Below are 140,815 nucleotides of genomic sequence, written 5' to 3'. Positions count from 1 at the left end.
AAACGAGGAGCACAAACACTCATCTGTCAGCCAGAAGCCATCTCCACTCATTGTACTTCTCTATGAATTCACTCATTCGTTAAGTCACTGAAGCACCAATGAAAACAACAAGCTGAAACATTTACCGCCGTTCCGTCTAGATTTCTTTCACCTGAACATCGCACCCTGATTTTATTCACTCTGTAGGTCTGGATTAAACGTATTTATAGGCCCATCAAATATGCATGTGAACAGCACTTCTTGACAAATCATAACTGCTGTTTCCCATAGTAAATCTACGAGGCAGAGAGGGTAAAACCACGAAAGGCCAGGAATGGAGAGTGTGTTCAGTCCCGTCTGTGATCTCACGTGTGCGAGTGTATAAGCAGGTGTGTGTGCACGTACATGCCGGCAGGCATGCGTGCACGTGTGTATGATTACTGAAGCGTGGACACACAGTGCAGAGCCACGTTTATAGCGCTGAGGCTTGAATATAATTTCATAGATCTCAAATGTCTACTAAAACAGGCTTACCTTTGGAATACAGGTAGTCTATTCCCATCACAGATATATTTCATAAAATAAGAGATATCTTAATAAACTAATTAATAGAAAACTGTATACTGTAGAACTGTACATTTTTGTTTTTGGGGATACACTTCTCCCTGGAAGATTACTTACATAAAATATCGGATGATTGATTTATGCATTCACACCCATATTTGTCTAAAATACATCCAATATACCGTATTTTTCCTGCTCATGACTGTATGTGCTTATTGCACTGGTGCAATCACACAGACGCTCATGACTGTATGTGCTTATTGCCCTGGTCCAATCACACAGAAGCTCATGACTGTATGTGCTTATTGCACTGGTCCAATCACACAGAAGCTCAAGTGCTCTCCGTCCCAGCTCCAAGTGGCCAATATAGGCCAAGTATATTTTTGTCAAGATGCTTAGAGAACCTTGGCTACGTGCTTAAAACCCAGAATAGTACAATATTACTCTAAATCATGAGAGTTATCGTGGTGTTTCAACCCTTAATACATGACTAATGTCTTCGGCCTGGTCTATCACTGGTGCGTCTCTTTTCAGAAACTCTCTCTCCTACTCAACGGCTGTTTGCTCCTCTGACCTCCACGAGGCCCCTCTCTCACCTTGGCCCTCTTCCTCCGCACATCCCCTGTGACATGCCCTTAATATCTCCCATCAGTCTCTCATTGCACATCCCCACCCCCACTGTATCCACTGGCCTCTCCGCACTCAAACACACGTCACTTATAGAGGATACGGGGAGAGTGAGCCTTATTGGCTCCCTTTAACGAGACCCCCTCTCCTGCACGTGTGTCCCTCTGCCCTGCAGCGCAGGCTAACATTAGCCACAGCTGTTAATCACGGAGGTGCGCTTAGGAGCAAACCCACTTCTCCTTTCCAAAGGAGGCGAAGCCGTACCCGGAGTGACTTGGGAATTACGCAGCCGAGGAGACGGCAGAATACGACGTTCCCCATACCGCACACCATTCTGCGAGAAGGAACAGCAGAGGTCTTTCAGTCCTAAAATTTGGTCTGCACTAAAGGCAAGTGTTAATTTCACTCTTCACAATGGTAGATCGATGAATTAATTTAGGCAATTATGGAAATACAACAATGTTGAATCAGTGAAAGTCTCTGCTGGTTCTGTAATGTCACAGACACATTTTCCAGGCTGCAGTTTGAGGTCAATGTCAATCAGCACTTAATGGTAACAAGAAATCATCCACCCCATGTTAAAAAATGTATTTCCTGTCATATTATTCAGATGTCATAGCCTTCTCTGCCACCAAATCTGAGCCCAAGCAAAAGTATGCCAGTATATGACAACATTCCAACATATCCCAGAGTATGACAACTTTCTAATATATCCGAGTATATGACAACATTCCAATATATCCCAGTATATGAGGAATTCTGGAATGATCACTGAAACAGTTTTTGTCCATCCACTTTCATCAACTAATCCTGAGTTTATTTCCTTTCTAAGAGTGGTGTTGCATTCATTCTGCAGAATACCAGATGCTAATGCACTCTGTGCCACAACACATACAGGCCACACACCAAGGCACAGCATCCTATCAATTGACTTAACATTGGCTTCACCATTTTACCCTTCACCACCTATATTCACAACACATTACCCATTCAGCCACAAAATTCTGTAGATTCTAAACCATTTTAATAGAATATCCCCACCCGCACACATTTGAATGCCACCATCCAATTAATATAGGTTTGAACCCCCACTGTGTTGCCTTCAATTTCAATCTCATGTTTACTGGTGGGAGTATAGGAAGCATTGTACTGCATCTATCTTTGAAGAGCAAATTAAACCTGATGTATAAATCAGTGAACAAAATGCTTAGAATAAAAGCAGACATTACACAATGCGTTCAAAAGAACCGCCCCGGAAAACTTTCCATGCTCCCCTTGGGGTAATCTCGTACAGAATAACTTGCGGGCATGCGTTCTGACTACAGTCATTGCTAACTCAGAGACTCTGGCCACTCACACACCCAGGTCCACTGCCCTTATCCTCTCCACAACATCATGCCCCTCCTATAATAATATTAATAATAATAATAATTTGTTATTTATCTGAAACCTCTATCCAAAGTGACTTACAGTTGATTAGACTAAGCAGGGGACAATCCCCCCAAGAGACAATATCACCGCACCGCACCGCACCGCGCCCTGCTCACCGTACAGACGGCTGGCCCTCCACGCCCGCACCGCGCCCTGCAGGGCCCCGTCCAGCCACAGCAGCAGCCAGCTGATGCAGAAGCCCAGGAGCAGCCCCAGCATCAGGTCCATCTCCTGCTTGGTCACGCTGTCGCTCACAAAGTAGTTCTCTGAGGAGTCCACCAGAGACTGCTCTCCGTCGTACGGGATGACGTAGTGGACGTGGTGCCTGGGACCGATGGGGAGAGAGAGGGAGGAGGGGGAGGAAGAGAGGAGGAGGAGAGGCACACCAAAGCAGGAGAGAGACAGAGAGGGAAAGGAAGAGAACAAAGGAAGCAGGTGAATGACATGTTTAAGTACAATCAAATGCACGTCTGCACACACACACACACACACACACAAGCACATATACAAACACACATGCACAGGCACGCACACATGCATGCACACACACACATGCATACACACACACACACACACACACACACATATTTCCCTACTCCCTAAAGTGGCTTTAAACAATACTTTGAAGCAAAGGACAAAACTGAATGAATTAATGGGTATGAAGTGCCCAAACTACATTGTGTGCCTGCGTGAGTGAGAGTGTGTGTGTGTATATGTGTGTGCGAGTTGAGGAGGGTGTGTGTGTCTGTTTGTGTGTTGGGGAGGGGGTTTGTGTGTCTGTGTGTGTGTTGGGGAGGGGGTGTGTGTCTGTGTGTGTGTTGGGGAGGGTGTGTGTGTGTCTGTGTGTTGAGGAGGGGGTGTGTGTCTGTGTGTGTGTTGGGGAGGGTGTGTGTGTCTGTGTGTGTGTTGGGGAGGGGGGGTGTGTATGTGTGTGTGTGTTGGGGAGGGGGTGTGTCTCTGTGTGTGTTGGGGAGGGTGTGTGTGTCTGTGTGTGTGTTGGGGAGGGTGTTTGTGTCTCTGTGTGTGTTGGGGAGGGTGTTTGTGTCTGTGTGTGTGTTGGGGAGGGTGTGTGTGTCTGTGTGTGTGTTGGGGAGGGGGTGTGTGTCTGTGTGTGTGTGTGTGTTGGGGAGGGGGTGTGTGTCTGTGTGTGTTGGGGAGGGTGTGTGTGTCTCTGTGTGTGTTGGGGAGGGGGTGTGTGTCTGTGTGTGTGTGTGTGTGTGTTGGGGAGGGTGTGTGTGTGTGTGTGTTGGGGAGGGTGTGTGACCGTGTGTGTTGGGGAGGGAGTGTGTGTCTGTGTGTGTGTTGGGGAGGGGGTGCGTGTCTGTGTGTGTTGGGGAGGGGGTGTGTGTCTGTGTGTGTGTTGGGGAGGGGGTGTGTGTCTCTGTGTGTGTTGGGGAGGGTGTGTGTGTCTGTGTGTGTGTTGGGGAGGGTGTGTGTGTCTGTGTGTGTGTTGGGGAGGGTGTGTGTCTCTGTGTGTGTTGGGGAGGGTATGTGTGTCTGTGTGTGTGTTGGGGAGGGTGTGTGTGTCTCTGTGTGTGTTGGAGTGGGGGTGTGTGTCTCTGTGTGTGTTGGGGAGGGTGTTTGTGTCTCTGTATGTGTTGGGGAGGGTGTGTGTGTCTGTGTGTGTGTTGGGGAGGGTGTGTGTGTCTGTGTGTGTGTTGGGGAGGGTGTGTGTCTCTGTGTGTGTTGGGGAGGGTGTGTGTGTCTGTGTGTGTGTTGGGGAGGGTGTGTGTGTGTGTCTCTGTGTGTGTTGGGGAGGGGGTGTGTGCTTGCAGGAACAGCTGGAGCTCAGGGGCAAAGGGGGCAGTGCATCATTCTCACATCTGGGCCTAGTGGGAGCAGCAGGGGGAGGAACAACCAATCTGAACTACACAGCCTGGTAACTGGGCACTGCTCACAGCTCACCGCATAATGATTCAATAGGGAGAGAAGGAAAGAGACGGAGGGGTGGGGGGTAGATATTGCAGAACCTCTGAGATCACAGCAGTGTCAGGACATGAGTGAGGTGTCTGTTCTGTCACTGCCTCCCAATCAGACCCTCTCTATCAGAGCCTTCATCTCCCTCATGAACTCTGAATTACACACACAGCCCCTCAACTTATGGAGCTTACATCACAGAGAACAAGTAAAAGATCCAGGGGATCTTTTGCACTTACAGCAAAATAACTTGCTTATATGACACCAAGAGTGAATTGGACAGTTCTAGGAAATAAGAAATGCTTGCAACCTTTCAACCGACTACTATGCCTAATCTCACTGAAATTTATGTTTTAAAGAATTTAACCTATGACCCTATGAAAACTTTTTGGTTGGATATTTCAGAAAGCCCACTGAATCTAACCCTGGAGCCAGTCAGAGTGACTCCATCCACTCTGCCCCCTTGTGGTTGAGTCATCGACATCTGAAAGTATTGTTGTGTTAATATTTATATCACACACAAAAATGTGACGTCATAAAACTGCAAAAAGCCGATGCCAGATTGTTGAAAAGGCTCTCCGCTATACAGAACAGCAGTTTAAATTCTTATCAGCTTCTTATTTGCAATGCAGGGCAATAAAACAGCAGGCCCTTGTCCTTATCTTTGTTGTACAGGTAGCAGTTGAAATTGTACTTCCCTCTAGGGTCTTTCAGCGCACTTATCCCTGGTTATGGGTATGCACTTTGTTGTACGTTGCTCTGGATAAGAGCGTCTGCCAAATGCCATTAATGTAATGTAATGTAAATGGCTCCCCCATGCCACGGTTATGGTTTAGAACCCTGACCTGGTCACAGACTCAGACAATAAAAGGCATATTCTAGCAATAACATATTGATACTATTTCTATATGTCAAAAAATCATGTTCCAATATAAGAACAGAAATATACAGATTTATGAAAACATATTCTCATATATGTGAATAAAACACATGTGAATGGAAAAAATGTATTTGCTGATAAAAAAGAATTATATGCTGATGTTTTGCATCTGGGGAGATTTGGGAACACTTGAGGACATATGGGTGCAGTTTTGGGAAAACTCATGTGGAATTTGAATTTCTGTCGATATCTTTACCATACTTTGTACACAAATTGACATCAAGTGTGTGCACAAATATAAAGTAGTTCTGGGTTGGTCCTTGACTTAGGAATTGAGATTTACATTGCTAAACTATATTGTACTATAACTATAAACTATAACAGTAATTTATTATTTGTAGCTTTTGTGTGCACTGTATGTACATGCTGTGACATAAATTTGTTCTGTCACAAATTTCTGAATGGTACAAGCCTGTTCTTTAATTTCTTGAATCATGTCTTGAAATTCTTTTTAAGTCTTAAACCACATGTGTGCAGTAAATAGTTGTTGAGATATTGACACTTTTATAGGACTAGTAAAAAATTGGTGGAAATTGCCCTCGAGGGGGGCAAAGGGTTAAACAAGTTTTTGCTTCACCATCACCCTGCTGTGCTTCAAGGGGTCATGGGATGCAAAAGCCACAGCCACAATTTTGGAACCAGAAATAGTTCAAGACATAAAAATGTTGACTGAAAAATGTTTGACTGAAGCTTTGGCTGTTCCAAGTGCAAACAACTAGGGGTGAAACCATGATTATGAGAGAGGAATATTCTGAGCTGTTGTCTAAAGAGGTTGTTTTTTTAGTACCGTACCTGAAGAAAATCACTCTGCGTGCAGTACTGACTGCTTCTGGCAGCTCATTCCACCACTGTACGACCAGGGTGGAGTCGGGCCAAGACTGAGCAACCTCTAAAAGTGAGACTGCCAAGTGATCAAAAGGTAGGTGACTGCCACAACCTAACTGGGGTATAGGGCCTGAAAGGGCTCGCAGGGAGAAGGGAGCTATTGCCCCAATAAGCCAGTGCCAGCTGTGGGCTGTCAACAGACAGCAATGGAAACGAATCAGAGGAGATGTGATGGGAATAAAAGCTAGATAGCTAAGGATAGATTATATGTACATTGTAGGGACCATGCAACTACACTTCCCATGATCCCACAGGACACTTCCGCAACATCCACCCTGGCATGACATCTAGTTACGGTTTAGCTAATACTGTAACGACGGGAGCAATAAACTTTCACAGTATAAGGACTCTTTGGACTTTCTCTTTGGCCCTATCTTTACCCTTATCTTCACCTCAGCAGCCTCCGGCCTCCGGCTCCCACCACTGCATCACGCCCTGCTCTCTACACTCCCCCTTTCTCCACAGTACACCACAAGGCCTCACAGACACACCTAGTTTACCTTGCGGTAACTTAAAGTGGCCTATAGTGAGTGAAAACTGGTGTATGCAAATCACTCTAGCTAACTACCCAAGCTAGGTACTTTTACCTTTCCTTTGTTCAAGGGACACGTGTGCTTATGTGCACTTGTATGCACATGCACACACACACACACCTACCTTATACTAACTTCCATTAGCTCATCACTCCATTTATGTTCTGTGTTTATACGTCTGTTTAATAAATATACTTCATTAAACCCAGTGTCTGTTTTGGTGTCGCAAAGACATAAGAGCCGAGTCAAATGAGTCTTTCAAAGAACTTTCAACCTTCAGGTTATCGGTATGTTTAATCAATGATACTGGTTATTTGAATTATTAATTAAAATACAATATTTGCGGTTAGATATGTTATGTAGCAGTAATTTTATGAGACTGATTATTTTTTGCAGTTATACTGCTACATAATGTTAATTGGCGCCATACATGAGGATTATTATCATTATTATCACGTATGTATGTCCTCACTATTTCGTAGAGTATAAAATCCCTACGTTATTTGCCGGAACTTGTGAGGACCCTACAATGTAAATAAAGGCATTATCTTCAGTAAGATTGAGCAGTGCTCTCCATTGTAAACTCCTGGGGCAGGTCTTATCGCTGTGCACAGTGGTGACTAGGACAGATGTTGCCACTGAAAGCTTACACGAGAAGGAGAATCTAACCCAATTTGTGCTAAGATGATGCACTTAAACATGTCCATTTCAGGAAAAAAACTACGCATTCTTGGCAGAAGTGCCACTATTACACTTTGCAAGCCATAATCAGAAGTATCTGACATTTAACAATATCGGATATCAAATTCATACGCAGTGACATAAATCTTGATATAGAAATACCGTATGAATATGTTTGTACTGTTTGAAAGATAGTAACACTTCAAATAACATTCAAGAATATGAGAATCATCCAAAGCTACAAAGCTTTAAGCAATATCTACATATTGTAAGCAATGTTTACAGAGTGACTGTAGAATCACAATGAACTCTATTATGAACTGCACATTATCAATCAAGCGCTATCCAAAATATTCACAGCATTGTCTGTCAATACAAGTCGTCCATGTATTTTTCAGATATACATATGAATAAACAAAATGAACAAGCTGAGGTACATTTTGTGAGGAATGTGCATCGCATACACCACTGAAGAGTCCACAGATCCAATCGGCAATCTTGTGTGACAATCTGTAGTTACTATAAGTGCTCCATAGCTGTTTGATTAAATGTAGAGTACTGAATTTAGAGTACAACCTAAATTAGATAAAAACCTAAATTTACACTGCATCGTGAGCCTTGTCGTATTTATTTCAACCAATCCTTTAATCAGTCACATTATTGCAAAAAAAAGGTGATATACAATAAGTCCTTTCATAACTTTGTCTAAGAGTGAGATTTTGCCATAGTGCATATATAATTACTATTTACTATGTCTTTCTTTCCTGTGGGATGGTGTTCAGTCACAGTAACCACATGGCCACCCTTTTAACAATCAGGACTACTGTCATTCCCTCTATTCCCTCAGTCAATCAATCAGCCAAGCAACCAATCCATAAAATACAATCTCTTTCGAAAGGAGAACACAAACATTATCTGTCTCCAAACGGACTCTATTGATTAGTAAGTCATTGAATAAACATGCCATATGTGTAAGCATATCTTTCAGGGCAAACCATGGCAAATGGCTAATTCATACTAGAAATCAGTAGTATTTCCCTTTAAACAAACACCCCCTTGCTATTTCATTACACAACAGGGATCCCCAAAGCATTCCTGAGGACATCTCATTCCACCACATCTCAAACACACTAAAATAATAGTCCCAAAATTATAATATGCTTAATATAAAATTAATATGATGTACGTAATGTATATACAATGTACTCTTGTGATTGGGACAAATACATTTTCCTTGATTTGGCTCTGTACACCACAAATTTAGATTTGTTCTCCCATGGTTAAAGTGCACATTCTCAGCTTTTATTAAATTTTTTAAATACATGTTGGTATTATGGAGCACAATTTCAGGGCACCATAATATTTGGGACACATGTTTTCACATTTTTCTGATTAGTCAGGTGTGCTCATTTGCTTGCTTAGTGCTGGTATAAAAGAGAGCTTTCCGTATCTGGGCTTTAGATTGCCTTTGGAGTCTGTTATTGGCATTTATCAGCATGAGGACCAGAATTGTTTTAACACAAGCAAAGCCATTCTGAGGCAGATAAATAAGAACAAAAACAGTCAGACACATACAGTAGACCAAGCCTAAGGCTTGCCAGGATCAACTCTTTCGAATACCATTAAGAAGAAAGAAAGCACTGGTGAGCTCAGTGTTTGGAGAGGGCCTGGCAGGCCTAGAAAGACCGCTACAGTTGATGACTGAAGAATTCACACCATAATGAAGAAATACCCCAAAATTCCTGACCGAGAGATCAAAAACAGACTTCAGGAAGGCGAACATAAATGTGTCAGCACCGCAGGCCCACAGAAGACTTTGTGAACAGAACCACAGCGGCTACACTGCAAGATGCAAAACTAGAACACCACAAAATACCTAAAAGAACCTGCAAGAGTTCTGGGAAAAAGGTATGGTGGACAGATAAGACCAAGATTCTATTGTATCAGAGTGATGACAAGAGCATGTATGGCTGCCACGGCTCACATCTTCTGTAATGATCTGCTGATATACCTGTATGGCTTTCCACATGGATTCTGAAAATGTATACTCATGCAAGTGTGGATATGTTCTGTATGGTTATACATGCAGGTGTTTTGTGGGTGTATTATGACAGGTAGACAGCTGCGTGCAGCTGCAGAGGCAATGGCATTGCCTCCATACTACACACAAATAAAATAATGATTATAAAATAGATGGATCGTTTAGGGGGGAGTATTATGTCAATATGTTTATAAATGTCACCGTGTAAAAAGAAGGACGCCATTACTTTATGTGAATCAGACATACACACATTCCTTCACACGCTCTCTCACGTGATACGTGCTCTCTCTTGGTGCAAAATGTGTGTCACTCATTGCTACTTGTGGTGAGCGGCCTGTTCTCTAAATCTTTGAGTGTTTTCCGCTTCCCCTTATATAGCTTGGTGTAGTTTGGTGTACATGGGGGTTGAAATTCACCCCTGTTCTCTGTAACCGTTCACACTGTCTTGTAAATCCGTCTAACCCCCTTATTCCCTTCCACACATCTCAGCAAGCATATAACCTACTCGTACATAAAGGAGTGTATCCTTAAATCTCACACCTATGGCCGTTTTTCTCACAGTGATTCATCTCCCTCACACACACACACACACACACACACACACACACACACACACACACACACACCTTAATACGGAGGAATGTATTCGAGTCATGCAGAGAGCTCAAGGAGAATTTTCCTGCCGTAGACACCAACAAAAACAAGCCTAAAGCCTTAGCCTTTTCTTATTAGGGCGTATCGCTTTCGACCACCTACATGTACAAGATCGCGCGTAAAAGCCAACGGACAGTGCTACATAATAAATGATAATAAGCAAACATATTATTATTAAACCAAATAGTGCGCTTTTATGTGGAATACGAAGTAGCGTCTGTACATCTTCAGCAACAGAAATATCTCACAGATAAGGTTGTACGTTTGACTCCCCCACACAAACAAACACGTATCCATAGGTTGGGTAAGCATCCATAAAACATTCCTACTGTTTCATTTTGTGCTTTATTCATATTTGAAAACGCATTCACTCGTTTTGTTTGTTTCGTTTACCTTCCGCAGTTGCAATGACAGACGCGGTCTTCTCCTCGTAAATGTGGTAAGATATAGTTGTGAAAGCGATCCAGTAGTGCGTTCATGTCCATTAAACACGCTATCGCCTGAAAAGAACCATTCGAGTCAACTGGGACAAAACAGGGAAAATCCGACAACAACCGCTATACGACCTGGAAAGGCAGTTTATGCTAGAGACATTAAACATCAGTAGTCAACCATAACATTTACTGGGAAAAGTGACCCCATTGAAACTGTTTAGTCCTGGGATATGTTGAGTGATTTATCATTAATAACATATGGACGTTTCAACTGGGGACAGCCACTAGCCTAAGCATAAATGTATTTGCTTATATTTGTTTTCATCCTCTGGCTGTTTTATGTGCTATAATTATGCATTTAATTTCTATTATTTTCCAGAAAGGTAAGCGTTTCACAAATGCATAGTTAAGAGGGATAGAAATGCTAAATAAAAAACGCTTACCATTACAACAGAAGCCCCAAGAATCATAAAGATCATGGTCGTTGAGATCATATGCATCAAAACTTCCAAACTCGCCTTTCCTTCTCCTTCTCGCCCTTTTCGCCTAGCCGAATAATCTTGCTGGGCTCAGAGCTGACACTCCGTCCGGGGAAAAGACGCTCATTGAGACTCCTTCACTGTGCCTGACCCACCGTCCCCCTGGGCTCGCCAGCTCGGGGTTCGTTTCTTGGCGGCATAAGGTTGAGGTGGCCCTCTTCTCCCTCGATCACACACGCACTTACAGTTCTCCTGAGATTCCAGTCCGGCGCTGCGGCGATTAGACTCCTCAGAACTGCACCGAGTGTGCTATCGGGTTCTGCTTGTCAAATCCTGGCAGAACCGCGTTGGAGAAGCTGGCCTTCTCTCCTGCACAGCACTGTAATGATTATTTATTCCGCTGCGTTCCAAGACCATTCAAAAAATCTCAGCAAGGGCGAAGGAGAGAGAAAAGCGCAGGATTGCCACGGCTCTGTCCCGGTCTGCCCCGACCATCCGTGGTCCAGGAGTCCGTGATACCCGCGCTTAGTTAATTGATTGATTAGTCAATCAATTCATCGATTTATCTATAAGGAAATTAGCTAATTTCTTGCTCATTTCTCATCGCTGGTTTTTAGTGGAAGGGTGTCGGTTAGCTGGTTGTCGTTATTCTCTCCTGCTCGAGCCTAGTGGAGACAAAAATGCCAGCTGGATCGAGTCGGAACCGGATCCTCCCTCCCTGCAGTCCACTCAAAACCAGGCAACGGTAGCTGCATCAGCGCCGTGAGGCACACAAATATCCATGGCCCATCTTCATATTCTCGCCATCGCATTCGTAAGTGTCTTCAACCGAATACCAGTGCGTGCGTATTTGCGTTTGAGTTATCAAAGGTCACATAGTTGGATAGGCTATGCATTGCAGCTTGTTCGGTCGCCTATGATTTATTCTTTCAGGTTTCAAAATATTATGCACAAATAAATAAATAAAAGGGAAACGAAAATTGATGCGATCCCACCTTTTCCAGATAAGCGTGACCCGGTAAACCGACTCTCTCTCTCTCTCTCTCTCTCTCTCTCTCTCTCTCTCTCTCTCTCTCTCTCTCTCTCTCTCGCACACGCACCCTCTCCTCTTCTCTCTCCCTCCTCACCTCTCTCTCTCTCGCTCTCTCTCTCTCTCTCTCTCTCTCTCTCTCTCTCTCTCCCTCCCCACCCCTCTCCCTCTCTCTCTCTCTGACATTGCAGTTCAGATTTGTATGCTGCACCACTCAGCAGGGCTGGGTTTCGTGTGTATACGACAGCAGCCCATTCACTTACATGCCGATTGCTCTATCAAACACAGGGAAGAAAAATGAACTTAGGTTTCGGGGTACGGATAGATCGACTAAACCTGTGAGACCTGCGTATGAGTGAACATTCCCCTAGCCGGACAGAGGTGAGGTGTGTTTAAAACACTGTTTTACAGCCAAGCTCCAAGAAAGCTTCACTAATAATAATATGCATATATTTCATGAGAACATTATTAACGCATCTACCCAAATGAAAGCATACAGACTTCTTAATTGTCCATATGCGCTTTTTACTGGAGCCCATTTTATGTTATTGATCCCTTTTAGTCGGTAAAGACAACCCAGAGATGCTAAGGCATTTTGATGCTTATTCTATTGCGAGAAATACGGCGTCAGTTGTCAAAGACGTCCCTTCAGCTGCATAATTTATTCTCTCATCAGCTTCGTTTGCTGCCACCGCACTAGTCTGTCTCCAATAACGGCTTGTAACACGTTAGTCGATATGCTGCTAAGGAATGCAATTTCCCAGTATCCACGTCATTCTTGTTTTAGCTGCATGCTGTTTTATTCACTCAAATGAGAGGGGAACAGAATGAGGAAAGACCGATTCTCCTGGCATTTCTACTTGCTTCTTGAGCATGTCTCTCTGTGTTCTTAAGTCTTTTTCAAACCCTATAGGCTACATTGCGGTAGCAGAGGCTATAAATAACAGGACAGCAGGTTGTCTCATGAATGTTCTTTGTTTGGCGAATTTAAGGCACATATTTCATATCCGTTGATGTCCATGTAAGATTTACACGTATTGCTTTCTTACGGGGAACATATTTTTATTTTAAAGGACTTCTTAAACAGATATAATTATCATTTTCTCAAAATATTCCAATCGTGGACTATTTATAAGACCCCCAGACCTGTGGCAAGAACGTCATCCATCAACCCAGGAGAGCGTATTCTAGCTTTCGTCCTCCAAAGGGCGCGCTGCCAGCCCTGTCTTCCGCTCAGGCCGCCGTCCACCAGCTGAGCTGCACGGTAATTAGGCAGGAAGGTAGGAAGACGACACTCCGTGCGCAGTTGGGAGGAGTGGCTTTCACATAAGGCGGGGAAACCCGGGAACAGAAACCGTCCATAGTTGGGGGACGCTAGGTCCAATCGTGCGATAAACATGCATATTAATAAAATTATTAACACATATCTATATATACAATATGTGTGTGTGCTGTAAAATGTAATGTACCAGTGAACCGGCACGGACTTATGCCAATTAGGAAACATTAGGAAACAATCAGGAAACCGAGGTCCTTACTCAACGTTTAGTATGGCGCTGTTAACCGACTACCTCATGTTCAGTATGTTTAGCTTTGCATCATGTGCATTGTTTTCAAGGCGCTTTGTTTGTATTTTAATGTCATTATTTTTGAGGAAGGGTTGGGGATCACAGTGCGAGTGAGGAGAACGCATTGCCTATGTAGCATGTGTTTTGAAGGTTCATTAAGTGTTGTAGTTTGCATGACTCCAAGACCAAAGGGGACATTTAACTAAAAAAATAAAAGACTTAGAATTTGTTCCAAGAGATTTTTATTTTTATTCCTATGCAATATTTATATTATTTACAGACAGAAGAACAGGCACTCTGGACTTTACCTCACTGCTTGCAATAATTTCTCTACAATTTACAAAAAAACAAAAAAGAAACACTCATCTCCTGAAAAGAGCTGTAAATTGCAAGAATTCAAAATCTTATCAATCATAAAGGTGAAAATATAACCTTGAGGTTCTTAAGGTTGTTCATTATTAGTTAATTTTAACACACACAAACACACACACTTCCCCCAGTCAAGTCACTTTCGCAAATGCAAACATGCACACATTCCTCATCATCTCTTCTCTCCAACTCAAAAAAAAGAAAAACAATCTTTTACCGAATAAAGAATAATAATGTAAACAAATCAAACCGAGCTGTAACCACCGTCCAATTATTATTTGAAGGTGAAAGGAAACCCAAGTTTCTCTGCCAACAAAGCTTACCCCCGCACCCCCACCCACACTTCAGCTCCAGAGCAGAGTGGGGCACTGATTTTGTCACAAAGATAAGTTTTCTTTAGGGGAAGGGTGCATGGGTCAGTGGTTTTAATAGTTGGATGGGGCTATCTCAGCATGAGGAAAGGAGGCAGAGAGAGAGGAACGACCTGCTGACTAACCAGAGGGAGAAGGAGAGAACACAATCACCTCTGTGTCTGCTCAACCCTGACCGACTGGTGTGTGTGTGTGTGTGTGTGTGTGTGTGTGTGTGTGTGTATCTGCGTGAGGGTGTGTGTGTGTGTGTGTGTGTGTGTGTGTGTGCTCAACCCTGACCGACTGGAGTGGGAGGGAGGACACACTGTCTGTGTGAGGGTGTCTGTGTGTGCGTGTGTGTGTATATAAGAGGGACTTAATAGTGTGTACGAGTTTGAGCGGGTAGCCCACATAGAGATGTGGCCAGACTCTGTACAACCCTGCAGAGACCACACAGTGAGCCAGGCTGCCGGGGAGGCAGCGGGACACAGGGGGGCTTCTGCAGAGGGGGGTGCGTTGGAGGCAGCGGGCGCAGGCGGGGAGGGGAGGGGGGGGGAGCGGAGAGCGTCAGTAGAAGCAGACCGTGTGCAGGAAAGGCCGACTGCTCTTCTCCTCAAACTCCTGCAGGAGCTCGTCCATCTCGTTCTCCATGTCCTCTGTGTGCTTGATCTGAGGGGAGAGGGAGAGGGAGAGAGAAAGAGAGAGAGGGGGAGAGACAGAGAGAGGGGGAGAGACAGAGAGAGTGTGAGAGAGAAAAATCCACAATCTCCTGCCACTTCACACTTACTGAAACGCATTCAAAGACACAGACAACCTTCTAACCTACAAGGCGGACACAACTGCATCTTACTCACATGGGTAGCCTCACTAGACTGAACACTAGGGTAAGGTTTGCAAACAACAAAAATGCATTAATGACAAAACACTGAGAAGGTGCATCATCATCTTAAAAGGCGTCCTATCTTAAAATCACACAATATATTAGACCAGTGGCGAAAAAGGCAGCATAAAAATCCCTCTAGGAAAATCACTTATTGATACAGGACAGTACTGGACAGAGAAAATAAAGCAGCACTTCATTTCAGCAGTCCGACATTTCATCCTGCTGTGTGATAAAGGGCTTTGCAGCTAGCCGGACCTTTTTTGACACCCTCAATAAAGTCCTTTTCTGTATGTAATTTCAGGGCTTTTTTGCTTAGTATTGCACATTGGACAATGGGAAGTGTATTAACTACACCCCCCCAACATGTCCAACACTGCACCATCCTCTGTGATAGAGCGAGGAGAAGGAACCAAAGACCAGAGCAGTGGTTCTCTACCCTGTAGGGATTTAGTAGGATGTGTGCCCTACCACAATGTCAGGAAAACCTGTATGCAAACCACCATTTGTCATAGAGAGCCAAACCTTAGGATCACAAGGTGAGTTAATGAGAAAAATGAGTTTGTGTCATAAACGTGTGGCACCAACTATAAAATATATTGTTTATAGGACACAAAATATATAGGTGAAGTTTTACATAAAAATACTGTTCAAAAGTATATTAAAAAAATCTAAATTTAAAAGGTCGTATCTGCTTCAGAATCTTTGAAATTTCAATCTCAAAATCACTCAGAATGCAGACAGAACCCCATTAATTCTTACCTTATTACCTTATTAATTCCAAGGTCACATTAACAGATGAATGTTGCCACACATTTATCATACATTTTACTTGTCTTTAAACACACTTAAATTATTTAATTAGCATCATTATTTAAACACGTCACAATGTGTTGCGTTTACACCACAATGTGCATAAATGTTTGCAGCAATTTGTTTAAAACTGCCTCCATTACTGCCCCTTATCTTCGATCCAATATGGCCGCCTCCATTACATGGAGCCTCACTGGGGTGTAGGGTCATATTGAAACATAGGCAAGCCTGCACGTGCCCAGTCAGGCCCGATCATACCCAAACCCGATGCAATCCAGTGTGTAAGCAGGGGCACTTACACATTGGCAGAGCTCACAGATGAGGAAAGCTCCCAGTGTTGCCTCCTCGTGGTTGTCCTGAATATCAACGTTGATGACGTGAACGGGCTGAAAGGTCTCCTGCTCCCGGGAGCTCAGGTCTGGGGGGAGATGGAGGGTGCGGGGCGGGGGGGGGGGGGGGGGGGGAGACAAGATGGCAACATCAGTATTCATGTAGTTATCTGGCACGAGCCATGCTGTGAAACATGAATGCAACAAAATCAAAAGGGTGAAATATAGCTAGGATGTACAAAGAGGCTGACAGTAGGCTAACTTAACTTCCCATGTGAATACATTTTGTGAATTAAATCCAAACTGACAAAATGATAATCTCTTCTTTAAAAAACACACTTTTCAGAGCTCATGCTCTTCATTGCGACAGGAATCAGGAGTCGTGTTCTCGAGTGTGAAATGTGGACACGGTACTGCGATTTCTTTTACTAATCAATTCTCTTTATTTGCATTTTCTCCATTACATTTTCAAGAAACAATGCATACAGTACAACCATATTTTCTGTGTTCCCTCAATTCCCGAAGACATTTATTTACAATGAATGAGAAATAGGATATTTTGCTTCCGTTTGCATGAAAAACAGTATACGGTAATCTCTCTCTTACCCTCCAGCACCTGGTCGTAGACCCTCTCCTCGCAGGTGATCACCAGGTCGAACTGGTCCTTGCAGCTCTGAAAGCGTTCGGGACGCTCTTTAATGCGCTTGTTGCGGTTGAGCATGTGCAGGATTCCATTCTGTGTATATCTGAACCGGACGCGGGTCAAGGAGTCCAAAAGAGAAGCCAAATACACATGCAAAACTATGCAAAATGCAAAACAGTGACCAAAAACTACACAATAATCATTCAGAAATCCAAGGACTGGAGTTGGACAAACTTGTAAGACAAAAAAATCGACCTAAAAGAATCTACTATGCTCACACTATACCACTATGCTTGCCCAAATAGCTAGGTGGATTGTTTGGAAAAAGGGGAAAGCATAAGAAAACAACGAGAAGATAGCATTACTCTGGGTGACGTAATGTGTTACAATTCAGTCATTTGACAAAAATCAAGAAAAGATAAATACATACAAGTTAACTGCCTCTACATAGTTTCCCTTTCTTCATGTAGAAAATACTATTCAACCGTAAGGTGGGTAAAGAGCTTTTAAATTCACCAGTTGTTTGTACTGGGAAACCAAACTGCAGGACCACACGTCATCAAGCAGGCCAGTCACCAACAGCCTCCTGTCAGCACTGAACTGCTGCATCTCACTGCATATAGCCATGGTTTCTCAACACGCCCTGCAAGGTGTTCTCTTTTGAAAACGCCCCAACTGACTGAAAAATATTAATGGCAGCATTCAATTTGGTTCAATAATAAATCCTGTTCCTGGTGGGCCACAGGGTCTGGTTAGTTTTTGTCTCAAAATCAGCAACCAATTCAGAACAAGGAAACCAGGTGAGGTGAGTTAAGGGTGGAATCGACCCTGCCAGGGCCGCCAGGACCGGGAAGGAAGATCACTAAAATAAAGCACTGACATTCTAAAAACTAGATAAACACAAAATCCTCTGAAAGAAGTGTTCAAAATATGTTAGTTTCAGAAAATCTAGAAAACTCCCCAGAGTTCTTGGTAAGAGCGATGATTGACACAGGGATTGTATCGCTGTGTCAATGTAAACATCCCTCCTATCCCCTTTCTAGACAAAATCACAACTCCGTTCAGCAACACATCGCATACAACAGCTCCCCCATCTGACCATCCAAAATGTGCACCCCTCACAATGCACCCTTAGACACCGGGTGCCTTCCAATACATCCATCCAAAATGCATCCTTCCTTTCCTCCACTCATTTACTCACCCCATTCTTCTGAATAGGAGATGAGTGAGGGTAAGGGGGATACTTTTCTTTTTTAGTAGAGACAACCACAGTCCTCCTCAGTACTAAAATGCCAAGAACCACCCAGACCATAATCTTTTGAGTCTTTAAGACTTTATTCCCAGAAAAATAGGCAACACTTAGTCTGAAATAGATATTAGTTTTAATTTCCTAGCCTACTTAATCCATCTTAAGGGGGGGAAAAAAGCTTTTAAAACTCATGCTTTACTTGAAATATCAAGGTTTCAGTTAATATTGATGTTTATGCTGGGGTTCAGATTTACCGACACAAATATCCAAAACCTTAATCCGATACCAGCAGTGTTTGAGTACCATCAATTATTTTAATATTTTTCAGAAACTAAGCTTTCAATAACATGCCAATAAATCCAATTCTCCAATTACATTTGTGCTTAGATGGGGGAATGAAAGTCTATGTATTAAAATCATGGTACTACAAGCTATTTGTTTATTGTTCTCGGTGTCATACGTGGGCAGTGCTTCCTTAGCTGCACAGCTCAGACACTCTTCAGTCTTAAAAAAAACATTTTCTCTCTACTACTTCCCACAGCATTGACACATTGAAAACATAAAAAAAAAAAACGAATACCTATACCACCATAACCTCAGACTACCCAACTTTGGGAAACATCTTCCAAAAACACCCCATATTTCCCAGAATTTTACAAATATCGACACATTTCCACATTTAAAGATAGCACGGGTCATGAGTTCTGTTGTCTAACCACCCTGCTCATGTATGCCAAGGAAGCTGTAGGATAAATCCGCCTACCCACTATTTTCTGTGTTGAGGGTAGAGAGGCTGACGGTTAACAGCGCTGGTAGATCTGCTCAGTGCGGGGGCTACTGCAGTGAGCTGCTGCGTCCCCACCCACACCTCCACATTCACTCTTACGCACCACACACAATTCAGGAGGGGGGGGGGGGTTAAATGTGAACTGGTGGTTTGAGCAGACTAGATACAAAATAAAATTAAGGAGATGGAAAAAGTCTTGGGATTTGCGTATACGGACTGCTCACTCTTGCGAATTTAGATCTTTTGAACAGTAGTTCTGGTATTGGAAAAGCAATGTACTAGACGGAACAACCCAGCTCACACAAAACATTCTCACAATGTTGCTGCCCTGTAGCAGTAATAACAATGACAAAACCTTCCAGTAACACCGAGAACATTTTGTGTTAGCTGGGAATATACAAAATTGTCTGTGCATTGGGCTTAAGGTTATGTTCCACAGAAAATGCATCTTCCAGATCATTTCAGAGGTACATATTTCACTTATGAGGTATGGTGTTATATATTTATAGATAAATTCTGACAATATGTAAATGAGCTAATTTGCATACTTTATTAAAGGTGGTGGAAATTACTCATTTGAACATTTTTGTAGCAGTCTATAATCTGAGCCAAGTAAGATATCGTTATAATTCTTTCTGATTTAAGCAAGACGTTTGAAGAGCGTTTTGAGGCTTTTTTATTTTATATCACCAGTAGTATTTCTTCTAGAAATTTCGGAAGAAAAATTGTTTCAGGCTCTAACAATGAGATTTCTGATGCTGTACCCACCCCTAACAAGAAAATAATTGGCTCATTATTTTCCTGGATATGGAGAGTTTTGTTTTAAGATGATAGGATGACTATACACTGAGTCCTGGAATATCGTCCAAAATCAGGTTAAGAAAATTTACTCCAAAAATAGAAATGGTAAATAATTATAAAACTTTTACCATACACATGGCATGAACATCCAAAAGGTGGGAATATCCTGAAAGTTGAATAGTTGTGGGATGTAAATATAAAAAGGTAAATTTGACTGAAAATGCGATTTTTTTCATTCACCTATTTAGGATAGACTGCCATTTTATTTTATTTAGCCTATTTTATTATTCACCGACTTATGCCAGAGTGGTTGATTAAATACTGTTCCATCCCTGCTACATCTAATGTGGGCCGTAACAGTGAGGTGCACAGAACGTCCATTTCCACATCACTAGGATTTTTTTGCTAGCTTATTTACAGTCACCAGTCCATCATAAAAATATTTTGAAAATGAGAACTGTTTAAAGGTCTGCCCTATTATAAAGGTTTGCCACATTATAATAAGGCCTTTCTAGGGTAGCAGCATAGCATTTATGTTATAGCCATTTCAAGCAATACCTGAAATGCCAGAACAAAAAGTGAGAAGGCATTCAAAGCCAGAAACAAATGCACAGAATCCTAATAAAGAACAGTGTCTACTCACTGCTCAGACTAACACCTCACAAAGTGCACACACAAGACAAAGACTCAGTGCCACCCCATTTAAGAATCTGGAGTCTAAAATGACTAAATTAATTTCCTTCAAAACCTATGCCAGTTTAAGTTTTGACTACTAAATGCAATTTCTTGAATACTTTTCTGTAAAAAGACAAGAAGTTGAATGAACTGTTACCCAGAAAGTGTGTGTGTATATATATATATATACACACACGCACATACATACATATACATATATATATATTATATATATATATATATATACATACACACACACACATACATACACACACATTTAAACATGTTGCTAAGATGTATGCATGTTTGTACATACTTGCTCATGCCAGTTTTATACAATTCTTTAAAAAAATGTTATTGATGCTGGTTATAGATGCTGCAAATTTAGATGAACAACTCACACATACACCACTCAACATAGATTGGACGGTTCAATTTTGCAGTAAAGCAGCATTTTTAAATTGATTCTAAGCAAGCAAAGCATTATTATATCCTGTAGCATTAACAGTTTAAAACCTCAATTAAAGCTCATTGGGGACATAGCCAATTAATTAATAGGCCTGTTAAAAAGCTTGCCATTTATGAGACTGTTGTGCCAGTACTTTTACAATGTGCAAAACAATGTAGAAAATGTAGTGCAAGATTCATAGTGCAACATGGTCTGTACATCATGTATGCTATGACTTGCAATTTGTGGACGAGCAATTCTATCACCATTACATTTGCTAATGCAGAATTATCAAGTTAACTTCGCCATTTAACTCAACATAACTGAAACTTTAGATGCTATATAAAATAAGGACCTCAATCAAAAGAACTGGCGTCACACAAGGGATTTCAGGCTGCCATCTTCTGTTCCCTTTCTAAATTGCACTCTACACCTACCCAACACTGTCCCCTAGTGGTGAAACGATTAATCACAAAAATGAAGACTTCATGAAGGCACTTGAAAACAAGGGCAGAGTTCAGGCTACAAGGAGCAATGGTATGCACCCAACTTCTCGTTATTGTTACTTGCCTGGAAACAAACACCAAAAAAGAAACGTGTGTTAGGGTTTCCACCAAAGGTTCTGTGAAGTTGTTAAAAGTTAATAAGTAAAAAAAAAAACTTGGAGCGATTTTGTGGAAAATAATTTTTTTAAATCGTATTGATTTTTTTTTTTTTTTCAGCTTACCTCTCCATTTTCCAAGCGTCACTTTCAGCAAACTTTTGAAAGAGCCAGCTCTAGTTACTAGGACAACATAACCTTAGTAACATCAGCAGCCATTGCTGCATTTTCTACGCCTGAAACACCCATTTCTCAAAGCATCGACTTTGCTTCTAGGTCAGACCCTTAAATATCTTTCTGCTGGCCTCCCTGTATGTCTGCAAATACCTCCAGCCTAATTGGAATGTTGTCTGCAACCTACTAAATTATTCACATTTCACCTCTGTTCATCTCCCCATTATGTACTGATGATAGCTGGCTCTGGCCTACCAGGCATCAACAGAACAGGCTATGCTTCATTTGAATGCTCTTCTGAAACCATACACTTATGCTCAACCTCTCCTTGCAGTCTCTGGTCACACAGTGGTCTGATTGGAGTTGCACCTCCCACACCCACCCAATGGATTAAGTGAGCTACCTACACCTTTCAGAATAGCCCAACTGGACTGGCTGATGGCTGACGGAATAAAAACCTAAATATTCAAACTGCATCTTGGTAACCTCAATGCAAGTTCTTCCTATTCATGAAACAACATAGGATATATTAAAACTACAGCCAGCTGCTAGCACTGGTGTGCATTGTGAGCAATGTAGTAGCAACTTAAATACTGGCTTTAAATATGGCAATGGTGTGAGACAGCATTATATATATGTAATTGTTTCAACTGAGTTAGAGTTCTGCCTATACTGTGGTTTAGGACCTTGCACTCTGTTGTACACCAGATAAATGGTAATGTGCTTGACAGAAATGTAGTTATCTGGATTGGGAACTCAAAACTATGCTCTCGTCCCAACATGCATAAAGATAAATCATTAAAAAATGGTTTAAAAGGTTTCATGGCCATTGGCCCGATTCACCATATCCCAGCAAACAATTACGCTGAATGTGGAAACATTAGTTAACACTCCCAGGAGTGTAGTGAAGACTGATGTAATAATTATAAAATTTCACAACCAAGAGGGAACTGAATTCCTCCTCAATTTCTGACTCATCTGTTCCCTCTTGCTCTGCCTCCTTCAATACCTCCAATTCCCTCAAGTCTTTTCTCCAAAGAGACAGGCAAGATAGCACTGATCATGGCTGTAGGCCAAGTTGACCGTGTATGGTTTTGCGTGTGACGTGCAGGGGATACAGTTCCTTGTCTTTGCGGACTAAATCGTTGTACATCTGCTCATAAGTAGTTTTGAAGTCGTACACATTAGGCTTGTCTGGCGCTGGGCCTGGCAGCTTCACGTGGGTCCCAGTCCCAAATGACCGCACTTCGAAACCACGCTTGCTGTAGTGACAAGAGGGTAGGAGAGTCCATGCAGGAGGGATGAGGACAGAGAGAGGATAAGAGGATGTGGGATAGAGAGAAGAAGAGAGATATCAATAGCGAGAACAAAGAACAAGCAGGGGGAAGAGAGATTGAGAGAAAGTCAGTGACGTACAGCTTCCAGTGTCCTGTTAATCCTCAAAAAAAAAACAAAAAAAAAAACTGGTAGGTGGAAGTCATTACACAAGTTAGTCAGAGCCACACAAGTCATCTTAATTTACAGATTACATATTACATGACTAAATGTGAACATTCTTACCTTATTTTAAAAAGCAGTTTAAATAAACAAGAGAGTAAAAAACGTCATATTTACTCATGTCGTTAAAAGCTGAAATGAAATGAAACCCTCCGCAGAGCTAAACCAGGTGATTTTAGATGCATCAGTATTACTGCGGTAGGTTACCGATTCTTGGCTAGCTTGACTTTGTTGGGTTAATTTATGAACGTCATTCTCCATAGGGGTGAGGTAACGTCCAGTCCAGTCACAAAGAACAACATCTAGATATTAAGCTCCCCATTTCTGGACATTTTTCGTTTAGTTCAGCTATCAATCACCCGGAAACGGACGAGAAAGCTGTATATACAAATGTACTGCTAACTGACGTTAACTAACGTTAGTTAAGTTGGGCTGTTAGCCTGAACTACTTTAGGATTTCCGGGTATTATCCATGGTCGCGTTGCTTCCGGGTAGTTGGACAAACACGACAGCAAAAACGATTTTGTTGCCCCAATTCGTATAAACGACAGGCAGATTATCTTATTAAATTTAATTGGTTTTATGTAAAACTCATATACCTAACCTTAGCAGACTATTTTTACACAAATAAACAATCCAATTGTGTAACCGCTGCCAATAGTCCCTTGCTCGTTTAGCTAACTTGGCTACGCAACTATAGCGTTAACCGATCGTCGATCACTGTTGTTATCTAGCAAACCAGATCTTGCCAGTTTGTGCGCAACATATGATGGCGTTCTCGGGACGCACATGTAGTTTTATTCTAACTATTATTACACCGTTACCTGAGAATATTGTGCGCCTCCATACTGCGGTTCTGGTTGCTCGAGCACACCACCGCCACGCGCAGCGGGTGACTCGGCATAGCGTTTCTTCCGACTGACAAGCTAACTACAAATAGAAAACGGTTGAGGAGAAAATAGTCTTAAACGAATACTACATAATATTCAATGTTCCGTTATGTTCCCTTTTCTATAAAGTATCGAATATAATGATTTGAGCTATGTTAAATTCGAATTCGACGCAGTATCCCTCTCCTCTCTGAAGAAGAACTGAACTTCAAAATGGCGGAAGGTATTTAAGGACAAACGTCGCTCACAAAGAGGGGCAGGGCTTTGCAAGGAAAATGCATTACGAAGGCCAATCCCAGCAAAGGGGATTTTTGTTTTCCTCTACAGTCAAGCAAATGTATTTTAAAATGACACATATATTCACCGTGTTTGACTGTGATTGGCTCAGTGCTTCAGCAAAGTGCTGTGATTTGCTTAAGTGGCTTCACCAGCAATTCGGTCTTTATCGTGTTTAAATATATATCGCGGCTGCATTAACACATAATAAACACATCACTAAGTATATTGAATAAATATCTGTGTCAAAATGTAAGTATTATTTGGAAATTTCTAGTTTTAAAAGCATTTACCCTTAAAATGTTGTGTAATAGGTGTACAAATGGAGCCAAAATTCCTCTCTGAATGTATGGTAATATGTCATGACTTATGTACATAGAACGTCATTTATGATTCATATTATCTATTAGGCCAATATATTGTGCTTTGCTGGTCTGTAGTCGTACAAAAAGCAAACACTGTTGCAACCTTCAGTCAGAACCACACACTTTATAGAAATTAAAGTCAGCATTGACTCTCTGGAAAACAGACCAAAAATTGAGGAGATGAATATAACAAGTAGCACCGAATAGGAGAGAAACTTGATATTTTAGTGCATTTACATATTTTAGAGTGGCACATAATCCTATTCTGTCTGCTCATCTGAACACAGATTACATCATCTTTAGCTTGCTCCAATTTAGGGGATGAGGACTGGGTTTTTATATCACTGCCATTGGAGCTTATATTGTGGCTCTGAAACAGATGAAAATGAGTGATGATGTTTGCTGTACTTTGTCATGTGAACAGTACCAGTATTTAATCACTGAATACTATATGTTCAAAGGACACATCTTGTACATCTTCAAAGATAGGTAGAGGACTAAAGACTGTGGAATCTATGTGAACATCAATGTGTTATGTGCTATTTATTTCTTTCCACAGTTACAGCAAGTCCATAACACCATGGTTTCTCAGTCCGGAGCAACGAAGGCAGTGGTTGTTCTTTCATAGTTGGATATATCCTGCTTTTAATCATCTTATATCTGCAAAGTATCCCAATAGAAAATCATAATCATGCCTACTAAGAATGGTTGTTTGGTTGTGTGCACTCTTCCACTTCACAGAACCACAAGTTTACATTTGTAATGTAGAGCCTGTAAGAGTCTTGTGTTGATGAAGATGTTCAAGGTCACACAGTGACGATAAATCCCATGTGACATTTGGTAAGTTTTATGGCAGTGGAACCACCTGTCATTTTTGTATGATTTAATAGAGCCCAGACAACCAGGTTTTGTTCAGGTCCTGTATCATGAAGGGATGTAGTTTTGGTTACCACTGAATCAAATTAATGAAAAAATGCACAGTACTCTTTCCTCCTGAATCTGTCTCATTGTTGTTTGTGGCTCTAAATGCTGCCAGTTAAACAACAATGTAGCCTGTGTTTTGTACTTCTGTGTTTTCTCAAGGCGACAGACAATATAAAAGTCTGTTTTCTGTTCTCTTCAGATAAAAGCTGTCCTTAGATTCTGCTATGAATCCTGAACAAATTGAATATAAAAAACATCCACTAAAACATCCAGTTATAAAATATTAATTTTAGTAGGCGGTGTATTAATTGCACCTTGTGTAAATGTTCTTTTAAATAGTGTCTTATAAATTGAAAAACAAACATTATAGCTGTTAACACATACAACTCGTAAACTCCATCCAAGTAAGCTTTACATTTTAAACACTCAATTAGTTGCATCAGGAAAGTCACTTCTGAGTAATAGTATTTGCTGTAAAACATTCCTATTGAAACAATTCAGTTGAGTTGAGGAGCACTGGTAAAAAATGTATATAAGTGTTCGGTAGGAGAGATAAAAATGTAAAAGCAAACAATGCCACATATTGTTCCAGTGCCAGCACGCAAAATAACCCATTTTCTCAATAACCTTTATTTGGTGTGAAAGGTGTTCAGTATACAGAAGTATAGAACAGTATTGCACAGACTGACCAACCCTGATACATACAGCAGTGTAGAACTACAGAGCTACGTACACATTGTCTTGAAAAATAGGGTTTACTCTGTTTAAGATTATTGGGAAGGTCTAGTTTTGGGTGCTAATATAGGATTAGAGTATAGAATTGTTCTGAACCTTCTAGTGTAAATAAATGCCAAATAAAAGCCGACTATAAATAAATACCTAATAAAAGTCTACTATACCTATATACCAATGGAAGCTAATCATAACTAATTGTCATAAAAAGTACAGGGTCGGTTTTGAGCTGGGCCTGTCTAGCTAACAGATCAGCAGAACAGATCAACAGAAGTCTATATTCACAAATTCTTAGTCATTAAAAAAAAGAATCTATACACATTTGTTTCTATGTCACTCGACGTTATGCATCCAAATAAGTTCAAATGTTTCCATCTACAATATCTGACACGGTATCCTATTACAGTTAACATCGGTAATTGCCTGTTTGACTGAGATGTCGACACAGTGAAAAACAGACACACACAATTATGCACACTCACAGAATAAAGTCCTGGGCAGAACAGTAGTCTTGGAGGTGTGTGTGAGTATGTGTGTGTCTGCAAAGTAATCTCTGAGTTGTCTGGCTTTGCTCATTATTTTCTCTGGAGACGTACAGTTTGTGTGGTCTGTGTAGGTGTGTGAGATGACTCTCAGAGATGGGAGTGTGTGCGGGCCGAATGCTGGGAGCGTGGTGCGTGCTGTGTGGCAGGGCTCATGATATTCTCTGTGATATAAGCCACCAGCAGACAGATGATGACCAGCATCACACAGATGGCCCCTCCTACAGTCGTCATGGCGATCACAATGTCCTGCATCCCCGAGGGCGAGACGGTGAACTCCACGCATTCCCCGGGGTCGTCGCCATGGCCACCACTGCCAGAGAGGGGCTGACGCAGGTGGGGACGCAGGCAGATGCGGTACGGGACGTTCTCATGTAGCTCGCTCAGTAGATAATCCCTGCAGCCGGCGCCCAGGAGCACGCCAGCGCATTCAAACTGCGTGTAGCTGCCATTCCACCAGCAGCGCAGCTCAAAGCCGCCCTGCTGAACACGTCCTCTGGGCCCTGCTCTAGCCACAGCAATCAGGCTCTTCTTACTACCTGTGAACTCTGGCATTTCTCCTGGGGGGTTCTGTCCCCTCTCACTTGTTGCCTCTGAACCTGGAGCATTAGGTACACCTCCCGGCTCCACTGCAGGCCCCTGAACGCGCCCTCCCCTCAGCCTACCCTGCCCCTGCTCACCTTTCGGTCCCCTGTCCTGCCCCCACTGTATTAACACGCTGCCATTTGTCAGCACGTTGGCCACCACTTGCCCCCCTAGAGACCTCACCCTCTGACACTCCCCGCTCTGGCACTCAAAGCTGTGCTGCGTAGCCCGGAAACACAGCTTATCCATGCCCCCAGTCTCCAAAACCCTGTAGGCACAGACCAGAGTTGCCCCACTGTCCGCACCCTGGTCCTCCCCACTAACAGTAAATCTTGGTCTTTTCACAGTTGCAGAGCCTTTGCTACTGCTGTTGTTGTTATTATTATTGTCTGTGGCTCTGGGGTCGCTGAGGTTTCCCTGGAAGTGTGGCACAGTTTGGCCAGAATTAATGTTATCGTTAATATTTTCACTATAATTTGAGGGGTAGTTTTGGGGGCCTCGGGACACTCCTCCACGCTGCCCCACTCCTGATGATGGTGATGATAATGAGGAAGACTGCGCATCGTGGCTTCCGCGGGTCCTGCCGTGGAGTCCTGCGCAGTCCTGACACAAGCCCAGAAACAGTGCAGCATATGCGAGTACAGCCGTGCCCAGCTGGCCTGGCATTGCGCCACCTTCTAGCAACCTACTGGCTGCATGCAGCGTATGAGATAGGCAGGCAGCACCGTCAGAGTCGCCGGGGATTCGGATGGAGGCAGACGGACACAGAAGCAGGAGCGCGGTTGCTGGAACACATCCTTACACGTTCAAGTGCTATAGCTGAAAAGTCCCGGCAACACATCGTCCGTTCAGCAGCGCGACGGCTCACGGCGACAATATCGGACACATACGCAATCCTTTACAGGCACCCGAACACTCTCACCTGGGATAAAAAAAAAGAATAACGAGGGATTTCAACAATGCCACACAATCATGCAAATACCCGGCACCATACTTTTCAGCACGTATAGCCAAGAACAGCAGCAAATCGAATCATTACAAATGGAGCAAGCCTCTTCTCGACCATGATCCTCAAAACAAAACAAAACAGAAAAACAAAAACACCACGAATACAACAAGCATCCAAAATACTATTCCCCCATGGCATAATTAATCAGAATAACATTTTTGTCGGCTTACGTGTCTCGCGGAGATGTGCGAGTTTATTCTAGAGCTCGTCTTTCTGTCTGGCTGCTTCGGATGGCTGTCGTGAGAGAATGTGCCTGTATCTGTACATGAAGTGTCTCAATGTTTGAAGTCATCAACAGTCAATTACATGAGTCATGCCGCTCCTCTCCCCTCTCGCTTTTCCTCTCCACTCTCCCTCCGCTGTCTCCTCGCTTCTCCCCTGCGGTGCTGCCCTTCATCTATGCAACTGTGTGCCGCCACAATGACGTCAGTCTCTTCAAGTACCGTTATTGACTATTTCTCTTTGGTGGGACTGCAAGACATGTATCACATCCAAAAGACGCGAAGACAGGTTTCTACTCTTGCGCACCACACGACTATGTTAAATGATAGAACTGCCTTATAATTTCGACAATCGCTTCCCTCGCGAGCACATAATGAGTCATGAGCTATTTAGGGAATACTGCGAAATAGTGACACCTAAAGATGTAGATTTGGGTCAGAATATGCAGGCCTAGTAGGCCCAGTGGAAGAGGCAATACAGCAGTTCGATTATATATCAGGTTGTGTACAATACGTCTATTCAGTAGCCAGTATGACAGATGATGTGCTTGGAAAAAGCAGCACATAGACTGGTAAACTATTGGGATGTAACATTGGATTTACTGCAAATAATATAGCTGCTTGAAACAATACATTGATAACTCAATATATGAGGTAAACTTCATAAACTCATTACAGAGGAGATAGCGACTATCACAGATGATTGTCTTGAAATAAAATTGGACCGACTAATCTGTGAACAGTTACGTCAGCCTTCCCTCCTGGCAGGGTTTATTTTTGAGTAATGCTTTTTAATAAGGGATTGCAGACCAAAATCTATGCCAAGCAACATTTTACCAATAGTAGTTTCATTACTATGAAAATGTAATGAAGGAAACATTGAAAAAGATAAATAACATGATATCTATAGTCTGGGGTCCAGGGAACACCCAACTGAATTGTAGCGGCTTTTCTTTGAATCAAATGGGAAAAGAATAAGACTGAGTCATCTAGCTTGTCAAATTAATTTTGTGTAAGAGACTGGGAATGATATAGCAAGATGTATACATAGGCAGTTGCCTTGTGATAAGTTGCAGAACCAAAAAGGACGGACATGTACTCCTTTGGCTCCTTTGCATAGCAGCGCCCCCTGCTGGTGACAATTCTCCAACGCCACATGGCTGTACTGGATGCGTTACCCCCTTCCCCTCTAGCTTTCCCCATTAAGCTTTGTCACCTTGTGTTTGGGCTTGAACGAATGACAGCATCTAGACCAGGGATCATCGAATCACGGTCTTCCAGGGCAAAGAACTGCTGGTTTCCCACCCACCCTTTACCTGGAAGTCAGGTGTTAAGACAATCTGGCCAATCAGTAGCATTAATTATTCAGTTCATTAACTGGGCCAAAAGAAAACCAGGGCCAGATTAGGATTCAAGGGTGAAATGTAATGATCCCTAATCTACTCTTTTTTGGATCCAGGTATTTGATGTGTTCCACCTGAAGGAGACAGAGTTAATCAAGCCATTAATGTTGTGCTTGCTCATTATCAGTGTGGGTATTGATTCCACATACCCAAATTAAAGGTTTATTTATCCATTACGATGTACATCTGCTCCTTGTGATAATAAGGTGAAAACATATTAATCTGCTTTGGGGACTCTGGAACACAATTTTATGCTTCCGTTTTCACTGAATAATGTAATTGCTGTCTCTGTGACCTAATTTATTGCCCAAACCAGCATGTAATTTGAGTAAGTGAGATCATGTGTAACAGCAAATGTTTTTTATATGTGTCAAATGTTTACAACAGCAACCCAATATAAAATCCTCTGCCTCTAAGAATCAAAATAAGTTTTCATAAATATTACTCCTCCTCCAAGAAATTGTAACATATATGTAGAATTGATTTATTCATTTAAATGTATTCATCAGAAGCCTCTTCCAAGACAGCCTGTAGAGCAAGTTGTTCTGTTTTTTTTTTCAGACCCATTATTTTTCCTGACTCTCCTATGATTACTGACCAGAACCCTCTCTCCCTCTTTTTATTTGGAGTGACTTAATTTTAATTAATTTTATTTTTTTGTTAATTAATGAAATTAAATTTGGAATAAAAATATTTAAGGCAGACAATCAATGGCAGATCTGTATGTTAATAAATGTTTCTTTTAGCTTTCATTAATGAACAACAACAAAAAAAAGCAGGCCATCCCCACAATATGGCACAGAGCTGGTCGTGGGCTTTATTCTTTTATTTGTTGGCAAAACAAAGCCATCATTCTGTGTGAAATTGTGATTACCACAGTTCCCAGCAGGTAAACAAACAAGCCCATGGATATTAGTCAGATATCTTAGTCATTATCGGAAAGTGCTGAGTTAGTGGAAGGATTTAATAAGTCTCGTAGGAATCCTAATTAACAGGACTGCTGATGCACCTCATTGATCCATCCTATCCTTTATTCTTAATGAATTAATCTGTCAAAAGCAAAGTTTAAGTGGTGATGACAAGAGATTGAGAAAACAGAGGTCCTTTACTCTTCTGACAAGCAGAGGAAAAGGTGTGAAAGTACAGCATCAGTCTGCCCTGTCCAAAATATAAACCTCAACAAGTACACTTCTACGCATAATAAAATACTGTTCATACTAAAAATACAACTATGCTATATTAAAAGATAGGATAGGACCCTGCATATAAATAATTTATGTAAATAATTGATCTGTTAATAATTCGCACTTTGTTGTACGTCGCTCTGGATAATGCTCTTAAAATCATTCAGCCAGTTGCAGAACTATGGAATTTAAAAAATAGACAGTGGAGTACTTTGGAAATGATGTGTTACTGTGATAGGCCATTTTGAGCTCAAATTAATATTACCCTATTTTAAATGCTTTTCATTATTTTTTGTCACTTGGAGCTGGCTATTGGTTTGATTTTATGATGACATTCAACTGTGAAAGTTCAATATCAAATGACAATAAGGACAACTGCAATGGTAGTATTTATTGGGCTGATAGTGTGGCCCAGGCCAGGCAGCCAAAGTGTCCCTGTGCAGTCAACAGTGCGGAAATTGTGTATAGTCGGACAAGTAAAGGTGGGGTTGCCAGGTAACCAATTTGGGGGGAAATGGACCTAAAGATAATGCAAATCAGCAGTGGGGTGCAATGTCTTCACAAGAAGGGGGGTGGATGATAAAATGGAGCAAAACAGGAAGGACAGAGAGAGACCACAGTACACTGACAAGCTGATAGACTGATAAAGAGGGGCCATGCAGTGCCTCCACAGACTGACAGACAGTTCACACACACAATGACCTACAGGCAAAAACAATCTGTTCCAAAACCCACTGCGACTCCAGCAGGATTGAGAGATGTCAGAGGTCCTGACTGTGGACGCCATTCTGTTTGGGGTCTTGGTGTTCACAGGGATTTTGGGAAATATGCTGGTCATCCATGTGGTAAGATTTATAGATATAAATATAAATATAAATATATATATATAAATATTTTGGCTTTTCATTTGTTGCATAATTACAAACTGTCGCCAAGGTGTATTTTCTGTGTATATAATATAAACTTTAAAAATTAATATAATTTAATTGTTATATACAACATATACTTACAATCTAACAAGGAGGTAATATCCTGCCGGACACTGATAGACAATGTGCTTCCAAGATTACTGGAACCTCCACTCATCTTATTGATGATAATATCTTAGATACAATATTAATATGACAATATTAAGATATTATAGTGTAATACAGGATACTAATGGAATAAAAAATGCATATAATATACATAGTTAATAGTAACTTTTATTAATGAGTTATTTATAAGTCATGGAATACCCACTGTTTTCATTATCTTCTCCTTCAGTTAGACCAGCAGGGATTAGAGCATGTTCTCTTTTCTCAGCACAAACTTACTGGCTCACACTTGCTTGTCTGCTTACAAATTGCCAATATTAATAGAACTTGTCAATGTCCTTACAGATATTCTTCATAAACAATGTGCAAAGTATCCTGCCATCACTTGCTTCAAATACTGTGATGTTGCACTCTCTTTCTGGATATACCATCCCTTTCATTATTTTACTTTTTGCCAAGCCAGAAACCTTTTCTGATTTAAAAACATAACACTCTTTAATACTTTAGCACAACCTAACAAATAACTATCCTCTCCTTTTATAGCATAGCAGTCTGGTTTCACAGCTTGAACCAAATTGAACAGCTTTAATCTAATTGACTAAACATGTCAGTCTTTTTGCGTCATCGTTTTCTCCATGTAATCTGCCATATATTTGTTTTCCTGTTTCTTGCTCAGCTAAGGGCATTTTTAACTTAAAAAAACTTTATTCAGAAAAGGCCTTGGTTGTTTCAGAGAATAATTCGAAATACTCCAAGGTGGGATGTATTGTTTTTATTGTATAAAAATTAATGATTCAGTACCTGAAATGAAATTTTGAAAACACCTTGAGAGATGACTTGTTCATAAAAAGTGAAAACCAGCATTTAGTGGGTACGCAGTTTCTTTGCTTTTAAGCGTTGCTTCTGGTATTTTATATGACATTTGCAGTAGGAAAAGTCTAAAACAAATATTGTTTGTAAGCCACAAAAAAGAGATATGTTGAAATTTTGTAGGCTGCATATTTAAGCAGGATATACGCTATGACCTTTTGTTTGCTGTATCTGCTCTTTGGGTTGTCTTATCCCCTCTCTGGGAGTCTTATTCCTATCAACACCCCATCACACAGCCCTCTACTGTGTGTAATGCATTTGTGTGTCATTGTGCTTCCCCATACTGTATTTGCTTTGATCTCAACCATCTCTGGGCACCCTCATATCTTCTCTGAAATCATTCCTCATGTCTCATTATTTCCCACTATCCCTGTCCCCCAGGTGTTTCAGGCAGCTCATGAAAGTCCTTCACGACGCCTGCCCCCATCTGATGCCATCCTGGCAAATTTGTGCCTTGCCAACCTGCTAACCTCCCTCTTTCGCACGGTGCCCATCTTTGTGTCGGACCTGGGCCTGGAGGTGACTCTGTCGCCGGGCTGGTGCCGGCTCTTCATGCTGCTGTGGGTGTGGTGGCGGGCTGTGGGCTGCTGGGTCACCCTGGCTCTCAGTGCCTTCCACTGCATCACCCTGAGGAGGCAGCACGTCATGATGGGTCCCTTGGCTCTACAGCGGGAGAGGAACCGCGTTTGGCTGGCTCTAGTGCTCGTCTGGGTGACCAACCTGGTATTCTCCCTCCCGGCTCTGGTCTACACCACGCACGTGCACGGCAATGCCACGGTAGAGCTCATGGTGATCAGCTGCACCACCCGCCCTTTGCTGGGCTGTGTGTGGGAGTTCCCCACCGCTGCACAGGGCGCGGCCTTCGCCTCCACCTCCCTGGCTTTCAACGAGGTGGCTCCCCTGGTGCTCATGGTTGGGACCAACCTGGTCACACTCCATGCGCTGGGCAAGCACATCCGTGCTGTCACGTCCAGCGCTGAGCCCGGAGCAAAGCACGGGGAACTGGACAAGCACGTGGGCAGCGAGCGCAAAGCCGGCCAAGTGATCATGTCCCTTGTCAGTCTGTTTGTGGTCTGCTGGGTGCTGCAGGTAGCCGCGGTGACGTACTACAACCACGACGGGGGGCACCACGCAGAAGGCCTGCTGACAGTGTCCCATTTCTCTGCCTCTCTCTTTGTGGGGTTCAGCCCCATGGTGGTGGCATTAGGCCATGGGAAACTAAGGAGGAAAATTCACGGTATGATCCTCAGGGTGTTACGTGTGAAGGGGACTCATGCAGATTCCGAGCAGAAAGCCTCAGGGACTAATGACAAGACTGTGCATTCCGGAGGAACAGATGGACTTAAGAAGGACACAGTGATTGGGAAGGGAGGGGACAGAATCATAAAAGTTGAGGAAAGGAAAGGGAATCATAAAAGCTGAGGAAAGGGCAGCGAGGAAAGGGCCATAATAGTTAATAACATGCATATGTATATATGAGCACTTTACATTTTTATTTCAAACAGCTAAATCAATTCAATTGTAAAATATTTGTTATCTCTGTATTGTCGTTGTAAGGAAAATGTCAAGATATGTCCTGAAGAGTAAGAACAATAAGTCAATAAGTGAACTTAGAATCAACTAGAGATTGAAAAATAACTTTGATTTGAGAAGGCTGCTGTATCCCGGAAGCCGTGCCGGGCTGTAGCCAGTGGAGAGAAACTGATGGATAAACAAACTCTGTTATCAGAATTCGGTTGCTAAGTTTATTTATGGATTTCTGTAATATTATTAGCAGTTTTAATAACACTACCATTAGTACCGATACCAAGAGAAAGGTATTGTGTCTGTTTAACCTTGGCAGGTTTCCATAACGTCATATTATTCCAGTTGCTAACGTTACCTTGATACCTTAGCTCTATAGCAACGACCAGCTAGCTACATCTCTAAGCTAGCTAACGTAAGCTAGGCTCCACATTGGATGTTTAACGACAGCGCTAGTAGAAAATATTCGAATGAAGTAGGTAGAACTAGAACTACCAACTACGTTTGCTATTAAAAATTAGCAGATGATACCTAGCTAACGTTTAGCCTACGCTCAGTAGCTATTTACAACAACTTATTAGCCCGCGATTGTGTTATCGTTAGCTTACCTATAGAGCTAACTTACTCTAACTAAATTAAGCTAACATAACGCTAGCCTAGCTCTAGATATATAATGCAGACTTGGATTCACCTGGTCTAGTTAGACTAAGTTAGTTCTTTAGTTACGTAGCGTTATCTTGATTGCTCATTGTTTTTATTCTATACACGTAAACTCACCGTGCTCCGAACAGAACACGGGAAAGCGCCTGCTTCCACCAGAAGTTATCGTCTATACAATGGTAGTTTTTCTGCTGAGGAATGTGGTTTATTATTATGGTTGCTTATTGACTATCACAGACACTAAAACACTTTGATTGTTGTGAATTGGACCAATTTTTATCGAAAAAGCGACAAATAACCAAATAACTTCCCTGTGTTCGGAAGACCGTGTTAGCTCACGATGGTCCGAACACCTATTCACTCTGTTATGCAGGCTGAGCCGAATAAGCTTGCCCGATTCGTAGTCTCACGTTAGCAACAGCTTCCCCACAACAATGTTACAGTGGATCACCATTACCATGTTACTGTATGCGGAAATGGATCGCGTATACGACAGTTTTTATTAAAAAGCAAGGAATTAAGACTTTAAACACAAAAACCAAAGCTGATCTGGAAGTATACATTTATTTATTCGTCAACAAAGTTGCACTGTTTGGAAAATGAGTGAGCTAGCTTGGTGTTCGGAACACGGTGAGTTTACGTTACCGTATTTATTTGTACTTTTATGCTACCGTTACTTCGTGCAGTTGCTACTAGGATATACAGTGTCATTGCATTCATTGTGTGATGCATATGACAAGGTGTTCTGGTCCTTTGGTTTCTGATTGCGTTACACATTGGCGTCCACACATAAATGAATCCATATGGTCAATTTGTGAGCCTGCTGCAAGTGTGAAATGGGCTTTTAACCTGTGAGTGTGATGTAAATGCAGAAGATGTATTATGGGTCCAAGTGTAATTAGTCACGCAGTCTAACTTGTATATTTGTCCACACATAATAAGATTTTAATTAAATGGTTTTATATTGAAGACTCACATTGTTTCTGTTATCACTTACTGGTCTGTGTAACTGTATGTCCCTTTTCTCTCTCTCTCTGAACCCTTTGTACCATCAGGTCTTTTCTTTACAAACATCATAAGAGTGTGTGAGTGAGTCTGCACTGGGTTGTTTTCCTTGTAAATTATCTGTTAGGGAATCATCCAGTCAGTGCATGTCCATGTCCAGGAAGTCGCCAGGAAAGCTGGTGCAAAAGAGCCATGTGGAGAGCAAGCAGGACGAGCACACTGCTTGCAGGACTTTGGCTAATGATTGGAAGAATCGCCCACAGGGAGAGGAAGTGGGCAATGAATTTGTCAGCCTCACCAATCAGCTGCAAGCCCTGAGACTGAAAGTGCGGGAGGTGCCCGGAGACGGGTGAGAGGTTAAGTAAGAGTGTCACTGTTCTGCTCTCCCCGTGTTTGTGTGACGCTTCATTATGGTACACACCTCCCTCCCCTGTGTGTCTACCCTCAGGAACTGCCTGTTCAGAGCCCTGGGGGATCAGCTGGAAGGCCACTCCCGCGGACACCTGCGACTGCGTCAGGAGACTGTACAGTACATGCAGGCTCACCGGCAGGACTTTGAGCCCTTTGTAGAGGATGATATTCCCTTCACAGAGTACTGTAAGGGAAAGGAGAGGGGTGGGGGTGGGGGTGGAGGAGAGATGAAAATAGGAGAGAGGGAGGGAGGGATGGATGAGCATCTACGCTCAAGGGCAAAAAATATGTTCTAATTTCAAGAATTCAAGAAGGATCAAATTAAAGAGACTGAAGGTCCGTTGTGAGGGTAGATTGAAATGTTGAGGAGAGTTGTGGGTATGGGTTTGGGGTTACAAAAATAAAAACTCCTTTTATTATGACCGTTTCCCTCTCCGCAGTGTCTAACCTGTCTCAGCCGGGCACTTTCGCAGGAAATGATGCGATCGTAGCATTTGCACGCAGCCACCAGCTGCGCATCATCATCCACCAGCTCAACACTCTGATGTGGGAGGTGATCACACCTGGGCGCTTCCACTGTCCTCACCTCTGCTCATTTATTATATTTAGTGTGCTTATCTGTTGTTTGTTTCATTGTCATGTTACATATTTGCCTTGAGAGGAAATTGCATCATGACAATGATCACTTTATATCTGTACACCATTTTGTATATTTCTCTTGTTTACATAACATTATTTTAGTATACAGAGCAACTTACAATATAGAAAAAAACATAAGTGCATTCACCTGATTAATACATTCCAACATTCCAAGATCAGAAACAACATTCCTAGATCAGCGTTTGTAGCATCTTGTATCTCTTAACTCTTTGGTCTCAAGCATTAAACTGGTACAGAATCTATCGAGTAAGGATGAAACCAAAGACATCTAAATGTATTGATTGTTCCAAATGTAAGGTATGTTTGTCTCCCACTTTCAGATAAATGGCTCTGATAAACCTGCAGCTCGAGAGCTTCATATTGCCTATCGCTATGGTGACCATTACGATAGTGTGCGGCCCATTGGTGATAACTCTGAGAGCCCAACCCTTCTGCGCATTGAGGTTTGGAGTCTTCAAAGCTCGTCTGAATTTTTTTTTTTTTTTTGAGAATTTTTACATTGGTTTCATTGCAGCTTGTATCGTCCAATTTTATCCCAAATTCATTGATTAGTTATTGTTGTCTACAAACGGCTGTGACTGTTTGTAATATTGCTCTTTCTCTCAGTTATTTTTACATTTCACAGAACCTGAACCAGTCGAGGGGTCAGTGTGCGTCTCGGCAGCCAGGAGACTGGCAGAGGTACAGACAGACCGCTTCCCCTCCCACCCATTCCGATGACGAGGATTTGATCCTGCGCCGGCTTGTGTCCCAGAGTGCATCTGGTCAGGCAACTTGACCACATCCCAGGATCTGTGTGTGCGTGCTGGGCATTGAGCTGTTTCTTGATTCAGTGCTGCTTCCCTCAGGTCAAGCTCCGAGCAGTAGGCCGCTCCGGGTGGTCAAGGGGGAGGACACTGATGGGACCACCGTGTCACGGCCCACCCTGTGGGAGGCGTCAGGAACGGGCGCACGCATCTTTGGCACCGTCACATCAGCAGCACACAGAGACGGCAAGCCAGCGGACTGCTGCACCGCACACGCAACTAAAGTACATACGGACTATGACCCATTTGTTTGCCTGTGATACAGTATTAGTGAAGTCTAATCTAGGAGATATCTGTGTAGCTAATAAGAACTTCAAGATAAACTCGTATATGACTGTTCAGGACTGTTTTTGTATGCCTATAATAAAGGTTCTACTCATTTGTATTAGTAAAGTCTAATCTAGGAGTGAACCAGCACTGGGAAATCTCTGTTGCTAATTGAGCCAAGGTAACTGTTGAAAACAAAACCTTCAGGAAACAAGCTGCCCAGCCATGGATGAAACCAAACAAAACTTTATGGCTGCTTTGAAACGTGTCAGACACTGTCGATTAAAATAAACTGCAAAGTAATAATGAGACAAACTAATTGTTAATGAGCCGCATGAATTTAATATACAAATATATGGGGATTTTCATATATTTATACCGAAGCTGAGATCTAAGAGTCTGACATCCTAGTTTGCAGGGGGAAAATGTAGATAAGTGTTATTTTAGTATCCTTCTCAGACTAAAATAGGATTTTGGTGGTGATAATGTCACTAAGTGTTCCAGGCTTGCAGTTAATTACACCCATCTATACTGTATATACACACACACATAAAATACAAAATGTATAGAATTGTATACATTTACATAAAACGCATATATGAATTCACTGATTTCAGTAATTCATTTTTGTATGACTGTCTTCCTCCTTTTCTAGGTAGCAAGTAAAGACAGGAAGGAACCGCTGTGTCTGGAAAAGAACAAGAGGCCAGAGGAAAGGCAAAGACTGAAGGTCCAACCCAGCAGGGCTTCACAGGACCAGGACCAGGACCAGAACCAGTCAGAAGCAGTCACTTTGGTACCAGCCTTCAACAAACTCAGCATCTAGAATGACACTGAGCATGCACCATTCCAGAGTGCTAAGCGCTGACTGATTGGGTTAGGACCCGTTTGCTGCCAATGCTGCCAGTGTAGGCAAAACCATGCTGTTTTTGTGATTCACAGAGTATGTACAGTGGAGCATGTGCAGGAGTCCTCGGCTCTTTGGTTTAAGAAATAATGGAGATATTTCCGCAATAGAGGCGTGGGAATTGGAGATTTGGCCTTGAGATCTCATTGTTGCAAGGTATGTAGTATGAAAACAGGGTGCACATTAATGTCTAAAGAACCAGGAGAAGAAGCTTTTAGTTTTATTTAATGAAAGGCGTGTTTCGCTGTTGTCTATTCTTTTTGCAAGGAGTGTTTAGAAACTATTCCTGCTTTGAAGGTGAACCTACTGCATGTTACTTAGGGACAGAAACTGCTGGACAATTTTCATTTGCACAGAAAAACAAAAGGTATATTTTTAAAGTGGAATATTCATACATTATATAAATGATATTCCATAATTAATAAATGATACCTGTAATATACTGTATCTGTACACCTGTATTACACCTTTTTTGTGTTTTGTATTACATCATTATTTATTTGTGGAATAGATTCCCAATTCCAATTGTACTAAATGTCTAAAGTTTTAATTAACAGTTCTGGAGCTTCTTATCGGTCATTATCTGATTAGCTTATGATTGCCTAAATAGGCTGAAGTAAGTTAAATAAATTTATAATGGCTGTAATGCTGAAGAATGAAAAATTACACAAATGGATCATTGAGCCCACTGGCAACAGAAACGAGCAGTATAAATATAATCTCATCCATTACTGCTAGATCTGTCCTCCCATCATTTTACGACCTTGGACATTAAAAACGGGTTCTCACTTGGAGGTAGCCACACGCACATTAGGGATATTAGGAAAGGTCTCTCTTCGCCTCATAGCAGCTATTACTGTTCACATCAGCATCCTGGGAACATCCCCATGATCTGCCCACACTCCTGTGGGCACCTGGGGAGTTCCATTAAAATACTGTAACTAGAGCTATTTTATGGAGAACTGTTATGCTTTTGTTGACCCCATTGTTAACGCATGGGGTGCATGTCTAAAATTCTCAGCGCAGTTCCAGTACTTGTGGAAAGTAGAACCGACAATTGAGAGAATCACAATTATATTATTTTATTTATCTTACACCACAGCCTTTAGGCCAGTGTAGTCAGAGTTACTGTGGATGGCAAATGGCATGGACTCAAAAGAATATAAAGCAGATGAAGAGGGAAAGGGCAAAAAAAGCTCAGTTACATATTTTTTTGGTCATTTCTGTGAAATGAAACCGGCCCACAAATTAATTTCAGCTGTTTTAGCAGCTGCATTTCTGACGGGTGCCCAAATAATATTTTGGCTTGATGGATGTGATTGCCATGCTTCTGTTTTTTTGTTTTTGTTTTACACTACACTACAAAGTAGCATTGGAAAATACTCCAGATACTTCAATACTTCCTAAAGTTGTTTGGAAATGAACCATTCAAATCATACATGGATCGAAAAAGACCATTTCAGAAATTCAAAACTCCAGTTTGAACCTCATCAGAACGATCCTCTTGGTCCCTTTCTATGGTAAAGCAGCCTATCTGCTGCTCTTGTCAGTGAATCATGACAGACTTGAACACAGCCCGGAGACGGCGGTGTCCGATCGCCAGCACCATGGGAGACAGGGCGATGAAGGCCGTGTTGGCGTAGCGCGCCACAACCAGCAGAAACTCAGCAGACGAGCCGCGGTTATAATTGAAGTAGTTCACAGAGATGATGCTGGTCCCCCAGGACACAATGAACAACATGATGAGACCCAGAATCACCTGTAATGAGAGGGAACTGTTGGAGATGCTAATAAGAGCTAAACACTTGTACAGCTTATTAACAAGAATTACTGTGCCTCTGGCTCCAACATATATCCAACATATTTGCCAAGCACATACAAATTCTGCCATGCCAATAAAACTGCAATGCATTGTAACTTTTGTTATTCTTTCAGTCATCTTGAAATTATTTGCATTGGCAATACACCACATATAGTCTTTCCTGTAAAGAATATCTGAACTTCAACCTTAAAGTGTGACACTGGTCCCTTGAAGTCACACAGGTCTGACTGGTTTGGCCAAGAGATGATGTGACTTGGGGCATTCGCTTTTGCTCACCTTGGCAGCCCGCCTCTCGGCTGGGACCCTGCGAATCACAGGGGCGTTCTGGGCCACGTGGCTGATTGTACGCGATCGTCCGTGAGCGTAGAGTGTGTACAGGGAGCCCAGGTTTGTGATGGTCATTAGGATGATGGGCATGGTCTCGTGGATCACCATGGAAACGGTGGCATACGCCAAGCCGCCATAGGGTGAGGGGAAGTCCCACACACAGCCCAGGAGGGGCCGTGTTGTACTGCTGATCAACATCAGAGTCTCGTGTGGAGAGATGAGGAGACCAATCAAGAACCGTGTTAAGAAAACAGCTTTTTATTAAGCAAAGACATTTGTTTATGTAGAAACTGGTGAATGATACTTCCATTTTCTGCAACACTTACGGCACACAAACCTTTTCTGAACACTCACCTCAGTACTGTTCCGGTCACCACTAGTGGAGTAGATGAAAGCAGGGACCGAGTACAGGAGGTTGAGGGCCCAGATAGAACCCAACCCCATTAACAGGGGCTTGGGGGGCCCCCGGGGGCCATACAGGTTGGCCCCAGAAGGGGCCACGCGGCGCAGGGTCTGCAGGTGGAAAGCGCTGAGGAACAGAGTCGACCACACGTTGACGGAGCGAAGCCACACCCAGGTGCACATCAGAAACCGGCACCACTCTCTGGAGGAGTACAGCTGTAGAGAGAGGGAGATGAACGGAGGGGGCATCACTGCAGCACAAGAAGAGTGGCTACTGGAAGAGCGGGGAAGAGGCGATGCCATAAACTTACGGCAGTACCAGATTCATTCAGCACGAGAGAAAGAGGGACTTGAATAGAATCTGCAGGAAACGTTTCCTGTGTTGAAGCTGATGTTTTATGCAATTTATTTTGCAATATTTGGAAATTACATTTATTATGGCGTACAAACATTACAAAAAAAAAAAAAAAAAAAAATCACAGAATAGTGGGGTAAGCCTTTCTAAGGCATTTTTCATTTCCAGGGTGTAGTGCAACTCGATAATATTTGAGGAACGTTCCCCTGTGCAACAGAGGAACTGCAGTTTGTGTCTGCTCACCAAAATCAGGTGTAAGATCACATACTTGATTAGAATGTGATTAACTGAATATTGCAACGCTAGTGCTAATTGTTACCGCTAATTGAAAGCAATGACGTTCTAGAACACCAACAGAATTTTGAAAAATATTCCAAAAAAACATACTCTTCAAAGATTTAGCAAATCAGCACAGCTCAATGCAGTTCTGTGTAAGTGGCCCCAAATCGGTTACGGTCTTTAGCCCTCTAGAAGCAGTCATACCTCCAGTCCCAAGTCAGACAGCACCAGGAGTGAGTTCCTTGTCAGTGACACCAACAGATTTGACAACGCCATGTTGACCAGGATGAGATCGGAGCCCTTCCCGCTACCACTGTCGTAGAATACACTCTCCCCAACCACGGCGACTACCGTGCCATTTCCCAAGATGCCGAGAACGACCAGCATAATGTAGAAGGTTATCTGCGTGGGGGAAATATTTACTCGCAGACCCATTCCAATCGTATCCAAGCTTGCAGTTTCTTCATCAGTCATTTTTGTACGCTAGTATTTGAGTAGTGTTCGCTGCCTATTCGGACCGTGACCGTGACTCTGCTCTGTTGCTATCGCCCCCTCGTTTTATGCCAGCACCATCCGTGCTGCCCTCTTCTCCTTGCTCCACCTATCTGCCCTACGCTTCCCCTTCATTTCAAACCTGCTAATAGTTGATAATGTGTTGGTGTCGTTGAAGTGCGACGTACAATCCCCTTTATAGCCACAATTTTCCATGGCTGAAACATAGCCACTCCTCCTTTTTTGGTGCTTGGGTACACAAACGAGACCACTAATCACGCAACAAATGAGGATCCCCATACACTCGCCCTCTCCTGGACCGGCTCATCCAACCATTGGCTGAAATATGGAATAGTCGTAGTCACCTGATCTACTGTGGCTGCTGCATATTCAACAAATGTGAGGGTGACAAGCAGCAGCACACAGGCAGCAGCACACTGGCAGCAGAGACGGAGGGGTTAAGAGGATTATGGGAGCCCAGGCACTGAGGGCACCCCTGCTGGGAGCTGAATAGGCACATTACTGCAACACAGGGGATTCATTAATTCCCCTAATTGGGACACACCTCGTTAGCAGCATCATTAATTGCTGCACGACATTTCTTTGCTTCTTTATCCTCTGACTCCAGGGGACCAACAAGACACCTGAAGGGTTAGAGACAACACATTTTAAGTGGACATGAGAGAGCGGTCATTTGAAAGCAATGGTTGACACGGTTACTTTGGAATTTGAATGGAAGAGACACACAGATTCCAAAAATGTGTCCCACTCCACCCGTTGGTGTGAGGTATTGCTGACATTACATGATGGGCCAATCACAGACGAGGGAATAGGGCTGATGGGACATCCTAGACATTTCTGAAAACCAGAGGTATGGCTCGTATGGAAGCGAGACCAAGGGGTAGGGGCTAGATCCTGAGGCAGTCTCTCAGCTTTGAGATCTGAACGGCTGAAGCTCACAAAGCCACGGTTTCCACTGTGCTGAACCTTTGTAACCAAATCACCACCTCACACTCTCAGAAACAAACATAAAAAAGGAAGATAAAGCAAACAGCTCATTGAAAAATTATCCTCTTTATTTAAAAATTCTCACTCCTACATTTCTTCCCAAAAAGAAAAAAAAAGAAAAAAAGAAAAAAGGTCCAAAGCTCTACTGTGGCCATATCTCCCAAACAAACTCTTCTTGAGTAGGCACCATGCCCATGATTTTTATGACCAGTCAGCCAGGAGACCAATATTGTATGCATTTTATAAAAAATGAAAATGTATAAAGCTCACAGTTGTGCCAGTAACCAATGATAGTCTCTCCTGTCACAACAGTTGAGACATGACAATATAAAACAGACTACAAGATATGGCTCACTTGAAGGAGTTTGGTCCATAATATTTTCCAGCTGTAGTATTGGGTCATTTCTTGCGTTGTCCTTGTTGCCCTCATAATCATCGACTCATCACTGTGGTCTTCATCATGATCATCATCTCCTATGTGCTGCGTATTTCTCTTTCCTCCCTCTTTCTCGCTCTCGCTCTCTCTCCCTCCGCCGTTCCCGTTCTCGCTCCCTCTCTTTTTCCCGGTCTCTTTCTCGGCCTGCGGGCGGCGGTTTCCTGCGGTGGGTAGGAGAGAGGGAGCGAACAGGAGAGGAGACACTGCGACTGCGTCTGAGGAAGACAGAGGGAAAGAGCGCACCACGTCAGCCATTTTGGCTCAGTCAGAACTCATCAGTGGACAGAGGAGCCCCTCAGCATCTACATGCCAGTTAGTCAGCATGTCCTCCCTCAGTTCCCCTCCCTCTCAGACTCCCCCGCAGTCACTCACTCCATCTTAACCCTTTCACACCTGCGTCTGGGACTGTGGGCGGGAGACTCAGACTTCTCTTCTCTTCTCTCATCGCTGCGGCTCAGCCTGGTTTTCCTGAGAGGCAATCACAGCAAGGGAAGGACAGGAGAGACACGGGTTACACAAACATGCGCCGATTTTACATCACAGCATGAAAATTAAGCTGGAACACAGTGTAGCTTAAAGATATCTGCCGCAGAGGGCACTGTCTGAAGCAGAGGGCACTGTCTGAAGCAGAGGGCACTGTCTTACCCGTCCCCGTTGCTGAGCTTCCGACAGGCTTTTTTCAGGGCCACCTGAGACAGAGGGGACTCCCGGTTGACCTGGACACCTGCAGGAGACACTGTGAGAAAAGGGGGACAGAATTAATGTAACCACAATCAGAAACCAAATGGACTGCGATGTCAGCATAGTGTAGATCAGTGCTGTCAAATCATGTGCTATGGAGGGCCAAGATGCAGGTTTTCATTCCAACCAATTTCATTTCTGGCTGATTTCACTAATTAGTTCCATCCTCTCTCATTGAAGGGGTGTTACTTACTGAAAAGCAGGTGTAGTGATTGACTGGATTGAAAACCTGGGTATCAGCCCTCCAAACTACATGATTGATTGGGCACCACTGGTGTGTAGACAGGCGGCATGGATGGCGCAGTGGGTAGCACCGCCGCCTCACAGCAAGGAGGTCCTGGGTTCGAATCCCCGTTGGCCGGGGCCTCTCTGTGGGGAGTTTGCATGTTCTCCCTGTGTCTGCGTGGGTTTCCTCCGGGTACTCTGGTTTCCTCCCACAGTCCAAAGACATGCAGGTTAGGCTGATTCGAGAGTCTAAATTGCCCGTAGGTATGAGTGTGTGAGTGAGTGAATGGTGTGTGTGTGCCCTGTGATGGACTGGCGACCTGTCCAGGGTGTATTCCTGCCTTTCGCCCAATGTATGCTGGGATAGGCTCCAGCCCCCCTGCGACCCTGTTCAGGATAAGCGGGTTAGGATAATGAATGAATGGTGTGTAGACCATCACAATTGTGCATACTGAGCAGGGGGGGGGGGGCTCACCAGGCTTAGACGTCGGGGAGAAGCTGGTGGGGGCGTCCAGGGTGGGGGTGCCGTTGATGGACAGAAGCGCCCCTCCCTGTCCAGGCTTCACCCGGGTAGAGTCCAGGGCGTACCGACACTCTGCCACCAGCTGCTGCAGTTTGGGCAGGGGCGTCTGGGCCAGGGTGTAGAGCCTCAGGATGCGTCGGCAGATCTCCCTCAGGTCCTCCTCCGAGGCCCCAAACAGCCAGAACCAGGGGGGCTGGTCGGGCAGCGGGATCTGTGGTGGAGCGAGAGGTTCTGCAGCTGGACGGGTGTATGTGTGCGTTTAATTCTGACTGCTATCTAATGCTCTGGCTTGTGTTGACGTTGGAGAGCATGTACAGTTCTAACAGTACCTCTGTGCATGTGACACAGGCGGTGTGTTACCTGTAGGGATCGGGCAGACAGGTAGATACAGGCACAGGCCACAGTCTCCGCGCTGAATCTCAGGAACACATCCGTTCGAAGGCTGTCGTTCATGTAATTCCTGGGAGAGGGCGGAAGGAGGATACAGTGGCGAATACATTATTCATTATTTTATACCCAAGCAATTTGTTTTGTAGTGGACCACACAAAAACCAGTTACACAGGATTTATAAAATTACATGCCATTAATAAATAGAAATTTCACAGCAGCATAGCAAGGGTATAACAATAGAGTTCCCACCCAAATCTGGCACCATTTTCCTTACCCCCCAGGTAAGCAACTGATCAATTAGTGCTACTGATTGGCCAGACTGGCTTCACACCTGAATGGCAGGTAAAGGGAGGTTGTAAAACCAGCAATTATCTGCCCTCGAGGATGTGATTTCAGGAACAGAAGGAACAGTGTTACAACCGTGGAAAAACACTCACCATGCCATCTGCACCAGCTTAGGGTTCTTCTCACACTCCAGCACTTGCAGGTACATCACAATGATCTGAAACAGTGAACACCGTTACAAAATGGGGCCACAGCAGTGAAGAGGAAAGCACTGAAGCAGCTTGTCACTGTCATAAACACTTACATTTCCCCCATATGCTCACTCCCAGCCCAATGTGACTGGGGCAACATAATGAAATACATTCAAACTACACCACACTGATTAGAACAGTCATGTGCTAAAGGCTTTATTTTTTTTGGTGTAACCAATAATAATAATTTTTTTTTAAGTTAATCACACTGTTACGATGACAGTGAATGAAGCAACAATTTAAATTTTTTTTTTTTTTACAGTAACAGTTTAACTATTTTTACCTAGTGATTACATTCATATAAAATTGGTAAAGAAGTCATTCCAGACAATCCATACAAGTCATACGATTTTGTAGCACCAATGTTACAATCCGGAACACTTATAATGCTAATGAAGAGGCAGATGAAAATATTATAGGTCTCATAATGACTGACAAAATTCAAGCCAACCAAATGTTTTACACTGGAAACATTTCATAAATGTATTACATTATTTTTTGGCTATCGTATGATAGGTTGCAAGCACCCTTTTATCCTACAAGCACCTGTGTTGAAAAACAATCTGCAAACTACATTGAGCTTTGAACAGTGAACCTAGTGTGCAGTGTATGGGATGCTGACATTTACCACAAGGATACTGACTGCTCTCCAGGTATCTTCAACTGTACGGCTAGTCAGCACAACACAACCCCACACTAGCATCCCTGCGCTTATATCAGAGCAGAGCAAAGTCTGCAAACACTAAGGATACAGCTATAAAGACAGGCAGAAGAAGGCACCACTGGAAGCATTAGGTATGTTAGCGCAGTTCACCTTGTGCGGGTGTTTGACGTGCACACAGAAGCCCAGCTCCTTCAGGACCCTTCTCTCCGCTTTGATCACCTGACTTTTCATGCTAATGTAGTTCGCATCCAGTGGGAGAGGTGGGGCCGTCCTGGCGGGCACAGATAGGAGAGAAGGTGGAGTGAGTTAGCGTTTGCTAACGTGTGCTGAGGATGGAGGAGAGGGCCCACCATCCGGCGATTACCTAATCATGTCTGGAGTGCTCTGCTCACCTGTTCCCCCTGCTGTGTTTCAGACGGTGGAAGACGTTGAGGACGTCCCGAACCCTCCGCGGCTCCTCCTCGATCTTCGATGCCAGATGGACGCAGGCCATGGCCACAGTCTGGGAGTCGTGAAAGTGGGAGGGGGTGTGCAGGATTGACAAGGACAGCAGATCTGCGTCAACTTTAAGGCACAAAGTCAAGCAACAATGACTGAAATACTGTCATTATGTGCGTGTCCTCACCTCTACACAATGTCTGATGAAAGATTTACAATAAAAGAACCTCTGGAACAGAATCTGCCCCGTCGCCATGGCAACCTGGAGAGGGATAAATAAATTGTTGTGTAATATGGCGACTGATTTCCCTTCCCCTATTCCACAATTTCCTTTCATTGATAAGGCAAGCTACCCTCTCACAACTGCTTATGTCCATATTTTCTTTCTCTTCAAGCATTGCGTTTTCTTTGCACGTTTATCGCTTCATCTTACACTTACTAAGTTTTTGCCATATGAGTCCACTGACCTGCGGCATTCTCAACAGTATCCCAGCGGCCTGTATCAACTCGCAGCCCTGAGTTCTGAGCTGCTCCTCCGTATCTAGCGGAAGTCCCTGCTCAGCCGAGGGACTTCGTTCCAGTCGATCCGGGGAGAGAAGACAATTATCCAGTGTTAAAGTCACACCAGAATAACGCTTATCGCCAATAAGAATTCCATCCTCCGCTTCACCAGGGATCCTTAATTCTCCGGGAGCCATAATAATAACTTCTGTTGTGGGCAGCATGCAGCCAGGAAACGGATAGACGTCGTAACTGCGGTAACTTCCGGTTTGACCCTGTTCCATTGGATTGTCACTATTTAAAGTACCTGACTGTGATTGGCTGTTTCATAAAACGACCATTCTAAGCCAATCCAGACAAAGGCACGTCACATAGACGCCCCGTTTTTTTAACCACTTAAAGGTCACGTTCAAGATGATATAACTGCATTTGAGAAACGTTTTCTCTGTACGATGTTGTCTACATGTATTCTTTGTTATGTTGAAGAATACTATTGGCACAGCATTTATAAATTCACCAAAATACTGTGACTGCGGAGTTTTGGTGATTTAAAGCCATGTTACGATGAGACATCAGATGTCGTAGAAAGCTAAATCTGTAGATTTGCGCCATGGAAAATAAATTGGTTTATTGTCTGAACGAATGAAGATGTTTTACAGACTTGTGGCATCCGTTTTGTTAGAAAAAATCTTCCTATTGACTAGACTTTTGGCAAGACATTTACCCATTAAATAACCTGGATCGCTTTTTCATTTGACTGCCCACAACAGAAATCCACTGGTTCAGTTGACAAGTGTGTGAGCATGGCGCCACCTGTAGTATGGGTGGCATTGACATTCGGGACAGTATCAGACAAACTGTAGCTTCCACATCTGAAGAATAAAAAGTACGAAAAAAAGAATCCACGGGTTGATGACGTTTTGAATGAATATGGTCTGAAATAATTCCCATTTCACAACCACAAATTGTTCACATCATTCTTTATTATTTTTACACAAATAGCAAAAACACCCAAATTGCAAAAAAACAACATACAAATCTAAAACACAACATTATACCCGAAAGGCGATTACACATGAATAGTGTTCTGTTATAAATATATGTATTAATATTCATATCCATACAGTACCTACATATTAGTGTGTTTATTCCAGATAGTTGGCTAGCTTAACATTTGTAATAACATTTGTAACATTTGTAATATATTTGCTGAAAACTGCTGTATAAACTGTATGAGGCCACAGGAGGGCAGCAGACACAAGGTAATTCTCAATAATTCTCATTCGAATAATTTTAGTCTTACTTATCAACAGTGCCTCTAAGACTGTAGCATGAAAAACATGTGCAACATACATCATTAAATGCATAAAAGAAAGGAGACTACTCCTATTGGTAGGTTCAGTGTTGTTTGTGAGAGAATAGGTTCCCCTATCACTGGAATGTCGCTCTCCAGGAGCAACAATACAGTATTCAGACTAAAGTGTCTGCCACACGCATTATCCCCCATAGGGATTAAGTGCCTTGGGAATGCTTTCTTCCCTTGATGTCTATAAGTGAAAACAAAACTTTCCTGGACCCTTTCCTTGCTTGCAATGGCAGTGTGTCTGCGTGTTTGTAGGTGAATTGAGCACCCGTTTTTAATAATGACATTAAACACACAGGTTTTTTTATGGCAGGAAGTGGAGGAATGATGCAAGAAGGCTGATGATGGTGGTGGTCAGGTTCTCAGTCTCCTCTGCTTTGGCATGGGTTGCTCAACCACTGCGCCACTGCAGTCCAGCTCCTGTGTGCTCAGGCAGAACTGTATGACCTGTGGCCCCTGGATATTGCATCGAACACAGATGAACAGGGGAGAAAGGGAGGCACATGTACAATATTAACTGCTGACAAGGTCAGACTGTAAACATAGTTACACGAGTACAGTACACACGTGGCTCATGTAGTGGTGCGTAGTTGGGGTGTCAAGACAGAGTTTGTGACTCCAGATTCAGTTCCTAGGAGTGCGCACTACTGTCATATCCTTAGCAAACAATATCACTTCAACAGTTATGCGGCTATATAAAGGTGTAAAAGAATATAAAATGTAAGCCATGTGCACCCTAATGCATCCGAGATTATTCTTGAAAATCACAAGCTCACATGCTGAGAGTAAATCTGACATTTGCCATTAGTGGAATCAGCCCTAACTGATTATGCCACATTAAAATCAGTTACATTACATTATTGGCAGACGCTCTTATCCAGAGCAACGTACAGTTGATTAGACGAAGCAGGAGACAATCATCCCTTGGAGCAATGCAGGGTTAAGGGCCTTGCTCAAGGGCCCAACGGCTGTGCAGATCTTATTGTGGCTACACTGGGATTAGAACCACCGACCTTGCGTGTCCCAGGCATTTACCTTAACCACTACACTACAGGCCGCCCCGGTTGAGGCTGATTATAAGGTGGTACAGTATACTGTTATACCACCTTATAGATGTCTAATACGTGCTAAAGCATTAGTTCCTCACCATAACTCAGAGATCCACATTTTTTGCAGTTGTGTTTGTTTAATGGATTAGATAGACACTCATACTCATGGCACACTTCAATAAATGACTCATTTCTGCATGTCCATCTTATTTTCAGCTTGGTGCATGCTTATTCTGTATGGCATCTTTCTTATTTCACAGTTTCTTTAATTTATAAACTTGATGATTTTCCCATTTTCCGTGTGCAGTTCCTCACTACTGCTAAAAATGAAAATAGAGCCAAAAATGGAAAACTTGCTTCATGGCCCAATGCAGCTTATAACGTGCTCACAATTGCAATTATATTCCCTCATACAGTGTAGTATGACCTCACACACTACATAATAATAGGTATTAGATGAACTTTACATATCTTACCAATTATTTCAGTTAAATCAGCTCATGTAAAATATGCACAAATACATTTCCTTCACATTTAATCCAGAATACACCTGCCAAATTACAAACCGACACTCCATGAAGGTATAATATATCTACAATGAGACCAATCTACTCAGGCAACAAAAACGAATAATTGTCATCTAGTGTCTATATGAAGGCTAACAGGGCTAAAAAGGCATGTTATATACAAGAAATGTCAAACAGCAGCAATAATGAATATAAAACAGACAAAACAACAAGTAGGTAACACACACTGAAAACAGCACTAACATAACAGTAAGAATATAGTTGTGTATGTATGTATGACCTGAGCTCAGTGGTGAATGTCTCACCTGAGTAAGTCTCTGCAGTGCAGCACAATCCCTCTCCGCGGGCCGTCCTGTATACAGGCGAGACACAGATCCGGCTGGCGGGGGGCAGATGGGTCAGTAGTGTGGAGAGGGAGCTTGGGGGCAGGTAGAGAGAGGACGTGCGGCCAGAGAAGCCGCTGCCCCCTTCCCAACTCACCCAGTACCCCTGCAGCCCCTCCATGCCACCTCGCCAACGGACTTGGACGGAGTCACTTCCAACTGTCGTCAGCTCCAAATCTTTTAAGGCGGGAAGCTCTGGGTGAGGAAAGGGGGGGGGGGAGGGGTAGAGAGGGATTTCAGGGCTCTGGGTACTCTCTAATCTAGGATCAATATAGGATCAGCAGCACCTGTTTGGGAGCTTCAGACCGGGATGCTCACCCTCGTGAGTGCACACTCTGACAGACATGGCCCTCTCCCTGCCAGTGGAGTGCAGAGCACTGACTGTGACCAGGTACTCTGTGTTGGGCTGCAGCTGGGATAGAGTCAGGGAGCTCTGGTCTGGACCCGTGGTGGCAATGCGGACCTCCCCCCTCGGGATGGCGCCATACTCGACCTGGTACCTCTGCACCGAGTTCAGCTGCAGGGGCCCCCAGCTCACTTTCACGCTGCTGGTGTTTGACTCGGAGATTGTGACCATGGTGGGACTCAGTACCTCTGGAGAAGAGGAGAGATTTAGAAAGACACTGATCAATAAGACAGCAAGAATCTACAGCACAGAAGGAGAGAGAAGTGATTATAGCTAGTCATTATAAGTAGCCATCTGGCCAAAATAAAATCCCCCTGTGGTGGCTGCTTAAGGCCTTGCAGACCCGTAGCCTGCAGGATTTTACAGCAGCCTTTGATCCAACCGTTTACAATGAACGGTTTATTTATTTGCAGTGCAGGCCCCCTTATTCTGGATGATGCTGTCACTCTTCCCTTCCCCACTTCTCCATCATTCTCTCCCTCTCTTCTCACCAGGTAGAGTGGTGAAGGTGACAGACAGGGGCTTCAGGACCTCCAGGTTGGACTCGGGCACCAGTGTGGCCATGTACATGGTGTCCTGGCGAAGGTTGGTCAGTTCGGCCCAGGTGGAGTCGCCCGGGCGGATGAGCCGGCTGAACTGACCCCCGCTGGTGCTGGTGCTGGTGCCCTGACCCCCCTCACCACCTCCTTCCGTCCCGAACGGCCCGAACTGAACGGTGTAGAAGCCCGTGCCCTCGCTCAAGACGGGCCGCCACTGCAGCACCGCACTGCTGGAGGTCACGTCTCGAACCTGCAGACGCTTCGCCCGGATCAGCTCTGATGCAGGGACGGTACAGAGACAGAGAGAGGCCGTGAGTGTTGAATGTGAAAAGAAAGGGGAAGATGACAGGTGAAGATGTTGCAGCAGCGAGGGTGAAGGAGGGGCGGGTGGGAAGTGGTTCACGGACGGGAGTGTGTGAACAGCTCATGCTGTGAAATCCCTTAAAATAGAACCCGCAGTCACAAGATGACGCTGTGGCAATTTAAAAAAGCAAGGGGTCTCACTCAACTGTGTAATTTGTGCATTTGTATCAAAAAAATCTAGGCTTGTATGCAAGGAAGGAATCTTTTTTTGTGCTGTGTGTTTTGAAAGTGTTATTTTTGTAATTTAATTATTGCTAATGACTGGGTTTTGCACTTTTGGCTCGTAGTCCATCAATGTAACATGCCTTCTGTTTCCACAACCAACATGGTTATAAAATGTATTTTATGCACACTGAGAGACAGAAGCCTCTGCACACTGAGAGAGAGAGGCCTCTGCACACTGAGAGAGAGAGGCCTCTGCACACTGAGAGAGAAAGGTCATTTTCACCAAGGTCATTTTCACAGTATACAATTTCTATACAGCTAGACACAATTTTTACACTTGTGTCTAGCTGTATACAAATAGTTTTGAATTTATACTACCATTCCTTAAAGGCAATCTCTAGATGTAACCTTGCTCATTTTTTAAGCCAATAGCCATTCCGTTAGAAAGTAATGTGGAAACCAACCAATTGTTAAATTGGTTGGTTTCCATTAATATTTATGCTTCTGTGCATGCTATACCAAGGTCAGAATACAATTCAAATGATGTGTTCTGCGCAGTTCCACATTAAGAATGTTAGAATATCTATAGCACCTATGGCAATGGATTCAGGATCAACATATAGGTAGGACCATTGATATAATGGCTTGTTAAACTCAAATTTGATAAAGCTGACCGACTGGATGTCTCAAATTTTTGTATATTTGTATGAATTAGCAGACTATTAATAATCCATATACTATTTCACAACCATCAGGATCATATCACTGATGTTAAAAACTTACACTCTGGATTACACAAGAAAGTTTTGACTTATTTTCATAGGGGTGGTTCTCTCTGAAAAGATTTATCAGCATGGCAAGTTTAGCATGTCAAAACAAGCTCAACTGATATGATAATACATAATGTGTGGCAATTTTATTTATCTTGTCATCTGTTCGCACCTAATTCATAATGTTTTGTATATCCAATTCCAATATCTGGTATGCATTTTGACCAAGATGACATTTCTCCAGAGAGACGAACCACATGTTCCAAATGTTTTGACCAAGATGACATTTCTCCAGAGAGACGAACCACATGTTCCAAATGACCTGAGAGTGAGTTCTGTAATGGGGTGTCTTGTGAATCCTGCGTTGTCAGTGAAGAATTATGCACAAAATTTCTAATCGGGCATCTAAAAAGGGCGGCATGGATGGTGCAGTGGGTAGCACTGCCGTCTCACAGCAAGGAGGTCCTGGGCTGAAATCCCCGTCGGCCGGGGCCTCTCTGTCTGGAGTTTGCATGTTCTCCACGTGTTCGCATGGGTTTCCTCCAGGTACTCCGGTTTCCTCCCACAGTCCAAAGACATGCAGCTTAGGCTGATTGGAGATTCTAAATTGCCCGTGGGTATGAGTGTGTGAGTGAGTGGTGTGTGTGCCCTGCGATGGACTGGTGACCTCTCCAGGGTGTATTCCTGCCTTTCACCCAATGTATGCTGGGATAGGCTCCAGCCGCCCTGTGACCCTGTTCAGGATAAGCAGGTTAGGATAATAAATGAATGAATGAATGAATGAAAGTTCCAATAATGTTCCATCCATGTCTGTGAGTGTGCATGGATATTCATACACATTGAACATTGCAGTGGAACTAGTAACTCTGTACCTAACAGGTGAAGAACATGGCTGTTCTTTTGCTCTGCCCATAACCACACGTTAAAAGTGTCCTCACACCACATGTGTCCCTCTCCACTCCCCCTCTCCCAGTCCTTCCTCTGTTTCCCGCCCCACACACTCACCAATGATAGCGTTTCTCAGGTCCTTGGTGATGATGCTCATGTAGTCAATGTCTACAAAGTGCAGGTGAGAGCTATCAGGCGGGGTCACCACCTTCTGGAGCACCTGGTAGTTCCCGTGTCCCGTGGAGACGGCCAGAATGGCCACGCCCTCCTCTCGCAGCGCGGCCATGGGCCCCTCCACGGCCCCAGGCTGCACTCCGTCAGTCAGCCACACCAGCACCCTGGGGAGCCCTGCCCGGGCCCCGCCCGCCCCGCCCGGCACCAGCACCTGCTCCTGGGCCAGTCTCAGGGCCAGCTCTGTGTTTGTGTCTCCCTGGAGCGGTGTGGTGCCCAAGAGCGCCCCCTGTAGGGTGTGCTGGGTGCTGTGGGCCTCAAACCCAAACTCCAGGCGTGGCCGGGTGCCCACCTGCATCAGCGCCACCCTCACCTGGTCGGGTCCCAGAGAAAACGGCTGCAGCAGGTCAGAGAGGAACCTGATCATGTGGTAGTGCTCGTAGGATGAGACACTGCCTGAAGAATCCAGCAGGAACAGGACATCCCCCTCGCAGCAGTTTAACACTGTGGAGGAGAAGGAGTGAATTACAGCTTTAATATGAGCCTTACTGGACCCTTACTTCACTGGCACATTCTCTCATCGAAAAGAGAAAGACAGAAACACAAAGATGATTAATCTTTTCCACCAGCAGCAATAACTTAACTATAATGATAACTGTAAAAACTCAATTCCAATTCAAATTAATGAAAGCGTTGGCACTACAACAGTGATTATCAAGATGAGATTGAATTATAAAAATAGACAAAGCTAAAGTGAGAAAGATGTTATACACTGCCTTTGTTAGACCACACTTACACTTTGATGTGCAGTTCCGATGCACCACAGAAAAAGAAAGATTTGAGGGCAAGTAAAATGCCATCAAATGTAAAAGTTAAGATAAGATAATTAAGTTAAGATAATTAATCTTTTCAGGTCAAGTATACCAAGGGAATTTGACTGACGTTTTTTAGTAAAAAAGGATCAACAAAATTAACTATTGATTATTCAGGTGGGGCGGCACGGATGGTGAAGTGGGTAGCACTGCCGCCTCACAGCAAGGAGGTCCTGGGTTCGAATCCCCGTTGGCCAGGACCTCTCTGTGTGGAGTTTGCATGTTCTCCCCGTGTCTGCGTGAGTTTCCTTCGGGTACTCCGGTTTCCTCCCACAGTCCAAAGACATGCATGTTAGGCTGATTGGAGAGTCTAAATTGCCCGTAGGTATGAGTGTGTGAGTGAATGGTGTGTGTGCCCTGCGATGGACTGGCGACCTGTCCAGGGTGTATTCCTGCCTTTCGACCAATGTATGCTGGGATAGGCTCCAGCCCCCTGCAACCCTGTTCAGGATAAGCGGGTTCAGATAATGGATGGATGGATGGATTATTCAGGTTTTCAGAGTTCCGTCAGTTGAACAAAGGTGGAAATTAGCATTGCAGGGGGGTTGGTCTTTGGATACTTTTAAAACACACATCGAGTCTGGACCATGCCAGTGCCAGCTGTGCACTAGCACTGTAGGGTGATGTACAATTGGGAACTGTGTTTCCCCGGGTATGGGAGGGTTGAGTTGGTTTGATGTTTCATCACTATTTTGCTATCTAGGCTGTTAAAGTCAGATATGCATGTGAAAGGTCCTCCTCTGACTCTGTTATGAGCTCCGCTGTAGCGTGTGGCGTGAAAACAAGCAGACTGGTGACACCACATGAACCAGGGCTTTCCCCACTCTCCCGAAATCAGCACTGGGTCTCACACATGAACCAGGGCTGTCCTCACTCTCCTGAAATCAGCACTGGGTCTCAGACATGAACCAGGGCTGTCCCCACTCTCCCACAATCAGCACTGGGTCTCACACATGAACGAGGTTGCAGACAGCTGGCAATTCCAAATTAGGGAGGGAACTGGACAGACTCAGCCCTAAGATGGATGAGAAATTGATTTTAAAAAGTAAAGGAAAAAAAGACATAAGTTGCCGGGGGATGAATAAAGTGAGAGACAAAATGAGACTGAAAGAGGTGTAAACTTTTTTTAAAACCTTAAAGTTGTGGCCAATAAGCTACCACTAATCGGAGGGCATTGAAACCCTAAGTACAAAGCATTTCAAAACACCTCCTCAGTCGGTTGAATCTCAGTGGGGTTTGGAGTTTTGAAACGATGAATCAATGAAATGTTGCTTTCAGAGCAGAATATATGGTAAAATGATTGGCAAATTCATGAGAAAATGAAGTGATGAATGGTTTTTCCTCCCTTTATGCTTCCCTGTACACCTTTAGTAGCATAAAAGTAGCATATTACTCAGCATTACATTCTGATCAGAATATCAATGAGGTTTTATGTTCCTCTTGGCATCATATCTGAATTTCTTCATTTTTGTCAGGCATATCCGCACCACATTTAGGTCTCGGCAAGATAAAAAAACAAGCAATTCTGCAAGAAACCAATCCCCCCACCCCCTCAATCCTGCCGTAAGAAATTGAGGGGTGGGGGTTGTTTTAAAGGATTTTTTTAGATTTCAAAAAAGAAATTGTTGAATAAAAACATTCGATCACAAAAAAAACTAAAAACTGACCCTCAGTGGTGTATGCTGATCAATAAGCCAGCAAAAACTATATTTGAAAGACAATTTCATTTCAGGATTTGAACCCTATCAAAATTGAATGCATGGACTAAAATGAACCTCAATACATTGAAATGTTGAATAATATGAAATTATGCGGCCGAAAACAGGTCTGCACATAGTAATGTACGCCTGATAGTTTAATAGTCACAAGCACGACTGACATTATTTATTGCTTTTGAAACTCTTTTGATGTTTCAATGGCTTTTTGTACTGTTTTGTTTTGAGCAGACAGCGCAAAAGGCATACTTCATTCTTAACCTTGTTATTTTGTTAACAGACATTAGTATTACAGGAACACTGGATTATTTTACCGCACAAGTTGGTATGAAGGTTATAATTAGCAACATTACAGCACTTAGGCCTACCGTTATCTTACTGTGGAGATAAACACCCTTGTAAATACCTTAATACCATCCTGACATTTTTGAGGTTTTGGCATGAAAGTGTCAGTTTAGAACTGAAGAAAAGGAGACACCTTATTCATTTCACTCTTCTATGCCAGAAAGTTAATAATGCTTTATGAAAACGTAAAAATCCACCACTAAAGCACTAGACCCAAGTATTCTAATAATATTGGTACATATGGCTACCATGGTTCTAAAATGGCTACATTTTTAGCATAGAAAACCTTATTAAATTAGATGGAAGGTACCTGAAATGAAAGAGGATGATAATTTCACGGGGACAGAGCAACGTGTATCTTTCATACATTCTTTCACAACCACGCACATCGAAACAGCCTAATAATATGGCCATGCTGTTACTGATGATAGAACTAGTGACTAGCAAATATGCTAGTAAACACACACCTCCACTTCACCTCAGTCTCCTTGGAACACCACCATCCTATTAAACTTTTATAGACAATGCAGGAAATCTGTCAGCAAGAGACGTGAAATAGTGTGTGTAGAAGTGAGAGGAGGAGAGAAAGAAAGAGAGTACATAAGGAGAGAGGAGTTATCAGGAAGAAAAACTGAGGCCAAACCGAGAGAATAATAAAAATAACATCAAACGGAGATGGAGGGGGAAAGGGGCAGCGGGGAGCAAGGACAAATAGCCTTCTGAATGCAGGCCAGCAGCCATGCAGCGCAGGGTCGCAGTGAAACCGCAAAAAGCACTGCAGAACCCTCCTTTCAGGGAGGCCGTCTTTAATTGGACCTGGGAGTAAAGATAAACAGACAGAGCGGGGGGCGCAGGAGGGGCAGTGTGGGCTAGCGGCTGGTGCCAACGGACTAAGGGAGAGGCTGAAAGAGAGACAGACAAGACAGAGGGAAAACAGAAAGGGAGTCAGGGGGAGGTGTGTGCTCGTAGTTTTGTCTGAGAGATGAAGAGGAATGCAGTGGCTGCACTGCATTCCACAGAGAAAAAGTGTGTGTGTGTGTGTGTGTGTGTGCATGTGGGTGATTGTGTGTGTTTGTGTGTGTGTATGGGGGGTTCCAGTAGGTAGGTGATGTATGTATGTGTGTGTCTTGGGTGAGGGGGGTTCTGTGGGTGTTCAGGGTGTGTGTGTGGGCAGAAAAGAAGGAAACAGTCATGTGGTGTGAGTGGATGTGGATTGTGCACATGGTGCGCGTTTATGTGTATGTGTGTGTAGGTAGCTACGTGAGGGAAGAAAAGGGGGAGTGGCTAGGTTGCAGGTGAATATGTCTTTCGGCGTAGCGATATGCAAAATTCCTTCATCCATGCATGTACATGTGTATCAACAGGCATCTGAATCTTGCCACAGGCCCTGGGGGGGGGGCCTGCTTTAGAACAGTGGTTCCCAAATTCAGTCCAGGAGTATGCCTGTGTATGCTGGTTTTCGTTCCAACCACAATTGCAATTTTAACAAGCAGTTAATTTCTCTCATTGAGCTTATTTTTGACTGATCAAATTAAAGACTATGGTGAATAAGTAGGCTCCTAATTGGTCAAAGTATGGACACCTGGTGACCAAAACCAACCATTTTGGAAGAGAATGAAGATTTTACAAGCAAAGCAAATGATAATTAGGCAAACCTGCATGGTGTTGATAATGCGTGTTCAACTGCCTAATTAGGAGACTATTAATTAACCTCAGTTATTAATTTGTTGCCTCTTCCTGTGTAATTGTTGGCAAGATGGTGCAGTAAGCACAATATGAACAATAATTGTATTCTTCATGCTATTGCAAAGCTATTTGTGGCATAATGTGGTTTAACTTAAATAATCCCCCTCAAGATGAAAAGTACCTCATTAAGATTAACAGCTTGTTAAAATTCTTAAATGGCAATTGTGGTTGGAACAAAAACCAGCATACACCAGGGTACTCCAGGACTGAGTTTGGGAACCACTGCTTCAGAAGACAGAAGGGACAATTTTTTCACTCCGTTCCAGGTCAAACCCAAAAACATGCTGGAGGCAAAAAAAAGCATATTAATCATTAATTCAGAGGCAATAATTAATCTCTGAGATCTTATTCAAGCCTAAGCATTCCGGAAAACTTTTAAAGTAGCGCTCAAACATGTTTCCTTACTATGAGTTATTAATTTGTGTCTGCAAAACCAGCCCATAGTGTTCAACTAGGAAGCCTGTTAAGAGCCGCAATGGCAGCTGGAACAAAGCTCCTGCCAAAGTGTGCCCTTTTGCAGAGGATCTGCATCTGTGGCCAGATGGGAGAGGAGTGAAAAATTAAGCACGAGGTGCCTGGGGTCGTGTGTGATGGTGACCACTTCACATGTGATGGCTTTGCTCTTGAGACCTGAGAGGTTTTTTTTGGTTTGTTTCAGAGGTTTCGTTGCGTAAAGCTAATGTATGATCAAAACGACGGCTAAGGAAGTCTTTGCCAGAAAAATGTGTGCAGCCAGTGGGATGCACAAATACAGGCACACACTCTCGCGCACGCACACACACACACACATACATATGCACGCACACAAGAAATCATCATTATCATCATCATTATCTCCGTATAATTCTGCCTTCATTACAGGGGAAGTCGGCAGCCTCGACTGCAGCTGCACGTCGCTACATCTCCATTAGCTTCAGTCTCCGTTTCTCTGACCATTTTCTCCCTGAAACCTCCCTCTGTCAGCCTGTCTGAAGGTGCATTAGTCACACAATAGCATGGAAAATGTGTAGCACCCAGAGATGAAACACATGGACTACTGGATGGCAACAGGCCAGGGTCAGGCATGAAAACTGCTTTTTGGAAAGAGCCCTTTGGGCCAGAGCCTGGGTGGAGCTCAGTGGCAAAGGCCAATAAGGGCGGAGGCCAGGGGTGGGGTTTGGCAGTTAGTGGCGCTCATGGCACACCCTGCACCATTGGGACTTAAAATCAGAGGGTGGGGCTGATGGGTAATGAAGGAGAAACGGGAAGTTTCCTATGAACACAAAGTACATACTGATCAGTAGGGACACATATAAACACACACACACACACACACACACACACACACACACACACACACACACACTCTCTCTCATGCATGGGAACACAAAAATGCTATGGTAGACACAATTAATCAACACACACTCACAAACCACAAACATATTCTAGCGCAATGTTTCCCCACCTAGATCCTGGGGCCCCACTGTGTATGCTGGCTGTTGTTCCAATCACAATTGCAATCCCAGCATTTTAACAAACTGTTAATTTTGGTTAATTTCTCTTTTCATGTTTAGAGGGATTATTTACCCTTTACCCACATTGTGGTAGAAATAGCGATTCACGGTGTGAAGAATGAGCAGGTGGCGAGCCCAGCTGAACATCAGAGCGAATTCAGCTCACAGCAGACCAGAAGGTGTATCCAATCTGCCCAGATGGGCTTCATGACCTCCTTGAAAGGATCATTACTGGGGATGCACAGAATACCAAGCATACTATTCAAGCGATCATTGTCCATGAAAATATTTAGAATTAAAAGGTGACAACAAGAGATGCAGCGGTTTTCGACAGCTCCTCTTCTCAATCTAAGATGTTTTCCACTTCCTGGATGCTTGGGTATTACCTGTAGAGTGCTGGGCAGAGGGACAATTTACTATTGCCTTATCCAGCTTCATCAAGATCACCCCCATCATATAGCAGGTAGGCCTATGCTTGATGTCCCACTTAATATGTGGGTCCACAATTTGGCAAATTGGATTTAATGTTATTTAAGCCCAAAGACAGATCTTTGTGGTATGTAAGGACCGTATGTGCAACGCGCTGTGCTATGCTATGCTGTAGCCTCCTGTACTGTGGTCTAATCCTGGCCCTATAATGAGGATTGCTGGCACTGAAAAGTCCTTGTAAATGTTTCATCAAATCTGTGGAGCAATTGTTCCACCACAAGAGGCTGCCTCTTGCAATGATCTTTGACAGACATCAAGTTTGGCTGAGCTGTTGACTGTGCCCTCTGTGTTGCATAAAATCAGATAAAGGTTTTTGGCTTAAATTGTGAGGAAGAGTTTCAGAGATCTTTCAAGTTCTGGGGCCACTATGGATCAAAATAGGCAGTTAATATTTAATTCCAGTTTAGTCAACCTGGAAAAGCAATGGTAATGATTTATGGGTTGTTTTCTCTGGAATTATCCTGGCTGAAAACAACTCATGGCTCATTTAAACGATCAAACAGTGTCATAATAACTGTAAAATGGTTAGAGACTAGCTTTATTGGAAAGATAAAATATGGACAGTAATGAATGGACAACACTGGCCATCCAATTTCACATATCTGATTAAGTGCCTGTCTGTAAGCTGGTCATAGAGAAACTTGGTCTTTGGGAGTGGATGTCACCCATAGAAAACAAACCTGTATCATGTACTATAGATCAGACTAGCATAATACAAGACACAGTACAAGCACACTCTTTGCCGGAAAGCTGCACACTGTTAGAAATAGCTGCACCCAATGCAATACATGACTGCAGTTTCTCAGTTAATATTTGTACAGTGCTGAATATTATGTTACACAGGGGGAAAAGAAGCAGGAAACTGGAGGACATTTGAAATAATACCATTTAATTTGTACAGTTATAAAATGTTACAATATCACTCTGTACTCTGAGTATCTGCTGAACAATTAAATTATCATTTTCTGTTTGCAGGGTCATTGTCCAGAGCTATGTATTTTTGCTCCATATCTCAGTGAGTGGAAAACCATGTGTGCATCCATGTTTTCCCTCCTACATCTAATATAGTGTTGTTTGCAGGCAATTCTTTTGCATATATGTACAGTGGCCACTTTATTAGGTAGACCTGTACACCACCACAACTTTGACTGTGGAATGATTGTTGGAGCCTGACTGGGCAGTTTGAGTATCTCAGAAACTACTGATCTCCCGGGATTTTCATGTGCAACAGTCTCTAGAGTTTGCAAAAAATGGTACAAAAAAAAAAAAACTATCCAGTGAGCAGCAGTTCTGCAGGCAGAAAGGCATTCTTGAGAGTAGTCAGAGAAGGGACAGACTGGTCGAAGCTGACAGGAAGGTGACAGTAATGCAAATAACCATGCATTACAACAGTGGTATGCAGAAGAGCAGCTCTGAACACACAACGTGTCAAACGTCTAAGTGGACAGGCTACAGCAGCAGAAGACTTAAGTCTAAAAAATAAGTCTAATAAATTCCTAATGAAATACCTCACTCAAGTAGCTACAGTCTGTGCTTCAGCTAGTTGTCATACACACACATCACTGAAGAACTATACATGAAGTACTAGTACATTATTGGCATTTGGCAGACACTCTTATCCAGAGCGACGTACAGTTGATTTGATTAAGCAGGAGACAATCCTCCCCTGGAGCAATGCAGGGTTAAGGGCCTTGCTCAAGGGCCCAACGGCTGTGCGGATCTCATTTACCTTAACCACTACTCTACAGACCGCCCTACTATGACTGAAGAAGTATAATTATGCACAACACGCAAAGCACACACACACACACACACACATACATACACTTGTAAACTGGAGAGTATCTAATGCTTTTTGTATCAATAAAATAATATATTCGGTGTACATCAACTTCAACATGATATGTAAAAGAAATACAACAGTAATTTATTTGGTACTGTAATAATTACAGTGCATTACTCTAACATTAAAAAAATAGATTAAATAAAATAGTGGCCTCCTAGCAACTATGCTGCCATTCATTTTCTGTACAATATACAGAACAATTTCTTAACAATGTACAGTACAGGACAGCGGGTGAGGTCAGCCTCAGACACTGTCCTTCAAACCAGAGAAGGGAACTGAGCCATTCCAGGCCATGACGAGTTCAGTTTAGTCACCTCTCCTCTGGGATCCCTCCACCCCAACACACACATATGCATGTACAAACACAAAGCTCTATACTTGAGAAAGTCGCCTTCTTACTCACAGGTCCTTACTCCATATTACTCATTTTTTATTGACAAAAGCCGCTGTTGTTAGGACTTGCGGTTTCTTTTTGGGGGATTTCTACATTTTCCCTTTGTAAAGAAGAATAAATAACTGTACAGGCTATAACTTCCCTTAACGTTCCCTTCATTTAATGAGAAAAGCTACGTAAAAACACTAATAATAATAATAATAATAATAATAATAATAATAATAATAATAATAATAATGTTGTAATTAATATTATTTATATTAGTAGTGAAACTTAGTAGTGTCATAGACACATAATTGTTTAAGAAGTAGACTATATGCAATTATGTAATAACATACAAAAAGCTTAGTTAATGATTAGCTAGGTAAGTTGGCGCACGATGTATCCAGACAAGACCAAACACGGTACTCCGGAACTTAGATCTAAACAGGAAATGGATACAAAACTCCAGATTCTCTTCACATTTATCCCTGAACTCTGGTCCCCGCAACCCCTCGGAACTCACCTGTTTCAGGTATGGTGTTTTGAGTGCTGGTCGGCCTCAATACCACACCGCCTAAAACCAAGATGATTGTAATCCACCTCTCCATTAAAGTATTCGTGATATACTCCTGAAACTGCTGTTTAAGTTGTAAAGAGCGGTCAATGTAGGGTGTAAATAATGCTAGTCAGTGTCAATTTCATTGTCCATGTCTTCTCTCCGTCACAGTACGCTCTCCCCACATTCCCTAGGAACTCGCGTCTTCACGGCAGTTAGCATTAACAGGAAGATTTAGAGTTTTGTTTTTCTTTCAAATCACCTGGTAAAATACCCCTCACAACCCAAGGTCCATTTACAGTCCAGGTTTCTTTTTGATCCGACTCGTTTGAAATTAGTTTTCCTTTTCACTTTGCTCTGCTGTATGATTATTGATTCCCCTTTTATGCGAAGAAGTTCAAAACCACCTGCCTGTACCCTCTACTGGACGACTGGCGAACTCCTCTCTCCTCTGCTTCTTGTGCTGTGTCGGTGTCTTTGGAGACTACCAATTTTATTCAGATTTGACTGTTCGATGCGAACAAAGCTAACAACGGAGCTTCTGTGTTTTCTCCGTCTCCTGTGCTACCGACTCCAGAACTACCCCCCTCCCTCCTTAGGCCGTTCCCTCCCTTTTCTTCTCACCATTCTCCACTCTTCTTCCAAGTGTCTCAGTAGTTGAGGCGTCACTATTTCTGGATTAGCGCCCGGTGCATTTCCTATGATTTGGGTGTGTGTGTATTTCTCCTCCTATAGTATGCTACCCATACGCTTTACAATCATATTAAAATATATCTATTCGAGTCATAAAACATTATCAATTGATATAAATTAGGCTACCTCTTGCCAATTGCCCTTGCGCCAATGTTATGGTTATTTGTGGCGCTTTTTATAACTCAGGTGTGAGCGAATGGCGCTATGCCTGAGTATGTCCCCAGTTTAGACCGTCAGACAGTGAGATGGAGATATACTGGCAGAACTCGCTATTCACTTCAGTAATTCCCTAATTACATCATTTTTCTGTATTCGTGGCTTTGGCAGCAAAATATTTGGCTCAGGTCCTAATACGTGCCATTATGACTGTATGTGGACTCATGAATAGGCAGTCCGCGGAAACAGTGAACAGTAGGATGACCGTACTGCTAGGCTACTGTGCCAGTCAGTGAATACATTGTTTACTGTGCGTGCGTGAATCTGGTTTACTATGTGAGAGGTCAGAGACTCCACTCTCTCCTCATCTGCTCCTTGTTATCTACTGTCCACATAATGATAGAGGGGCAAAGCAGCAAGTAACTCCAAGTAAAGGAGCTGCCTTAATTTGTTTTAGTCATCGTCATTACAACAAAGCATGAAATAGTTTTGCCTGCAGCAGTGCCAGCGATCTGATGAAACGATAATTCAGTTTCCGCACAGCGGCGACGGTCACAAGCGTTTTGGATTTAGAGACAGACTGACGGACTTTCATAGGCTACATATAAGCTCATACATCGTACAGTCAGGTAGTTTTAGATACACCACGGAAAATAAAACCATGGATGTTGACAACATTAATCTTCTAGTGATATAATTCCACGTTAGCGGACCAGATGTAAATTAACTGTACCGCAGTCCCAGATGTCATAAAATATGACCTTGTTAGAGAGTTTGTAGGAGTATTTAAATGGATCCTACGTGACATCAGCAGAATATTTCGTTCCCTGCACTGATAAACTCTTCCATGCTCTCCCTCCCCGTGAACGAATGGGGAAGACGGCACCGTCCAGTAATTACCGGTTTCCCCGACCAGGATTAACCCTAGTCTTAGACTGAAAACATTTCCCCAACGTAGATACCATGAAAATGAAAATTTAGTCTTGGATTAGGCTTGAGCCTTGTCTGGGAAACCAGCCATATATGTATTTTTTGTAGTGTGATAAATCAGATTTTTATGTGAATTTCTACGCATGAACTCAACGTGAGGTTATTAGGTTAGCTGCATTTGTACTGTACAGAAAACAATGGACAATGGAACCTGATGGAATTGAATTTGAGTAGCCTACCTTTGTCAGCTGCAAAGCAAGGTTGTTCTGGCAGCGCCTAAGTTAATGCAACATGACTCCATTACTGCGGCATTGCTATGTAGCCTACTCAGAGGATTCATCCATCTCTTTGTCTCGGCCCTAACATTTTATGAGTTTTATGACTGTTGCTCTGGGCTCTATAATTTCGTGACTGCTATCACCAAGTGGTGGGAATAATAATGAAAAAATAAGCATTTGGATATATTTATTTATGCTTGAGCTGATGAATCGCAGTCTTCATTTGCCATTTCGTATTCTACGAAACCCTAAATCCTGCCATTGTAACAATCCATATTTACTTATTTCTGAAATTGAAGGAGTTGTATTAATTAGTAAGATAATACTGGAAGTAGTTGATGTTACAATTGAGACTAATGCTTTTGAATTATAGCTTTACTTGATGATGACCCCTGTGATTCAGACCTGTGAATTTGCTGTTTTACATATGTGAAAATTGAGTGTTTCCTGTAAAACAATGCACTCTCTGGCAGTTGAATTGGCCCCTTCACCCTGCCCAATGTGGCATATCCCTTGAGTGAAATATTTGCTGCTGCTGCAGGTGCAAGTTATTTGGACATTCTCACAGGCATATTTTGTGCATTGTGCTCGTGTAATTTGTTGCAGCATGACCAATGACAAACACTGATTGTTATCGATAAAGCAAAAAGCAAAACTTTATTTGTATAGCACATTTCATAGTCAACAGCTCTGCAAGACAATGTGCCGTACATGGAGATAAAAACAGAAAAGAAATATAAAATATATAAAAAATAAAAATAAAAAGGCATAAATATATAGTTAAAACAACATGATAAAAAATGAAATAAAATGAGGTGCTCTATTTGTGGGTCTTTTTAAAACATTTTAAAGCATTTTTAAGCCACCTGGGGTGGGTCTAAAAGCACTAAATGTGGGCACTATCATAGAGATGGTAATATTACTTATGTAAGAAAGAAAGAGAGTTGTCCATGCTATTCTCTTCCCCCACACGCCTCAAAGTGAAATAAGCTGTAATGGACAGATGTGTTCTGTTCCCTGTGCTTATCACGTCCTTTCACACAGCTCTTATGAAAGGCCAGGGAACATCTCTTTCTTTTCTCTAGGTGTGACTGGCAGCTTCTGCCCCCTTCCCTGTCTCGCCATACCTGTCAGAACATGTACCCACCCAGCCCCCAACCCCACCCCCCCTTCAAACTAAGATTACATCACATCATGGAGGCCCGTTGGAAATTCCCACTCGGTTTCTGTACATGCGCCTGTGTGTACATACAAGGGAGGATAATCTCTGATATGTCAGTGTTCATGAAGGAGTATGTGCATGAATGTATATTCAGTTTGAGTATGATTGTTTGTGTTGCGCAAACAGCATGTGCTTCACATGGTAGTCCTGTTGTACTGTATACGGAGTCATGAGTGTACCTTTTGTTAGGCATGTATACTTTACACATATATGCGTTGGCATGTGAGGTCATCGCATGCTTTTGAGCACTTCTAATGGAAACCTGTCTGAAAATGTAATCCAAGAATGTTTAAAATAACTTGGTGCAGAAGCTGTTTATGGGCCACTACTCACATGAACTAGATAAGAATAATTATACACACATACAGTACTGTGCAGAAGTCTTAGGCACCATAGACTTTATTATATATATGTTTATTTTTTGAGTGGGTGTTAGTATTAAAGAACACATTTGAGATTTCCAAACATTCATTTTCCAAAAGTTTAAATTTTACAGAGTAAAAAAAAAAAGTAACATATTACTGTAAGCAATTGACTACTTTTTATATAAGCAAGCAACATATTGTGACCTGGGAATTATAAGGTTATATCTGCTTTCTGTGTGGTTTGGAGATATTGAACTTAAAAGTTGCCAAAGTGAATGGGTTTCAAGCAGATACTACCTTTTACATTTTGCAGTTTTTCAGACTTTTAAGCCGTGTTTTTTAATGTAAAACATCACACATATATTTAGTTCTCTGTAAACAACATATTTATGACACCAACTGTTGTTTTTTTAACCAAAAATGTCAGTTACAATCTTATAACTCTCAATATATCTAAATATGTGTTTCATTTAGTTAATCAGGCAAACATACACATATTCATGCACCACAGAGTATGCACTTAGAAATTGTTGAATATGCATTTAAATGTCTTAATTACGAGGATTGGAAATGCTGTATTTCCCTCTCTCCTTTAATTGCCATTTGGTGCCAGAGGGGGCAGCAATGGGAGCATGAGCACAAGGGGAGAAAGAGCTGTTGTTGAAACACTTATGTCATCTCTAGAGCTTTGGCAGTTCCATTCTCTTTTCTGCCAATACAGTGCATTTTTGTATTGGAATTGGAAAACTCGGAAGGAAAAACCGGTGAACGGGGAACAGAGTGGGTCTTTTTCAGCCCTTACAATCCCTCCATTGATTCTGTATTGACCACAAATTCAACAAAATGCAAATGACAAAAAAGCACAAGTAACCTTCAATCTGGGCTCTCGTGCACTGTGGCTAGCATCACTGCGCCGCAGAAACAAGAGTGCCATTCTCAGCGCTTGATCAACTGGCTTCATTATGTTAACACTTCCAGCCAAACCTTTTGCCTTAAGAAATGATGGGCCAGTGTCAGTGCAATAGATACCAGCATTACTCACCATCTGAATGCATTGTAGCTTTGACTACCTCACCAACGACTCGTGTTTCGCTCTAATAAAGCCCAGTATAGACTGCATTAATCCACACCAGTTCAGTAAGATGAATGAAATGACTTCCGTGACAGGGGTGAGTGGGAGGATATGAGGAGGAAAAATTAGAATGTGGTGGAAGATAGGATCTTACACATCATATTACTTTTAATTCATGTCACCCATGGCCCTGCTCTGTAGGATTCATTTGCATTTCTCTTTACGGTCTCTGAATAATGTTGCCTCGTTTGTCATTTAAGTTCATTATATATGTAGGGACTACAACTTCCACATTCCCACAGGAAAATTCTGCGACGTCCACCACGAATGACGTCTAACTTGGTTCAGCCAATCCCGTAATGGCGGTAGCAATAAAGGTCCCGTATAAGAGCAAGACACGTTCTTGGGATCTCTCTTCTGGCTTCTGCTTCTTCTGTCTCTTCTGCTTCTTCTGTTCTTCTGCTTGTTCTCTTCGACGCACCCTTTTTGGCCAGTCGCTTCAGCTCATCTGCTCCGAGACTCGGACAGAGGCTGAATGCTGCACAGCGCACTACCAGGCCTACGGACACACCCAGTTACCTCGCGGTAACTACGTGGCCTATAGTGAGTGGAAATTGTTGTACGCGGAACGCTACATCAGTTTACCCCAATAAAGCCCAACAACGAAACAGCAACGAACTTTTACACCTGGAAAAGGACCAGCGGATCAGACGACAACGCGCTCGGACACCATTCACAGCACCATCGCCGCTTCTACAAGGACAGCATGTCTTTTGGATCCAGCAATGCGTATGGACTCAGTAAGAAAACAAACATTCAGGCATAGCCAGTGTTTAGTTTAGTCTTAACTGTTTTTGTGAATCTGTGTTTCAATATTTACTATCCAACCATTGTAATGTGTTTGGTTAGCTACATATATATGTACGTGAATTGATTCGCCGTCTTTTGCGCATATATAGAGTAAAACTACGCAAGTAGTCCCTTCTCACAGCTAACTCTAACTCATTACCACACCCAGAACTCTAGCGACACGCGCGCTTGCGCGCGCCACACACACGCACACACACATACCAAACTAAATTTCCTTACTAACTTCCCGTTAGTTTATCTGTTATGTGTTTGTATGTTTGTTTAATAAATATATTTTATTAAACCCCGGTGTCCGTTTTGGAATCGCATAGACATGAGAGCCGAGTTAAAGCAGTCTTTCGAAGAACTTCCAACCTTCAGGTTATCGGTATGTTCAATCATTAATATTGGTTATTTTAATTAATTGAAATACTATATTTGTGGTTGGATATTTCTGATAACAGTAATTTTATGAGACTGATTACTTTTCGCAGTTATACTGCAACACAACGTTTAACTGGCGCCCCGGTTTCGTAGAGAGTAAAATCCCTGCGTTATTTGGCGGCCCGTGCGAGGACCCTACATAATTTGGAGTCCCGTGCGAGGACCCCTACATATTTTGGTGCCCCGTGTGAGGAAGACTAGCTTTGGCTCAAATTTCATGTCTTGTGACTTCATAACGAATTCCCCTTCCTAATTTGGAGCTCTGCGTGAGAAAGACGAGCTTTGGCTCATGTCACGTGACTCCAGAACGAATTCTCGACATTCTTTCTCAGCTAAATTGCCACCAGTGCATTTTTTTGAAAATACCGCTAGATGTCACCCTTGTACCATTTTTGAAAGCCTGCATGAGCCGCTTTCTCAATATACTGCCCCCTCGTGTAACATTGTGGCATTACATTCGTAATCTTACACGGTAGTTTGTTGATTGGCATTTACCTTCCGGTATAATACGTATTATCAATAATAGTATTATTAACCGCACTGTATTATTAATTATAATTACTTTGTCAAAGTAATTTTAATAATTAATTGAATTTTACATTTAAATCCAAATTTAATTGTAATTTCAACCAATCACATTCTGGTATTTAGGATTAATGTGATCAGCATCACAGTTCCTATTTTACGGTCTGAATATCCGCCATATGTTCGGTCATTTTGCTGTTGTTGCATTGCAGTACCGCTAGTGCAACTCGAGTCCCTGTGTGATGCTATAGCTACCTTGTACTATAGTTAGAGAATATTCAAAGAGCGTTTTAAATTCTTTATCCTTCATCACAACTTGTATGTTGGATTGTGATTTTGGTGAACAATTCATTGCCAACTTTTAGGAGCTCAAGGCCCTTGTGAAATAGTTAACTTCAAGAGTACCCTCTTAAGTTACTGATTCAGCTTTTAGCTTTATTTGGCGTGAGATATGGAACCCATATCTATTGATGAGTACCTTTCCTTTTTAGCCCAAGGTTTAGCACCTGGCTACGTAGCTTTCCTGAATCAGATGAACCTCACTGATTGTAGGAAAGAAATGTTCTCCTTAATCAACGAGAAAGGTCACTCCCCCACCCAGTCAAAAGACCCAATTCTAAGTTGTCTGGTCTTGAATTTTGCCAGACAGATTAGTCTTGCTCTTCAGAGCAACAAAAACTTAGAATCAGAGATGGCATACCTCAAAGGACAACACACCAGTGTTTTACTTGAGCTTCAAACTGTTGGCAAGAAAGCAGTACAATACTTGCGTGATCTGCATTCAGCCGAATCAGATCTTTGTTCCTACAGAGAGGAATTATTTCAGTTGAAGAGTGGATGCCACAAGCTACCACATCCACTCTCTTCTGTAAGCCTGCTTTCTCAGGCTTGCCCAACTCCAGCTTCTCCTGCTTCCTCCTTACACCACAAGGCGGGGGAAGGGGGGTCACAAATTGATTCGGGTTTGTCAGATCCCGGTTCCACAGCTTGCTCTGATGGAGACTCGTCAGTCTCCTCAGATTGCAGTGCTGTTGACCACCCATGCAATGGTTTGCCCACCTCTTCCCTGGAGAGGGAAAGGGGGGACTCCATCCCAACGGTGGTCCATCTCCGCAAGGGAGAAACAGTCAGGCAAGTACAGGACTGCACCTTCCATGCCCACCCCTCTCGTGAGGAGGTCAGGGAACCCTCCCGTGGACACGGTAGAGGAGATCTAACGTTATTAATTGGGCACACAAAAAGCAACGCTAATCCCGCTAGCTTTCCCTTTATAACTGAGAGGATAGGTGACAGCTCTGTACAGTACACTGACAGCGACAATTCATCTTCTGCCAACCATTGTGAGAATGACAGTTTTGTAGCTCCACCCTCTAAACCAAACCGAGGACGTCGAGCTCCGCATGAAACGCATTCACATTCAAATGTGATTTCAGGCTCTCCTTCTCCAAACAGGCAGACTAGTGCAACTTCACATGGTCTTCGCTTTGAGGAGCTAGAGGCCATGGCGAAGTATGTCCACACATTTGACCCGAAGAACTCCGAATTTAACATTCAGAGTTACTTGAGGGAAGTTGACTACTGTCTCTCGGATCTGCCCAGGGCAACCGATCGAGAAAAGGTACGACTTGTATGGAAAACCTCAACCAGAGAGATCCATACATTTATGGAACAACTTCCACCACAGGTTCGTTCCAGCTATCCCAAGGTTTGTGAAGCATTGGTAGCTGAGTACCTGCCACGGTTTGATCAGGCCACAGCCATGATCAAATCTGTGGAGGTTAAACACAGCCGTACAGAAAGACCAAAAGACTTTTACCAACGTCTTAAACATGCTTTTTTCCAGGGCAGAAACGGACCAGGCTTAGATGAAGATCAAGCCTTCAAATCCCTTTTTGTGCACAACCTGCACCCCTGTGTCCGAACTCATGTTTCACTGTTTTCAAGGGGCCAGCACTCAGCCCTTGAATTAAGAAATGAAGCCCAAATGGTCTGGGACACTTTAAGGATTGTGCCCAGGAACGAGGTATTGGAAACAGCTGAGCACGTTGTTCCAACCAAGCCCGCCGGCACTTCCCAAGTTGCCCCATTAAAATCTAATGGCTCAAAACAACGGCATGTGAGTAAGTTCCCGGTTAAGAGCCACCGTGGTCGCTTCTCACACTCTGATTCCAGCCGGAATTGGAGAGAAGACCGACCCGGTAGGCCCAAGCCTCAGAGTCACCAGCATGACTCTGATAGGGAAGATACCTTGTCTGAAGAGAGCTTCTTCAGTTCCTCTGAGGACAACTAAAGCCTCTAACCTTTGTTCAGTAGTGTGTATGCCTTGAGTAACCACTCCAAAGAGCTATCTGGTCTTGTTCAACCTCCATCAAAAGACGTTGAATAAGACTGATCTATAGCCATGGTCTCCTCACAGGTAGACTCCCAGCTGAAGCTTTGACCACTTTCTTTTGCACACCTTTCCTACCAAAGGGGGGTGGCAAAATAAACTGGTAGTTTATAGCAGCCACTTAGATTTGCATGTAGCAGCAGCAAACGCAGATCGTAAGTAGGTACTGTAGAGTTAAATCCGACACCTGCTATAACTCATAAACGTTCATTGCTTCTTTCTACACCTACTGAACCATCGTAAAGTATTGCATGTAGAAACTACAGTGTAATCTTTACAAGTATATTGCCACACCCCAGTGTGCCTTACACCACCTCTTCCCCAAGCAAGACAAGACCACTTGTGAGCTTACCACATCATTTAGAAATGAGACCACCTCTCCATTTCCTTCCTGATGACACAGCCATAAGGTTAAGCTTGGATACAGAAAGCTGCCCTAATTTGAAAATCTCCCCACATATTTCAGATGACAACCCTCGTCAGCAACCTGACTGTAGGGACTAGAACAATTGGTCAGTCTGAACAAGACTTCCAAAAAGACTACAGCCTCTCCATCCTAGACCCCTACATCATCTGAACATTTTCATGGCTGGGTCATTCCTGTTGGTGCTCCACCTTCTGGACACCATCCAATAACTAACAAAACACCTGAACTAACAAAATGACTAACCCTTTCACCAAGGTTTCTTTTGTTTTGTGACAATGTATTCACTGTTCGACCTTAGTGTTTCACATTGTTTGTATCATGTGTCTTAGACCAGTTTAGTTAATTGTTGATAAATGCCTGGATGTTTGTCAGTCAATTGTGAACTGTGTTACCGACCCAATGTACTTGACCTGTGGACTGTGAACTGACTTTTATGCTCTCAAGGAACACTGGCTTCAGCCGCATCCTGAGACCACAGGGGGGATGTAGGGACTACAACTTCCACATTCCCACAGGAAAATTCTGCGACGTCCACCACGAATGACGTCTAACTTGGTTCAGCCAATCCCGTAATGGCGGTAGCAATAAAGGTCCCGTATAAGAGCAAGACACGTTCTTGGGATCTCTCTTCTGGCTTCTGCTTCTTCTGTCTCTTCTGCTTCTTCTGTTCTTCTGCTTGTTCTCTTCGACGCACCCTTTTTGGCCAGTCGCTTCAGCTCATCTGCTCCGAGACTCGGACAGAGGCTGAATGCTGCACAGCGCACTACCAGGCCTACGGACACACCCAGTTACCTCGCGGTAACTACGTGGCCTATAGTGAGTGGAAATTGTTGTACGCGGAACGCTACATCAGTTTACCCCAATAAAGCCCAACAACGAAACAGCAACGAACTTTTACACCTGGAAAAGGACCAGCGGATCAGACGACAACGCGCTCGGACACCATTCACAGCACCATCGCCGCTTCTACAAGGACAGCATGTCTTTTGGATCCAGCAATGCGTATGGACTCAGTAAGAAAACAAACATTCAGGCATAGCCAGTGTTTAGTTTAGTCTTAACTGTTTTTGTGAATCTGTGTTTCAATATTTACTATCCAACCATTGTAATGTGTTTGGTTAGCTACATATATATGTACGTGAATTGATTCGCCGTCTTTTGCGCATATATAGAGTAAAACTACGCAAGTAGTCCCTTCTCACAGCTAACTCTAACTCATTACCACACCCAGAACTCTAGCGACACGCGCGCTTGCGCGCGCCACACACACGCACACACACATACCAAACTAAATTTCCTTACTAACTTCCCGTTAGTTTATCTGTTATGTGTTTGTATGTTTGTTTAATAAATATATTTTATTAAACCCCGGTGTCCGTTTTGGAATCGCATAGACATGAGAGCCGAGTTAAAGCAGTCTTTCGAAGAACTTCCAACCTTCAGGTTATCGGTATGTTCAATCATTAATATTGGTTATTTTAATTAATTGAAATACTATATTTGTGGTTGGATATTTCTGATAACAGTAATTTTATGAGACTGATTACTTTTCGCAGTTATACTGCAACACAACGTTTAACTGGCGCCCCGGTTTCGTAGAGAGTAAAATCCCTGCGTTATTTGGCGGCCCGTGCGAGGACCCTACATAATTTGGAGTCCCGTGCGAGGACCCCTACATATATTTGCATTTTGAAATGGATTAGAAGGGGGCAGCGTGTGTGCTGATGAGTTTCACAAAGGGGGGGGGCAGCTAAAGGACAGAGAGGGAAGAAAAACAGGAGAGAGTGAGAGAGTGGGAGAGGGAGAGAGGAGCGAGAGAAAGAAAGCAAACGAGAGGGGGGAGAGAGAGAGAGAGAGAGAGAGAGAATGGGTGAGAGTGGGGAGGGTAAGAGAGATGGAGAAAGAAAGACAGAAACAGCTAGAGAGAGGAGGGATTGGAGGGAGGGAGGGGTAGAGAGAGTCCTTGGTGTGACAGGATGGAAATTTGAAAGGGCAGGGAACGGAAGAGTGAAATAACATCAGAATAAAAGCTTTCAAATGACTTTGTATGGGTGCACAATGTGTGTGTTTTGTTTGCATTGTAATTGTCTTTTGTGCTGAATGCAGAGTGACTCACTGGGGTATGAAATTGAGATCATTATAGAGCATTGTTCTTCATTGTGTCTTTTGCCATGCAGTTGTTGTTTGGATGATTTCCTTTTATTATGCTGTTGTTACCCTGGTACACACTATTTCATAGTTTTCTGGCTGCATCTGAGCACTTGCAGTCCCATTTCAATAATGTTTTTTTTTTTGGTAGATACTGTCTTGAGTAATCTATTCCAAACACGTTTCTCACAGCTGTGTGGCACCATTGCTTGGTTGTTGGGTGCGCATGCAATATTGTGGAGTTGTGCATTAGCTGCATTGAGGGATTGCCATCTTTGCTGCTCTGTGGGACTGTGTGTGTCTACTGTTTATATTTATACCATGCTTCTGGTTTACTGAGATGTGGTACTTTGAAATAATTATTTTGTTCTTTTTAATTTTATGTTTTGTTGGATTTCTGGTTATTTCAGCGTCTTGTGGTGCTTTTCCCTGCTGTACAATCTAGCTCTGGATCATAAACTGGTCTAGCTGGGTATGCGCTGGTCAACCAGCATGGCCAAGCTGGTCATAAACTGGTCTAGCTGGGTATGAGCTGCTTAGCCAGCTAGTGCTTAGCCAGCATGTCAATCTGGGAGCTTGTCTGAACTGGGCAACCAGTTACCAGCTGTCTAAAAACCTAGCTTGTGCTGTGTTTTCAGCAGTGTTGTGCTGTGGTGCTTTGAATTGTGTTGTAGTTTGCTCTACTGCGGGTTGTGGTGCTTTGAATTGTGTTGTAGTTTGCTCCTATGTGGGTTGTGATGCTTTGAATTGTGTTGTAGTTTGCCCAAAGTAGAGACCGTTGGTCTGCCATTTTGGCTGGGTGTAGATTGGTAAGCTTTCTTTGTGGTTCTCTCATTGCTGGTGATGTTCGGAAAAGCTGAATCTTTCTGATGAGATGGGAAAGAAGGGAGGCGAGTTTGTGACTCTTCACCATCACAATATTTCTCAACAGCTTACGTGAAAATAGTCACCACCATCACACTGAAACAATCACATTTAAACACAGGGGACACTTGACAAAGACAAAGCAATCCCAGTTAATAATAATCAATAGCAATACACTTTATTATTCATTTGCGTGGGCTTGATACAATTTGTACAGCCCACATAACAACATCACTAATGATTTCATCCCTCCCCCCAAAAAAGATTGGATACAAACTGTGTTGTCTCAAAACAATATGGCCTGTAGTGCCAGGCTGACATTTAATTGAGACGAGGCATTTAGGGGATAGCTAAATTGAACTCAGAACAAAAGGCTACTTCTAACAGAAGGCCATTATTTATTCAGCAACGATGCGCATTGAGGCTAATTACCGGGGGCTAAGTGTCAGAGTTTATATGTGTGAGTTTTACATTACAAAATGGTCAAGTTAAATGTCCAGGGAGTTTGGCGAGACGTTTGACGTATAAAGAGGTGCGTGTGTGTGAGAGACAGCCCAACAGTCAGGGGAGGGGAGGGGAGGGGCATGCAGCATGTGGCTGACTGTGGGCCCAGAAGGTAGAGGTTCATAAGAGGTGCACACTGCAGGAATTACAGATGCTTGTCAATATGTGGTTGCTCTTATTCTTATATGCTTCTGCTAAACATATAATTATGAAATCTGTTAGGTTGAAAATTGTCTTGGAAGACTGCAGAGGGTCCCATCAGGTGGGAGGGATGGAAGCTGTTAATTACCACCATGTGCTACTGCCTTCCTGCCCCCTCTACTGCCCCGTTACACTACATCCTGTTTTTCAGATATGCTAACATCCTTATACTTGGAATTTGCAGGTATGCCATCGCAGTTGTTTTACTAAACTAACAGACTACAAATCAAACCAAATGAAAGAGAAAAAAGCAACAAGCAGTGCATAAAACCAAATGGAAACAATATTTTTTCGGTAGCAATTATTCACTGCTTTTTTTATGCTGATCTGAAGCAGAAGAATGTGTTTGTGCAGAATTTTTGCCAGTTGTTTTCCTGCATGAATTTGTCTGTGCAGGTCTCCACGGCAATAGAAATGCCTAAAAGGATTTGGCAGCCAATGTAAGAAAGGAAGAGTGGGCTGAAGTAGCCTTCCTTTAAACCTGTGTGAATAACATATACAACACAAACCCAGACAAGCTATACATAGGCATATGTTCATGTAGGGTATTAGATTCTGAACTATATCTCAAATATAGATATTACTAACTGACTTGGTATTGCTGTTATATTTTGCATAGGGCCCAAGTGTCTTCCATTTTGCATTTTGTACACTGAGCTGAGTTGGTTTTTGAGTTTAATCTTCCATTGGGTTCTCAGAACTTCTGTTTGGATGATCAACTAGATCTCTCTCACTTTACCGCTTCTATATGTTCTTTGTTTCTGTTGCATGTCTTTTCTCACTCTCTTTCTGTTGCTCTCTCTCTCTTTCCTTTCTCCCTTTTCTCCTCTCCCTCTTCCCTCTCTTTCAGCTCTTCACACAGACATTTGTTCGGAGTTTCCCTGACAGCTGTGCTTTTTTCAACCTGACCCCATTCCCCCAGGGGTGGGCAGCAGGGATTCCAGCCTGCTCTGTTCCCTGGCCTACCTGCAGAGCTCTGCTGCTGGCAGGAAGAGGTGTGAGCCAGGCGGATAATCACAGCACACAGACACAGCTGAGGCCAGGAATTGTGTGATTGTGTGTGGGGGGTGTATTCATCAACTACCCTTACTTTATTAGGAACACCTGTACACCTACTTATTCATGCAATTATCTAATCAGCCAATTGTTTGGCAGCCAATCATGTAGATATGGGTCTGATAAACCATCAGAATGGGGAAGAAATGTGATCTAAGTGACTTTGACCATGGAATGATTGTTGGTGCTGGACAGGGAGGTTTGAGTGTCAAAGAAACTGCTGATCTCCTGGGATTTTCACCACAACTGTCTCTAGAGTTTGCAGGGAATGGTGTGAAAATTCCAGTGAGCAGCATTTCTGTGGGCAAAAACAATGAGAGAGATTAGAGGAGAATGGCCAGACCAGTCAAAGCTGACAGGAAGGTGACAGTAATGCAAATAACCACACGCTACAACAGTGGTATGCAGAAGAGCATCTCTGAACATGTGTCAAACCTCTAAGTGGATAGGCTACAGCAGCAGAAGACTTAATAAGTCTAAAAACATTAAATAAATACCTAATAAAGTGCTCACTGAGTGTATATTTGGTTATTATATGTGGGTGAGTATGAGCTATTTGTATGTGGTTATGCGGTGAGGACGGCATTCTGCACCCTCTCCTTCCCTTTGATTGACTGTGACACAAATTCATGTCACCGTGGCGACCTGCCCTGCTTCATTTCATTGCTGTGAATACAATTTGCACATTAGGTGCAAACATCCGCCCGAGCAGCACCTACTTGTGATAAGTGTGTAAGTCGGACTGACTTATTTTCAGAAAAGTAGCAACAAATTCTGTATTTGTGTGTGCGTGTGTGCGTGTGTGTGCGTATATGGCAAGGAAGCAAAGCACACCTGTTTTGCTGTCGCCGGATGTGTCCAGGTGTGTGGAATGTTCCGTCTTGATGACAGAATAATGAGTGTTCAGCTCCAGACAATAACAAAATTGCACTCTTCCATCTCTGCTTTCTCCTACCTCTTCTCCCATCTCACATGTGATCTCCCCCACCGTCCCCTCTTCTCCTTCCATCTGTTTAATCCCTCAACTTCCTCTTCATCATACTTTTCTTACCCTCCCTCTCTTGCTCTCTCTCTCTCTCTCTCTCTCCCTGCCTCAGGCTCTGAATGGCTGACACACTTTCTCTCCCCCCCATCCACTGTTGTCAGTGTCGCTGATGAAAGGGTGAAAGAGAGGGAGGAGGAGAGAAGCAGAGGCTGTCAGCGGAGTGTGTTCCAGGGGCTGTGTTTGAGCAGGCAGGTCTACACGAGCGGCTGTCTGCCCTATACAGCCTTCTGTTGTGCTGTTGAACACACAGCGGTAGTCTGCCTGTCACCTTCCCAGTGCAGAACGGGAAGCCTGTTTTAGCCTGAGGCCACTGTTTACTGTGCTCATTTGCCTATAGACAGTGTGCGCAAGTGTTTGCTTGAGTGTGCGCGCATGTATGTGTGCTTGCGTCAGAGTTACTCAAGATGCACGTCCAGTCTCTACAATATTAATATAGTTGGCCAGTATCACGATGACTTGGCCATATGCCAGCCACTGTGTGTAGAAATTTCTTTATTTATGATGTTAAATGAAGCCTGATGGGATTCTGCCTTTGCTCCTTCATGAGAGAGGTTTTCAATTGAAACACCAGAATGCTTGCTTTAAACATTTAAACACCAGAATGTTTGCTGATTCAATTTCTGTTGAATTCCTTGCTCATGGGCACAACAGCAGCAATTCAACAGGTGTTAAAATCGGCTAAATTCTGGCTCAGATTTGTTATCTTTCTGAGATGGCCTCTTTTTCAGCATCGATCGTCACCCATCTCTAAATCTCCATTCTCCGTGTTCTCCAATGAGGAAAGTCAATGTGAAATCTCGTAATGACCTTTCTCATCTGCTGATCCTTTAAAAAATGATTTCCTCTCTCCCTCTAATACATCTATTTCTTTTAATTCTGTGTTTCTGTCTTTTCAGGGCCCTCATTCCAATATTTTCACTTTTATGTTTCTGAAATTACCATATTCTTGCAACTTGCAACTTGTTTTAATTATGATTATGCTTCAATTTCAACTTCTTTCCAATTTCATTTGCATGCTACATTTCATTTGAACTTATCTGAAACAATTACATGCATTGCATGTTACCCTTGAATGTGACCTTCTTGTAAGGTTTTAAATGCCTCACATTCTTGATAATCGATATACACATATACAGTAAATGCCTCCAAAAATATATGATCTAAAATTCCACATTTATATTTACTTTCAGGGAACTATCTTTTCCCCTCTTTTTATTTTATATTATTTTTTGTCTATCTTATTATGGATACATGTACTGTATATGTAAACTGTGTAAAATGCTTCATGAATCAGATGCCTGTATTTTTAGGTGTCAAACTCCAGTCCTGGAGGTCTGCAGAGTCTGAGTTTTGGGTTGTTCTCAGCACCCAGGTACATTGATTTGCTTGTTATTGATTGGGTAAATAATCCACATTCCTTGTTCTCAAGGCTTTAATTGGCAGCTAAAACTACAAAGACTTGCAGACATTGCAGCCCCCTGGGAAGTTTGACACCCCTGATTTAAGGTATTTTCAGGTGTTTTCAAGTCTTTCCTTAAGATTCCATACTACTTTCAAAATTACTTTTTCAAATGCAATTTAAAATACGGAGCTCAAATGCAGGCATTTGTTGGTCAGTGATTCTGATGAAAGCTAAAGCTAGCTCTAGCTGAAGTATGATAAGGCAGTTCCAGTGGATTGATGCGGCCCATGGTTTGGTTTTCAAATCCAGACTTAGCCAGTGCTGAATGTCGCCTGCAGTGCTGCAGGGCAACACTTAATTAGCTGGAGTGGAACAGTGAAATCTCATCCTCCCCCCTGCTGCTTGATCTGGTGCTCATAGCGTGCCTGTTGAATGGCACGTATAGTGTCTGACTGGGCCTCCTTGTTGGGGGTTCAGACCTGGTTTTTCCCCAATTTGTGTAAATATAGAATGACAGTTCTCTGTAAAAAGCCCTGTACAAATGAAAGTAAAATTGATTTGATTTGACATATCGGCCATGGTGTGAAATGTGGAGGCGTGACATTATGTGCTTTGGAGGGGAGTGCATGCTTGTATTTTGACAGTTTAGTTATCAGTTAATTATATTTCTCTTCTCTGACAAGCTCCAAAGGTTTTGAAGTGCACCATTACCGATGTGCACTTGTTTTCCCGATGCAAATATGTACACGCTACCATAATTGTGACACACAGTGTGTTTTTTTTGGTTTTTGTACTACCCTGTTTCTGGTCCCCTGCTTGATTCCTCTGTAAAGTGTACATTTCAGGATCGTGACTTGTGAGCAACCATCTTGTTTAAAAGCCTTGGCAACCACGGACCAGAGTGTGGTTGGATCATTGTGCACTCTCTGCATGCACCCACCTGTCTGCTGCCCTCTCAAGCTCACAAATAGCCACACCAAAGCCTGATTCATTTCCTGTTTTCGCTCAGATGAAGGCATGTTGAGACTGCAGGAGAAAGAAAGGGAGCGTGTCGAAATGAAGAGATAACCTGACAAAAAACCCAAAAGCTGAAGATGTTGTGGGATAAAGCAGAGTGATTTACAGGTTGAGGGTGAAAGAAGTTTGTATACTTAAACTTCTTGTCTTTTGTGAAACCAGGTCTTTGGGGTCTGATTTAAGATGTTAAGGTGGGTTAACCCCACTCCCATTCAGCCACTGAACGCATTTATTTGAAGTCATGAGACATTTGCCACACCCCTAATCACACTGCACTGGAATGTTCCACAGCTTGCAAGTTTCTACCTGTACACTGTATTTTTGCATTTGCATTTGTGGATTCATAATTGGATGGATACTAAATGTCTAACGGATTTTAATTTATTGTGGGTAGCACAGGCCCACTACAACTTGCATTTAAGCATTCTGACATTTTGACTCAGTTATGGACTGATGTTTAGGTAGCCATTTTGATTTCACCTACACAGAATAAATTATGCTCAGACACATAAAAACAAGACATCTAATCTAAGACTAGCGGAAACTGTAACTGATTCCGTCACACATTGAGAGTGGCTGTTTTTTACCTTGCAGTATTCATATTGTTTCTGCCAATGTGGTGATTATTATTGTGTTTCACGCTTTCCAGATGCATTTATCAGCCTGTCGCTTTGGAAATACTGCTGTTCTGGCAATCAACCGTTGCTGGACTTGAATTGTAATTTACCAGAGCAATGATAGAATTCAGTTTTTCTGAAGCAACTTTAATTCAGAAAGTAAGGAACAGGACAGTGTTAATAGAAGAGCTCAGGGCTGGGAGAACAATTGATTATTTTTTTCCCTCCTAGAAGTCAAAAGAAACACACGGGCTGGAATTGCCATGATTAGGAACAAATTGTCGGAAAGAGGAACAAAAGAGATAAAAGCACGGAGGGAGCACACAAAGGAGTGGAGTGAAAGATCGGCCTTCTCACGCCCTGCAAATGAGAGCGGGAGCACACTGGACAGCAGGCAGCCGCTCAGTTGGGTATCAGGATCAAATCTGGGCCTGAAACTGTGGGAAAGACCGAAGCTGAAGAGGACTGACGCTTTTCACTGCAGACAGACACAAAGGTGGAGAAAAGGTTACTACAGTCCAAAACCGGGGAGAGGGGAGATTTTTTATTTCATACCCACTGAAAGTTGTCCAAAAGGTGAGGAAGGGAGTGAGAGAGAGAGAGAGAGAGAGAGAGAGAGAGAGAGAGAGAGAGAGAGAGCGCGAGAGAGAGAGAGAGCGGGAGTGCACAAAGTGCGGTAAATACCACAATAGCAGTAATTTTCTGCAATAGGCAGTGTGGTGACTGCAGAGGAGTCGTTGTATGCAGACTGACAACTGAGAGACTCATTTCCATGAAAGAGGTTGAGGGAGGGAGAGAGAGGGAGAGAGAGAGAGTGGGAGAGAGAGGGAGAGTGGGAGAGAGATTGAGAGAGATTGAGAGGTAGAGGGAGTGAGAGATTAAGAGGAAGAGAGTTTGAGAGAGGGGGAGGGAAAGAGATTGAGAGAGAGGTAGAGAGAGATTGAGAGATAGACTTGATTTTAAAACCCTTTTATTGGAACAATATTCAAAAACATAAATTATAGAGCCTCAAAAAAAACAAAAAAAAAACAAACCCAAACAACCCTCCCAGGCAGGGAGAGAGGCAAAGAAAGGGATAGAGAGTGATTGAGAGAGAGATGAAGCTTGAAAGAAATGGTGGTTAGTGGTGCACCAGTCATATTTCCTGCTCCTCTCTCACTGTTTTATTCTCTCCTCTCCCTCTCTATTTTGCTTCTGCTCTTTGCCACGTTACTTGTATCACTCCTCTCTCCCCTTTCTGTCAATTCAGTTTGCTTTATTGGCATTACAGAACATGACATTTTGTATTGCCAAAGCATATATATCTATATAAAATACATCCATTTAATATTGAAAACAATACTTACAGTAATATGAAAGACAAGAAATAAGTGAATGTATTTTTTTCTGCATGCAATGGTATAAATTTCACAGTTCTCTCCTTCCCCCTCCTCTTTCTCCCTGTCACATTTTTATCTCCTGTTTCAGCTGTAAGTTACCATTCAAAGCCGAGGCCATCGGAGTGCTAGGAGCACAATGTGTGACACGCAATTAAAGAAAATAAAAAGGCACTGATGTAGTCGGTTACAATGTATAGCTACCATGTAGAGATATCACATTACTTGTGCAAAGAACATGGCCCTCCTGGATATTTTCTGCTGTGATTGCAGCATTCGTTTGGAAAACCGGGATACACTTGGCACTGAAGAGCTCTCCAAGGCAGAACATTACCTCTCAGCAGCAGGTGTGGAATGACCTCCATGTCTTCTGGGTTACGCGGTTCACAGTCTGTTTTCAATTACTTACTGTACCCCCTTAATATAACTTGTGATAATGTCGCTGATTAAACCCTTCTTCAAAGATATTTTTAGGCACTGAAGTGTTTCACATTTTCTATCTGCCTACGCAGTCTGACATCTGCAGTGAATGGCATTGCAGGTGTTCTGGTCTGTGTGTGTGTGCTTGTGTGTGAGTGAGTGAGTGTGTGTGTGTTTGTTTGTTCATGTTTGCATGTGTGTGTGTGTGTGTTTACACGGACGTGTTTGTGTGCGTGTGTGTTTGTGTGTTTGTTTGTTTGCAGGCAAATATGTGTTTCCAGCTCTGTGCTTGGTCCTACGCTCATTTATATTATGCCAATGTCCTGCATGGTCGATGTGCGGTTTATCTGTGGTGAATGGTGTGCAATTTTCCTTGCTGTCTATGCAGAAGGGTTAGCCTACGTGCTGTGGCTGAAACACTTCCAAACCTGAACAGACAGTCCCGCAGAAAGGCAGGCTGGGAGGAACTTCATACACAGGACAGTCCTAGGGAAAGACAGACAGACAGGCAGGCAGGCTGGCAGACAGACAGACACCATCAGACATATTCATTGACACTGAATACAATTATGATCATAAGACCTCTTGGGTCACATAGACACTGGAGCTACAGAAACAACAAGGTGCCACCCTCCCCTTCCTGAGCACTGTGATTATGTTCATGTGATCACCGCCAGCAGTAATGATGTTGGGTGGTAATTGCTGCAACAATGCAGTAGAGAGAGAGAGAGAGAGAGAGAGAGAGAGAGAGAGAGCAGGTGTTGCAACTGGTGATGAGAGGCAAGGCAGGGTCATGCACACACATACAGACACATACCCAGCCAAAGAAACACACTGACACAACACACAGAAACACACACAGCCATAATAAACACACACACTGACACACACAGGCTTGCCAACTCACATGCACTGCAATCAGGGTTTGTGCTGTCACCTCCTTCGCTGGCACCCGTGCTGTCGCCCTCACTTATAACCACCGCCTCATCACGGACGTTGCGTGTTACAATGTCAATCACGCCTGTGCTCACTCCTGTAGCTGTCATCCGTCATGTGGCACCTTTGTGCTCTGTGTGAGGAGAGAGTGTGGTATTGCTGGGGGTGCCTTTGTGCTCTATGTGAGGAGAGAGTGTGGTATTGCTGGGGGTGCCTTCCATACTCTGTGTGAGGAGAGAGTGTGGTATTGCAGGAGGCAGTGAGAGGCTTTTCTGTTTGACTGGAGCGCGACTTGATGTGGTTATGGGTCATGCTGTCCTGTGATGTTAAAAGGAGAAGAAATGGGCTGACATCACCCCCCCCCCAACCCCACCATAAAAGTCTATGGCTCTGGAATGTTGAACTTGGAATGACGTGTCAATCACCTTCCCATCAGCCCTTGCTGTGGCTGTGTGGGAACGGAACAGGGGGGCTGGACAGTGTGTGCCGCTGGTCCCTGTCCGCTGTCTGCTGTGCTCATACTGCTTCCTGTCTCTCAGTGTCACTCTGTAAACACATTCCGGACCCATTTCAGCACTACCGCTGTGTGTGCATTTTGGGTGTACTGAATCACTAGGCAGCATCAATGTGTGTGTGTGTGTGTGTGTGTGTGTGTGTGTGTGTGTCTGTGTGTGTGTGTGTGTGTGTGTTTGTGTGTACTGAATCATTAGGCAGCATCAGTGTGTGTATGTGTGTGTTTGCGTGTACTGAATCATTAGGCAGCATCAGTGTGTGTATGTGTGTGTGTGCGTGATTGCGTGTATTATATTTATTAGGCAACATCAATCAGTGTGTGTGTGTGTGTCTGCCTGTGTGTGTTTATTAGGCAGGGTCAGTGTGAGATTCTAGATAGATAGATAGATACTTAGATAGATAGATACTTTATTCATCCTGAGGGAAATTTCTGTGTTTATATGCATGTTCATTAGCTGTGGTCAGTGTGTCTGATTGTGTGTGTGTGTGTGTGTGTGCATGTGTGCATATGTGTGTGTTATTAGGCAGGGTCTGTGTGAGTGTGTGTTTATGTGTGTTAATTAACAGTGGTCAGTGTGTGCATGAGTGTGTATTTGTGAATGTAGTGTTTTTGAGGCAGGGTCTGAATGCTGCCGTGTATATACAGTATATAGGCTATGTAAATGTAATGTTCTGCTGGGCTCTCATATGAATTGACTAATTTATTCCTGAATAAGTACACAGTCACCTTCCATGAGACTATGCAAATCACAGACATATACAGTCACCTCTTGCTTCTGCACAGCTCTTTCCATTACTTTCACCAGGGTCCCACATTAACTTCTGTGTCCATGTTGTGCATGCCCCTCCACTCCATGCTGTCCTGTGCCCCTGTATGCCCTAGTATGAATTACTTAAATCATTGCTCTGGTAATCACTCTTATCATTACCTTAAATGCCGGTTCCCTCCAACTAAATCTTGTTGCCATGGCAAAACCCCCTTGGAAGCAAGTTGTCATGGTGACTAATAACTTGGGGTAGGGTAGGTGAGGGTTGTCCTGAGTATACACTGTCACAAACTGTACTGTGCAAACAGGAGGAGTTTGCATTGGTTGTCCTTGCTAGTGCACAATAAAATCTGCTCTGGTGGAGCATCTGCATTGCTGATATTTAGGCCAGTCAGGTGTGAAGAGGGCTGCTATGAAATGAGACAGGTGTTTTATACACTTCTGTGACCTCCAAGCCCCCAAACTCTCAGGGAGAGAGAGACTCAAATCCGCTATGCATCAAATGCAGAAATAAACAAGTTCCACTCTATTCATTTTTCAGATCAGCATACAGCAAAAGCAAGGTAAAACAAAATGTCATTCATTAAAAAGAAAGACTGCTCTATTTTAATTTGAAAACAACTGCAAAATGTCAAGGAAGGAAAAATATGAAATGTGGATTGCTGTTCAGCACTTTGTCTTTCCATAAATGCATCTGAAATGGACTCCTGGGTGGAATATCACTGTGCGTGAGTTTGTTCCGGAGACTCCGGTTTCCAGCCACAGTCCAATGACATACAGGTTCCAGGATTCACTGACAAAAGGGTGACTAAGCTGGATAAATGAAGCTTAACTAAAAATAAATGCTTGTATAGACTTTATAAAATGTTGTTCTGTGTTCTGTCCTCCTCTGTTCTTCTGTTCCTGCATGCTCCATGGAGAACTTGTGTTCTGTTCTGTACTCCTGTTCTTGCATGCTTTATGGAGAACCTGTGTTCTGTTCTATTCTCCTGTTCTTGCATGCTCTATGGATAACCCGTGTTCTGTTCTGCACTGTTTTTGTCCTGGATTGATGAACGGTACTTATAATGGGAAGGTCGTACAAATGTATTCAGGAGAAATAAAGTTAAATTCAGGATAAAGTGTTGGGTATAAAAGCCGCTGGCATTATGGCACATTAAACCTTGTGCCTGCAATGTCTGAGGCTGTGGGAACAGAATGTCATTTCCTTGCTCTCTGAGCGCTCTAAACCAGCATGTCTGCAGGCTTACTCTCAGAGCAGGTCAAATTCAATCTATGGATTCAACACTGAAGTCAAATGTGGCCGTTTGTGCAAAGCCTGCATTGAGAGCTACTGCTGTTCAATCGCGGATGTGACTTAAGTGAAATAATGCTAAATTAAAAATAAAAAGTGAGTATAAAGCGAGTTGCATTATAATGATCTTGAAGCTTGATCTGATCTTTCAATGATAATGAATCAAGTTGAATCAAATCTGAGTGGTCATACGTGTGTGCCTGTGTGCATGTGTGTGCGTGTGAGTGAGTGAGTATGTGTGTGTGTGCGTGTGTGTGTGTGTGTGTGTGTGTGCATGTGTCTGCGTGTGAGTGAGTGAGTATGTGTATGTTTGTACAGGTGGGTAAGTGCAGTATGTGTGTGTGTGTGTGTGCATGTGTGTGTGTGTGTGTGTGTGTGTGTGCATGTGTGTGTTTGCGTGTGTGTGTGTATGTGTGTATTTACACAGGTGGGTGGGAGGATTAATGCGTTACTGCCTGTATTTTACATAAGAAGACTTCTCATCCTCAATCTGATAAAATGTTCCTTCTTTAATCACATTTGACTGAATACAGAACTGCTGCAATGACCAGCTACAGAGTTGAAAATGTGCATACAGTAGATACATAAAATATACAAATAAATTACACAGATAAATACAAGGTTTAACGACTGCTGCTCTCTTTCTTCAGTCTGTGACGTGAACACCCTTGGTAGGTAGCACTGATGGACAGCAGTTCTGTCTTACAGCCCTAGAGGCTCTCCTAGGCTGACCTCAGCTATACCATAATGCATCAGAAATGGTGTTTCCATCTTTCCCAAATTAATGCCTATCTGAGTATGTTCGGTCAGACAGGGTTGTAACTAACCGAACACTGCAGTACTTCAGAAGGCTAGAACAAGTAATGAGAACAACTAAAGCCTGGGATGTGAAGTTAAACCAGTAATATAAATTCTTTTCTCAGCAGGAAACTGTTTTTTCTTTTTTTAACGAGGCTTTCATAAACAACCCACATGCTTTTTTTCTAGTGGTAAAGAATGTTGGCTGGGATATCTGCTTTTTCCATTTGTTCCTATCTGATTATATTTTGCTGAATCGATAATTTCTACATGCCACATGGAATTTGTTGCTCCCTGAATTCCTATATCCCAGTGAGTGATTTTTCTCCCTCAAAACATATAGCATAAGCATGTAAACATAAATATAAAACCTTGCAAGCAAATCTTTTTTTATTAACTCGGATGTTATGATGAGCCATGTGAATTTCTTCGGCATGTGAACCTGTGGGTGCTCTAAACTGGCTTCGTATAGCTTCTTGTGCTTCGATTATATTAATTGGCTTGGTGATATTTGATGATGCATCACAATTTGTTATTTTCTTTTTCATTTGGAAATTAAGCTTTATGGTTCATTTTTATGTTGCTAGCCCGCCAGCGAACACATTGAGAGAAATGTAGGTATATGCTATTCCAGTGCAGAAGAGCACCAGCGCGTGAAGAGCAGGAACTGAAAGCTTTATTTGTCATCTGTGCTACGATGTAGACAAGCGTCTAGAAGGAGAGGAAGTGTGGACTAATGTTAACGGAGCTTAACCATAACCAGAGAGTTGCAAGTCCTATTTTGTTTTTAGAGAATTCCAGTGTGCCCTTGAGCCATGTTAATAACCTGAATTGGTTCAGTAAAATCTAGCTGTGCAAAAGAGTGATATGTTAAACCTAAGTTATGCAAAGTGATAAATGTATTGTAAATCCCGGACAGGAGCAGCTGGTCCGGCTATAAAGACATTTCAGTCTTCCAGCCTTCACAAGTGTTCGTCTGACATTTCCGATGCCTTGAGGGCCAGTTAACTCGGGTGTTGTTAAAATCTTTTTATTCCTGGCTGTAGCGACAAAAGAATGCCAATAAGTGCAGCAAAACTAAACCAAGTGCAAACCTTGCAGAACAGCTAGCCAAAACAATGACATTGGAATGGCTAACCAGGGGCTAATGAAAACACGATTGTATCCGCTAGGCCTGCCAGTTGATAAGAAAGTTCATTAGGAACCTGGGCCATTTTTGGTCTATCAGTGGAAAGCAAGTGTAACTAAACAGATTTTCCATTCCTGATGTGTTCTGCTGATTGTGGATAGCATAATATTCTAACTCCTGAGGAAAGAACATGATGAAATGGTACCAATATGTATTAGTTACAAAGATACCCTCAACAAGCACATTTTCTTTTCTTGATAAAATAGACAGTTATCAATGAAAAATAAATGACTGTTCTAAGGTAACTATTCTAAGGTAAGACTACATATTTCCTCAAAGCTACCAGCCGACCAACTGATTTACCTGTGATCTGTGAGGCGAGGTGGCCCTCCAGCAGCGGATGAACGGGGAGTCCAAAATCATAAATCACAGAATCACAGGACACTGTGAACTCTTCCTTGTTTGGATACAGTATGTCCACAGTTACATGGTTAAAGTAATTACAGTTTGGGGTAGAACACACAGCAGAGGACGGGAATGCTGAGGGACCTCCGGACTGCCACGCCACACGGGTCAGACCCAGGCCCGAACATTCCCGCTCCAGCCCCAGCCCCCGCCGCGGTAGCAAGCGCGCGACATTGGCTGAAACAGCAGGAGGAGGCGGAGCCTGCGCACCAGGCCACAGAACATGGCTGCCGCCAGCACCACCAGGGGTGACATCATGACGAAGCCCAGGATGATGAGGGCGGAGCAGCTGTTGTCGTCCAGGTAACGGCACATCGGCATAGGGGAGTTCAGCACCTGGCGTGGGACAGGTGGGAGGGAAAGAGTTAACGATAACTGTAACTATACACAGTAACTATACACTCTGTGAGCAATTTATTAGGTCGATCTGTACACCTTAATGCAAATATTTCATCATGTGGCAGGAACTGCATAAAAGCATGCAGCTGTGGTCAAGAGGTTTAGCTGTTGTTCAGACCAAATGTCAGAATGGGGAATGAATGTGATCTAAGTGATTCTGACCGTGGAATAATTGTTGGTGCCAGAGAGGGTGGTTTGAGTATCTCAGAAACTGCTGATCTCCTGTGATTTTCACATAAAACAGGCTCTAGGGTTTGCAGAGAATGGTGAGCAGGTTTTCCAGTAAGATGCCTTGTTAATGAGAGAAGTCAGAGGAGAAGGGCCAGACTGGTCAAAGCTGACAAATAACCATGCATTACAATAGTGGAATGCATCTCTAAACACACAACGCGTCAAACCTCTCAGTGGATAGGCTACAGCAGCAGAAGACCAAAAAGTCTAATAAATACCTAATGAAGTGCTCACAGAGTGTATATATTTTTATAACTATAGTTAGTTTAGTTATCCAGACCTGGAGACATAGAGAGATGGCATGACTATGACAGAGCACCAGGGACTATGACAGAGCAGGAGCGCAGGAGATGGGAGGTGGCAGTGTGTAACAGACTGTCTACCAGCACCCCCTACCCCCACCTCCCTGTTAGCTCATGGGTGAACATGCTCTAGAGCTGTCATAATCCCCTGAGCTGTCAATAAGCTGTCAGAGTAACGATGAGGAGATAAACACAGAGGGGGGTGGGAGACCAGAGTGAGGGAGAAACAGGTGTTGATGCACTGTTTTGGATTCATTAGACATACACAAAATATAGTATATGTGAAAATCTATCCATCTCTCTCTCAGCAGGCACACACACACACACACACACACACATAAATTTACACACACACACACACACACATACATACACACACACACACACACACACTGACTCTGTAGGAATGTGTGCTGTAAGACTTGCTTGGCTGATTTATGAAACCTTTCTTTGTGAATGTATTTTACAGGAATTCCCTACCCACGACTGCTTACCCACAAACTTGCTTACACACACAAAAACACTCTTACTTTCGTACTCCCTGCCTCCTTCTCATTCCTCTTCCCTACATCACTGGCAGAGACCCCAGCAGGCCAACATCACTCTCCCCCACTGCTCGTTATATTCTCACTCTGGAGGGGGGGACAGCTTGACTACAGTTCATTAACTCAGGGGGGGCCGGAGCAAGAGAGAGAATATATTGTATACAGGAAAATTAAGGATTTAAGGGGAATTTTCCACAAATAACTTTCTCCACCCCAGTCCAAGAAGATGCAATAATATCTGATCTGGGGGGTTTTTCAGGGAGGACATTTAAAGATCATGAGCCACTTGTGTAGCGGCTTGGAACCTGTTGGACTTCTATACATTTGCCACTCAAGTGAAAAAAAGCTTCCAGCCTGGCTCTTTGCAGAGCTTGATTATGGTGAAGTACGTGTAGGGTGTTATTTGTGTGCACTTAGCAGGGCACACTGTACTGTATGCAGTGCTACTGCAGCATCACGCGTTGCGTGAAAGGCTTTGCTGTCTCCGCGGTGGCGTGCCTCTCTCTAATTCCCCTGGCTCTTTGTGTTTGGGCGAAAGTGCATTTCCATCCTGCCGGCCCTTTTCTGGGAAATTGAATGAAATTAGTTTTAACTTGAACCTGAAGTGTAATCTGCGAGTTCTGTGCATTGTCTGCTCACAGTGGTACAGTACACAGACCATTAGTTTGTGCAAAACATTTTAGTTGCACAACCAATGATTGGGACAAAGCAAATACCACAAGCAATCATTGGTCATGTTACTAGTTTTGCTTGTATTAAAAGGTTTTGCATAAATGTTTCATGTCCCAGTTTAATTTGACCCCTGATTTTTTAATATAGTGGTTTAGGGTGACCCCTGAAAGGTTAGTGTGCTGGTTTCATCTGACCCCTGAGTGGTTAATGCTCTGGTTTCAGCTGACCCGTGAGTGGTTAATGCTCTGGTTTCGGCTGACCCTCACCCGTGTGTGACAGAGGAAGCCGGCTGACAGCAGTAGGGTAGCAGGCAGCAGTACCACGGTGAACACCCCGGTCAGGACCAGCGCACACACGACTGCCACTCCTGCGTTCCACAGCGCCAGCCCCAGGCCCCAGACCAGCCGCCCCGCGGGCCCCCGCCTGCCCCCCCACACCCCGGCTCCGCTGTGCGCTGTGGGCGGGGGCAGCATCTGCACGCGCTCCCCCACGCCATACTCATCCTCCTGCTCCTGCTCCTTCTCCTCCTCCACTCCAGCCCCCTCTCCCTCCAGATCCACATCCATACCACACATCCTGCAGAGAGAGAGGGAGAGAGAGAGACAGAGAGAGAGGTATAGAGAGGGGGATAGAGAGAGACAGAGAGAGAGGTATAAAATGAGAAGAGTGTAACAAGATAGGCTGCTGTACAGGATATGCATGGTTATGCTGGTTAGGCAGTTTCATAGACTGCAGGATATGCGTGGTTATGCTGGTTAGGCACAGTTTCATAGACTGCAGGATATGCACATTGCTGGTTAGGCACAGTTTCATAGACTGCAGGATATGCGTGGTTAGGCACAGTTTCATAGACTGGAGAAAACTGGGGAGAGAAACATGGGGGAATACTTCACATCTGTCTGCTCAGGAACGCCCAACGCAAAACAAACAAATACATAAATATAAGCACTCAGGTGACAGTGCTATGACTGTGCAGCTTTCTTTATTTCCTTGGTTTTGGTGTTGTCCATGTCCCTTATTCTGCTCTTTCTTCTGTTTCTATATTACATTATAGATGTTTATATTACATTATACTATTACTGTCATTCAGCAGGGAGGGGGAGCTGCCTTTGTTAAGGTACAGTAGATGACAGTGTAGCTTGTGGAGCTGGTCACTCAGGTTTATGTACTTAATGGTGTGTTTATTTCCTGTCGGTGTAAATGATGAATGAGATAAACGGTGGGGGGTACTGGATGCAGCTGGGGGGAGGGGGTGTATGGAGTGGGAGGGCCTGAATTAAATTATGTATGTCTGCAGGACCTGAAAGGTACTGTAGGATGAAGGAAGATGAAAATATGAGTTGAAGGAGGGTAGAAACTGTCCCCTCCGGCAATATTCTTTTTCTAAAATGACCCACACCTCATGCATATTAAAAATCCTTGACAAGACAAAATTACAAATTTCGTCAATTTGCATTAACGCGCGCACGCGCGCGCACGCATGCAGGCAGGCACGCGCAAACTTACATACGCAGCCACGCCCCCGCCGTGTTGGTAGGATCAATAACGGTAATCGATCATAGCCTTCACGCTTAGCAGAGAGCCCGGCTAATCATTCATTCCCAATTAAATTACTCTCCGTCCGTCACCGGTGTATACCTTGCCTTTAGAGGCGAAAACAGCACCATACTGCGCGACCTTTCCTACTCAATCTGCAATTTCAGGACATGTCCTAATAGAAGCATCTCAGACCAACATTTGCATGATGCTGACTAAACATGAACTTGTAGCCTGCCCTGTCTAATGCATGGAATTTCAATTAACTGCCGTCTTAATATGTGCATAATTTGCATGGCTTCACAAAACAATAATCATGCATATAAAGAGTAGCTATATATAAATCATCATTTTAAATAATTTGTATAATTCCTATTGTGACCTCATGACAAAGAAACATTTAAACACACTTATAATAATAATTGTTATTGTTATCCAAGATTTTCTATCGGTTACAAATTGTGATAATAATAATAATAATAATAATAATAATAATAATAATAATAATAATAATGAAATCATTAAAAACTGAAAATTATAAGAGCACTGGATACCTACCTTTCTATGTTGTTTGGGTCTGCGGGCACTAGAACGAGGATGAGTCCCGTAGTTGGTCGTGTTCTGTTCAAATCCCGAAGCGTTTGCGCTGTGCAGAGGCAATCGTGCAGTTACTTAGAGCTTTTCAGAAAATGAGGATGACAGACACCAAAACGCCTGGGCAACGGCTACGGTAACGGCTCTCTCTCTCTCTCTCTCTCTCTCTCTCTCTCTCTCTCTCTCTCTCTCTCTCTCTCTCTCTCTCACACTCTCTCTCTCTGTCTCTCACACACATATACAACAGTGTGCGCGCGCGTGTCGACGGCGGACCGTTTCCCAATAACGGTTCGATACTGTTGATGAGATCACATCGACGAAAGCGAGTGGCTGGAGCCACAAGTAATAATAAAGTGTATTTGATGGGACGCAGGTGGAATATACAATGTACAGGAGAAAGTGGGTAGAGGGTATGTGTGTGTTCATATTTAATGGCAAATATTCAAATCATATCCTACTGCATTCTCAGTCCCAACCTCTTATGAGCTACTTTTCCAGTTTTTAAGTTCTTGGCACAACTTTCAAGTCAGTTTCTCTGTAAAGCCACATAAATAAATAAAGGCACGAAAACTACATGCCAGTGAATTACAGTGGAAAATGCGGGAGAGGATGACGGAGGTCTGAAATGTAATTAGAGCTCTCTTTGCTCCACATCAATCAGCCAGGTTCGGAGGTGCAGCAGCCTCGAGCGCTGTATGCGTGGATGTTTAATGCAAACAGTTACAGCATAATGCCCCCAGCATGATGGGCTTAGGGGCATTATAACAAGTGAACAAATTAACTCAGGGATGTTGCGGCAGTAACCGGGGGGATGGAGCTACAGCACTGCATAAACACAAAAATGGTTTGAACTTATAGTGTTTTGTCAGTGTGCCTGCCAGCGCCTGATTCTATCTGTCTCTGTTGTGTTCTGAATGCTTCTCTGTCCGTGTTTATGCAGCATAATGCATAAAAACAGTGATTGGGGAAAGCTGAAATGTCCCTGTTGTGAGGACAGAGAGGAGGATGTGATATCATTCTCTCTTTCTCCCATACCCCTCTCCTCACTCCCCATTGGGGGATATCACCTGTGGTCGAGCTACTTTAAAAATATAGGGTTTTTTTGTTTATCTCTCTCATTCACTCTCTCACTCTCTCTCTCTCCCTAGTTTATCCTCCACCTTTTTTTCTTTGTCACTCTCCTCCGTCTTTCTTTCTTGCCTTTCCTGTCTCTACATGCCTCTCCCTTGCTGTTTTTTCCCCCTGTTTCAAACCGTTCTGTTCTGGAGAGATAAGGGGCGCTGATCGATTCCCTTTGAGTCAGACGGACGACTCTCCTTCCCTCCTGGACCTTCTCTTGCTTCAGTCTCCCCCTGTCCGAATCTCTCCACGCGACGCAACGCCACCTGAGGAGGTTAAAGACTGAGAAGTGAGACTCAATCTGAGGGAAAGCAGGAGGAGGGAGAGGTCGGATAAAAGAGAATCGCAGAGCACGGAGGGATGGCGTGTAATTAAATGCCCGTTTGAGCTGAAATAATGGCCTCTCTTATCTGTTCACTGATGTCAAAGAAGTGCTGGCTTTACAGTAGGAGCAGCCTTCAGACTTCAGCTGAGAAAGATTTGGGGAAGGGGGGGGGGGGTGACTGGGGCAGGCTCAGGAACACACACAGTTACATGGACTGTGGTTTCCCAACACATGCTGAAACTGCCACCCTCTGGACACTTCTGGTACTTACACCATTCACTCAGTCTGATATAGGCAACTGCGGTTTAAGATTACAGTATGCTACAGTTATTTAGTTGACGCTTTTATCCGAAGCAACTTAGTCTAAGCAGCTTAGACTAGGCAGGTGATAATCCCCCCTGGAGCATTGTGGCAGGAAGGGTCCCAACAGCTTTGCAGATACACCAGGGCTCAAACCACCAACCTTCCAGCTCCCAGTCATGCACCTTAGCCACTAGGCTACAGGCTGAATTGTATTCACAGCAAAGCTGCTTTTCTTTGGTGACAGAACCTGGGTGATTCCCTGTCATCCAGCACTCAGGAAAGCCTGCCGCACACCCTGGATTTGGGGGCAATGACGAGCAATAAATCCAAAATGAAACCTTGAATTTAATTATCTCGCCGGTGAAAATTGTGGATTGAATTTGGCCGTACTCTTACATTTAATTACATGCATTTAGCAGATACAATCTTCCAGAGACACTTAAAAAAGCAAGAACATTCACAGGCGGTTTATAAGAGCTCCACACACAAAGGAAACTCTTAGAATGTGCAATACTGCAAAAAACAAATCCTACACTACATTCCAATCATTTAGCGAATGCTCTTATCCAGTGTGATCTACATAAGTGGAGAACATCAACTGTTGGTCTCAGGAATTATAAGTGTAATATCGTCAAAAAGGCACAGAGTAACACATTGCGGACAATAAGTGTAATGTTAACCTACCAAACAATTGTTTTGTTATAAAACATTGTATTTAAACAAAAGAAAATACCACTAGACAGACATCAGCTAGATATCAACTTTACATCAAAGGGAATAAATGTTAAAATGTAATTTTAAAAGGAAGACCAGTCTTTATCTAATGTAGCCATACCTATACCTTATCCTAGCACGATGCTGGGGGTTCAGAAGGGCCAGCGTTTCTCTGGTTAGCTGTCACACCTTGCCTACCTTGGGTGACTAGAGCAAGTGAACCTGTAAAGCCATACCGTGTATACAACTTTAGCCAAAACTATTCTTAAGACTCAAGTCCTTTACAAAAGGGATTCATTGACTCTGTACCAGAATCCATAGGGGTAACAGTGCCCTTTCAAATCTGATTGTTGAGTACAGTAGGCCTTGATAGCTCCACTACAACTTACAGCTTACAGACCCGATAGAGCTGGGCCTCCTCTGTGACTGGAAGGAGGAGGTTGCCATATTTGTCTCTTTTGGGGAATGAGATTTTCTTTAGTGTGGGGGTAGTGCTTGGATAATATGAGTGTTGCCAAAAGACATTTTTAAAAAGGTGAGATGACAGATATAAAGGCCTAAGTTTGTAAGTGGAATATTTTCTTCATTTGTTCATTGAAGTAATTTCAGGTGTGTGACACAGGGAGACAGTAATAGCCTTTATAGGTTTTCCTTAGCCTTGATCACTAACTGCACCAAGCCCATTACAGCACACATATTGGAGCTCATTACAGCACACATGGTGAGGCTCATTACATGCTGAGGCTCATTACAGCACACATGCTGGAGCACCATTACAGCACACATACTGGAGCACCATTACAGCACACATACTGGAGCACCATTACAGCACACATGCTGGAGTCCATTACAGCACACATGCTGGAGTCCATTACAGCACACATACTGGAGTCCATTACAGCACACATACTGGAGTCCATTACAGCACACATACTGGAGTCCATTACAGCACACATGCTGGAGTCCATTACAGCACACATGCTGGAGTCCATTACAGCACACATGCTGGAGCATCATTACAGCACACATGCTGGAGCCCATTACAGCACACATGCAGGCAGGCAGCACTCAGCTCTGGATATGCTGGCTCCCCTCATGTGAAAAGCAAACAAACAGTCATTCACTGTACTTGTGCATTACCAATGGGTGTGGGTATGTGTGTGTGTGTGTGTGTGTGTGTGTGTGTGTGTGTGTGTGTTTGTTTGAGTGTGCATGCCTGTGTGTGTGTTTTTGTCTACACAGGCTTAGGTATTTTCTCTATCTACAAGGGTGAAAAGATTAAGTGATAAAGTGAAAGTCTCAGAGTTAAGGCTGGGCCATTTGATTAGCTGTCCGATAGCTGTAGCACTGGATTTCAGCGCTTTCATCTGGTATTGAATCCTGCCCATATGGTCTGTGCCTAACAGTCCCACAGGGAGGCACATAACTGCTTTAGATTGCCCAGGGAGGCACAGTTTCTGTTAGCGAGTTTCTGCATCATCATGCGAGACGCAGCATGCTGGGTCATTGGCTTGTCTCCACATCTGTTGGATGAAATGAGGTTTTGTGCCCTTGCTGAAGAGCAGGGATGTCCAGTCTTATCTGAAAAGGCTCAGTATGCATGCAGGTTTTTGTGCTAGCCCAGCTAGCCCCTGACTGACCTGGATTACTTAATTAGTTGAGTCAAGTGTTGTGGAGCTGGGTTAAAACAAAAACCTGCATCCATAACAGTGGATACCTCTGCTGTAGAGTGAGTCCACTCCCTTTGGGTAGGGAAGATGGCGGCCTGTGGCTCAGTGGTTAAGGTGCATGACTGGGACCCGCAAGGTCGGTGGTTCGATCCCCAGTGTAGCCACAATAAGATCTACACAGCCGCAAGGCCCTTAACCCTGCATTGCTCCAGGGGAGGATTGTCTCCTGCTTAGTCTAATCAACTGTACGTCGCTCTGGATAAGAGCGTCTGCCAAATGCCATTAATGTAATGTGATGTAATGTAATGTAATGTAAGATAATACAGGACTCAAAACAAGAGGACAGAGAATACATCCCAAAAACTATCCTCCTCTCCGCCACTCATCTCCTCCCCCAATACTTCCAGGTAGGAGACAAGGTGGCAATAAGATACATTTTTCTAGTATTGGGATGCATGAGACGGGTGCGTGGGGGTTGGACCCAAAATGCACGACTCAGAAACAATAGTTAAATGAAGTCCCGTTAGGGCTTTATTCGGGACGAGTCCCAGGAGCGTAGTAAACACAAGCAAAGTCCATACACGAAGATCCAGCCAAACAAATATAAAACAAACAAAAAGCACGGTGCCGAGGGAAGAGGCAATCTCGTAGTCGGTAGACGTGCAGGGAGGTCCGGTAGCAGGAGAGCTGTCAGCGGGGCAGATGAACAGGCGGACGGCAGGCAGAGGCGTAGTCGTGGACGAAGCGGGAGTCGAAACCATGAAACAATCAGCAGGGCAAAAGTACAAAAACGGTAGGCGAGGACGTAGTCAAAAACAAACGATGGTCACAAAACAGAAATCAATAAACTATGGTCGGTAAACAGGCTTGGATCGTAACGTGTAATCAAACCAGTAAATGCTCAAGCGTTGCGTGGAAAACAGAGGCAGACAATTTCGCAGTGAACAGTTGCGCGACTGGGCTATAAATGCAGGTGTAGACAGGTGTAGACAATTAGTTAGAGCGTAGCTATGAAATGGAAAACAGGTGCGATGGATGACAAGTTTAACAAGGAGATTAGTAATCGTTAGTAATAAACCTATCCTGCCCTAGCATTAGTAAATTAGTAAATGACATGCACGAGAAACGTAAGGTAACATGAACACATGATTAGTTTGTTAGTCTCTACCCAATCCTGATCTAGCGTTAGTAGTTTTAGTAAATAGACAAATAGAAACAATTAGGAAGTGAATGACAGAAGGAGAGAGAGAGAAAAGGCGGAACGCGGAAAAACATGTAAAAGTGTATGCATAAACCGTGACCAGTTAACGTAACAATAAACATAAATCAAAACATGACACAACGCGAAACTAAGACGATAACCACTAAACATAACCAGGAATATAATCGTACGAAAACATAACTAGACATGACAAGAAAATAAATCGTAACGAGACATAACTAAACATGACAAGAAAATAAATCGTAACGAAACATAACTAAACAACATGACGAACCTAGACTAACATAATACATGATAAGACACTACGTGACTAAGACAACATGAATAAACATAAAACATGGCGAGACAGACCTGAAACGTGACAATGCACCTCACAAGGAGAATGATATACTGTAGAAACAAGAGCAGCAGCAGGAAGGTGTAACCTAAAACAGGCTGGACGTATTCTGCTGTGATGTGAAGTAGAATGGTCGTATTTGTTGTGAAATTTAGGACAGGTTTTCCTCTGGGCTCTCTTACTTGTTTAAGCATGCAAGCAAAATATGGTTTAAAAAATCTAAAATGCAATAAAAAGTATAATTATGATGAGTTTTCTAGTTAGAATCAGGGCTGGGTCTGCAAGTTCACCCGCAAGGTGGATGGTGTGACAGACAGGTTTAATTACCATGGAGATGAGCCCGGCCTATCGTTAAATGTTTGTCACGCCTGAATGACTAGGTTTAGGACCGGAAGGCACATTACAGCAGTCAGCTGGGTGAGAAAGTGTTTCATTTTATCTGCCCAGTGAATCCCTATATCACAGGACTCATGGGCTGGCCCCTTCATTGGCCCTGCTGTCGATAGCCTGTCAACACAACGGTAATGATGGGCTGACACAGCAGATTACTTGTTTTCTCTCTCTCTCACTCACTTTCAACAGCCCACCCCCCCGTCCCCCGTCCCCCGTCCCCTATCCCCCTGTGAACCTCTCTCCCTCTGTTATTCCTCTCACGCTGCTCCACACCTCCCCTTCCCCGCCCCTTGTGTGTTTTGGTTCCTCTGATCCTTTATCATGTTTCTTTTTACAGCGTGTCCTGAAGCCAAACTCAAGCAGCGCCGAAGCTCTCTCTCAGTCTGACATAATACATGATTACAGAACAACACAAACAGTGTCGTCCTGAATTGGACTGATGGAGATAGCCCGAGAACAATAGCGGGAGAAGGGGAGGATTCGGAGCGTATGAAACCAGGACGGAGAGACGCGGGGAACGTGCTCAGAGACTCGCTCCCTGTTCTTTATTTACTTGTTTTTGTTTTATTCGTTCAAATCTGGAGACAATTAGGGCTGGTTGTTTGCTGTAGGGGGGGGAACAGCGAACCTGGGGCCCAGGGGGGAACCTGAGGAAAAGCAGGGCTGTCGCCGGGGAGGGGGGCTGTGTGGCTGTTTGCCCGCTGTGCCTCTCTCAGTTTTAGGAGGGGTGCTGGAGGAACGGCATGCTCCTTCCATGTACAGCAGGCACGCCCTCTGTGCCAGGACAGGGGGCCTTGCACTGTAGGGCAGGTGGGATTTTTTTTTGTGTGTGTGGGGGGGTGGGGGTGCTGTTTCATCCCAATTCCTGGAGGTGTTGTCACTGACTATCACCCCCCGCCCCGCCCCGGGAATAAACTGCGAATGCAAATGTGAGCCTGCCCCATCTCTGCCACATGCTCTCTGAACTCAGGAGGGCACGGAGTACCACACACGCTCCCAAATTACATTCAGCTGTGTGTCCCCTGCTCTGCTTCACGCTAGACTGGAGCGCAGTCAGAGTGCCGGAGGTCTGCGCAGCTCAGGCAGCTGATGCAGGCAGGCTGTAGGAGGTCTGTGCAGCTGATGCAGGCAGGCTGTAGGAGGTCTGTGCAGCTGATGCAGGCAGGCTGTTGGAGGTCTGTGCAGCTGATGCAGGCAGGCTGTTGGAGGTCTGTGCAGCTGATGCAGGCAGGCTGTTGGAGGTCTGTGCAGCTGATGCAGGCAGGCTGTTGGGCTGGTCAGGCACCAGACTGATACTAAGGTTGGAATATCCTACTGAACTCCTCCCTGAGTACCACATTCTACACTTGCACAGTCAAGACTCAATTTCAGACCATTACATTACGAGCATTACATGACATTATATTACGGGCATTTAGCAGATTTTTTGTATAGTATCCCCTGATACAGCTTGGTATAGAGTATACTGAAGCAATTAAAGTTATGCACCTCATTCAAGAGTACAATGGCAGTGTCCTAGCTGGGAATTACACCATTAGTATAGGCCACTTCCTTATCCTGTTATAACACACTACATCCTGATTCAGTTCTTCTCCTGGAATACCCCACCAGGGCATAACTGCAGTCCTTGTGACTATATTCACTTTATACTGCGTATATTACAGTTCTATTATCATCTCTGCTACATAGGATACCAACCAGTTGGACATTAATTGCATTACACATTGATGAAGCATAATGGACTGCTTGTTGGCAGGACGTGAATCTGTTTTCAGTGTTTTTGTTTCGAATGTGTTCCATCTCACCGGCGGGACAGGGAAAGAGACGCTCTTGAGTTTTCTCTTTCTCGCTCTCACATCTGTGTTCTATTTGCATTTGACGTCGACTTTGGAAAAGCTCACAGCACTAACCCACCCCCCCCCCCCCCCCCCACCCCCAACCACCACCCCTGCCCCGTGTCCATGGTTACTGGAGCAGGCGAGACACTCAAGTACGTCTCACTCACACTGAGACGTACGAAAAGGTCTGCTGTGTTAATAATTAGCAGTGAGCACGTGGAGGTGGCAATCCTACCTGTGCAGGGCTGGAAGGGGTGTTCCTGTGGAAGGCATCATGCTGGACCCTCTCTCCAGGAGAGGGGTCTGTCTCAGCACTGGGCCAGGAGGACAGGGAGCCAGCTCAGTGATGCAATGGGACTTGGCAGGCCTGGTCTCACTCCGGTCTCACACTATGATTTTCCTGTGGAATGTTGTCCTTTCGAGCTGCATAAAGCTTATGCTGTCTCTTTGGATCATTCGCACGATGAACGTCTGCAATGCAACTGTGTAATGCGCCCTGATGTCCTGCTCACCCGGGGGCCTGAACCTCAACAGCATGACTTTGGCAGTGAAGAAGAATAACACACGCGCACACACGCGCACACACACACACACACACACACACACACACACATACACACATACACACATACACACAGGCACACAGGCACACACACACACACACATACACACAGGCACACACACACACACATATGCATATACACACGCACATATACATACACAAATGCACACACACACACACGCACATACACATACACACATACACGCATGCATGCACGCACACACACACGCACACACACACATGCCCACACACGCACACAAACATGCACACACACACACGCACATACACACACACATACATGCATGCACGTACACACACACATCAACATGCACGCACACACACACACACGTGCACACACATGCACACACACACATGCATGCATGCAGACACACGCACAAACACACACATGCACACGCATGCATACATTCACGCACACACACGCATGCACACACACACACACACGCATGCACACACACGCACGCGCATGCACACACATTTACATTTACATTTCATTCAGCAGATGCTTTTAATCCAAAGCGATTTACAAGTGCATAGGTTCTTCCACAAGTTAAAGCATCACATGCACGCACACAGACTCACACACACGCATGCACACACACAGACACACATACACACACGCATGCACACAAAGACACATAAACGCACATTCATAATCATAAATCCATCCCCTCAGATTGTGTTGAATACCCAGGGACAGGCAATACTCCTTATCCTAAACATCTGGTACAGGACTCTTAGCTCCCTGGTTAGTATCTTCCAGCGAGTCTGTTTTATCTTAAAAGCTTGTAACTGAAAAGTATTCTACTTCAGTAATATACAGTATTTCTTCAGGAGCATTAAAACTTTGAATCGGAAAACACTTCCTTGTCAGTTGACTCACGATTAGATATCAAACGTTGAACCTGAAGTAACTGCAAAACATCATCTGAACGTTTTTGTCTTCAGCTTGATGGGCAACATATAGAGGGCTCTTAGGTTAACAATAAAATTAAAACTGAGGGATGTCCTCGTTTGACCAAGGACCTTTTTTTAAATATGAAAAGAGATATTCTTTTAATACCCCTCCATTCCCTTTCCATTGTATCATGCAATGCTCCAAATGCAGCCGTTGCTGTCAGCCACAATTTCCCTGCCCTTCACATGGGGGAAGCACAGAACAGAAATGGCTGACACATAGCGCCCCACAAAGACATCTACATCTCTGCATTACACAGGTGGCAGTACATTAGTAATGACTGAGCACTTATTACAACCAACTGCGGTTGTACTGTTTTTGGCACCATGACATTGGTGCCCTAAATTACGAGCTAGGTAACGACTGATGAAATCATGAAATCATGGCCTTGCCCCGCCATCTCATGTTTCCACCACAGGGGGGCAGCATAGTGAAGACTGTAGTTTATCAATATTAGTACATTACTTTTTATTTATCAGATGCTTTTATCCAAAGCAACACGCAATACATTTTATACATAAGTTATTCAAACAAACTACAGAACAGGTTGGATAGCGTACAATTCACATAAAATCAGCTGTACAGCCATGAACATTAAGTCAGGTACACATAGGCCAAGACAGAGTAAGCAGTTAGGATAGTATTTGTGTACAAGATTTGGAGGAGCTTGGATGCTAAAATTGGACAGGAATGTGTATTAATTTGCTTTCTTCTCTCCCTCCAGGTTCAACCCCTGTTGACTCCCTGGAAACTATTTCTTCAGTATTGACCCAAACAACCAAAGTCATCTTTTTCCAGTTTGTCATTTGTCTCTATGAAATGAGATCAGTATTAGAGGAGCTCAGTGATGTTGTTTCTCCACACGCGCAAGCCCAAACAGAGCTAATGCCCCACTGTGGCTGCCTTAGATGGAGACAGTGACATTCACAACACAGCATGAATCTACACAATAGAACACAGAACATGACTAAGCATTGCTCAGAATAACACAACACAGCTAAACACAAAATGGCATGACACAACACTATGTGCTATAACACATCATGAGTCATCACTACCTAACACGACCCCACACAACAGAAACAGCACCCCACAAGGCACCCCAGGTGAACCAGGTATGCAGGTGCAAAGCAGAAGCTGAACCCTCTTATCTCGACTGCATAGAGCGGGGGGGAGGAGCTGATGACTGCACTGTTGAAAGAGGGCGAGGTCACATTTTCTATATTAAACACAGCTTTTCTCCTCAGCTGCCACACGCTCCTTTCCTCTTTCCTCTCCAGCTGATAGACGGGGTGCCTCCTCTTCTCATAAGCACCGACACTGCTGTCATTGACCTGCTCCACGCTGATGGAGGAGGAAGTACAGACTCACGGCCTCCTGACAAACATCAGTCAGTTTCTCCTGAGCTGAAGGGACACGTCGTAATGCGCTGACCTGCACCATGTCGGTGAGGAAGAAGGGCTAGGCAGCCAGTCAGGGTCAGGGTCAGGGTCAGGGTCACAAGTCAGGGTCACACAAGGCTTAAAATTCCCCCTACCCACATTAGGGGGGGGTCTGGCAGCAGGGCACGAGAGAGTTTGGCAGAGAGGACGGTTATCTATTGACAGAGAAAAATGGACTGCTTTCTCAGCGTTTGAAGCCCACTCGTTCATCGCGATGCGTGGCAGATGTGCTGGAGCTCCTGTGTGAACGCTGGTGTTTCCTCATCCTGACGCAGCCACGGTCTGAGCTCTTTAGTTCAGTCATTAATGAATGCTCATTGCCAAGTCACAATTCCACGTGAAAGTGCTTTTCATTGAAAGCAGACATTGGGATGAAACGTTGAAAGAGCTGGCAATTATCATCTGTCTCTTGCGCTCTTTCAAGTCTCAAGTGAATAATGGCAAATCCTCGGGAAAACGCTGCTACCCCTATCTTCAGTCCACATTTCTATTGATCTTTTTCTCACTCGCTCTGTCTCATGATTTCATTTTCTTAGAATCTTCCTCCCTGTTTCTCTCTCTCTCTAAAAGCCTCCGCAGCTGGCCCTTCTGAAGCGCTTTTATTTCCATCTTGAAGGTTTTTATCTCTGCTCTCCTGCACCACCCTCTGCCATCAAAACCGGGCGTGTCTCACTTTTATGTGTTATGAAGGACAGTTGTGTGTCTGGTGTTTAAAACTTACAAAAAACAGTGAGTCACTCCTCTCTCCTGACACTATGCTGCACACATACACACCTATACATGCGCGCACACACACACACACACACACACACACACACACACACACGTGCATACACACGTTTGGACGATCTGAATGACTGCACCAGCCCAGTGGTTAAGGCTGGGGCTACGATGGCCAGTCTGGATGGGGTGGAGTGGGGTGGAATGCCTTCCCAGGTGAGGGAGGTGCAGTTTACAGTTCTGTCATTTGGCAGACGCCTGCATACCGCAGGGCCTGTAAAAACACGGGTGGGGAGGGATGGTGTTTTATTGAACAGAATCGTCAGTCTGAATGATGGCTTTTCTGAGGCTTGTGGAAAACAGCTGGTGGATCTGCCTTCTTGAAGCACTGGGGATATTGTGTCACCATGGGGGGATGATGGGGGTGGGGGTGTTGGGGTGGAGAAGATCCGAGCCCTGAGGGGCAGAGACCATGGGACAGCGCGTTGCTAAGCACAGCCTGAGTGAGGAGGTCTGGTGAGAATCATTTTTTGGATGGTGGGATTGACACAGGTGTGGGGATGGATATAGTTCAATTCCTTTTCATTTGTACAGCAGTTTTGGAGGGTCACTTTCACAAATACGTTTTACAGAGAAAAGAGAAAGAAGAATTGGGCAGAAACCATGTCTGAAGCCCCAAAAAGCAAGGAAAATAAAACATTTTAAAAACCCATTGGGAAGAAAAACACGCAAACGGTGACAAACTCCCAGACCCTTGGCAAACTCATTGCATCATGACAACAGTATGTAGCATTTAGCAAAGCTGAACACGCTGTATGGTTCCCCACTCCCAGCTATAGTGTCTGGGTCCAGCAGAGCTCAAAGTGCACAAACAATGTGACCGAATCCTGCCCATCGCATAAAGAAGAGCTGCAGAGAGAGAACCCGAGTCCACATACACAGCATAGCAGATGACCTCATCATTAGTGACACCATCATGCTGATAACAGATGGTGGGTAACAAAGAACAGGATAACAGAGGATAATGTAATGTAATGTAATGTAATAACATAGACCAGGAAGGTAGAGCGAAGGCAAAACTAGACCAAACACCAAGAACCCCCTTACCGCCACCTGCAGCTCTCACAGAGCAATTTTTACTTTTTAATAATGTATGTATAATGTATTATACGAGTACTCGTGAACAATAGGAACAATTTGAGCTTTTCAGCAACAATAAATATGTATTTATTGTGAGTGTGCAGCCAAGTCCTTTTCACCTGCTGTTATCATAAACCCTGCTGACTCATAGGTCAATAAACAGACGGCAATTTGTGTTTCTTTTCAACTAAAACTACAGAAGTTTGATGAAATTTGAGAAGTTGGGCCTTCAATTTATTTTCCCTGCAGTTTCCCATAGCTGCCAGTAGAGGGTAGCAGTGCTCCCACCAAACCCAGAAAATCTATTCATTTGTCCTGAAGCACATCTCGCTGCAAAGTTTGTACGGTGTGTTTGCTTTCACACAGCACTTACTTAAAAATAATCTTTGAAGTTAAAATGTGAATAAAGACTTAGATATTTAAATACTCACATGCACATTTTTATCTACTTTGTCATATGCCCATTTACCTACATCTGGTTTCTGTTTAAGAACAACGTAACACTTAAAATGATGGCTCCACAGAGGTTTGTAACACTAACATTCACAATAATCCTGTAATGTACCCATGTACTATTTATCCTGCTATCAAGCAAGCATACCAAATTAAAGACAGCAAATCCTTTTTTCTGTCAGTTGTAAGTGGTCCTTGCCATAGGGTAATTGTTGCGTAGCCTTGAACCCACTGAAATAAAAGCTTAAATGATCTATTTCCATACAATATTTCAGCAATTTAATATAAAAATTTATTCACATTTCTATTCATTTCTCCATGTCTGATTCATCCAATTAATTCAGTGCTACACCCTAACATTATCCTGCCAACGGTTTAACGGAAATGTTCCAGCATTTATTGTTTGAAGTAACCAGTTATACAAGTTACTATGAGATTATGTTTTTAAGATATGTTTCTCAAATTTAGTACCCCAGTATATTTATTTATTAAAGAGATTAAATGTAGTCTCACATTTTTCCATACTCCAATACAAACAATAAAGGCATTCTAAAGAAAGAGGTGAAACACAGAGTAGACTGTAACTCAAGAGTTTATTATGTTCAAAGACTCACGTTTACACAGATCTGATTACAGGTTTTTATAGTCTAAAGCCAAGAGTTGAGAAAGTGACTGTAGTCCCCTAAGCCCTTAACACATGGACACAGAGGATAAATATTGTACAGCATACAACGAGGTTGGGAAGTTGGGAATGTGGGCAGAGTTTTTCTGTATTTGCATGTGTATGCGTATGTGAGCATTCTGTTGTGTGTGAGTATGTTTTTGTGTGTACTTTTAATTTAATCTTTGAAGCTACAGATGTAAAAATATGTTGCTGAGGGTATGCAAGAGTGCCTGTGTATGTTTATGTGCATCTCTATGCAGTTTTATAAAGTAGTGGTGCTCTAAAAGTGCTTTAGTTGCGTCATACAAGGACAAGTGAGGGGAGAGCAAACAATGAGGTAATTCAAGGGGGGGGGGGGGGGTTCTCATAAAAGAGAATGAAAACAGAAGAGAAAAGGATAAGAGGATTAGAGAGATAGAGGGAGAGCACATTAAAGGAGGAGAGGGGACAGGGGGTTAGGAGTTGCCGGGGTAGGAGGACAGCGCCCCCTATCCCCCTGCAGGAGTGTGTGTGTGAGTGTGGAGGTCTGTGTGTGTGTGTCCGTGCTGCAGGTGCTGCTCCTTCCCCGCGCCGTGGGTGTTGTGGTGGGGGGCGTCCCCGCCGGGCAGGGGCGGAGGATCGGGGCCGGCTTCGGAGGGGTAGAGCTGCAGCAGCGCCCCCTCTGGTCCCACCTCCTTACTGCAGGACTGGCAGCTGCAGTGCAAGATGCGCTCCACCAGTTTGTCCACACGGGGAGCCTCGTCACTGCCCGGGCAGTCTAGGGTGACCTGCAGACACAACGCAGGATGGTAATGTGTGTGTGTGTGTGTGTGTGTGTGTGTATGGATGTGTGTACGTGTATGAGTGTGTGTGCATGCCTGAGTGTGTGTGTGTGTGTATGAGTGTGTGTGCATGCCTGAGTGTGTGTGTGTGTGTGTATGAGTGTGTGTGCATGCATGCATGTGTGCGTGTGTGTGTGTGTGTGTATGCGTGCGTAAGTGAGTGTGTGTGTGTCTGTGTGTGTGTGTGTGTGTGTGTGTCAGAGGGGCTGCTGACTGTGCTCACAGCAAACCTGATGTAACCTCTGGAGGGAGATGCCCCCCTCTGGGTATGTAAACCTTCACTGGCTCACTGTCATCGTTAAATCACTTTAACAATCTTAATTCATTTCTCAGTACTGATTTCCCCTTTGGTCACAGTGTCCAGGGACAGCTCTCTATGAGAAGGAAATACTAAACGTCTGCAATCTGGAGCTGAATGGCACTCCTGCACAGAGGAACCAGATGCAGAAAAGACAAGAACAGAACATGCACACAAGCACACACACACACACACACACGTATGACTTCAACAAGATACAGACACAAAACTCATCAACATACAAATACAAACACACACGTTTGTGTAAACACACACACACAGCTGTCCAACTTTAACAAGAGACGGAAAAACTCAAAAACATACACACACACTGACAAACACACACATACACTCAGACAAACACACACACACACACACACACAGACAAACACACACACACACACACACACACACAGACAAACACACACACACACAGATTTTGATGAGATGCAGACACGCACTGTGTGGGTCATGGTCACAGTCTGTAACAGTTTGGAGGAGGGGTTGGGAGTGTGTGTGGGGGGGGGGGACATTGCACAAGAGCAGTGCCGTGTAGCAGCGGTCTGCGCAGCTGCGGGCGGAGAACGGGACGACACTCACCACCTCCCACTGCGTCTGCGCAGGCATGCAGGAGTCGCAGTGCACCAGGGACTCGGTGGACTGGGGGAAGGTGTTGGGCACACTGTAGCTGAAGCACTGCCCCAGACACGCCCTGACACACAGAGGAGAGAAGCAGGTCATGAGCATGTGTGTGTGTGTGTGTGTGTGCCCCAGACAGGCCCTGACACACAGAGGAGAGAAGCAGGTCATGAGCATGTGTGTGTGTGTGTGTGTGTGCCCCAGACAGGCCCTGACACACAGAGGAGAGAAGCAGGTCATGAGCATGTGTGTGTGTGTGTGTGTGTGTGTGTGTGTGTATGCCCCAGACAGGCTCTGACTCACGCAGAGGAGAGAAGCAGGTAATGAGCGTGAGTGTGTGTGTGTGTGTGTGTGTGTGTGTGTGTGTGTGTGTGTGTGTGTGCCCCAGACAGGCTCTGACTCACGCAGAGGAGAGAAGCAGGACATGAGCGTGTGTGTGTGTGTGTGCGCGTGTGTGTGTGTGCCACAGGCAGCCCCTGACACAGAGGAGAGAAGCAGGACATAAGTGTGAGTGTGTGTGTGTGTGTGTATGTGCCACAGGCAGCCCCTGACACACAGAGGAGAGAAGCAGGACATTAGCATGGGAGCGTGTGTGTGTGTGCGTGTGCGTGTACGTGCGTATGTCTGTGCATCTGTGTGCATGTGTGCGTGTCTATGTGCCAGACCTGGGTCAAATACATAATTGTTTTGGGTTCAAATACTTTTCTACAATTTACAGAGCATGTCTGGTCTATTGGAACCTTGGAAATACTTTCAAAAAGTGCAACCCTTGCCTGCTGGTCCTCGTGGCTGCACCAGACAAAATCAATCGAGCACAGAAAAGTATTTGAATCCAAACAATCACGTATTTGACCCAGGTCTGGTATGTGCGTGTGTGTGAGTCAGTATGAATGGCTTAACAGTGCAGCATATGGGAACTGTAGGGTTGCTCTGACCTGTTTTGTATGGACAGGGGCTGGCAGCCGGTGTGCCCAACGATTTGGGTGATGTTCTTGGCCTCACACCAGGCACTCTTGTCAGGGAATAGTGCCAGGCGGTTAATGTGGGGGGGCGGAGCTGCCGCGCACAGCCCCAGGAGCGTGTAGCCAATCACAGCGCACTGCCACATGACTGCACCTGAAAAGGGTTGCACAATATCATATTTATTAAATATAATAATATTAACTCATCTTATTATTATTTATACTCTTGAAGTTTGTATCACCTTACATTTGGTGACCTTTTAGAATTTAGTTATTGAGTGTGTGTGAGAACAGGTTATGTACCTCAGTCACACACAGACACGCAATATAAGAACACCCAATTACAAGCCATAGAATTGGGCCTACAACAGTTAAAGCAGTTGCTGGGTCAATATGCACGTGCTTGCTCTGTAATCTATAACATCGTGTCATCTCCATAACGATTTTCATAATGACACACAATAGAAGAGTCACAGTACTCAGACAACTTGGCAGATGGAGAACTGCTCGCAAACTGTGTTGGCTGGTTGTACTGATAAGGCCTACTCTACTCATACATTAGCTTCTTTGGGATTTATAGGGAAAGGAGGTTAACTGAAGGGAAATCTGATTCACACCTTTCTTTTCCATCTGTCTCGCCCGCATCTCTAAAGTAATAGTTCTGTTGAATGGACACACTCGTCAACATTCTATCCACACGCTAATGTAATGAGAACATGTCAGTTAACATGTTCACATGATCAAACTTAACTCCGGCGCCCACAAAACAAGACGGGAAGTTTACGGTTACTGAGGGAGCCGTACTGTCTGCCTGAAACCACCTGACTCCAATAAACTGGGAAACTGCGTAACGACGCCTGAACAAAACCTCTTTTGCATTCTTGAGACTGCGACCACTATTCGCCGTTATTATTGGCTGCATATTCGTATTATGTTTTCTTTTGAGTAAGCCAAGCTGCATTTTATATAACACTGTGCCCTCGCAGTAATAACATTCCCCAGGTATACAATAACGCTCTTCCTCTCCACCCCCCAAACGCCCTGCGGCAGTGAAGGAGGGGAGTGCGTGAGAAATTGAAAACGGCAGAGCTTGTGAGAAAATAATTGTATCTTATTATCTCTGATGCTTTGTTTCGCAATTTGGTGTTGGGAAATTAACGTAGGAAATATACTGGGAAAAGTCGTACAGCCAAACAAATTTGCTGAGAAAAAGTTTTAGACCATTTTACTATTGTTGTCCGTACGACACATATGCAGCATAATCATACACTGCCAGAGTAACTTCATTACCAAAGTAATTGGTTAATTAGTTTTTCTGTTAGTTAACCTAGTGTGGTTGTTCGGCATATCGGTGACGCACTTCAGAACATTGGCAAATTATTTTTGTGAATGTAAAGTAATGCTTAATTGTTCTTTATATGCTGTCATTTCTACGCAAGGTGTTGAAGATTGATATTTCATCGCAGACATGTCAACACTAGAAGGTAAATTGACAGATAGCTATGATAATAAATTAAGTTCCTAATATGTTATTTTAAGCGCAAAACTTGGCAAAAATGGTTCTATGACAGATCAGGAAAAGAGCTGGAGAGAGAGAGTGAAAAGGAATATGGAGATTGTGAGAGACGTAATCTCGTAAAAACGTTCACTTACTGTTAGGACGCGCAGGAAAAGCAGGCGAGCCGGGGCACCTAGACTACTTCACCCCGAAACCCTTTCACCTAGTCCCAACACCGTGTCCCCTCGCTCTCACCCCACCCGCCCCGCAGGAGACCGGAGAGGCTGGGGAGAGATCCCCGCCGAGATGAGAACAATTATAGACAATAACGAAAATTGGTTATTACAGAAGCCGACAAAGGAGCGACGACGAATTGCCCAAGAAAGGCAGTGATTTGAGTGAAATAATTTGCATCATCCAAAAAGAAAGGCAGACAAATGAGGGGAGGGTGAAGTGATAGCGCACCCAAGAAGCTCTATCTTTCTTTCCACAAACTCAGTCCCTCCCCTCTCTCTCTCTCTCTCTCTCTCTCTCTCTCTCTCTCTCTCTCTCTCTCTCTCTCTCTCTCTACCCCCCTTTTTGAAACGTATTTTTCCTCTTCGTAAATTCTCGCGAAGATATCTTTCCCTTTTAAAATAGCTTCTACTTAAGTTACTATTTTTTTAAAACGTTACCCGGACAGTCCATTTCATCCCGTCTTTACCTGCTGCTCCTGAATATCTCTGTAGGCGCAGGCGACGCTAGACTGGTGTCCCACAGAGTTTCTGGACACTGTAAAAAGGGAAAAATGTGAGTCGTTCCTGGCAGATCGAGGTCTTGCATGCTTACCGACAACGCCGGGCCTCCCTTTTTCCTTGGACAGAGCAGCGCAGCGCAGCAAGCTTACAAATCCATCGATAGATCAAACTGCAAACACAGATAACTTAGAGTTTCTTTTCTCTCGTCTCCTCAACACCTACATATTTTTTATACATCATTATTATCATTTAATTTTTTTTGACAGAAATTCTAAATCAAGAAAGTACCCTACTGCCCCAAACCCTATGAGTCTTGTCTCTCTAGCTGTTGGTGACATGATGTGTGCTGTGTGGACTGTCCTGCTCTGAAAGCACATCTCTTCGTGCAGTGGACGCATACCGTCCTGTCTGTGAGGTGTTACGAATGTGGCTCCTATAATGGTTGAACTCCCTTCCCTTGGAGTCAGTCCATCTCCATCTCTCGGTTATACTTTATCCTTGGGAGTTCCCTTGGGCTCTCCTCCTCTCTGGGTTGTACTTCATTAGGTCTGTGCATGGTATGTATCTGTCCAGGGCTGTGCTTTCCCGGTGGTGACAAGATCAGGGGGGGTGAAAGAGTCACACATATGACAGCCAATCATAAGCAGGGAAACGTGAAACACAGATGTGTGCACCCATTTTCATGTTGTGTTCATAGCGTGAAAAACATGGCTACCATTCAACAGGTGCTGACTAGAAAGATTACTCTTCGAGCTTCAATTCATGGGAGGAATAGGTCAATTTTTTTCTGTTGCAATAATTGCTATTTATAATATTAAAATTGGTCATCACTATTGAGGAGAGTATGTTCATTAATCCAATTATGTTTATGTGCTGTACAATCTATCAGACAGGCACAGGCAGGTATCCTGCTGCTCTCAGGTCTTGCTCTCTTCTCTCTGCAGGTGTGCACCTCTGCTCCTTTTCTCCCCCACTCCTCCTCCTACTCCTCCTCTTCCTCTCTCGCTTCACTGGCAGACAAATGACTTTCAGGGAAATAGCGGAACAAGGTTTATTTTGCCAAGGTGTTAACATGAGCATGAGTTAAAGCGTCCATAAGTTTGTCAGCGATTATGTTGTGAGGGAATGTGTGTGTGTGTGTGCGTGTGTGTGTGTGCGACTGTGTGTGTGTATGTGTGTGTTATAGCGCGTGATGTAGCGCTCACCTGTTAGTAATAAGTGCTGAACTCCAGCCCAGAACTGGCATTCCAACGCATTCCTGACATACTGCAGCACCAGGGGCCTGGACAAACACACACACACACACACACACACACACACACACACACACATACACACACATACACTACACACGCACACACACATACACACGCTTACACTACACACACACGCACACACACACACACATACACCACACACACGCACACACATACACACATACACTACACACACGCACACATACACTACACACACATGCACACACACATACACTACACACACACGTACACATACACACGCATACACTACACACACACGCGCACACACACACATACACACACACACATACACACATACACTACACACACGTGCACACATACACATACATACACTACACACCCACGCACACACACACACACACATACACACATACACTACACACATGCACACATAAACTGCACACGCACACACACATACACACACATACACTACACATACACATACACATACACACACATACACTACACAAACACACAAATACATACACTACACACACACATACATTACAAACCCTGACTACACACACACACACACACACACATACACACCCTGATCATTTACTGCACAGGCACTTGAAGGCCACACAGGCTGCATATTCTCAATGCACTCATACACAGCTGTTGATAATACACACACACACACATACGTTTGTAATACACAGTGCACTCTTAGACAATATGAACACACATGCACGTACATACACACAGCCACTTACATATTCCAGTCTCAGACTATGTGCTCATATGCACACACACACACAAACACTCTACATCTTACACATTAACACAGACCATTTAATCCACAGAGGCTGTTTTCTCAAAGTGTACAATATTTCCACACCACACACAGATCAGCAGAGTGCACAGCAGTGATCAGTGGCTCACCCGAGACAGTCTGCTTTGCACCTCTTCTTCTGCCATGGCTGTGACCTTTGACCCCTGTTCAAGCAGCGGCAGTCATCTGGTGCTGAAGAACAATTTATCGTCCGATTGTTTCAACCGTGTGTGGGTGTGTGCGTGCCTCTGGTGCCCTGTTAAAGTCAGTGTACCTTTGCTGTGAGCGTGTGTGTGTGTGTGTGCGTGTGTATGTGTGTGTGTGTGCGTGTGTGTGTGCATGTGTGTGCGTGTGTGTGTGTGTGTGTGTGTGTGTGCGTGTGTGTGTGTGTGTGTGCGTGCGTGTGTGTGTGCGTGTGTGTGTGCATGTGTGTGTGTGTGTGCGTGTGTGTGTGTGTGTGCGTGTGTGTGTGTGTGTGTGTGTGTGTGCGTGTGTGTGTGTGTGCGTGCAGCAGGGAAGCATGTCAGTAATTACAGGTCCTGCGAGTCAGAGGGCCTGAGCCAAGGCCCTCGCTGCGTTCTCTGCGTGAGCCTCCCTCTCTCATTCCTGTAGGGCTCAGGGCACTCCCGTCTGCTCTGTTTTACCGCAGTAAAAATACCGCCGCGGAGGAGCGCGATGGAGGCGGAACGCTTTCCAGCAAACGCAGGAGAGCGTGGAATATACGGTCGACACAGAGCATCAACTTAGGAGACCCCCATTTTCACCAGTCATTTAGGGCTTCTGCCCCCCCCCCCTGTCCTCTGGGGTTGCAGGTGCTCATTCTTGGCTTCCAGTAGAGAATGGCAAGAGCTGTGGTCGACTCACTAATGTACGCAAGGTTTTTTGCTCTGTCACTCCTACAAAAATATTTCATCAAGAGCATTCCGTGTTTTTGGTGCACGTCGATGACCTCGCTAGCTCCATCCAGAACATATTTTCGATGATTATTTAACCGAAGATCTGTTATTTTTATCAGGGCTAGTACGATGTGTTTGTGAAAGGTTGTATACTCTTTTTCTTTTTGTTGTTGTTCATCTGGAGTTCCCACAGCTGTGGTGTGGGAGTATCAGTGACTGGCCAGGGTTAACCTCTGAGAATCTGTGTTTTATTTGAATTTTCATTTAAAAGCAATTAAAATTCTTTAAGATTGCGTTAGCTGGCTGTCTTTATTTTGTGTTCATATTTCCATGCAGAATGCTTGCCCATGGTCTTCTTCTTCTCAGTCGAGCTGTGGGCTGGCAATAGCAGAAGCCATTATATTTTACCCAGCACAACTGGAGCAGGTTCATACGCACAGGGGCTTGGATCACACAGCAGGATTACTGAGTTAGCTGGATAACTGCACAGAGTAAAACCCAAATCTGGAACATGGACAGAAGTAAAAAGAGTGGTTCCAGGTTTTACTCGGCTAACAGAAACCTTGCTTCCAAATACAGGCCCCAGGACTCACTTTCCATGGAATGCGGTCTTATTCCCAAATGTTACTAACCCCAAACAACAAAGACTGGAAACCTCAACATAACCACAAGCACTCTCTCTGGTGAAAAAATTAACCACAAGTATGTTGTTCCTACAAACTGCATGGGCCCTGAAGTTCATGTTCGAGTCATGCATGTAGGGTTTCAGGGGATAGCATTTTATTCGCTTACATTATTTATTCATATTGATTACTTTGTACGGCCAAATACAAGGAAACATACACTATACTCTGCCACCCATTCGTACCGCAGTATTCAAGCTGACAGTTGGGATAAAATGTGTTCCTCGAGGGTGCCATAACCCTGGAACATCCCACCAAGGATTCCACAAAGCAAAAACCCCAAAGCATTTTCACACTGACTGCACCCATAAATCAAACACCTTTCTCTCTTTTACACACAAGCATATGCTGCAATGCAGATGTGTGTGCACACATGCATACACACACACACAGAGACACGCATGCACACACACACAGAGACACGCATGCACACACACACAGAGACACGCATGCACACACACACACACACAGACACGCATGCACACACACACAAGCACATACACACACACACACAATGACATACACACAAAAAGGACAATGCTTTCTGGTCAGTACACCTCATTTTTTTTTATTAAATGAACACCATCTACCCTGTTCAGACTGACAGTGTAGACACAGCCCAACTGGTGGGAAGCAGCCATCTGAAAAGAACTGGCTTGAGAACTGTGCTAACGAACGCACAACAGAACGGGACCCACAGCGGTTCCTGGAGATCCTCACTGGGTTACTGGTCCTGGGGAGGGAGAAGGGGGCGAGGGGGGGGGGGGGGGGGGGGGGAGTTTCAAAAAGAAATCACTCAGTGAGCACTTTATTAGGTATTTATTACTTATTTTTTAGACTCAAGTCTTCTGCTCCTGTAGCCTATCCACTTAGAGGTTTGACGCGTTGTGTGTTCAGAGATGCTCTTCTACATACCACTGTTGTAATGCATGGTTATTTGCATTACTGTCACCTTCCTGTCAGCTTCGACTAGTCTGTCCCTTCTCCTCGGACCTCTCCCATTAACAATTCATTTCTGCCTGCAGAACTGCTGCTCACTGGATGGTTTTTGTTTTTCACAACATTCTCTGCAAACTCTAGAGACTGTTGTGCTTGTAAATCCCAGGAGATCAGCAGTTTTTGAGATACTCACACCAACCAGTTACTTAGATCACATTTCTTCCCCATTCTGACATTTGGTCTGAAAAACAGCTGACCACTGTTGTAACATGTGGTTATTTGCATTACTGTCACCTTCTGGCCAGCGTTGACCAGTCTGGCTATTCTCCTGGGACGTCTCTCATTACCAAGGCAGCTCACTTTTTGATTTTTGGCACCATTCTCTGCAAACTCTAGAGACTGTTATATGTGAAAATCCCAGGAGATCAGCAGTTTCTCACAGTTTCTACTCAAACCATTCTGTCCAGCACCAACAATCATTCCAAAGTCACAGATCACATTTTTCCCCATTCTGATGGTTGATGTGAACATTAACTGAAGCTCCTGACCTGTATCTGCAGGATTGTATGCATTGCACTGCTGCCACACAATTGGCCGATTAGATAATCGCATGAACAAGTAGGTGTCCAGGTAGGTGTATATAAGTAGGTGTTCCTAATAAAGTGCTCATTAAGTGTATATAGAGCATTTCTTTACTTTAAAGTTAACTGGCATTTCATCTTCCAAAACTGAACAAATTCATTATATTGGCAAGATTGCTTAAAAAATGGCGTAATAATTTCTGGATGGAAAATAAAGCATTTGTACCTTGTCATTTGCATATTTAATGACAATACTGGGTATATTTGTTGCCTATATATTAAGTCATGGAGGTGCACCTCTTCTTATCTTTCGGAATGTTTTGAATTGTAAAATGTGCTTGCAGGGCTAGGCTTAGTAGGTAATGTATTCTGCAGTGCTATGACTCACCTTAACCATATGCCCATGCAGCAGGGTAGGTGATCTGAAGTCGTGTTGGCAGTTGGCATAGGCCAAGCCCAGCCCCATCCCTGACCCGAAAGCCACTGGCCACGTGCGACCTACGGGTAAGAGAGAACACATCTTCCTCACACGTTCTCATCTTCCTCACACATGCTCATCTTTCCTGTTCAGAGCTGCACTGAGACTGCCACACCCTCTCCCCCCCATCATCACAAGTAGTGCACTCACACCAAACACAGTGTGTCCTGAGGTTGGGAAAGAGTCCAGGGGTCAGAAAGTAAAAAGTCCACCCATGTATTCAGCCAGCTGATATCACCAACTGGTTCCACCTCCTGGCTGAAGAACTGAGTTAATTAGAAAATCCAGGGGATTGGAACAAAATACTGGGGAGGACTTTCATGCCAAAGTGCTTGCTGTTCAATGAAGTGTCTGAACACACTCAGTCCACTAACTGTGGTCTCTGTCCACCTGCTGAGGGGGAACACTTACGTTTGAAGAAGACGGCTGAGAGCACGACGCCAATCCCAACGCCAGCAACTGAGAGGAAGAGGGGACATGAAACAGAAATGCTTACAGGTACAGACAGCCCTTTCTCACCCCAAACCCCCACCACCCCTTTGTGTGCGGAAGTAACTCTGTCTGAACAAGGCATGGGGCTGTGAGCTCTGACCCCAGAGCTGGTAAACAGCACCTGTTAGCCAGACAGCTCGAGAGAGAGAGAGAGAGAGAGAGAGAGAGAGAGAGAGAGAGAGAGAGACAGAGAGAGAGAGAGAGAGAGAGAGAGAGAGAGCACAGTGTGTGCATGAGTATGTGCACACAATAGAGTGAAGGGGAGAGAATGTGAGATGGTGGGTTTAACTACATTTTTAGAACATGGACTTCAGACAGTATAAAACAGTGAGATGGACAGATGGGGGGGGGGGGGGGGGTCTATGATCCAGGTGGGACATAAAGCCTACGAAGGGAGGAATGCATTTGGGTGCTCTTATCTTCTCCTCACTCCAATCCAGCCCCACCCAGCCACAGTCATGACCAGGGCATCATGACCCGCACAGGGGAACAAACGCGTGTCCTCCCCCTCTCCCTCGTAACTCAGTTCAGCCAGATATGCGGTATGGCCTCCAGTGGGACATCACTCACAGTCATATAGCTTACAGTTATAGTTATGAAGAGCGGCCACAAAATTTAAATTATGTCTCTCACTCCTCCCCTCCCTCTGCTCAGTCTTATTAATTATTAATTGAGGTCATAGAGCGATTCTCCCCATTCACCACTCCCTCTCTGACTCCATCAGTGTTTAATAATGAAGAGATATACAGCCGGTCACGTGACCCGCAGGTGCTGCAGCGTCAGTGGTGGAGAGCTGGGATAAGGGGGTGACTCATCCTGCTGTAGCTCTGCTGTAGGTTCATACAGTTATAAACATCCCTGTACCAGTCTGCCTCCATCTTCTTTCTCTCACTCTTGCTTACTGCCTCCTGCCATCACTGTGGACACAAAATGTCTGCCATGACAGCACCATTTCATCTCATCCCCCCATCTCTCCATCTCCTGCTCTGTAAGTCATCCCATCTTCATGTATTCCCATAGTTTTTTTTGTTTGCATTTCACATTTCTCTCCCACTCATTCCTCCTTCTTGCCAATCCAGTCACACAATTCCTAAAATCTCACAGTTTAGCTCATGACATTTATTAGACTACTCTGGATGGTAAATTATGGTTGTACAGTAATCCCTATAAGCCTCCCACATTAAGAGTCTTTTTTACGACACACAGACTGTACAGATATATACAGCACTGCATATACACAACTATGGAGGACTTAAGTTTACTTCTTAAATATGCCTTGGCCTTAATTAAATATGCCATTATGTTTCAATCAGCCCTGTAAAATGTTTACTTTCACCCAAAACAATTAATTTAAGGTGTAGTGGCAGGTTATTCAATTGCTTTTGGTCACTTAAAATCTGTATAAAGCCAGGTTTGAGCGTTTCTTCCGTTTTCCCATCCAAGGTTGTAAACATGCCATTTAAAATGGCCGTGGGCAAGATTCATTAGTGGATCGTAATGATCTCATTAAGGAGGCATCAAGAATAATCTGCATTAAGTAGCCGACAATGGAAGGCAGGTGACAGAGCAAAGAGAGCATAATTGACAGGGGTCTGATATTCCCATAATCACCTGTACATATCAGACACCGGTCAATTACGCCCCCATGCTCATTCCAGAGATGCACTGGGAGGACTAAAAACTTTTCAAAATATATCCCTCCACATTTGGTGTATTTATATCACTTTCTGAAAAGCAACATCCTATGAGAAGTGCAAACATTCGCATTGCTAGCAACAGGAGGCCAAGATGTCTCTCCATCTTAGCAGTAGCCCACCAATAACTGAACAAAAACACTTTATTTTAACTGTAACCTTATTTGGTGCAGTCTTCAAAATGCCCTTAAAATGTACTTTAAATTGGCAAAATTGGTGATCAGCTCTAACCACAAATCAAGATGGTTGAAATGCCCCTAAACTGCTCATCGATATTTTAAGTTGGAATTGTATGAAGAGTTACATTGTCTGGCATTTAGAGGACAACCGCAATGTGGACATTTATAATTACTGAATTACTGTCACCATTAGGTAGGCTATAATAACTTATTTCGTGGCCTCAAAAGGCTGTCCGGCGGAAGAGCCTTAAACCCGTGATAGAGAGGGCGTGCCTCCAGACATCACCGGCTATCCATTATGTATGAACTAAACTATAACCACTATAGCTAGCTAGCTAGCAAGCAAGCAAGCTGTTCACAATCACGGCGTTATGTCAGTGTATTGTTCCAAATCTTCACGGCTATGTTTTCTAGCGCTTGCCAACTCGAGGTCTCAAAGTCAAAGTGCACTACTCTAGGTAGCTATTCAAATTAGCTAGCTATACCAATGTCATAACACGCAGACAATGTTGTTAGTGCTGATGTCAGGCATCTTGGCTAAATTAACATTTCTAAAAATGATATAATTCACGATCCTTCACCATCTCTTGGTAACTCTGAACACAAGTGCACTGACTGAAAGTAAAATAAAATAAAACCCTCAATCTGCAATGCATCTTTGACCTACAGAAAGCGCTCCAGGAATGGACCGACAACTCGACAACAAGCTAGAACATCCTTGACACACGTGTTGATTGACCTTTTGCGTGACCTCGGGGTCTAACGAGTTGCTTGTTATTTAATCAAAAACCATTATCAGAAAACGAACAAGTCAGTTAATTATGCCATTTACCAAGCTTGACGGCGCTATCCGCAAGACATCGATCCCACTTCTTGCCCAGCTCTCCTTCAGACATGTTTACGCTACCTAAGAAATCACTAGTATCTTATTAGTATCTTATGGAAATTATAGCAGAAACACGCTGAAATCTCCTCAATAAGATCAGCTGGTTTTATGTAGTCGCTCTCATTTAGAAGGTACGATTTCACCACTGTATAATAACAGTTCCGTGAAGACAAAACGACCACAGGTATTTAACTGGTCCAATCACATAGATATCTGTGTTATCATTGGTTAGGCAGCGACGATAGGCGGGTGTTGCTCATGTACATAAACCAATGAATACCCTGCATATGAGAAAATGAAAATAAAATCAACACGAAAGCGTGGAGCGTGTTTAAGTTTGTTTACGCATAAAGCAAATATAAGTACGAAGGTTATTTGCTTGTAGCTCGTAATTAATTTTCCTGCCGAATATTCAACTTATTCAGCACATGTCCAGCTGTCCAGGGCAGTGGAATGCTGCAATACCTCCTGCTAGATTTAACAAGATAACAGATAATTGAATAACATTTTCCACATATCAACATGGATTATGCTATTTTATAACAAGCGGTGGATCACAGAAAATGTATTTCAACAGAAAAGTAGATATTGGCTTTAGATCAGAGGTCTGTGAACCTCTAATGTAAAAGATAAATCCACACACTGTGTTTGTTCACCATGACATTTCATATAGGCATGGCAGCGCGGATGGTGCAGTGGGTAGCACTGTTGCCTCACAGCAAGGGGGTCCTGGGTTCGAATCCCTGTCGGCTGGGGGCCTCTCTGTGTGGAGTTTGCATATTCTCCCCATGTTTACGTGGGTTTCCTCCCACAGTCCAAAGACATGCAGATTAGGCTGATTTGAGAGTCTAAATTGCTTGTGGGTATGAGTGTGTGTGTGCCCTGCGATGGACTGGCTACCTGTCCAGGGTGTATTCCTACCTTTTGCCCAATGTATGCTGGGATAGGCTCCAGCCCCCCCTCCCTGTCCAGGATAAGCAGGTTAGGATAATGAATTAATGACATTTCAATCTATTATGAGCCATAGTGGCATCAAATGTAATTTATGCTTATAAATTAATTGCACCAGGGAGCAAACACAATTCATTCCTCTTACCCAACCTGCTGCTCTGCACAGACTTTCTCAAATTTCTCAAAAATATGTGCTTGTTTTAAGTTTGCTTGATAAGTGAACTCTTCTTACCAAATTTTGAAATTAGTCAACCTGGCAATATTTTTGTCTTATTTAACAAAATCAAAAACTGAAGTAAGTCAAAATCAGCCAGTTTCACAGACACAGATTAATCTTAGTCCTGTACTAAATTAAGATTTCTATGGAGAATCTCTATTCAAAATTCAATTTAGTCTAGGACTTGGTGTAATCTGTGTCTGTGAAACTGGCCAAATACTAGTTGAGATACTTTAGGCACCTGTCTAAGATTTTGGTTGTAAATGTGAATCGATAATGTGGCAGCAACTAAATGGTCAAGAGGTTCAGCTGTTTTTCGGACCAAATGTCAGAACGGGGAAGAAATGTGATCTAAGTGACTTTGACTGTGGAATTATTTTTGGTGGCAGACAGGGTGGTTTGAATATCTCAAAAACTGCTGATCTCCTGGGATTTACATGCACAACTAGAGTTTGTTCTCTAGAGCAGAGAATGTTGTGAAAAACAAAAACCATCCAGTGAGCAGCAGTTCTGCAGGCAGAAATGAATTGTTAATGGGAGAGGTCCGAGGAGAAGGGACAGACTTGTCGAAGCTGACAGTAATGCAAATAACCTGCATTACAACAGTGGTATGCAGAAGAGCTGAACACACAACGCATCAAACCTCTAAGTTAAGTGGATAGGCTACTGCAGCAGACTCAATAAGTCAATAAAATTAGTCTAATAGATACCTAATAAAGTGCTCACTGAGTGTATGTGAACACAATAACACAATGGCTGGGGGGAGGGGGGATTCACATAAAGAAAAGCATAAACATGAGGTAAACTGAAAAACACATTGCTGAAGTTCTCAAAAGAGTTACCAGATGTTATTCAAATGTATTTAAGCTATGAGACCACTTCCAAAGTTTAACAACAAAACTGTGTTTTAAAAGATAATTGTCGTGTCCATTTAACATTGCTGGACCTATACTTTTTTTGTATCATTTAATTTTCCTTAACAGCACACTAATTTTGAAGAAAACCACACAAATCATTGTGTTTTATGTGGTTTCCAAGGTAACATATTTAATTCATGCCATATTCCCTAATGGTCCCCTTCTATTTAAAATATCTAACCTTACAGGCTTGGGGAACACACATTTAACCAATTAAAAGAGCATAGCATAGAAAATGGCCTTATTAAAATCTAGATTTTAGGCAGTTCCTAAACCAACCACTGAATCGGGCCCAGCCCATATCTCGTAAAGTTACCATCTTTGTGCGTTGATGGTGATCCATGCCTGCCAAATATCAAACAAGATAATAATTTGCCTGTTGTGAATTAGATGTTTCTAACTTGTGTCTGTGGCAACAAAAGGGGATGGGGGAGGAAAAGTGTCTTCACTGTTTTCTTGGTTTGAACTCCCTCCTGCTTACTTTCCACTGTAGATCTGTTACTTTCACAGCACCGATGCCCTGCATATAGTTTTCAGTGGTCCTCTGAACTGCCTTACAGGGGAGGGCTATTTCAGGCCCAGGTTCCCTCCTGCCCACCCTTCAGTGACACACTTTATTATGCTCGGCATATGCAGGGGCGCATCAGCACATGCAGGGCTCAGGGGCACAAAGGGCTTTCATTTAATTTTTGTCCATGGTTTTGGATTAATTGAAATCATGCACCCAGGATTCAAGTCTAAATCTAAAACTGCTGGACTCTAAACCTCCAAAACTGGAGATCCCTGCCTTTCACACAGTAGTGTTTATGAAACTATTACAATTGTGTATGCAACTATGCATATATACTTTTATTTTGCTTTGCTTATTATATTTTTCTCAGTCAAATATTTGTCCGAAATCAAACAAAATCTGTGACAAAACTGTATGTTCCTACAAGTGAAATAAAGGGCCTTTGGAATATAAATACAAATCAATTTCCCAGAATGAAACAGTCCTGTTTACAGTTTGACCACAACCACACACTGTACACTGAGAAAATCCTGAAGATTTACAGATTACAAATTTACTCAAGTGGAGTTCCTATTACATGTATCCAACTTTGCAAGTACAAACACACCGCCATATAATTCACTTACTGTTTCAAATTGCTCTGTGTGCATATTTGGGTATGCGGTAACAGGCAAGGCAAACAAAATAACTCAGGAGTACTTATTAAGCACGTCCTATTAGTGGAGACACTGGCAGCTGAACCAGGGGAGTGGGAGAATTCATAGTGGCTTCAGAAATTCCCAAAATCTCTCCGCCCTCTTATGGAAAAGGACACACCCACCAAAAAATCTCACCCTCAACAACTCTTCTAAAGATCGCCTTTTACCACGCCCCCTCTCTTTCCATACTTGGCCATGCCTTAGTTGCGTCTCTCTGATTGGTTGTCAGAGAGAAGGAGTGGGGTGACCCGGATATGCATGCACTGTTCGCAGACTCCGTGCCCCCCCCGCTCTCACCACCCCATCGGTCCCCGGTTGAGGAAGTGAATTCGCTGACGGGGCTGGGTTCTGAGGGAGAGAGAGGCGAACAGAAACAGCAGCAACTCGGAAGGAATAGAAATAACAACAAGAGAAGGAAAAAAAGCTAAATAAGCAAACGAAAGTATAAAGAAATCCGCTAAAGCATATTTTACTGCTGAGAGCCGACACCGAGAGCCGCAGACATGGTAAGGCCGTGGAGAGGTACAGCAGGGACGGGGTGGTAGTTTTAGGAGAGGGGGTGTTGAGAAAGGATATCACTACTAGCCTAGTGCCCTTTATAGGAAGTAGCAACTCTACGCAGCAAGTTAAAATTCGGTCGTGCCCAGAGTTCAATGAAACAGTAGCCAATAGTTAGCTAGTTAGTTTTCGATTAGCTGGTATCTATACTTATGCGAATAGCTAGCTAGCTACATATTAAGCGTGCAAACTGCACAGCAAAGTTGCAGGATGTTCAGGATTGCTGGCTGCCAATTTTTGTATTTTGTATGGTCGCAGAGTGATCACCCCTCTTCCTTCTTTCCCTTGCCCCGGGGTTAAAATAGTAGTAGCGTCCGACTGCCGGCCTGGTGTCGCTACAACCACCCCATCCACCAGATCCAACCCATGTAGTGCAACGTGTACAGCTGTTTAACTCTTTATATCAGGAGTTCGCAATGCCCATTGCCGTCGATGAAACCATATCGTATAAATCACCCACTATTGCAAGTTCTGGTCACACATTGCATCAGTTATACTGATAAATGGCACTGGTCAACTCCGGTGCAGAACCACGCAGATTGACTTGACATGTTTGTGTCAGATCTAAACACAACTAGCAGGCTAGCGGCGACCGATTGGCTGCCTTGTTCAGAGTCTGACTGGTCTTGATATAAAATGTCAAGTGCTGTTGCTTGGGCAGCTTAACCCTTTGATGGACATGGGGGAGTTCATGTTAACAAAAATCTAACCGTTGAAGCACAGGCACGCGTACGTGCATGCCTGCACATGATCACATGAGTTTTCAAAGGTACCGCTACCTAACATTTTATGTAACAGATGTCTCTATTGGCTAGTGGTTAGTCTGAGCCCGTCTTATTTCAGGTGTACTATTTTCAGCATAAGTTTTGTCAGTAGATCGTTGGAGACTTCAGGTCATTGTGTGAACCTGCTTACCTTTTACATTTTGTTGACCCTCGACATTTTTTATTGGAAAGCTATGAATGCACTCCGATGAATCACAAAGAACACTGGAGGATGCAATATGTCCACCAGTGTTTAGTCTACACAAAGCTGTAAACATCACTAGCCCTTCAAACGCTAAACCCGGCCCACAGCCTCCTAATGGAGAAAACAGATGTTTTGCCTCTGCAGCTGCCTTTCTCGATACCTCTTCATCTCATCCTCTCCCTGAACCCCCCCCCCCAAATAAAAACCTCCACCTCCAGCCTGCCGCAGGGCAGCGGTCAGCTGCGAATGTTTACCCCAGGAGAGGGGGGCTTGTAAACCAAGTGTCTTGGAGAGCAGGTGTCAGCTGAACTTAATGGGCTTTCCCAGCGAGTAGAGTTGATACAGGGTAAATAGCTGGCAGGGAATGGACCAGAACAGAACACTGGAAAAACAGGAAAAAAATGAAAGTGAAAAGGCAGAATGGCTGTCCTCAGGCCTTGCCGATTCATTGCCAAAATGTAAAAAAGTGATTGTGTGCTTCTCTTGTGGGGGGGGGGGGGTGCTTGTACCTCTGTGCACTGCTCATGTGTGGCACGTCAGCATGGAAACAACCTGGATATTGTTCTATTGTTGATGGGCACACGTAATTAAATGGTAGCAGTGGCCTAAATTAAGGCCTACTGTTTCTGTTGTGGTTAGAGGCAGTTAAGTGTAGTTCAGTTCTGTCTGAATGCTTAATATTGTTACGCCTGTCTTCTAATTGGTGTTTTATTTATTTGCATTTAGATATTACAGACAATCCATCTGAATCTGATATAGGCCTTGAAAGAAGCATTGAAAGTGTGTGTTTGTGTGCTTGCTTGAATGTATGAGTGTTTGTGTCTGGCAGTGTATTATAGTGGTTAGGGAACTTGACTGGTAACCTAAAGCAGGTCTGGTTCCCAGGTTGGACAATGCCATTGTACTCTTGGTACTTAGCCTAAAGTACTCAAATATCCAGCTGTATAAATCACTACCATATAAACGGCACTTGTGTAAGTCGCTCTGGATAAGAATGTCTGCTAACTACCAGTAATGCCTGTGTGTGTCTGTGTGAAACTGTATAGCTCACTTTTTCTTTGTTTGTGTCTCGCAGAATGACCAGCAGTTAGACTGTGCCCTGGACCTGATGAGGCGTCTGCCTCCGCAGCAGATCGAGAAGAACCTCAGTGACCTGATTGACCTGGTAAATGAGTGATACCCCCGAGTCTCAGCACTGAACACTGCTCTATTCAGCTCGCACGGCTGGGCTCTCGGACACGCATGACACTGCCCGTTTCTCTCCCGTCATGGCTGGTAAATGCTGGCCATAAGTGCCTCAACTCGGCACGAATTCCCAAAGGCGTAGTGCATTAACAGCTCATGTTTACCGGCTTACGAACATTGACGCGTCTGCTTTCCCTTCTCCTCTCCTCACACTTTCTACATTATTTCCCAATTGTTTTAATTTCCCCTGTGTGTTCTGTATGTCCTCTCACTTCTCTCTCACTCCTCTGTAGCTGCTCTCTCGCTCGCTCTCTCTCTTGCCTCTGCCCCGTACCTAGTTACTGCATGTGGTTGTTAGCAGTCATTATCAGAGCTGTCAGTCATACTGTTGGCCCTTCTTGCACGTCATAACACTGCAGGACTGTACAGTATGTCCCGTCTCACTCCGTTCTGTCCGTCACTCTGTCTCCGTGGAAACGGCGGCCAACCGACAGACCCGATGTTCTGGCCCCGTGCCTTTCTGTTCCTCTCTGCCTGTCCCGTTTCTCCCCATGGACTCCTGAAAGAAGGTGGCTGTCAGGTGTGGGGCAGTGTTTCCATGGTGATGGGAACAAGACCGCCATTGTGTCTGTCTGTCTGTTTGGGGGAGTGGGGTGGGGGGGTTGGATGGCGGATTCTGTGTCTAACTGTGAGAGGCAATTTGTAGCTCTTTGTTTCAGAGGATGTATCTCTCGCTCTGGAAGCTTCTCAAATTCTCTTTCCCTGTTTTTCCACCTCTTCAACAACCATTCTACTTTCTATCCCTACTTGTAAATGCTGAATATGGACTGATTTATTTATATTTCAATTCATTTTAGTTTTTGGAAAAAGACATGAAACATTCTCATCTCTCTTTAGCTTTTACATTTTGTCCTTTTCATGGTTAATATAGTTTTGTTTTCTCTTTCATTCTCTCTCTCCCACTCGTTCCCCTTACATCTCCCAATGTGCTTGTGGGTCAGCAGTGTTAAAAGAAGGTTTGTGACGCCCTGTTGCGTCCAGACAAAGAGAGACAAATTGTTGAGGCGGGAGAAAGGGAGGGAGAGAAGGGGAAAGGGGAGAGGGAGAGAGAGAATGTGAGAGTGAGGCAGAAAGAGAGAAGGGGAGAGCGAGACAAACAGAAATGTTTTTTTTTCTTTTCCACTTGTCCTGGAGTGCACCTGCCATGCTCCCTGTTTGTCTCCTGAGCTATTCAGGCAAGAGCCTACGACAGTGCTGCTGCAACTTGGCTCTTATTTCCCCTTTCTCACTATGAGAAGTAGACACTTTATGGTTGTGTGCATTCTTTGGTACTTTCTGTTGGATTGTTTACCTGCCATAGTTCTCTGACAGAATTTTGGGGAAGGGTTTTGGGGAAGTGTACAAAATAATAGAATGACTCTGTAAACACACTTTTATGTGCATTTGTTTGTGTGTGTATTTATGTATAGTGTAGCCCACTAAGTGTCTTTCTTAGCAAACCTTCTTTACATGGTATAGAGGTATAGGTAGAACTACTCATGATCTTTGTCAGGACCAAGTGTCCTATAATGTCCTCTGTGCTGCCAGGTCCCCAGTCTATGCGAGGATCTGCTGTCCTCTGTCGACCAGCCCCTGAAGATCGCCCGTGACAAGGTGGTGGGCAAGGACTACCTGCTCTGTGACTACAACCGTGATGGGGACTCCTACAGGTCACTACACCTCTGCTTGTGTCTTCACCCTTGTGTCTCTGTGTTGCTCTCCTGTTAAGATAGTATGAAACTGTCGTTTCCCTCCTCAGATCTCCCTGGAGCAATAAGTATGAGCCCCCAATTGATGACGGTGCCATGCCATCTGCACGCCTGCGTAAGCTGGAGGTGGAGGCCAACAATGCCTTCGACCAGTACAGAGACCTGTGAGTATACCAGTAGAGACCTGTGAGTATACCAGTAGAGACCTGTGAGTATACCAGTAGAGACCTGTGAGTATACAGTACAGAGATCTGTGAGTATACCAGTAGAGACCTGTGAGTATACAGTACAGAGACCTGTGAGTATACCAGTACAGATGACCTGTGAGTATACCAGTAGAGACCTGTGAGTATACCAGTACAGAGACCTGTGAGTATACCAGTACACATACCTGTGAGTATACAGTACAGAGACCTGTGAGTATACCAGTACAGAGACCTGTGAGTATACCAGTACAGAGACCTGTGAGTATACCAGTAGAGACCTGTGAGTATACCAGTACAGAGACCTGTCAGTATACCAGTACACATACCTGTGAGTATACCAGTACACATACTTGTGAGTATACCAGTACACATACCTGTGAGTATACCAGTACACATACCTGTGAGTATACCAGTACACATACCTGTGAGTACACCAGTACAAATACTTGTGAGTACAGAGCATTTCACAAACAAATCTACAAGGCTACACTGGGAGAGACAAATCACTAGTTGGCTGCAAAAACAGGATGGTCAGGTTGCAGTTTGTCACGAAGTACCTGCATTTTTCAGCTCTGGTTCTGGAAAAAGGTCTTGTTGTCAGATCTTGGTCTCACCTGTATTTGTATTGACCCTGGCCAGGTACTTTGAGGGCGGCGTGTCATCGGTCTACCTGTGGGACCTGGACCACGGCTTCGCAGGCGTCATCCTCATTAAGAAGGCCGGAGACGGCTCCAAGAAGATCAAGGGCTGCTGGGACTCCATCCATGTGGTGGAGGTGCAGGTGAGGAGGACCAGAGAGAGAACGAGACAGAGAACAAAAGAGAACTCCAGACTCCTGTTGCACAACGTGGCTGATGGTCTTAATATGTTTTTCCTTCTTCTCTTTCACTTCTCTCTGTTTCTCCGTATCTTTTACCCCCCCCCCCCCACACACACACACGCACTTGCAGGAGAAGTCGAGCGGTCGCACCGCTCACTACAAACTGACCTCCACCGTGATGCTGTGGCTACAGACGACCAAGACGGGCTCTGGCACCATGAACCTGGGAGGCAGCCTCACCAGACAGGTAACCTCACCTTGGCTTCCAGGACAGGCAATGTCCAAAATGCTTTCACTGGATGGAAAGTGTTGAAAAATGGGCATCACATTTAGCATTCATTTAGCAGAGCCACTTACATTGTAGGAGAACACAAGTACAGATGTGTACGTATGATGTATAATTCTGCTCTCAAAAGGCAGTTTTTATCAGGAGAAGTCATAACCTTTTATACATTTTAAATACATTTGAAGCATTCAGCAAAGCACTTTAAAATTGATCTCTTTAAAAGGTTTGTAATAGCAGATACCTTTACTTATGGATTACTTAGATAGTTTGTGGCCAAGAGACAACAGTCTATAATAGACCTGAGAGGAAATGAGTCACTCTTAGACGGGTAATACAGACATTTCACAGAGAAAAGGTAACTTGTGAGTAGTGAGAGAGTGCCTCATGCTGCATCTCTGTGTGTACATACACCCCAGATGAACTTATCTTGTCGCCTGTTCAAACAGCAGACGTGGAATTATATTTATACCTCAGGTAACATTATAATCTAATGTACCTGACAGGAAATGTTGAAGAAATGTAAATAAGAATTTGTTCTTCAAGAATCTCTGCTTAATGAAATGTGATGTGTGGGAGGACATCTGCAGTCACAAAACAATAGAGAACACAATAGTAACAGAATGTGGTTACAATTTGTATTAAAAATAAATAAATAACAACTCTATTTTTTTCAACTGTTATCTCATCCCTGACCCCTCCATTCCACTTTCCACCATCAGATGGAGAAAGATGAGACGGTGGGGGAGTCGTCCCCGCACATCGCCAACATCGGCCGCCTGGTGGAGGTGAGCGGAACTGCACCCTCATCACCGCAGTTCCCTTTCCCACACAAGCACACTTCCTTAACGTACAGCTGCGTTCTGTGCTCTCTGCCAGCGAAGGCAGAAGGTTCTCTTTTGACCTGACCGTATCTGCATTCCCGTTTCCCTTCCAGGACATGGAAAACAAGATTCGCTCCACCCTGAACGAGATATACTTTGGAAAGACCAAGGACATTGTTAACGGTCTGAGGTACGATCCGTTTTCTGTACAAACCATGAAAAAGACATTCAGTTGTGACTTTTCCTTTATCTGGAAACACCAAGAGAGGGCAGTGTATAACCGCCAGGGTACAATGTCCCAACTGTTCAGTGATTCATTTATGCTGTTCTTTCTGTATTTGCTCGTCGCAAGTCTTAAATATCATGTAAGAATGGCCTGGGCCATACTCAAAGTGAAGAGTGCTGGGTTGTAACAGGGATACTCTGTGTCTGTTGGTTTATGCTGTGGAAAAGTGCTTATCTTTATTGGACCTTGTGTGTATGTGTTGGACTTTATTGGCTAGTATGGGGAGAAACCCCTGGAAGTCTCTCCTTACACATCCCCTCTCCTCCCTGAGCAATTCCCTGACCCCCGCCCACCCACCCCCTCGGTCATATTTTCCCTGTCTTCCTACAGTTACTTGGCTTACTCTTGATTTCATCTTTTTTTCCTTCCTTTTCCTTTCTCTTTCTTGTTCATTGACTCCCTCTTTTCCATCTCCTCTTTGTTCTATCCCCCTCTCTCTCTCTCTCTCTCTGTCACCCATCCCCTCTTTCTCCTTCAGATCTATTGACTCTTTGCCTGATAATCAAAAGTACCGGCAGCTCCAGAAGGAGCTGTCTCAGGTCCTCACCCAGCGGCAGATCTACATTCAGCCCGATGACTAGGGCTGGAGGTACAGCAGGGGCCAGGGGCCAGTGCCAGCTCTCTGCCTGTGGCCTGTGTGTGGTGCTGTGCTGTGTGAGGTTTTTGTAGGTGCTGCTGATCTTCTGAGGGAGATGTGTGAGCTCACACAGTTTCACTCATAACAATGCCAAACATCCATTTTGAGTGGGATTTCAGCAGGAATGGCCCTTAGTGAAGAGCACCGTTGTCTGTGGTTGTGCTCGTGTTTGTGTGTGTGTGAACATGTATGCGTGTCTGTGTTGAGGTGTGATCATTTGCGTATGTGCTCTCTAATCCCTAACCTATTCTGCCTTGCAGGGATTGTGTAGGGCGGTTAACAGTACCAAAGCCTGGCATTTTGTGTAATGTGGTCTTTCTGACAGCACTTAAGAGCATGTGAACTTAACCAACCTTAACCTGCATCTAATGAGGTGTTGTGTGACTAAATCTAACTGTAACTCTCCCTGCAGCGTGGGCCTTGGGTACTGTAACCAAAGTGTATGTTTGAAATGATGTGTCACTGACTCTCTCCCCTCTCTCCCCCCCCCCCCCCCCCCGTCTCTGTCTCTCGCTCGCAGGAGTGTTCAGACCATGGGTGACAAGTCAAAGCAGGAGGCTCTGAAGAACGACCTTATTAAGGCACTCAAAGGCAAACAACAAAGTTAGAGATGCTGTTCTCTATCTCTCTCTTTCTCTCCTTCTCTTACTCACTCTCATTCGTTCATTCATCACATCTTTATCTTTGCCCTCTCTTTCTTCACATCACTCCCACCATCTTTTGTCATGTTGCTTTCACTATCTCGCCACTCTTTCCCTGTCTCTCAGTGCTGCACTCTAGTTCTTTAGGCTAAAAAAAGGAAAGCAGTTTTTCATCGGTTTTTTTTGTTTGTTTTTTTTTAAACATTTTCCAAAGCATCGCATTCTCATCAAAGCCATTCGCTAACCACATTGTTGTTATAAATACTAGTATTATAATTATTATGATGGTATAACCGTATGATAATGATCCCTGCGTATGTTTCACTGTTGGGGTCTCCTGATGAATATCTTCCTGATGCTTTTGCATTGTCCACGAGACTGCGGGGCTCAGGGTGACTCAGACTGAATAAACAAAAGCCAGAGTTCAGATGGCGGGGTCAGGCTATTGAATAGTCTTTTTTTTCTATGCCCGTTAATATGATGATATGTATATTATTATTGGTATCGTCTCGGCACCCCATCTCCCTGTGCTAATGGTAACTGTTACTCTTCTGGGTGATGTAGTACTGGGGGTTAAAGAGATTGGGGAAGTGCGTCTCCGGTTTTTTCTTTGCTATGGGTCAACGGTTAGCGCAGTGTCTCGCTCTGTCTGATCGCGTGTCTGTTAGTCTGTCAGGTCAGCGGTAAGGGGGGGGGGGGGGGGTCACAGCCAACTGGACAGACGTATGTGTCGACATGCAGAGAGTGTGAGGAAGAATTGAACAAATGTACTGTGTATCACTCTGCCATCTTCATCTCTCCACTCCCCCCTTACCCCTCCCAACATCCCTCTCCAGTGTTTATTCGGCTGGGTGGGGGGAGGTTTCCGCTCCTCTGTCCTGCCAGAAGTTCTTTTTGTTTTTATTTGAGGGTTTTTTTTTTTGTTGTCAGTTTGCCTTTTTTTGTAAAGCTTGTTTCATGTTGTATTAGAGCCTCCAACACCAATAAAATTTGAAATGGTAAATAATGTTATTTTTCTATATGGTAATGCATATATAAAGCATGTATAAATGTTATTGTGTGTTATAACTCTAGTGAGCTTCCATGGAAAAACCAGTGTATATACAGTTAAATGCAAAAGTATTTGGAACAGTCACACAATTGTGTTGTTTTGGCTCTGTACTCCACCATATTGGATTTGAAATAAAACGATGAATATGAGGTGAAAGTGCAGACTGTCAGCTTTAATTTAATTTAATTTAATTTGAGGATATTTACATCCATATTGTGTGATCTTTGTAGGAATAACAGCCGGAATACAGAATTCATATGCATAGCCCCCCTACATTTTAGGGGAGAAAAATTAATAGGACAAATTAACAATCTGAAATAAAGTAATCATATTTACTACTGCAAATCCTTTGCCTTCAATGGCTGCCTGAAGTCTGTGGCCCATAAACATCACTGGGTATCTTCCCTGGTGAGGCTCTGACAGATTGGTACTGCAGCCCTCTTCAGTTCCTGTTTGTTTCTGGGGTGTTTTTGCTTTCAGTCTCGTCTTCAGCAAGTGAAACACAAGTTCAGCTGGACAGGAACACATAAAAAAGGTCCTTGTCCTGCTGCAAGCATCGTCCAATGAGTTTTGAGGCGCTTGGGTGGGTCTGAGCAGATGAGATGTTTCTGTTCACTTCAGAATGAATCCTCCTGCTGCTGTCAACGGTCACATCGTCAATGAAGACAAGTGAGCCAGTTCCAGCCATAACACTACCTCCCCCTTGTTTCACCGACGAAGGGGGGTGCCTTGGATCACAAGCAGTTCCTCTCTTTCTCCACACTTCCCATCAATTTGGTAGAGGTTAATAGTTGTATCATCTGTCCATCAGAACTACAGGTGGAAAGTCCAGGGGTCAGAAAGTAAATGTGGGTCTTCTACCCATTAACTCAGCAAACTTATTTCACGAATTACTTCTATATTACATTACATTAATGCCATTTGGCAGACGCTCTTATCCAGAGCGATGTACAGTTGATAAGGAGACAATCCTCCCCTGGAGCAATGCAGGGTTAAGGGCCTTGCTCAAGGGCCCGACGGCTGTGCGGATCTTATTGTGGCTACACCGGGGATCGAACCACCAACCTTGCGTGTTCCAGTCATGTACCTTAAACACTACACTACAGGCCGCTACAGGCCATCCCTTCTAGCTCCTGGCTATAGAATTGTGCTAATTTGCAAATTCAGGTGATGGAACAAAACACTGGAACTGACTTTTACTTTCTGAACCTGGATTTTTAACCTCTAGTTTTGCTGATGTCCTTTCTTGCAAACTCTAACCTGGCCATTCTGTTCTTGGTCAGAGGGAATGCTGGTGTAGTCTACTCATTATGGTGGTCTTTGACATGCCTATGCCTATGTTCTGTTCTTGTTCTCTTTGTTAGTCTGATTTGTTGAAACCTTTTTTCTGACAATTCAAAGTATTCTTTGGCCAAGCCAAAAGAATGTTGCTGAGCTCACCAAGGCGTTCCTGCTTTCCTAACATGTATCAAATGGTTGATTTTGACAGACCCAATGTTTTGGCTATGTCTCTGATCAATTTATTCTGATTCTTCTGCCACACGATGGCCTGCTTTACTGGCATTGTCACTTATTTGGCCAATTCAAATTCCACACCTAGATTCAACTCTAGACCTTTTATCAGCTTCATTGTATATGAACTAATGATACAAAAAGCACCACTGGCCAAGAAACAGCTGAAGAGCCAATTGTCCAATTACTTTTGTTCTCCTAAAATGGGGGGACTATGCATAAAAAGGGCAGTAATTTCTATTCATGTAAATACCATCAAATTAAAGCCAACATTCTTGAACTTCATGTTCATTGTCTTATTTCATATCCAATGTGCTGGATTACAGAGCCAAAACAACAAAAACTGCCACTATCCCAATACTTTTGAATTTAACTATATGATCAGTCATCTTTCTGAATCCTGGCTAATAAGAACTATAATTATATATAATCATATACACACACACACGTGTATATACACTCAGTGAGCACTTTATTAGGTATTTATTAGACTTGTTTTTTAAGCTTATTATTCTTCTACTGCTGTAGCCTATCCACTTAAGAGGTTTCACGCATTGTGTAGAGATGCTCTGCTTACCACTGTCGTAATGTGTGGTTATTTGCGTTACTTTCACCTTCCTGTCAGCTTTGACTAGTCTGGTCCATCTCCACTGACCTCTCATTAACAAGGCGTTTCTGCCTGCAGAACTGCTACTCCCTGTTTTTCACACCATTCTCTGCAAACTCCAGAGGCTGTGAAAATCCCAAAAGATCAGCAGTTTCTGACATAACCACCCTGTCTGGCACTAACAATCATTCCACGGTCAAAGTCACTCCGATCACATTTCTTCCCCATTCTGAGATTTGGTCTGAAAAACAGCTGAACCTCTTGGCTGATTAAATATTTGCATTAACACGTTGGTGTACAGGTTTACCAAATAAAGTGATGACTGAGTGTATATAGACAGGATGGTAACAGGTGTCAATGGAAAGCCACCTGATTAATGGAAGTGATACTGTTGTGGGTTAAGAATTATAGAAAGTACTGTGTGTGTAAAGTAGTAGACCAGCTTTAAATGCCACAAAATTCAGTTGTATTGGATTTAGATGCAAACATTTATAAAGTGTGCCTCCGAGCATATCTTCAAGGCTTGTCTCATACTGAATGACATGCAAAGTGGGCTGAGAATTTGGCTTTTAAGCAACTCCACTTCTAATTCAGTGATGTTAATGTATTTTGAAAGATGCGCAGACCACTGTGAAATTCTCAAAAGCAATTTCTAAATGTATGTATTTTTCTTCTTTTTATCTTCTCACTTGAGTTGGAATAATGTTGGAATAAGTTCCAACCTGCTACACTGAAACAACTAAAACTGGAACTCAAACAACAGGTAAGGATAAATAATTGAAAAATCTGAGACTCAATATAATGTGCTATTGGTGAAGTTGAAGTGGGATGATATTTGAAGCTACAACCTTTCATCATTAGTTAAACATCTGTGACCTTTTGGAAATTACTATAATGTGCAAACCATGTTATATGCAAATATGTAAGCAACCTCATGTTACCTATTTGTTTCTTGACAACACAGATTATTTTTATTTGTGTTAACTTTTTGAATGTGTATCCTCACTGTCATTTACAAATGTGGAATAAGTACTGCACATAATTGGCATTTCATAAACTATATTTTATACTCTTCTTGGTAATGACATTTAATTGGTATATGAGTCAAATTATTTTAATAGTTGTGTGCTCACATTCCCACCAGAATAATCAAGGATTCTTTTACTGAAATCAAAGTAGTATATTGGATTAAATATCTCCCCGTTGATATGTGCTGTCAAGATCCTGCCTATACTATTAAAAAATTCAGGAGTGCATGTGGCCACGACCACAATCAGCTGAATCAATATCTATTAAAAATACAAGTCTTGGAGGGAGAGGATTCGGGAAGACCCAGAAAAGGTTTGTGGGGAGGGGGGGTATTCTGTGCAATCAATAATTGATCAAAATGAACCGATAATAATATCTTGCTATATGTTCATAAGAGTCTGTAAATAACAGCACGTGGTAGCTCCACCTGCCAGAGTTTTAATAAAGCGTCATGGTCCCACTAAATACATAGCGTTACAGTTACTCATACTGTTTTTAGTTGGCGTAAAAATGAGTTTCTCCACTAGATGTCACAATTTCCATAAAAGTAGCCGAATTCGCAAAAACAATGGGGTTGAATTATGTCAAAGCATCTAGTTGATGCTGTCTTGGTTTTTTATCATTACTTACAGAACATTCACAATATAGCAAACCGGAAGTCTAAAATAAACAAAAAAAAGTTGCATACAAAGCGCGATTCTATTTTGTGCCCTCATATTCAGATTAAAACTAATGCTGCCAAGTTTGAAGTTTGATCGTCAGTCAGTAGCCCATTTGACCGACCGAATGCAGTTGCATCGAGGTTTATATATAGGTTTTTGCCAACGCGAAAGAAAGAATGCAATAGAACTCCTACTGCAGGGATCATGTGTCAGAAACTGCAGCGCAGAATCTTTCCCTTTTTTTGAATTTTGAATAGGTTCTCACCTTCATATCAAATAGAAGTAGCCTATAACAACTGCCGGTGTATGGGTTTACATCACCCGGCCCCACCAGGCTCCTGCATATTACCACAGGTCTAAATTGACCTATAGTTTACCTTATGAAAAAAAGATCTGCAATTCAACTATAATTCAATATAATTATTGCACGATTAGGCAGCTACTGCATTAGGCCATTGTGCAGAATTTTGGACATATTTCTTTTTTTATTGCACTATTATCATATTGCAGTTATAATGCAGTTTCCCCGCTTCGTGTGCAGTAGCTACTCATGAAGTAGAACTCTTTTGCATTTTACTGGGTTGTATTTCAGTTAAACTACAGTAATGTATAACTTCACAGAAGTGATTAATTAAGGGGTGAGATAAATTAATTACTGTTTATAATGCGTATAAATAAATAGCCTATGATAACACTGGGAAGATTAGTAAAATTGTATTTTATACCTTTACTAATGAAACATATGATGCGTAGTACATACAAGCCAAAAATACAATGACCAATTTCAGACAAAATGAGACAAAATTTGCTATGAGGCGATTTACCAGTGTACGGTTCAGCTCTTAAATCATTACCCTTTTAAGAAGATAAAACCACTGGAAAACTACTCAGGATGCACTTTGTGATATCACTTGCATTAAGATCGATTTCAGCCTATTTAGCCACGCGAACCGTAATGCAATTGTTTCCCTTGAGTTACCGTCATTTATGGAAGCAGAACATTTCTCTCTCATTGAATTACCGGACAGGCGGGGGTCTTGTCTCTTGTACTGTTGCCCTTTTAAGAATTGCCCCTAATAGCAATCCACGCTTTTGCTGAATTCTCTCTCTCTCACCCACTCTCGCTCTCTCGCTCTCTCTCTCTCATACACACATACTCTCCTCCTGTTGTTTTGAAACAGGTTTATGGTAATGAGAAGCCCACAAGGCGCTGGAGTAGCTAGTCGGAGCCATTTTAATCATTTACGCGAACTCAGCGAGGTGACAACGTCTCTGGGACTGGCTGAGAAGCTGTGGAGAGGGGAGTGCGGTTACCTTCTCTTTCCGATTGGATTACCTATCCTCCTGTTTGCTGGAATTATGGAAATGCGGCAACAAAAGAAACTGACTCGAATGAAAGTTTGAAGGAAGGCTTTTGCATTTATAGTGAGTCAAGGTGAATAATATCAACGAGAAATGCTCGGCATTAAGTGGGATTTGCTGTTTGTTATCACCGGGTGTTTAAAACTTGCCTCTTTGTCGGATTGCTACAGCGTGCACCTCAGTGCGGATGCGGAACCGGGAACTGTTATAGCAAACCTGGGGCAGAGCGGTACCTGTACCCTGGACCAGGTAATCGCCCCCAAATTCACAAAGACATTTGTTGAGACGGATGCTGCATCTGGGGTTGTGTTCATTTCGGGCATATTCGATTGCGCTGCCCTTTCGTCTAACCCCTTCACGGTGTACATCGCCGCGGACTGCAAAACAA

The 140,815-nt window shown here is 43.6% G+C and overlaps 13 protein-coding genes across 22 annotated transcripts in view; 4 read left to right on the top strand and 9 right to left on the bottom strand.

Moving 5' to 3' along the window:
- Nucleotides 1-12,201, bottom strand: part of tmem240b (transmembrane protein 240b) — a 14,679-nt gene extending 2,478 nt beyond the window's left edge. The window contains exons 1-3 of the mRNA XM_061220873.1: nucleotides 11,130-12,201; nucleotides 10,646-10,752; nucleotides 2,718-2,926 (exon numbers count right to left, since the gene is read on the bottom strand). Coding sequence (XP_061076857.1) covers nucleotides 2,718-2,926; nucleotides 10,646-10,752; nucleotides 11,130-11,186 — 373 coding nt within the window. The 5' untranslated portion in view covers nucleotides 11,187-12,201. The remainder of the gene's footprint in view (nucleotides 1-2,717; nucleotides 2,927-10,645; nucleotides 10,753-11,129) is intronic.
- Nucleotides 12,202-13,988: 1,787 nt separating this feature from the next.
- On the bottom strand, nucleotides 13,989-24,487 carry ssu72 (SSU72 homolog, RNA polymerase II CTD phosphatase). The gene is made up of 5 exons (XM_061219498.1): nucleotides 24,204-24,487; nucleotides 23,001-23,144; nucleotides 17,111-17,250; nucleotides 16,475-16,593; nucleotides 13,989-15,151 (listed from the first exon to the last, which is right to left on the bottom strand). The coding sequence occupies exons 1-5, from the start codon at nucleotides 24,281-24,283 to the stop codon at nucleotides 15,050-15,052; spliced, it is 585 nt and encodes a 194-aa protein (XP_061075482.1). The 5' UTR covers nucleotides 24,284-24,487; the 3' UTR covers nucleotides 13,989-15,049.
- Nucleotides 24,488-26,441: 1,954 nt separating this feature from the next.
- Nucleotides 26,442-29,126, bottom strand: fndc10 (fibronectin type III domain containing 10). 2 transcript variants are annotated; one of them, XM_061220849.1, is made up of 2 exons: nucleotides 29,009-29,126; nucleotides 26,442-28,615 (listed from the first exon to the last, which is right to left on the bottom strand). In XM_061220849.1, exon 2 carries the CDS (start codon nucleotides 28,357-28,359, stop codon nucleotides 27,199-27,201), a length of 1,161 nt encoding a protein of 386 aa, XP_061076833.1. In that variant the 5' UTR covers nucleotides 28,360-28,615; nucleotides 29,009-29,126; the 3' UTR covers nucleotides 26,442-27,198. The 2 variants fall into 2 exon arrangements, with proteins under 2 accessions (XP_061076833.1, XP_061076832.1); XM_061220848.1 differs by having other exon boundaries at nucleotides 28,873-29,079.
- A 3,142-nt stretch (nucleotides 29,127-32,268) lies between these two features.
- On the top strand, nucleotides 32,269-34,839 carry LOC133109407 (olfactory receptor class A-like protein 4). The gene is made up of 2 exons (XM_061218729.1): nucleotides 32,269-32,355; nucleotides 33,799-34,839. Exons 1-2 carry the CDS (start codon nucleotides 32,269-32,271, stop codon nucleotides 34,837-34,839), a joined length of 1,128 nt encoding a protein of 375 aa, XP_061074713.1.
- A 254-nt stretch (nucleotides 34,840-35,093) lies between these two features.
- LOC133109670 (OTU domain-containing protein 3-like) lies at nucleotides 35,094-40,118 on the top strand. 6 transcript variants are annotated; one of them, XM_061219137.1, is made up of 9 exons: nucleotides 35,094-35,416; nucleotides 36,767-36,955; nucleotides 37,055-37,203; nucleotides 37,458-37,570; nucleotides 37,998-38,120; nucleotides 38,303-38,441; nucleotides 38,526-38,707; nucleotides 39,406-39,546; nucleotides 39,693-40,118. In XM_061219137.1, exons 1-9 carry the CDS (start codon nucleotides 35,412-35,414, stop codon nucleotides 39,738-39,740), a joined length of 1,089 nt encoding a protein of 362 aa, XP_061075121.1. In that variant the 5' UTR covers nucleotides 35,094-35,411; the 3' UTR covers nucleotides 39,741-40,118. The 6 variants fall into 6 exon arrangements, with proteins under 6 accessions (XP_061075121.1, XP_061075118.1, XP_061075120.1 ...); XM_061219134.1 differs by having other exon boundaries at nucleotides 36,657-36,955; XM_061219136.1 differs by having other exon boundaries at nucleotides 35,094-36,231; nucleotides 36,734-36,955.
- A 607-nt stretch (nucleotides 40,119-40,725) lies between these two features.
- On the bottom strand, nucleotides 40,726-44,762 carry LOC133109672 (olfactory receptor class A-like protein 4). The gene is made up of 5 exons (XM_061219140.1): nucleotides 44,698-44,762; nucleotides 43,047-43,978; nucleotides 42,161-42,424; nucleotides 41,756-42,010; nucleotides 40,726-41,416 (listed from the first exon to the last, which is right to left on the bottom strand). The coding sequence occupies exons 2-5, from the start codon at nucleotides 43,314-43,316 to the stop codon at nucleotides 41,204-41,206; spliced, it is 1,002 nt and encodes a 333-aa protein (XP_061075124.1). The 5' UTR covers nucleotides 43,317-43,978; nucleotides 44,698-44,762; the 3' UTR covers nucleotides 40,726-41,203.
- On the bottom strand, nucleotides 44,390-49,054 carry LOC133109669 (cyclin-L2-like). 3 transcript variants are annotated; one of them, XM_061219131.1, is made up of 10 exons: nucleotides 48,764-49,054; nucleotides 48,484-48,558; nucleotides 48,251-48,360; nucleotides 48,009-48,129; nucleotides 47,096-47,160; nucleotides 46,628-46,727; nucleotides 46,220-46,478; nucleotides 45,424-45,514; nucleotides 45,151-45,246; nucleotides 44,390-44,993 (listed from the first exon to the last, which is right to left on the bottom strand). In XM_061219131.1, exons 1-10 carry the CDS (start codon nucleotides 49,019-49,021, stop codon nucleotides 44,810-44,812), a joined length of 1,359 nt encoding a protein of 452 aa, XP_061075115.1. In that variant the 5' UTR covers nucleotides 49,022-49,054; the 3' UTR covers nucleotides 44,390-44,809. The 3 variants fall into 3 exon arrangements, with proteins under 3 accessions (XP_061075115.1, XP_061075116.1, XP_061075114.1); XM_061219132.1 differs by having other exon boundaries at nucleotides 45,172-45,246; XM_061219130.1 differs by lacking the exons at nucleotides 44,390-44,993; nucleotides 45,151-45,246; nucleotides 45,424-45,514 and adding an exon at nucleotides 45,525-46,131.
- Nucleotides 49,055-49,760: 706 nt separating this feature from the next.
- On the bottom strand, nucleotides 49,761-65,460 carry LOC133109331 (von Willebrand factor A domain-containing protein 1-like). The gene is made up of 6 exons (XM_061218616.1): nucleotides 64,827-65,460; nucleotides 55,368-55,925; nucleotides 53,017-53,340; nucleotides 52,438-52,713; nucleotides 52,042-52,314; nucleotides 49,761-50,616 (listed from the first exon to the last, which is right to left on the bottom strand). Exons 1-6 carry the CDS (start codon nucleotides 64,909-64,911, stop codon nucleotides 50,552-50,554), a joined length of 1,581 nt encoding a protein of 526 aa, XP_061074600.1. The 5' UTR covers nucleotides 64,912-65,460; the 3' UTR covers nucleotides 49,761-50,551.
- Nucleotides 65,461-88,858: 23,398 nt separating this feature from the next.
- On the bottom strand, nucleotides 88,859-95,140 carry LOC133110632 (transmembrane protein 88-like). The gene is made up of 3 exons (XM_061220868.1): nucleotides 95,005-95,140; nucleotides 93,177-93,486; nucleotides 88,859-91,097 (listed from the first exon to the last, which is right to left on the bottom strand). The coding sequence occupies exons 2-3, from the start codon at nucleotides 93,483-93,485 to the stop codon at nucleotides 90,870-90,872; spliced, it is 537 nt and encodes a 178-aa protein (XP_061076852.1). The 5' UTR covers nucleotide 93,486; nucleotides 95,005-95,140; the 3' UTR covers nucleotides 88,859-90,869.
- Nucleotides 95,141-108,830: 13,690 nt separating this feature from the next.
- Nucleotides 108,831-113,613, bottom strand: nbl1 (NBL1, DAN family BMP antagonist). The gene is made up of 4 exons (XM_061220939.1): nucleotides 113,292-113,613; nucleotides 111,612-111,792; nucleotides 110,638-110,749; nucleotides 108,831-109,685 (listed from the first exon to the last, which is right to left on the bottom strand). The coding sequence occupies exons 2-4, from the start codon at nucleotides 111,782-111,784 to the stop codon at nucleotides 109,407-109,409; spliced, it is 564 nt and encodes a 187-aa protein (XP_061076923.1). The 5' UTR covers nucleotides 111,785-111,792; nucleotides 113,292-113,613; the 3' UTR covers nucleotides 108,831-109,406.
- Nucleotides 113,614-118,045: 4,432 nt separating this feature from the next.
- Nucleotides 118,046-122,933, bottom strand: LOC133110684 (MICOS complex subunit MIC10-like). The gene is made up of 4 exons (XM_061220940.1): nucleotides 122,700-122,933; nucleotides 119,914-119,961; nucleotides 119,413-119,522; nucleotides 118,046-118,237 (listed from the first exon to the last, which is right to left on the bottom strand). The coding sequence occupies exons 1-4, from the start codon at nucleotides 122,761-122,763 to the stop codon at nucleotides 118,229-118,231; spliced, it is 231 nt and encodes a 76-aa protein (XP_061076924.1). The 5' UTR covers nucleotides 122,764-122,933; the 3' UTR covers nucleotides 118,046-118,228.
- A 3,397-nt stretch (nucleotides 122,934-126,330) lies between these two features.
- capzb (capping actin protein of muscle Z-line subunit beta) lies at nucleotides 126,331-135,411 on the top strand. 2 transcript variants are annotated; one of them, XM_061219972.1, is made up of 10 exons: nucleotides 126,331-126,553; nucleotides 128,650-128,739; nucleotides 130,347-130,468; nucleotides 130,558-130,671; nucleotides 131,353-131,494; nucleotides 131,664-131,780; nucleotides 132,539-132,604; nucleotides 132,754-132,830; nucleotides 133,405-133,515; nucleotides 134,084-135,411. In XM_061219972.1, exons 1-9 carry the CDS (start codon nucleotides 126,551-126,553, stop codon nucleotides 133,505-133,507), a joined length of 834 nt encoding a protein of 277 aa, XP_061075956.1. In that variant the 5' UTR covers nucleotides 126,331-126,550; the 3' UTR covers nucleotides 133,508-133,515; nucleotides 134,084-135,411. The 2 variants fall into 2 exon arrangements, with proteins under 2 accessions (XP_061075956.1, XP_061075957.1); XM_061219973.1 differs by lacking the exon at nucleotides 133,405-133,515 and having other exon boundaries at nucleotides 126,332-126,553.
- Nucleotides 135,412-140,355: 4,944 nt separating this feature from the next.
- Nucleotides 140,356-140,815, top strand: part of celsr2 (cadherin, EGF LAG seven-pass G-type receptor 2) — a 73,854-nt gene continuing 73,394 nt past the window's right edge. Inside the window, exon 1 of the mRNA XM_061220144.1 lies at nucleotides 140,356-140,815. This exon is cut by the window's right edge and continues 3,288 nt beyond it. Coding sequence (XP_061076128.1) covers nucleotides 140,521-140,815 — 295 coding nt within the window. The 5' untranslated portion in view covers nucleotides 140,356-140,520.

Source organism: Conger conger, chromosome 14 (genome assembly GCF_963514075.1).
Source record: "Conger conger chromosome 14, fConCon1.1, whole genome shotgun sequence".
Classification (NCBI taxonomy): Eukaryota; Metazoa; Chordata; class Actinopteri; order Anguilliformes; family Congridae; genus Conger; species Conger conger.
This window is presented reverse-complemented; position numbering and strand designations above follow the sequence as displayed.

What these genes read in the sequence shown, in the direction of transcription:
- LOC133109672 (XM_061219140.1), bottom strand. Translation starts at nt 43,316, where the DNA reads ATGACTGATGAAGAAACTGCAAGCTTGGATACGATTGGAATGGGTCTG. An exon ending in TGTCTGACTTGGGACTGGAG is followed by an intron (nt 42,425 to 43,046) that starts GTATGACTGCTT and finishes CTCTCTCTACAG; the next exon opens with CTGTACTCCTCCAGAGAGTG. An exon ending in GTGACCGGAACAGTACTGAG is followed by an intron (nt 42,011 to 42,160) that starts GTGAGTGTTCAG and finishes TCTCCACACGAG; the next exon opens with ACTCTGATGTTGATCAGCAG.
- LOC133109670 (XM_061219134.1), top strand. Translation starts at nt 36,753, where the DNA reads ATGTCCATGTCCAGGAAGTCGCCAGGAAAGCTGGTGCAAAAGAGCCAT. An exon ending in TGTGTCCCAGAGTGCATCTG is followed by an intron (nt 38,442 to 38,525) that starts GTCAGGCAACTT and finishes TGCTTCCCTCAG; the next exon opens with GTCAAGCTCCGAGCAGTAGG. An exon ending in GCACCGCACACGCAACTAAA is followed by an intron (nt 38,708 to 39,405) that starts GTACATACGGAC and finishes CTCCTTTTCTAG; the next exon opens with GTAGCAAGTAAAGACAGGAA.
- LOC133110684 (XM_061220940.1), bottom strand. Translation starts at nt 122,763, where the DNA reads ATGTCTGAAGGAGAGCTGGGCAAGAAGTGGGATCGATGTCTTGCGGAT. An exon ending in GGATAGCGCCGTCAAGCTTG is followed by an intron (nt 119,962 to 122,699) that starts GTAAATGGCATA and finishes TCTTCCTCTCAG; the next exon opens with TTGCTGGCGTTGGGATTGGC. An exon ending in CTCAGCCGTCTTCTTCAAAC is followed by an intron (nt 119,523 to 119,913) that starts GTAAGTGTTCCC and finishes TCTTACCCGTAG; the next exon opens with GTCGCACGTGGCCAGTGGCT.
- LOC133109407 (XM_061218729.1), top strand. Translation starts at nt 32,269, where the DNA reads ATGTCAGAGGTCCTGACTGTGGACGCCATTCTGTTTGGGGTCTTGGTG. An exon ending in ATATGCTGGTCATCCATGTG is followed by an intron (nt 32,356 to 33,798) that starts GTAAGATTTATA and finishes CCTGTCCCCCAG; the next exon opens with GTGTTTCAGGCAGCTCATGA.
- LOC133109331 (XM_061218616.1), bottom strand. Translation starts at nt 64,911, where the DNA reads ATGGAGAGGTGGATTACAATCATCTTGGTTTTAGGCGGTGTGGTATTG. An exon ending in CCTGAGAAACGCTATCATTG is followed by an intron (nt 53,341 to 55,367) that starts GTGAGTGTGTGG and finishes TCCCTGCATCAG; the next exon opens with AGCTGATCCGGGCGAAGCGT. An exon ending in CAGAGTGTGCACTCACGAGG is followed by an intron (nt 52,315 to 52,437) that starts GTGAGCATCCCG and finishes TTCCTCACCCAG; the next exon opens with AGCTTCCCGCCTTAAAAGAT.
- fndc10 (XM_061220849.1), bottom strand. Translation starts at nt 28,359, where the DNA reads ATGCCAGGCCAGCTGGGCACGGCTGTACTCGCATATGCTGCACTGTTT.
- LOC133109669 (XM_061219130.1), bottom strand. Translation starts at nt 49,021, where the DNA reads ATGCTGCCCACAACAGAAGTTATTATTATGGCTCCCGGAGAATTAAGG. An exon ending in ACGTCAAACACCCGCACAAG is followed by an intron (nt 47,161 to 48,008) that starts GTGAACTGCGCT and finishes TCACTGTTTCAG; the next exon opens with ATCATTGTGATGTACCTGCA. An exon ending in TGTCTGCCCGATCCCTACAG is followed by an intron (nt 46,479 to 46,627) that starts GTAACACACCGC and finishes GCTCCACCACAG; the next exon opens with ATCCCGCTGCCCGACCAGCC.
- ssu72 (XM_061219498.1), bottom strand. Translation starts at nt 24,283, where the DNA reads ATGCCGAGTCACCCGCTGCGCGTGGCGGTGGTGTGCTCGAGCAACCAG. An exon ending in GAGGCGCACAATATTCTCAG is followed by an intron (nt 23,145 to 24,203) that starts GTAACGGTGTAA and finishes TTGTCACTACAG; the next exon opens with CAAGCGTGGTTTCGAAGTGC. An exon ending in TCTGTGAGCTCTGCCAATGT is followed by an intron (nt 15,152 to 16,474) that starts GTAAGTGCCCCT and finishes CTCTCCCCTCAG; the next exon opens with ATCAAGCACACAGAGGACAT.
- capzb (XM_061219972.1), top strand. An exon ending in CGTGATGGGGACTCCTACAG is followed by an intron (nt 130,469 to 130,557) that starts GTCACTACACCT and finishes TTCCCTCCTCAG; the next exon opens with ATCTCCCTGGAGCAATAAGT. An exon ending in GAGGCAGCCTCACCAGACAG is followed by an intron (nt 131,781 to 132,538) that starts GTAACCTCACCT and finishes TTCCACCATCAG; the next exon opens with ATGGAGAAAGATGAGACGGT.
- nbl1 (XM_061220939.1), bottom strand. Translation starts at nt 111,784, where the DNA reads ATGTGGCAGTGCGCTGTGATTGGCTACACGCTCCTGGGGCTGTGCGCG. An exon ending in CCCCTGTCCATACAAAACAG is followed by an intron (nt 110,750 to 111,611) that starts GTCAGAGCAACC and finishes TCTGTGTGTCAG; the next exon opens with GGCGTGTCTGGGGCAGTGCT. An exon ending in CGCAGACGCAGTGGGAGGTG is followed by an intron (nt 109,686 to 110,637) that starts GTGAGTGTCGTC and finishes TTGTGTCTGCAG; the next exon opens with GTCACCCTAGACTGCCCGGG.
- LOC133110632 (XM_061220868.1), bottom strand. Translation starts at nt 93,485, where the DNA reads ATGTGTGGTATGGATGTGGATCTGGAGGGAGAGGGGGCTGGAGTGGAG. An exon ending in GCTTCCTCTGTCACACACGG is followed by an intron (nt 91,098 to 93,176) that starts GTGAGGGTCAGC and finishes GTCCCACGCCAG; the next exon opens with GTGCTGAACTCCCCTATGCC.